The 144,179-nt window shown below is 37.1% G+C and overlaps 2 protein-coding genes across 2 annotated transcripts; both read right to left on the bottom strand.

The window, feature by feature from the left end:
- Positions 1-13,568: 13,568 nt before the first annotated feature.
- On the bottom strand, positions 13,569-14,981 carry LOC121727157. Its single transcript, XM_042114834.1, has 2 exons — positions 14,171-14,981; positions 13,569-13,750 (listed from the first exon to the last, which is right to left on the bottom strand). The coding sequence occupies exons 1-2, from the start codon at positions 14,913-14,915 to the stop codon at positions 13,569-13,571; spliced, it is 927 nt and encodes a 308-aa protein (XP_041970768.1). The 5' UTR covers positions 14,916-14,981.
- An 18,283-nt stretch (positions 14,982-33,264) lies between these two features.
- On the bottom strand, positions 33,265-118,283 carry LOC121726804 (lachesin-like). Its single transcript, XM_042114336.1, has 10 exons — positions 118,096-118,283; positions 71,788-71,885; positions 67,386-67,590; positions 53,971-54,129; positions 50,856-50,984; positions 49,941-50,078; positions 45,849-45,998; positions 43,795-43,887; positions 35,172-35,270; positions 33,265-33,705 (listed from the first exon to the last, which is right to left on the bottom strand). Exons 1-10 carry the CDS (start codon positions 118,166-118,168, stop codon positions 33,686-33,688), a joined length of 1,164 nt encoding a protein of 387 aa, XP_041970270.1. The 5' UTR covers positions 118,169-118,283; the 3' UTR covers positions 33,265-33,685.
- Between the last annotated feature and the right edge of the window lie 25,896 nt (positions 118,284-144,179).

Below are 144,179 nucleotides of genomic sequence, written 5' to 3'. Positions count from 1 at the left end.
AATACTACACAGTATGTTCAATTTATCTCGGTATATAACATTACTGCGGTGGGAAGGAAAGATTATTTGACAGACGACGGCATTATTCAAATGATTGTTTAAGGCTCCTCATCTTCGGAGTGCGGCTTCTAATGGCTGCCATTAAAACGTTGGCAGTTGATCCCGAACTCGCAGTATGAGCAGTTAATCATTCTCAAAGTCGTCGTACGCCATACATCATCGCTTATTTCGTACGGTTAATTTATATGACAAAATTGCGTACGCTCCGGCGCTTAGTAAATACATAAATATGCATGAATTACGAGGGAGTTTCTTTATTTCGCGTTCGCGGTTAGATTTATTCGGCGGAATAAATTGAAACGCTATCTTTGTGCGAAAACGCCGAATCAAAACGTAATCTGAATTATACCGAAACAGTACCGAAATTAAACATAATTCCGTTTTTATTTCGTGGCAAGATGAGCCTCAATTGGCATAAAAATGCAACTTTTTGTTTCTGGACTGTACTGAATGTAAAAAATCTTGGAATTACATTTTTTATATATATTTTTTTTATTTTTTATTTATCATATTCGTGCATAGAAACAACTTGTGCATGCGACGTGATATTGCATCTTATTCTCACTGTAGTAATCCCTGTCTGAAATCACGCTTATTTTTCACTCTAGAATGCAAAAGGTTTAACTTTTATTACAATATTATAGAATTAACTAGTAACTCTGTTTTGTAGTTCAGCAAATCCGGTTGTGTCGGTGCGTTCACAAAAGTAAAAACTTTCTGTACTTAATTCGAAGGACACCGTTATCTCTTTGACAAGATATATCAAACGTGGCGTCACTCGTAGTTTTCCTTATGAGATAGTTTTCCTGGAACCCTCCTGTATCTGCCGGAAGAATCTGTAAGTCATCTTGCTTAGAGGATATTTGATTCCAATTTGGTGCTTCAAGTTGCTTGAGTAAAAAAACTGCTCTTCAATCTTCTAATATACTGCGTGACTGGTGAGACATGTTCAATACTCGAGGACGTGATATTTGGTTATTATATCAGATGAAAAAAATATATAAAAAAATAATATCAATTGATCACTGAGTAAATGTAGCTTAAAGTTAAGTAAATAATTTTTTACCTAACGCATGGACACCGCGCGCGGGAAGGTTAGCGCCTAGCGGCGCGGTTTTTCTTTGATGGTGCACGCCGCCGCGCCGGCCGCATAGTATGCCTAAGTAGGCAAGTGCCTAGCCGCGTGATTTACTTAGTGTCCATGATTCATTTATTTAAAGGGAAATTCGGACAAAAATTAAGTACCTAATTTTATTACATAATTATAATGAGAATCGAGTACAGAGTACTTACTCCTTAATTAGTATTGAACATGTCTCACCAGTCATGTTGTATAAAAGCTATAAACCATTTATATAAACAACTAAAATAGCTTAACACCTACAAACTAGATAAGTTTAGAAGGTTGACTTCTTTTAAGGCGTGGACACCCGCAAAAAGTAGATTTTGAGAAACTCTACCCTTCCGGAGGTACACCAGAGATTAACAATTTGAAGGCTTCTAGCAGACAGGTTTCTTATAGAGTGTAGACATCTGTATAACGTGCGCAAACAAAAAAAAAGTAAACACCTATGGTTTAGATAATATAATTCCTGTTTATGTTTAGTACTACTCAAGTTATCAAGTACATAGATAATCAAGGATATTTTATTTAATAACAGCTGTGGATGTTTCAAACGCTTTCAATTCTGTAGACAGGGTCGCCATGTTAACACAGATAAAAACCAAAGCCCCCACCATTTTACCCTTCATGTTACAGTGCTACCGAGATCCCACTAAACTCATTTACCAGAACCACTTAATCCAGTCTGAAGTTGGCTGTCAACAGGGCGACCCTCTAGGTCCAGCAATTTTCAGTCTAGCTATTCACCCGGTCATCGAACTCCTAAATTCCAAATTCAACGTGTGGTATCTAGATGACGGGACCCTTGCCAGCGACGCATCTACAGTTCTTTCGGATTTTCAGACTCTGATTCGCGAATTCAAAATTATAGGCCTAGATTTGAACCTGGGGAAGTGTGAACTTTTTGTCCCTGATGATTGTGGGGATAGAGATGAGATAATATCCAGTTTCAAGGCCGTCGCCCCAGAATTATCAGTGATTGAGAAGAGTTCACTTTTTCTCTTGGGTTCACCTGTTCTAGCCGATTCTTTTCCGGACTATATAAATGAAAAAACACGGAATTTTAGTGAAAGTTTAGATCGTCTTCTCCAAATTAACAGTCACATGGCATTTACTCTGATTCGATATTGTTTATTCGTTCCAAAATTTACGTATGCTTTGCGGTGTTGTCAGCTCTGGAAGTTCCCAGAACTTCTCCATAGCTTAGATGACACCCTAAAGCATACGCTTTCCACAATTTTAAACATAAAATTTGATGAACGTTCCTGGACCCAAGCTACACTACCAGTAAGGTTCGGTGGCCTGGGAATACGAAAAACATCGGACACAGCTTTACCGGCGTTCTTGTCCTCGGTCCACGCAAATCACGCAGTAATAGCCAAAATCTTAGAGCCCTCATCTTGCCCATTCGTCATTCCCTTTGCGGACGAGGCCAAGGATGCCTGGGACATTGCTAGTGCCGGCAGCGAGGTTCCCAAGAACACATCTTCCCAAAGGCTCTGGGACGAGCCCATCTGCGAACTGGTGCGTAATAAACTGTTTAACACGTCTACCAGCGCCGTAGAACGGGCTCGACTTTTGGCCGTGGAGAGGTGGAAGTCGGGAGCTTGGCTGCAGGCACTGCCATCTAAAAACACAGGAACATTGCTGGACCGTAATACATTCCGTCTTGCCACTGCCCTGCGTCTTGGTGTCCCCCATGTCGTCCCCCATCAGTGTGTTTGCGGCGCGCGCGTTGACAGCTATGGTCACCACGGGTTGTGCTGCTCGCGAAGTGCCGGACGCTTTTCACGGCATCACAACCTGAATGACCTCATTCGTCGAGCTCTTGTCACTGCCGGCGTGCCAGCGATACTGGAGCCCTCCGGTTTGGCGCGCGACGATGGCAAGAGACCCGATGGAATGACCCTGGTGCCCTGGAATGTGGGTCGGGCCCTTGTGTGGGACGCTACTTGTGTCGACACATTCGCCTCGTCCCATATTCAGAGCACCTCGAGCTGTGCGGGCACAGCCGCAAACCAAGCAGAGAACCTCAAGCGGCGCAAATATGACAACCTCAGCGGAGATCTTATATTTGAACCGTTTGGGGTGGAAACTCTAGGCGCATGGGGTCCGGGGGCACATAAGCTTTTTAGAGGAATATCTAAGAAGCTTGTTGAAGCCACCCGAGACCCCAGAGCTGGGAGCTACCTGGCACAGCGGATAGCAATTGCCATCCAACGTGGCAATGCTGTCAGCTTGCTGGGCACTCTGCCTGATGGGGACGACTTGGGCAAGTTTTTCTTTTTATAGTTTTATATTTAAAGTTTGTATATATAATATATCTGTATATTTTAGATAGTATTTTAGTGTTTACATTTACAAATTCTATAACAGCTTAGATATAAAATCCACGTACCTGTATTGTCCACATAACATACTTGAATACAAAATCCACGTCACTACATCCACCAAAACGAATCCCCATAATATAGTAGAAAGCGCTAAAATGAAACGGAAGCCCTTTTTAGAATGTACGAGAAGCCATATTGGCAACATTCCGATATTAAATAAGGCGGTCATGTGAAAAAATGGCGGCTTTAAATTTTATAGACCGCTATTGTAGCCATTGAAAATCATGACACATTTTATATTATGTTTGCAGATTAGTCGGGTCGGGTCGGCAGAGGCGTAACTCAGCTTTATAGGGGAAAAACGCGACGTTGTGCCTGTCGCTAGTTGCCCTCGCGCCCCCGGTCGTCGCATGAACACTGCGCCGCGAATTGAATTTCATAATAATCGCTTGTTTATATCGAAATTATCGAGTAATTGATGTTTGGAATTCTGTAATTCGTACATTTTTAGGGTTCCGTACCTAAAGGGTTAAAACGGGACTCTATTACTAATACTTCGATGTCTGTCAATTTTTTACTATTTTGGCTTTATAATGGTACGGAGCCCTTCGTGTGTGAGCCCAACTCGCACTTGGCTAATTTTTTGAAATTCGAATAATTCCATTGATATCAGAATTACGTACGTCTTTCATTACAAAACTAACATGTTCTCAAAGGAACGACATAATTACCTAACGTATGTCAGTGTCTCGTCTCCACGTCACGACGTCGTCGTAAACGTGGAACGGTGTGGTAACGTAGCACGGTACGTTGACGTTACGTGCAAATTTACGTTAACGTAACGTAAAATGCACATCACGATATATATCAACATTGTACGTCGCCATGCCTTGTAAAACTGCTACATTCTTCACTATTGATATAGATGTGGACCGCACAATCATACGTATTCTGCTTTTGCTATTGTTAAAAACGAAGAATGAGAAGAAAAAAAGACGTCCATTTTTACGTTACGTTGACGTAAATTTACACGTCACGTCAACGTACCATGCCACGTTACCGCACCGTACCACGTTGATGACGTCGTGACATGGAGATGTGGACAGGCCCTAAACAGGAAAACGCTTTAATATAATACGTAATAAGTTTCCCGAGGGATAATGATCAGCAGATTGCGCATAACAAAGAAAACCGAAAAAATACAAGATGACCAGTTAAAGGGGCGACTGGAAGTGAATTTTTTTACGTGGGAGAGCCATGCTTCGGCACGAATTGGCCGGCTCGACCGGAGAAATACCACGTTCTCACAGAAAACCAGCGTGAAACAGCGCTTGCGCTGTGTTTCGCCGAGTGAGTGAGTTTACCGGAGGCCCAATCCCCTACCCTATTCCCTTCCCCATCCTCCCCTATTCCCTTCCCATCCCTACCCTATTCCCTCTTAAAAGGCCGGCAACGCACCTGCAGCTCTTCTGATGCTGCGAGTGTCTATAAGCGACGGAAGTTGCTTTCCATCAAGTGACCCGTTTGCTCGTTTGCCCCCTTATTTCATAAAAAAAATTAATATGATTTTTCATTATTTCACTTTATAATAATCTACGAATTGTTTAATTTTTTTAATATAGATACTACATAACTTGCGAGTGTCTGTACTAGCGAAAATCCGATATCTTTTAAAATTTTCTCAATTGAAAAAATTACAAAGATGTAGCATCTAAATTTCACGAATGTTTCGTTTCTTTTCAAAACTATGCATTCCATTGAGTCAATATATAATAAATAATATAAAATTCTATTACCAAGGTACTGTACTAGCGGATATTTAAAATGTTGTATATTTATCCAATTATTAAAAGAAAACTAACTTGGTGCCGATTCCGCGACGTTCTTATTCACCTGGCATATGAATTTCGAACGTAAATGTCTAAATACACTACGCTGAAGTTACGCGGCGTAAATTCTGCATGATTACGCCCGCAATGTATTTTAAATTACCGATGACACACTATTCCGTCGCGTTCCGTTAGTATTTTGTATAAGTTTGACATTGCGGATGTAATCATGCGGAATTTACGTCGCGTAACTTCGGCCTAGTGTGTTTAGACACACACCACCGTACTCAGAGACATTTAATTATGATTAACCTCCAATTTAATGAAGAGTTTGACAGATAATGTATGGGGCTTGTGTCAAAATTTTGAATTAATTACCTTTAAGTAATTAATGTTATACTCTCAGTGCGACTGAGTAAGAGTGAAGAGACAAGGACTATATTTTATTTTTTGCTTTATTGTGATGCGTAATATTATGTTGATCATTAAAGGGGGCGACCCTTTAATGATCAACATAGCATCACAATAAAGCAAAACCGAAAAAGTACAAAATGACAAGTTAAGCGATTAATTTCAATGTTAATTAAGAGGATTGTAAACAAAGGCCGGCGCTGTTGGGACCTAAAATATGTCTGTCCTTTTAAATAAAGTCAACAATTTTCGCGGAACAAAAAAACTTTTTCAATTATTGCCCGGGGCAGATGGAAATGGAGTCATTAAAACTCGGTAACCGTACCTGTGAATAACTTGGCCATTTTTGTTTTGGACGTCCGGTGAAAATATAAAATAGAATAAATTATGATGTAATTATGACTTACTTCCGGTATAATGTTTACTGCACCAGTTACCAGTGGTTAAGATTCGGTTAGTTAGGTTACAGGTGTTGAGGAACATTATAAGGAATGAAGCTTATCTAGCCATCGAAAATAAGTACCATCGAAATTCGAATATCATATAATATTTCAATGGTGCTCATTTTTTAATTGTGGCAATTCAAATTCTGTCTGAAATTGATCAGTGACACTGACAAAAGGTATTTTTATGCTCATATTTGTTGCTATTTGCTACTAAACTTAGATAATAATATAACACTAGGAACTAGCGCTGTTTTCATACAAAAACGTCATTTTTGACAGTTCTTCTTTACTACCAGCGCCCATTGACATATTCATTTAAAGCCTTGGTGCACTATATTATATATTGTTAAAATTGTAATTTTCCATCTTTTTAGTAAAAGATGGCCCCGTGCGAGTTTCTTACGCCGGTTTTTCTCGCCGGGTTAGTTCCCAAGCCGGTGGTAGGCACCTTAGTATCAACGTTCAGAAATATTTTTGTAAAAAAAATTACTCTGAATAAAAAATATTTTGATTTTGATTTTGAACAGATTGTGCCATTGCCATACATGTCGAACCATCTTGCCTACTAGCACCCTGCTCATTTGGTAATGGAAGCAGAAGTGAAAATAAATTTTCATGAAAAAGGTTTATAAGAGGATGATAAGTGAACCTACGCCGCGCCAGCGGTCTATAACTCTCCATCTATTATGCAAAAAAGTCATAGTTTTCTGGCGCGAGTTTAAAGAAAATGACGTCAAAACTCAACGTCTAAAGTGTCCTTAAATAAATTAATAAGCAATACCACAAGTTTTACGTAGAATATCGAACGTACGAGGCGTAGAAAATGCCTCCGAGTAAAGTCAGTCCGCTACATTTGGGGCCGCGCTCGGAATAATGACTTTAAGCTAAGATAATACGGCGCGCTTGCCAAGACATATTTTTATGTTTTTAAACTAGTTCGGGCTCGCAATACATGCGCTGGATGCATTTCTCATTATTTTCGCGACAGTTATTATAGCCGGCGACTGCTATATGAGTTTCTTTTAATGTTTCCAAAATGAACGTATTTAAGAGAACTATTTACATTTTTGTTTAACTCGGAGTAATCTTTCTGTTGGTGAATTAGGATCGTATATTTTTAAGAAGTTTTATACTTATGATACAATCATAAAGCAGCTTTTACTACATATTTTACAAACTTAACATCATTCAAATCATGTTTGTCATTTAAGATTTTACCGCCAACATTTTGTCTCGTTCTTTTCGAAATGTTATAGCGTTATTGGCTTAAAATACAACATGGCTTTGGCAATATACAATACGGGTTTATTTAACCACCAGATAATGTAATTAACGAAGATAATCAATGAATACCTGAATATGTTGCTCCTAATTCCCAATACTAACAAGATTAGAACGCATACAGATCATCACTTAGGTGTTAGACTAATACGGGCTGCGCAGTTTCCGATGCAAATGTATGCGGCCGCAGACATGCGTAACATGCAGCTGATATACCGCATATGCGGTGTTGACGCAGCCTGTTTATCTTGCATATGCATAGCAAATGCGAAAGATATGCGGTACAGCTTCAGCGACAGTTTGAAAAGCTGTTGTGTCTGTGTGTGCATAGGTTGGTGTGATGACATGGCTAGTTTCTGACGCCAGTTTTTCTTGCCGTGCTAGTTCCAGAACTGGTGGTACCTGGCATGCACAACAAGACGTTCATAAAACGTTTTGTATAAAATTTATTCTGAATGAAAATATTTGAGTTTGGAGTGGATTTAATTTTACATGCTCATACAGCTAAATATTGCTGATCGTGATTGTTATGATTCACGATAAAGGGGACGGCATTGAACTATAGTTTTAAATGTAAAGATAGGTTTACTTTGTGTCGTACTATTAGTCGTCTTACTACTATGTGTTGTATCAATGAGTTTCTAAAATACTAGAGTAGCAATGTCTTACAAAAGATTCTCAGAAATGCGTAACCACTTTTTTGTTCAAAAGACAATGTCAAGTCATATATTCGTTATGTCATTATGTATGTGAGATATGCCTGCAGGCATCTTCGAAGTGGCAACGCGTTGCTACCGTAAACTTCCAATCTAGTTACGTTAGTAACATAGAATATCATTGTGTTGTATTGTAGAATCCTTAGAACATAAGGGCCTTATCACACTGGTGATAAGGTGATGACGCCGCGATTGCGCGGCGTGCCCGCAGCTTGCCTTCGGCGTTTTGTACACTCAGAAGCAAAATGGATTCTGACGTCACTCCCTAGACGAGTCTACTATATATAATAATAATCTGTGTAGACGAGTGTACAAAATGGCGTCCACGCCACGCCGCGACGGCGCTGCGCTGACGCGACGTGCACGCCGCGCAATCGCGGCGTGTGCGCTGCGCAGTCGCGTCGCTTTCAAATCGCTCGCTAATCGCCAGTGTGATAAGGCACTAATTATCTCATTTTCTCGATCTCCCAGAGGTTTCATGCCATTCCTAGTTTGGGGATGAGCCTCACCCGGCTGTTAAGTGCCCCGCTTAAGTCAGCCACAAAGGTGCTCCAGTAATAAAAATCATCTCGTAAAAGTAGTTTTTAACCGACTTCCAAAAAACGAGGAGGTTATATATTCGGCTGTGGATTTTTTTTCTTTTTTTTTTTGAAAATTATTATCATGCATGTGGTATGTGTGGCCATGGACGTTATTTTGTCCAAACACTTATACAGTGTGTAACAAAAAAGGGTAGAGTGTAGAGAGTTCACTGTGAAAGTAGCAGCTCTGAAAGACGAAATTTTTTTTTCACTTTTGTATGGGCAATGGCCCGAGCGTCACGAGTTTCCCCATACAAAAGTGAAATTTTTTTTTGGTATTTCAGCGCTGTTACTTTCACAGTGAACTCGCTGCAAGGAACACGTACACACCCTAAAGTATTATCACTTATTTTTGTTACACCCTGTATACAGAACTAGCTATTGCCTGCGGCTTCGCTCGCGTTAAGAAATATTATCATTAATTAGGTATCAAAATCTCAGCCCGATCGGTTTCAAATTGACAAAGTTTAATACAAATTTTAATTCCCTATTTTATCCCCTTGGGAGTAGAATTGATGAAAATCCTTTCTTAGCAAATATCTATGTCATAACTTATAACAATATCTACATGCATGCCAAATTTCAACCCGATCCGTCCAGTGGTTTGTGCTGTGCGTTGATAGATAACTATGTCAGTTTTATATCTATATATATAAAAATCAATTGCTGTTCGTTAGTCTCGCTAAAACTCGAGAACGGCTGAACGGATTTATCTTATCTTGGTCTTGAATTATTCGTGGAGGTCTAGGGAAGGTTTAAAAGGTGAGAAAAATTCGAATAATTGCCGGGAAAATCCTCAAAACAGCATTTTTCTATTTCCCATACAAACGTTTTCTAAATAAAATGGAGAGTCAATTTGTAATTTATTGCCGCTGCATAAAGTTCAAATTCGCGTGCGCGTTGGAGGACCTAATATCGCGTTCTGAAACTCAACAAAAGTGAAAGTGAATCGCGAACGCGACAAAATTGCATAGTCTCAAAATACATAGTACATAAATAAACACAATTTTAGCTAACTTCAGTTGTTACTCTGTCCGATAATTTTTTTATTTTAGCTAACTTAAGTTGTTACTCTGTCCGATTATTTTTTTAATAAGACTATATAGAAATCGAAAGATAAATCTATATATATAAAAATCAATTGCTGTTCGTTAGTCTCGCTAAAACTCGAGAACGGCTGAACGGATTTATCTTATCTTGGCCAATTTTGATGAAATTTTTTGTGTGTGTTCGTGGAGATTCGAGAATGGTTTAGATTTACAGTTTGGTCTACTGGAAAATGTTTTTTCAATTAATTTCTTATTTATAAGGAGTTGTTGATTTTGGAATGTTTTACATTAGATCCGGCGGACGGCGCTATCATCGCATTCAATATTATTCTATTTCAATTTTAGTTTGTCCTGACAGATGGTGCTACGATTAATTTGAAAAAAATTTTGTTATTCAATTCATGTGCTGATTAAAATATTAAATAAAATATAACACATAGGCTACAATTTTAACCGACTTTCAAAATGGGGGAGGTGTTATGTTCGTTTTCTTATACTCCGCCGTTGGTTAACCGATTTTCAAAATTTTTCTTTTGGTATATAGGGTATCATCCCAATTTGGTATTATATTCAGAAAAGTGATGATCTGATGAAGGATCCATAAGTAATCGAGGGAACTCCTCAAAACTTATAGGGAAACATATGATGACTTCGGTTTCGTGAGAAGTATTCTAAGCATATGCTACCAACAAGTAAGATTTTGCACCGAGATATACCTGGTATACTGTGGTTCGGAAGGTGCTGAGAGAATTCCTGATTCTTTATAGATACAAGTTTGGGAGTTTCGGCGTTGTTTTAAGAACAGAAAGCATATGCTACTATGCAAATTACATTCTTCATCATCATCATCATCATCATCACTACCATATCATAGTCTTTTAGATCGAGACTCGAGTTTGTCAAGCGATAATTAAAAAAAATCTATATCTACCTAATATTATAAACCTGAAGAGTATGTTTGCTTGAACGCGTCAATCTCAGAAACTACAGGTCCGATTTAAAAACTTATCTCAGTGTTAGATAGATCATTTATCGAGTAAGACTCATCATTTATCGAGAAGGTTATATTATATTATTACTCTAAGACTAATACGACAGAAGAAACTCAGGAAAATGTGGGAAAAACGGGGGAAATATTTTTTATGGGAAAATGTACCTACGGATTCTGTAAAATTTCTAATTTACGCGGGCGAAGCCGCGCGGGACATCTAGTATTTAGATAAAAGATAACGGATCAGCCACACAATAAGCCCACTAAGAGGAGAACATGCTTCCGAAAATAACATGGTATTAATATCCAGTTATTTTTTCATCAAGTGTATGTCCGGAACAAAAATCTCGTGTAAACAAACGTGTTTTCCTCGGCCGGGTTCGATGCCGACGTTAGCCGACGTAGAACGACGTAAACCGACGTAGAGCGACGTAATTGGCAGATATATCGCAAAATGTCCGCTGTATACTGACAAAATGGCGATGGAGCTAATACTTTGGGCTTTAGGTACTTAAGGATGTTCACGGTGAACTTTTTCTTATTCTTGACGTTTCGTCTGCTATTTAGCTCGAAAAAAATAATAACACTGTTATACGAATGTTAAGGTTATTATTTTTTATAATTTTTTTATTGATGTTTTAGATTTACGCTAATATTGTTTATAGTTTAAAGTTTATTAATATAATATGCACTTAAAACTATAAACTTAATATTATAATATAACATGTGCTTATTAGTTAATATTAAAATATAATATGTGCTTAAAACTAAGAAAATTTTCGTACAAATCTAAAACATCATTAGAATGAATATTTTGTTTTCTTTTATCAGCATCGCACGGCAGTTAACACCCTTGCTGCCCACATAACATCGACCACACGGAGATTTATCGTTAAAAATCCTTCAAAACTTTCCAGAATCGCCAACCCTTGGTCATTAGCGCCAATGAGATTTATATTCCAGCGCACGCGATGGAGGTGCGAGAAATTCTTGCTTTAACACTTAACCTTGTATTGTTATGTTCACAATTATAAGAGTTCGTGTATTGTGGTCAGCCATTGTAGCCAATGGTGTGAATTATTTCAAAGAAAAAATGCGGTTCAGCAAAAATATTTGAGAATGTGATGTGAAAATTAGTAGTGAGTTCAATAGAATTCTGTAGAAAAGTTTTCTGTAGAAAGAAATAAAATCACGAATAGAAATAAAAACGTGTCACGTGTTATAAAAAGCAGTGTCTGATTCATAAAACCCATTTCTTACACAATGATTTGGCACGACAATAATACACTTTTCATGTAAGCCCAGTCTGCCCACTGAATCAACAATAGCAAGGTTTCGGAATTTTTACGAACATATATTTTCACGAGATGTTCATCTATAATGGGCAACAATATTATATTATTTAAATAAACCATAATAACGTAATAATAAAAAAACAAGTATAATATTAATTTAACAATAATGCAGCACTTTTCCGGGCCACAGAGGGGGTACATCTGCGACGCTGAGAGAGGGGTGGAGGGTGTGTGAAGTCTCAAGAACGTTCCGGAGCCGTTTAAAATTCTGCAGCTCAATCCTATTCCCTTTACAGAGTGTTTTCGTTCAGCTTTATCCGTTTCAAAAGAAATAAACAATTTGAAATGGAAACCTACGGACCGTTTGATTTTATTTTGCCTGTAGCAGCACTCTTATGAGAATGGCATAAGGATCATATTAGTAAAAATCTGAGGTAAAATGACTGGATTCGGTATACGTCGAGCACCTAGACAGGAATTTTCGGGAACCGTTTCGATTGAATGTACGAGAGAGGTGTTCTGGAGTGTGACGGTGGCGAAGTTACTCGTCGCCATACGAGATTTTCCTAAACTGTTTCAATTTTGAAATATTTTTTTGATGATGCTGGTAAACTCAGTTTCGCTAAAATTCGTCTTCATTCGTTTCATAAGAGTGTTTTTCTTGCGCATTCAATTTTTAATCATTATAAAATCACTGCTGCGCACACAGAGAATTATAAAATGACTCTTTCTGGCGTGGTCTCTGATACGTACCACCATCACTGAAACTGGCAAGGGAGGTATATTTCCATTCATTTAATTCATAATATTACCGGATATAGAATAACCAGCATAGAGGTAAATTCCAATAAATCCTATCTATTCCCAGATATATACAATACTAGCGACTCACCCGGCTTCGCACGGGTATAAAATATTTAGCCACTGAAAAAAATGTTTAAAATCGATTCAGCAGTTTTGATTTATATTCATTACAATATAATTACTACCCGTGGCCCGCATTGGTTGGTACCGCCGCAAAAGCTACTTCCAGCAATTTTTAAATCTGTAATATATTCGAAAATATTCATTTAAATCATATGCTGTAAAGGGCCATATAGATCTACATTAAATCAACAATGTATTTAAGGTATTTAATTAATGATTAATGCTGAAAGTATTAAAATTGCTTCGAAAATTTGCCATTATTTGTCGTAAAAAGTAAATGCCAAAAAAATTATATATTTTTGGCGAAGACGTATTAATTATTTAAAAAAAATTAATCAAAATACAAAAAAGATTTTAATGCACTAAATATAAATTTTACAAATTAACAGAAATTAACAAAAACGAAATTATCGACACGACACACGAGATGTTCACGGCACGAAAGCTCGATGAGCAAAGAGAGTGACCGGCGCAAGCGCTCTGCTTATATAGCTGGGTTGCCAACATGGCCGCCTTCGGGACTTCTTTATGCTAACACGGCCTCTCCTGACGAGGGGCCATTCTCGGCCACTTCTGCACCACCTTCCTCGACGAAGGATGTCTCCGATGGTGTGCTACCATCAGGATGTTCCTCAATATGCACACAGCTTGGTCCAGCTGCATTTTCTTCACCTTCAACAGATTCCTCGGAAGTTTCGTTATCCGCAACTGAAATGACATAAATCTCATTTAATAAAACAATAAATCATAGCTTCGCTTTTATTCTCCAACCAAGAGCAAACAGAATGAAATTTACTTAGTTGTCACTAAAAGCAAGGTGAACTAAACAATAGTATAGACTTTTGCTTTCATAAGTGTCGAGAAAACATGTTCATTTTAAAAATCCTCACGATCAAAAGTACTATTATTGATCTATCGGCTAAACTATAATATTATCTAATAGGATCAGTGGAGCAAGGCTCAACACACAGCGGAGCAACGCTCGACGCACTGCGGAGCAACGCTCAACGCACAGCGGAGCAACGCTCAACGCACAGTGGAGCGGCGCTCGACACATATACAGCAGAGCATGGCTCTATGCCTCCTTACATGTATACACTTCAAGTAAATGACTAAGACAACACTTACTGTCAAAAAACGTGGCGCACGACTCGGGGGTCCATTCTCCACGCCAAACTACCATATGCTCGGCAGCGGCCTGCGTTGTTTTGCCATAGGAGTTGCCAAGTAGTCGTAGTTGGTAGCGGTTGTGCTGTAAAACCTTAGTAACACAATAAGGACCCCTCATACCAGAGTCTAACTTCCCAGTCATCTGTGCGTTTTTAATGACGAAAACTAAGTCATTTTCCTTGAAGGTGCGAATAGTTTTGCGACTCTTATTGATGTAGGCATCTTGTTTTTGCCTGTTTTGCTCCAACAGGCTGGTAGTTCGTTGTCTACGTAATTCACGTAAACCTTCGCGGTTAGGTCGAGTATTTTCTACTGCGACATCACGAATCAAAGCCCGTATAATAGGGGTGGTGCCGTCAATACCCACTAGTACTTGTAAAGGTGAAGTTTGTGTGGTTTTATGTTTAGTAGAATTTATAACAAGCTGTAGCCGCCACAAGCAGTCGGACCACTCCTTTTTGTTACCGGCCTCAATACGCAACATATTTAAAACAGTCCTACAGTATCTCTCTACCTGACCATTTTCAGCGTGCATTTCGGGTGTGATAAAATGAATTTGACATCCCATCTCGTTTACCCATTTTTGGAAGCTCATACTCTCGAACATACGGCCTCGATCACAAACTAACAATTTTGGTGTGCCGAATAAAGATACAGAATTGGAAAAAATCTGTTTTAACTCGTTTGTGTCTTGTCGTTTCATTGGATAAAGTAAACAATATTTAGAATATGAATCTACATGCAGCAAAACATATTTAAAACCATTAGATTCGGGTAACGGACCAAGTATATCTACATGAACATTACTAAACGGAGTATCTGGCTTATGCCAAGAAGCTATTGGTTGTTGAGGAGCGCGGGGAATTTTCTTAGAGGTTAAGCACACTAAGCAGTGACTAGTATATTTTTTTGCGAAAGCACGAAGCCCCGGAAACCAAAAGTGACGTAAAATTAGTTCCACAGTTTTATAATAACCTATATGTTCGTGTTGATCATGAAAGATACGTAAGAGGCTTAAACGATGTCCTTTTGGGATATAGCATAAGAGTCTGGGCTCCTCACCTATTGGAGCGTATTTGTAATAAAGTATGTCGTTTCGAACGACGTATCTAGACGAGTCAAGCTCATTGTTATTTACTTTTTCAATTAAAGTACGCGTTTCATCGTCAGCAGATTGCGCGATCTGGGCCCAATTCCGCGGTCGTGTTATCTGGCGAACGTCAGCAGGATTTCTACTTAAGAAATCCGCATGTTGCATCAATGCACCTTTTCTATATTCGATAACAAAATTAAAATCCTGCATATACATCCACCAGCGGGCGACACGCGGAAGTAGGTCCTTCTTATTTTTAGTCAGTTTTAGTGCATTGCAATCGGTGACGATTTTAAACGGAATTCCGAGTAAATAATGCCGAAAGTGTTGGAGAGCTCTCAAGACTGCGAGAGTCTCGAGCTCATAGGAATGGTATCGTGGTTCGGCGCCCTGCGTGGTTCTACTAAAATACTCGACTACACGACGTCGATTATTAGAATGTACCTGAATGAGCACAGCGCCGTACCCGATAGCACTCGCGTCAGTGTGCAATTCTGTGGGGAGTGAAGGGTTGAACACCGCAAGCACCGGCTCGCTAGTTAAACAGTCGATTAAGTATTTCCGCGCTTTTTCCTGCTCCTCACCCCACTGGAATGGCACACCGTTTCGTGTTAAATACGCTATGGGCGCGGTTTTAGATGCGTAACCCGGTATATATCGGCGGAAATATCCGGCTAGCCCTAGGAGCTGTCGTACCTGTCGCACGTTCGTGGGAACCGGTGAATCAATGAGAGCTTGAATTTTACGTTCGCTTGGCCTCACCTGACCTTGGGATATCTTACGCCCCAAATACTCCACCTCTGTTGCCACGAACGTACTCTTTTTTAGGTTGATGGAAAATCCAGCTGTAGTCAAAGTTTGGAGTGTCTCACGTAAATTTTCGATTGCCTCGTCGATCGTGTTAGCTAATACAAGGACATCGTCGACGTAAACCAGGACTTTGCCACTTTCGATCAATGTTTTCAAAGTTTTGGTAATTATTCTTTGATAGACGACCGGAGCGTTGGCTAGACCAAAGGGCATCTTCAAGTATTCGTACTGGCCCTCGGGCGTAACGAAGGCCGTTTTCGGTATAGAATCGCTATCCAATCCTATTTGATGAAAGCCAGTTGCCATATCCAGGCAACTGAAGAACTTACATTTACCAAGTCGATCAATATGATCTTGAATCAACGGTAATGGATAGCGATCCTTCACCGTTATTGCATTTAACGCCCGGTAGTCTACACAAAGCCGATCCTTACCATCTTTCTTTTTGACAAGAATAATGGGGCTGGCATATGGAGATTCGGACTCGCGTATCACCCGCTTATCTAATAGATCGCGTATTATTTCTCGAACCCTCATTTTCTCGTCAATAGAAAGCTTGTAAGGCCTATAATGTACTGGGACATCACTCGTTAATTCGATGTGCATACTGCCCGTATTAACGGTAGTTGAGGCGGTACCCACGATAAAACTATCTTTAAACTGATTAATTACCTCATAAAGCTTATCCCGATCGATTCCTTGCAATGGCGTATCAATCGACAACGGATCGTCAGATCGAACAATTAACACAGTACGCACTGAATTCGTATTACACACCCGAGTAATTCTTTGTTCATTATTCACACGTATATAAGCCACTCCGTCCCTATTTAAAACGTCCGTTCCTATCAAAATTGGCACATTTATACAACCCGTCGGAACAACAAATAAATCAACTTCTAACGAGATATCACTGAATTCGATCACTAATGTCACGTAACTAGTGCAAACAATGTTTTGATTACCGATACCGCGCAAAAGTTGATATGTGGGTACCCGCGCGCAATTAAAATGTTTTACCGCAAACTCTGAAATTACAGAGATATGGGAGCCACTGTCTATTAAAACGTCAGTCGGAATACCTTGTACGACCGCGGTAGTGAGATCACTATTAATTGAGCCTTCAATTTCACGACAGAAATTTACATTTTTTGTATTACGAAATTCCGATCTCTGTTTAGCAAAACAAGTCGTGACGTCGTGACCGGTTTTCTTACAAAAAGCGCACACAGTTAATGAAGTATTAATATTACTCGTAGTATTTGAACTTATCGTAGAACCGGTATTGTTTTCAGGCTTAGGACGTTTCGGACAAAGTTTTTGTACGTGACCGACGTTACCGCATGTATAACATTTTAAATCACGTCTGGTATGGGTTTGACTAGGCGTAGCACTACGTTTACGATTATTGAAATCTACAAATTTACTACGCGAAGGACGCACAGGATCACGGAATGCACTCGGTTTCGGTTTAGTGTAAATAGACAAAAATTCAACAAGGTCTTTAGATGTAAGTCGAGCATTCATGGCTGTAGCACGAATCTGCGGATCGCAAATGCCGCGAATAACAATAGCAACGATTAAATCATCGCTCAAGCCTTTTACTATGTTCAAGCGTAAAAGCGAGCGTCTAGCATATTCCGCGTATGTAGCAAAGCGATCAGAATTCGTACTCATAACCTCATAAAGTATGTTAGCGACATCGATTCTTCGCGAGCACAATGGCTTAAATTCTAATTTAAAATTGGTCCAACTGCGATCACTGGTGACCCAGTCGTTCAGCCAACTACGGGCGTCCCCTTTTAAACAGTTAGCTATTCTCGCTAAGCACTCGTTATCGTCCCACCCGTTGATCGCGCGAGCTTTTTCAACTTCTTCACACCAAGAATCGATGTCGTGTAAGCTCGGATCGAAATTTGAAATGTAATAATGGTTGGATCTTACTTTTGATAGCACGCCGAGTGCTTCGATGATCCTGTCCGTCGGGTCGAGGGTAGGTAACGAACTCGCGGTGGACGTTTCGACAGCACTGGCGGTAGATTCCGGCGGTGGAACCGTTTCCGACGGTGCTGATGCCTCGGACGCCACGTGGTCGGGCTCGATAGCAAGCGCGCGCACGGAGCCCACGCTGGCCGATGGGATGGCGCGATCCTCCAACGACCGTAGTCGCGCGAGGATCGTGCCTATCTGTTCCTGCAAGTTGCTATTCGAGCTCTCGTCGCGACGCGTAGCCCTACCGCCACTAGCACGTGTTCGGCGTCCGGACATTATTTAAACTTAAAATTATTAACCACTACAATTTAAAAAATGTCACTCGCTGCCACCAGCTGCGGGAATAGGCAAAAGAGCTCTATCCCACTTCTGATTTTGGCGAAGACGTATTAATTATTTAAAAAAAAATTATCAAAATACAAAAAAGATTTTAATGCACTAAATATAAATTTTACAAATTAACAGAAATTAACAAAAACGACATTATCGACACGACACACGAGATGTTCACGGCACGAAAGCTCGATGAGCAAAGAGAGTAACCGGCGCAAGCGCTCTGCTTATATAGCTGGGTTGCCAACCTGGCCGCCTTCGGGACTTCTTTATGCTAACAATATATTTTAACGATCGTGAAGCTTTCTGTAGACCTTTTCAATGTCTACAATACTTGGTACATTATTTTGATAAATCTCGTAGGGTTCAGTCTGCGTTTGCAATGTAAGCGGAAGAAATGTTATTATTTACGACATCTTATTAGAAACAGTAACAGTATTTCTCTACTATTTAATGAATGTTATTATACTTATAAACCTTCCTCTTGAATCATTCTGTTTATTAAATACTACATCAAAATCCGTTATGTAGTTTTAAAGATTAAAGGGACAGGGACATGAGGGAAAAAAGCGATTTTGTTTTATAATATGTAGATTGTAGTGGTGTACTTTAACATAAAGAGATCTTTTCAAACAAATACAAAGAAAACATCACTTTTCAATTATTCAATAGAAGTTTAGTCGAGCTCAAACATAAAGAATTCTAATTAATTGTCGTTCAGTGGATGGCGTAAATAAAAACCGGCTCCAATTTAAACCGAGACTGTTTAGATGAGAACGTATTTGTGGAATCCCGTGGACACTGTACGATTTTAATAAATTGACAGCAAAACACTTATTTTACACTACTTACCAGCTGTTTATGTAACGCCTCCGTGGTCTAGTGGTATAGAGCGCGGCTCTTGACTCGGAGGTCGTGGGTTCGATTCCCGCGTTGGAAACATGTTATTTCCAAGTTTGGTTAGGACAATGCAGGCTGATCACCTGATTGTCTGACAAGTAAGATGATCCATGCGTCGGATGGGCATGTAAAAAGTCGGTCCTGCGCCTGATCTCTCGCCGGTCGTGTCGGTCTTCCGTCCCACTGGGTTATTAGAGTAAAGGAATAGAGAGTGCTCTTGTGTACTGCGCACACACTTGGGCACTATAAAATTACTCCTGCGTAGCTGGCCTGGTTTCAATGAAACCGGCCACCGTCACCGAAACCGGTGTGGGAGCTATTATGTTTGTGTTTCCGTAGCAATTACAGGTGTAGATATAGAAACAATATAATAATATGCCTGTGTCAAGTCACTTTATTATATTACTAGATGACGCCCGTAACTCCGTTCCGCCTAAATTAGTTTACTGCGCGGGAACCGTACATTTTTCCGTGACAAAAAGTATCCTATGTCCTTTCCCGGGTCTCAAAGTATCTCCATGTCAAATTTCAGCAAAATCGGTTCATGCGGTTTGGGCGTGAAGAGGTAACAGACAGACAGACAGACACACTTTCACATTTATAATATTAGTATGGAAGTATGGATGTTATTTAATTTCATAAACGCAAAAATTTTACAAAAAAAAACGGTTTTTGCGTAATCGATTTAGTGCCCGGTATACTAAGGGTCAATTGAGACCGCAACGCGACGAGGCGAGGCGCGGCGCGGCATAAATTTGTATGGATTTGACAGATTTTAATTGCGTTAGACGTCTTGCGAACGACGACGATCTGTCAAATCCATAATATAGAAATGCATCTACGCGTCGCGTTGAGGTCTGATCAACATTAATATGCAAATTAGTATGTAGTATCACGTAGTACTCGCGTAGCACACATACGCCCTCGTAGACGACTACGCGTTTTCATTAATACATGCTACGCTCTGTAATTAAGTACAATACTTGTTTTATCACAGCTAATTCCTATTATTATGTACGACTACTTGACAAAAAACAGAAGTGGAAACAAAAGAGCAGGAGCAAGCATACATTTTTATAGAAATATTTCTGTTCTACGCCACGTCGGCGCAATTTCACGTTTTCTGGCGCGAGTTTAGCGAGTATAACATTTATATTAATCCCTAAAAAGTGCACAAAACCCGTAAAGTAGTCTTCACTTCAAAAATTGAAATTGTTACATGATTTTATCACGTAATTAAAGAAGCAATTACTCGAAACCGAGTATAATGAAGTGTAACTTACCATTAAAATGGAAGACCGTTTCCAACCATTACCAGTTTTTCCATCACAATTAAGTCGTACTTAGAATATAATTTTGATTGGTCTATTAATCTCAATTAACGGAGCACTTGTTTTTACGATAAGATCGCTTAATAAAAATATTTTCAAAGTTAAATTGGAGTGGTCTTTAAATGAACGAGCGAAATTCCGGTCCATTCCCCAATTAAAATGTTAATTACTAATGAGAAGGTACACTCAGAAATATCGGAGCTTAAGACGCCTCTTATTTTAATGATAATTATTTCTCACCGACGTCGAGTACACGGAAACAGGTAAATAATTGTTTTGTCTTGTTTCGTTGTTCAGACGCTTCAATCTCATTTTCTCTGCCCCAGTTATCCAATAATCTTCGTAGATGATTGACAAGTTTTTTCTGTAGATATGAAAATACGTCTTAATAATCTGAATCTATTTTCTTCTCTATGCAATTACATTGAGTACATAATATTATTTCAATAATTCGTGTAATAATGTAAGGAGAAGAAATTCAATGCGACGTCTTCGCAATGCTCTAACTCCAATATAAGATATTGGTTCCGACATGTTTTCACACATTCACAAGACATATCGGATCGAAAGGTATCGACGCTTTAATTTTTTTTTAATTACCACCTTTAGCAATTTCATTCTTTAACAAACACCAAGAATATTATGTTCGAGCTTATGTGGTAGAACTGATCTGTAAAACTGAGGAGTTTCAAAGGTCCTTACCTGTAATGTATAAACCGGCGGTGCACTTCCGAGATTAATCCTCAGATTTACAGGTCTAGACTAAATTAGTCGCTAAGCACTAATTACTTTAATACGAAGAGCTTTAAGCATAACGTTTTGAGGGAGCTTTTCATTATGTCGCGGCGGAACTTTCATCTGGAGCTTATGAAATTCAGTGGTCTTTGAGAAACTTTCGCGGTGTAACCTCAATAGATCATTACTAACTATTTTTTGTGAATTTTTATTTGGTATTAAGAGAAATAATGGAACACATTACAAACAGACAACTGGGTGCTGGGAAGGGAAAACGATCAGCAGGTGAGGGCATACTTTTTATTATTTTTTTATTTGATGATATAATATTGTGCACAAGAAACATTTACAAAATAATAATTTACACAGTAAGACGACACAAATGATCTGCTTATTTATAATATAAATCTCTTCCATCAGCCTAGCAGCTACGGCTAATTTTTACCGAAAGAGAGATATTCTTCCTCTCTCATACCGCGCCGGTGGTCTTCTCCGCCTCCGTCTTACGAATGTTTGAGCAAGCCACTAGTTTTGAGGAGAGTTTATCACTTTTTACCCATTCAAAAAGCTCGCTGCTTCAATTCACATAATATTAAATTAAAGGCTTGTTTATTAATTTACGTTTATACTTTTTTGATATATTTTTTCGTAGTTTTGAATTAAATAATCTTCAATTTTAATTAAAGCTTAACATTAAAAGCTTCAATTTCAAGAAATAGAGGTCCTATTTTTTATATTGAACATAAACAACAATATTTAACTATACAGATACCAAGAACATTGAAATGGAAAACCAAAGGCCTTTCAATTTGGAATACTTTAGTTATTAATTCGCTGAACTATGTCTTTGATGGAAAAATGTATTCGGCGCTCGGCGGCGGCGCATAATGCAATAAATTTCCAACTCCGGGAAACTTCCCCACGGGAATTCCCCGGCCACTGGCGTTTTTCAAAATTAAATCATATAATTTTTGAGAACATTAATATTCTGGAAGTATTCCAAAACTCTTGAATTATGTGATAACATAGAATTTTTATGGGCTCTCTGATACGTCTTAGAAACGTTATAAAAATTGCAGCGCTAGTGAAAACTACTGAGCGACGAAATTTGATTTTTAAACACCTAATGTAATAATTACATTATCATTGTTAGGAATCTCCCTCAAGCCTTTATTAAATAGCATGCCCACCATTACAATATAAAAAATAAAAACATTTTGTTTCAACTGGAAAATAGGAAAATTTAAAGATTGATAAAGGAACATATTTTTCAGTTAATCCGAATATATTTTCGAATTTCAAAAGTCCTTTCAAGCTCAATAAAATTAAATTATTATAACGTCAAAGACAGAATAACTGCTAAATTTTACGTCCGCACTCAGTCATATCAAAAAATTAACTAATTACAATTTAACCAAGGTTTTCATGTAAACTCTACACTCTATCTGTTAATCTCTTCATTAATCATTAAATCTCTCCGAGGGCGGCCGTTACGGTATTTTGTAATTTTCTGCTCTTAGCAGTTTTAACGAATAACCACAACCACGTTGGTTAATCTACGGGAAAAACGGTAAAGTATACAAAATACAAGCAAATTCCTCGGCGAATCATTACGAATGATATATTGGTGTCTTGAGCTAAGGACGGGCGTGCACTTGCGTCGACAGTCTTTAGACAGTAAAATATAGACGAACCCACTTGAAACAAATCGTCTTAGAAGGTGTGACATATCAACTTATGCTCTGCTTCAGACCACAACGATATAAGCGAAGCTTAGCTGTGGGAAACGAATTGGACATAATAATTTACGTTTTTAATTCCAGATCGACTTATACAGCGCAAGTTGTTTACATATAAATTAATTATAATAATAGTAATAATTTTCTTCTCAGATTAACATCCATAGAGTTTTTAAGTCATTATGTTACAATACCTACATTATCAGACCTTACACATTATCAGATCTTATCATACTTGAGCAACAAAATTATATCCATATTATTCCCCTACCTAACGACTGACTGACTTTTTTACGAGATACACACAAGTTTGTCTAGCGACTGTCGTTTCTAAAGTGTGCACTCGTCCTAACACAAGAAGCTCAGACGTCTTAACCCTCTAATCACCGCAGTTAACATCAATCAGTCGCCGCCTCGCACTTAAATGTACGGAATTACGAACTGAACTTATGCACCCAACTCGGAGAATATACTGATACTGTTATTATAGTTTCGAACTAAATAGCTCTGATACTCAAGTTTACTTTGATACGTTTTAAGGGGTTTCTGAGATGTTTCAGACTTTCTACGAGTACTGTCTGTTAGTGCTGAAAATCTTCGCTTGGATATTGTCAATTTCAGTGACGGTGACTGCTTTCATTGATGTCAAATTTCAGTGTGGAGCAATCTGGGCATTATAGCCCACACTTAAGTCACATAATACATAATATTAGTTTAACAACATAAATCTCACTCCCGAAACCTGTTTAAAGAAATAACGACTCATGCTACGATAGTATAAAGTTCAAATTCCGACCGCGCAATGCTAAGTGCCTACTATTATATTCATCTACAAGTGCGTTCTCTTTCTATCGTATAACGCGCACTTTTTCTTACGAAATCAAGGTTTTCGCCTTTTATAAAACAAAATAATATTTTTTAATTACTATAGGTACGAGTAGCAAACATTTTTATAGTAATATAAAATTTTAGTAACCCAACCTATATTAATTTATAGTAGTTTTATATATTCGATTATAGTGCAGGAAACTTTGACAATTTAAACGTAGTAACTTGTGTTTATTTCTGTGTAGTTTGTGTATTTTTTGTATGAAATTGGTTTATTTGCTATGTTTGTATAGTTTTATCTACTTTTTGTATTTTCACTTATCCTTATTCAAATACATATTTCATTGGCCTTTTATAATTTTTTATTTTTATAAGATTTACCTATAACGATTTTGTCACAGCGGTTAAATCAGTATCATGAATTAAATTCCTCTATGATCAGCATACAGTAGTTACGCAACGAAAAATCTTGCGTGTGCGTCACCGCTCGCTTGTGAGTCCCTTATGATGTGCCACCCGCGGGTGGTACTTACAGTTCGATGCCTACACGTGCGAGTGGGACAGGCCTGCCAAGTGTATGCACATTGCACAGTATACGATCACTCCTTTATTCTCGTAACCATAAATCCACTTCTCAACTCGTTGATTCGATTCCTGTATCAAGATACAGGAATCAAATCCGCGAACTTTAAGTCAACAGAAACGGTATAAAAGGGTGTTTTATAACCTCAGTATGCGTTGAAGTAAATTAACAGATTTACAACATTAACTTAGTGTTGAAATATAGTCACAAATGTTTCATGGTCGGTACCCTGTAAACACTAAGAAAGTACTTGTATTCAACATGCATATTATACAAGATTTTTTAACAAGAATAAAAGGCAAACTTTTCACAAAACTCTCGGCAATATTGACCGGGAGTTGGCCTGTAAGTTGCACAGATACCATTACCGGGAAATAGGAAAACAAAACTTTCAAATTACGATAGTCGATGAAACGAGACTCTTAACTAGATTGCTTGTTTTAAATGCATGAAAGTTTACAAATTGTAGGTATTCAGTGTTCGTGGCCCGAGGGCTGAATGTCAGCTTATGTCACTTCTAGCCATGAGGACGTAAACTAAAATTTATGCGGGATAGTACAAGCGCCCTTGGCAAACAATAGTAGGTAACTAACTCGTTGCTTAATAAATTTTCGTGACGTGACGAGTAAAAAAAACGCACACACTCAGTCCCCTTGTTAAGCTTGATGATGATATTGTGTAGGTTCTACGAAGTGTCTAGATATTATATAGGCTTTTAAAAGTGTAGTTACCTTATCTATTAAAGGATGTCCACATGGAGCTATAGTGTAGACTGAAAGATGACTAAAAACTAATATAAAATCCTTCGAGATGGTTCTAAGCTAAGATGGCTACCGATGATGAATCTCCGGTCTCAAAGCGTCCAACTATCCGGCACCTGAAGTATTCCAACAGTTTTAATCCGGCGCCAGTCGCAGGATCCAATAAGTCGGTCTACGTGACTCGTTTGACTACGACCGAATTCCACCAACTCCTATTACCTAGTTACTGCCTGATCGAGTTAGCACTAATAACGAACTTGGTGAATTTCGTGTCATCATGATTTTCATTAGGTGTTTACCTGTATGGATTTTTAATCATATTTAAAAGTACAGGCATTAGCTTCTCACTAAATATCTCTTATGAATGAAATATTATGAGATGTTTTGAATAGCTCATTCATCTCTTTGTTTTTTCTCGCACTTTTTGTTTCTTAAAAATTCTTATGGTTGACCTCAATAAATGCTGCAATATCTGGTCCTTTTTAAGCTAAAACCTATACAAATCGGAGCCGTTTTCGTACTTGGTGTTAACTTGGAATTAATATGTCGCATATATCATGAAAATGTCGTTCAAAATGAAAGTTAAATCAATTATAATACCACACTAATGCCGCAATAGCTGGGAAATAATTAGTTAATTTTGACATGAATGACATGCATTATGACTTGGTCGCCCGCGGGCTGACCGCACGTTAGCATTTCAAATGAAAACAGTTTTGTTCAAATTAAATACAATGCTGTTACACTAATTTATCATTTACGGTTAAGTATTAACGAAATTCAAAATATAACAGTATGCGAGCTCATGATGACTGCCAAGAATGCTGCCGATCGATCTCGTAAGCAGCAAGAAAATGGAGAATCAAGATCTCGTATTCGCCCTTTTCGTAGCTACGATGTCAAGGATAGATCTTCTATATCTGACGGATATCTTATATACTATTATTATAGACACGTCAGCATTATAATATCACGTCTTGGTTTCTGTCGAAGGTATATGTTGCACTCTGGGAGTGCCGTAAGAAGATCAAACGAAATATTAGAATTGAAATCGGCCGGAGTGAACTGTGTCAAATTCCTATGGGCTTAATTTCCTCAGATCACCTAAAATGTTTTAACAGCATTCGCTTTAATCTCCAAACCTGTGCCAAATTCAACGACTTTTAATAAAGTTAAAACATGTGAATCTAATATATTTTCTAGCAGGCAGCCTCTGCGCTCTAGAGTGTCCAATTTCGTGACGTCACTCGCATAAAACATATTTCCGACTTGGCAATTACAGACTTGACTCCAACTTTTCTCGAGCATCTCCGGAACTTTCCAGATTTTTATTTGAGATATCATTTTAATTTCACTTAACTTCTGTTCGAAAGTTTTAAGTTGTGACATTCTTGAAAACTCCTCGAGATATTTTCACCGAGTTTTCCAAAGGAATTATCATTTTACGTTAATTAAAAGTGTAAAAATTAAAAATATTATATTTGTTAGACTACCATAACATAATAATAATAATATAATTATTATATTATTTCTTATTAATGAACAACTACAGCTATATACAATTTTACCTTGTTAATTGTTATAAAAAACAAAACAATTTAAAATCTCTATAAAAATTGGATAACTATAAAAAACCATTTGAATGTTTTTCTTTCATCGGTTTTACTCGCGTTCGCAGATAACTAAGTTTGTGTCGGATCGGGATAAAGTCCATCCCGTCCACTTTCATCTATCCCGTATCCCTAACCTATCACGTATTAACAAATCTGCCCGCCGATTACATATCACTACTCTTTCTTTACTTTTATCTTTTTTTTTTATTGAAATAAGGGGGCAAACGAGATAAAGGGTCACCTGATGGAAAGCAACTTCCGTCGCCCATGGACACTCGCAGCATCAGAAGAGCTGCAGGTGCGTTGCCGGCCTTTTCCCCCAATAGGGGAGGGTAGGTAATGGAAGGGAATAGTAAAGGGGTAGGGAAGGGAATAGGGTAGGGGATCGGGCCTCCGGTAAACTCACTCACTCGGCGAAACACAGCGCAAGCGCTGTTTCACACCGGTTTTCTGTGAGAACGTGGTATTTCTCCGGTCGAGCCGGCCTATTCGTGCCGAAGCATGGCTCTCCCACGTATAAATATATTATGATATATATAATATATATCATACACTAATGCTTTTTCCAGGAATACATATTATCATTCTCCCTGACTTTTGACGCTGTGGCCATTTAATTATTTGATGTCCGTTACTAAACTATTCCGTGGAAGTTTCTCATTCCTGTGTAATTATCAGCTGCCTTTACTTTTAGTTTATTTTACAGGGTATTTTTATGTTGACTTATCTTCCGCTTTGGTTTTGTGCTGTTTATAGTTACTTATAATAACTGAAAAGGCTCCGGAATGATTGCAAAATATTTTGGGTTCTATAGACCAGCTACAATAATTATTATAATTATAAGGTATAAATTTACTACCATCTACAGCGACAACCTAAGCCATGCTTTCAGTAACAGTTGTAGAAATAACTCAGCAACAACAATCAATCTTACAACTACTTTTAGAGCAATTTTGATAGCAATACTTATTACTTATTTGAGTGGCATCATTATGGAAATCATAAAATATATTGTATACAAAATAAATATACAAAAGCAATTGGGTAGCCCTCAACGCCCTTTGGCCTTTAATTTTCCTTCGAAGACTTCGCTTTATGAAAATTTAAACGCCAGAAATACAGGCTTCGGAGAGTGAAAGCCAATAAATAATACAGCGGCCCCGCGCCGCGCGCCGCCACCAAATCCGCTTTGCATAATCGATAATTTATTCCCGAACTGAAATAGTTCCAAACGGCGCTCATTTGACACATTTTAATTAGGTCTATAATCTAAATATAACTAGATGACGCCTGCGATTCCGTTGCGCCTAAATATCGCACCATACCAAATTTCAGAAAAATCGGTTCGGTTTGGGCGTGAAGAAATAACAGACAGACTTACAGACATACAAGCTTTTGTATTTATTATATTAGTATGGATTCTCGTGATTATAATATGAGAAGACCAGACGAAAAAGTTACTTCTGTTTTCAAAGTTTATTTTTGAAGCGACTTGGTTTTTCCGCACACTAATCACACAATGGATTTTTCTCTTGTTACAAGCCATGCTACTTTATTCAAAGATCTTATTGCCACAAAATATTTTGCCAAGCACGTGTGAGCAATGAGCATTAGTATAATTTCACGTATCAATAGTCAAAATTTCAATAAGGTAAACTATTCATATACTCCCATATAAAGTACCTTCTTCATAAATAATATTGCAGTAAAGTATAAATTCCGTACCATTTTCCCGGTAAGATCATACGATCTACATTCGCAAATTGAATATCGACGGGAACATCGAGTCTCGTAAATCTAAAGAAAATAAGAAAAAAACTATGTTACTGGTCCCATATCTTAAGACAAAGGCGAAACACATAAATTGAGTTCGCGCCCTTGGCGTTGCTTAACCATTTACTGAAGTCAATTCTGTTTTATGGCTATTTGTTGTTATGGCTACGTCTTGCTCATAATAGACACGACGTAAATATAATAAATAAAGAATATTGTTTTCATCTCTGGGCAGGGGCGCCAAAATACCAACTGCTCCCTCTGGATCGTATCCAACGAAGAGCCGCTTGAGCTGTTGACTGCCATAGTGTTTCAAACTGCTTGAACCCTTGGAATTACGCCGAGATGTAGCTTCACTCTGCATCCTCTATCGGTTGTATCACGGGGAGTGCTCTGAGGAATTGTTAGGAATCATACCACCTGCAACTTTTCGCCATCGTCCCACGCGAAAAACATACCATCCTCATCACCTTGATGAGTGGCAGTCTTCCACAGTGCGTTTTTCGCGTAACTTTCTGCCGTGCACTGTAAAACTCTGGAACGAACTGTCACCAGCAGTATTTCCGGACCTATACGACCTGCAAACTTGAAATCACGGTAAAGCTACAGGTCGGCCTGCGATCAGTCTACCGTATCAAACTTCCAGTATATGGGGCCATAACTCTTAGTGTAACCATCATCCATGTTGACCATATTTATTTAGTTAAATATCGTCATTATATCGTCAAATATCGTCATTTGAAGAAATACGTGTGTGGGAATAGCGTGCGACGCTAAAGGAAGATCTTCCGACCGAGCGAGGTGTTATGCCCGGTCAGGTCGAAGCCCACGTGATACATTTCAGCTGTCGTATATATACAAACGCGCTCAGAAAACTTCGATAGCGCGATGCAGGAATGTTAGGCGAATTGTGGGTACCGCCACATGTGTAATGCTAAGCACTCACATACGGTTTTGCTCGATCGAGCAATAACGTCGAGCCAAACTCTCGGGATTTCGTCCACACATTCAGCATTGCTCGATAGTTTTATCCTAAATTGATATACATAATATATTTTAATTCCATCGAGCCGGCTCGATGCGAGCCTTCGAGCTGTGAGTTTTGCGGTCCAGACAGTATTTTTACTCGATTTGGAGTAAAACTATCAAGCAAAACCGCATGTGAGTACCTACTTTTTAAGTGTAGTCAATCTACGAGTTATGATGTTTGTTTTCATTATACCGCTAAGAGCAGCAGAATACTCAGTTGAATTCATCTCTTGTTGATAAGTTTAAGTTGTCTTTGACAATAGGCTTTTGTAGCGGTCTATTTTAAGCTGCATAACGGTGCGGTAGTTTAATATTCAACAAATCAGTAAACATTTCACTACAAATTATACTGTACCCCCTTAGTAATGAAAATATATTATATAATATATAATTTATTTATTTTTATTATAATAATCAAATTGTTTCCCGAAAGAGATCTCTTATAGAGATAACTATGTCACTGCATTAATATAACTTGTGAATGAGTCCTTGTCCTTTTGTGCATACAGAATAAATAAATATAAAAATGTAAATAATTGATATTACATTGAAAAATATGTTTGAAAGACAAGAACAAAACATTGTGTAAAGGGAATAGTCATGATTATCACTTGTTAATCAGACTTCAGAGGTTTTAATAAAGCTTTACTTATTTGTTCTAACTCTTCCTAATCAATATTTTATAACACTCGCGCTGCAGATTGTAGTTTTATGTTGATATACCTTAGGATTTATATGGGTTATTTCAAACGAACTGTTTTAATGCCTTAGACCTAGAGCCTGCTATTTTAATTTAATGTTAGCACTAAGCATTGTTAAATTACATTGAATAGTAAAATTAAATGTACAGTTTATAAATTAAAATCATCAAACGTTTTCTTTGTTTGCATTATGTATGTTTTGAATTATTATATAAAGTCTTTGAATTGAAAAGTAAAATGTGTATTTATTTATTCAGTTCTCTTTAGTCTGAATATAAAAGTTTATTTATATATTTGCTTTAATATAGAATAACGGCTAGAATAAGGTTGATAAGAATCTTATTTGTAGGCTCAACTTTTTAACCTTTAAAAGCCCATTCGACGGCCTTACCAGCCAGTCGAGACATGCATAATATTCGTCTGTAGATTCAGATTAATTACTATGTACTAGGTACACACCTACTACCTAACTATCACATTGTTTGTTGTTGCCGCAGATATCGTCCTCGTAGGCGGGTCCGGCGGCCCAGCAGCGTAGTGGAGGACAGAGGCACCGGTGGGTTTTAGTGGGTAAGCCCGGGGGCTTCTCCTTACCGCAGCACCTGGTAAGTGCCACATATCCCGGCGGTCTTTCCTCCGGGCTGCTGAGAATGCGTAACGCATTTCTCATCGTAAAAAAAGATATTATGTAAGGGCCATACTCAGAGATAGTAATCAATAATTACTTAATTTTCATATATTTTTGGAGTGCGTTAGCAAGATCCAGAAATATACAACCTTTCTTAAAACTACTTAAAATATTACTCAATATGACTCCATCTAGACTAGATTACCACCTTTTTTACCAATTTCTGAACGTTCTCGAGTCCCAACAGACCCATCTATATACAAAAATTCAAATGCTAAGATCCCCTGAATCGATTACCCTGGTAATTAATCTCCATGAATCCTCTCCATTAGGATGCTCACCTCAGGCAGGAGGGCGGATTTATCTCTTAGCTGCAATAAATACTTAGATAATACCGTTTTACTGTAATATTATGCGGCGCGGTGCGGAAACGTTCGTTGTTGAATGTTTTTACTGTAATGAAGTTAACTCTAGGTGTTTTATTGTTATGTTACGTGTTACTGCTACAATTATTATATAAGTGTTTGTCAATTTATATTTCATAAAAATGAATACGTATAAAGAAATATTTACTTATTTCACTTTTTCTTCTCGTTTTAACTATTTCATCAACCATGCATCTTATGTTTTATACCTTTCATTTCATTGAGTCTCAACTGATTTACTAAAAAAAATTTACTACTTTAATCTACCTAGTCACAAATCTAGTTTAAAGGCACTCAATAAAAAGCCATTTAATTTCCCAAATTTTATTTTTTACAACAAAACATTTTGATACATTCCTTTATTTATCCTATCAATGTACATTTGCGGGTTATTAGCATAAAAATTGTACACAAAATGTTAAGCTTTAAACCAACTTAGCATAGAGATTATTGTTGCTCGAGAGAAACTTACCACTAACTATGTACAATATAACGAAGGTGTCATAGTATCTAGAAACTAAATAAATATTATTACATAGGCAATTCCTCAAAATGCTGAATGTAACACCGCACAGACAGAAACAGTTAAATAATCACAAAATATTGTTCACAATAATATTAGGTAGGGTTTCTGATCGATGAAGAAGCTAGTTTTTACTTTATACTTCTATTGAGAATCTATTGTATCCAACGTAAATTATACAACAAAAACGATAAAATTGCTAAGTTTCTACCTAAATTCCTTGCTATTATACAGCTATTTCTTTTGCGGTATTCATAAACAAAGAAATAAACAGAGAGCTAGACCCCATAAATTATACAATAAAGTATGTAAATGAGTCTCTAAATACTTTGGGAAGTGTTTCCGAAACATTATTCTTATACAGGCCATTTAAGTCACAAACAAAACTTCCAACTTTTGATATGACTACTTCGTGCTAAATTATTTACAGCGGAGTTGTATGTACAATGCGCGACCGAACAACACAAAACTTACTGGAATGTTAAGCTATATTATTAAATATTTTATTATGAGTGCTGTGATATCGCACTATCATTTGAATTTATTTTTCCAATAAAAGTACTTACTAATACATTTTTTTCGCAATGAAATAAAGGCGTATCATGTGGTCTTTGATCAATACAGTGGATTTTGGATGGGCTGCCTAATTTTTTTTATAAAATTTTGGGGGCAAGCGACTAATCGGGACACCTGATGGAAAGCAATTACCGTCATCCATGGACACTCGCAACATCAGGGTACGTTGCCGGATTTTAATATAGTTATTAGTACGGCTAAAGGAGAATGGAATGCAGACTGCATTGTTATACTATATTTTCTAGCTATCTGCTATTGAAGCAATTTTAAGACGAATTTCAGTTAAAATAGAGTTTAATAAACAAAAAACTCACTCCTAACGTTCGTAACATTTCAGGTTAGTATTTTCAAGTCGACAGCGTCCGAGCGACAGTTTGATGAATGTACGTTATCACAGTTTTTGCCACTTCCGCGCCCGAAAACGACGCCAATGGGAATTCCTTTCGACGATCGAAACAATAAAATTTATGCGAAGGTTCGTTGGAGTTAAAAATTCAATCAATTCTCCCAAATGAATTGTTAAAAGAATGGAGAGCAAACAAAATTGTTACATTTTCCTCAAACATATCAAGAAGCTTTTAGCTACTTTACAAAAATCCATTAACTGCACTGATCTCAGCGACATGGAACTAAATTATAATAAATCTTTGATGATACAAAACACAAAAACCAACTTTACAAAATAATAATCTTATGTATAAGAGTACGTTTAAAACCACAGATCAAATGAAGATTTGATCTGTGGTTGTCAAGGCTGTTTAAAAGCCCTTGAAACAGATTTCCACGGAATCTTACAAAATTATTTGTTTATTAAAAATATTAAAGTCACTATTTCTTCAGTGCACAATTGTACAGCTAGGGCAAACAGATTAGTGCGATCCACAGCACATTTAACGATAGATTTTTGACTTCAACACGTATTTTACTGAGTCTTAACAACCTTATTCACACACAGTTCAGGCCGGTCACGCGTGGGCTAGCACAGCCCACAGGCCCAGAACGGGGCTCAGACCCAGCAGGGGGCTCCAGCGGGGGCTCGCGTCCGTGAGCGGGGGCCAGCCGTCCGACCACGGGGACTCGCCGCGCCCCCGGACTTCCGGTCAAATTGTTGTCACCATTTCTGTTAAAAGTAAACCTTCGTTAACACACGTAACAAAATTACTAAGACGTGGCTGTGCGAGGGTTGGCAGTTAACAATCCTCGTCAAGACTACGTCCGTGTATTACTTCAAATGGAATTTTATGGAATGTGGAACTTGGAAGATCCGCATTCCATTAAAAAAAAACCCGTTAGAAACTAACACTTCTGGATTATAGACCTAAACTTATGATATTATTATTGTTTATTGTTATCTGTATCTGTATAATAAGTAGTTTGGGAACCGAATCAGTGAGAAGAATCGGTAAATAATCAGCCAAGTGCGAGTCGGACTCGCGCACGAAGGGTTCCGTATCATTTTAGAGCAAAACTAGGCCAAAAATTGTGTTTTTTGTATAGGAGCTCACCTTATTTTTTATTTTATTTTAATGTTATTATTAAATTTTAAAGTACACATATAACTAAAGACTTTGAGAAAAATTCAAGTACCTACCTGTTGCCATTATTGATATAGAGCAAAAAAGGCCAAAAAAAATCACGTTTGTTGTATGGGAGCCCCCCTTAACTATTTATTTTATTTTGTTTTTAATATTTTTGTTATAGTGAAAATAGATATACATAAGCAATGAAAATTTAAACTCTCTAGCTATTACCGTTCTTGAGTAACAGCCTGGAGACAGACAGACAGACAGACAGACAGACGGACAGGCAGACATCGAAATCTCAGTAATAGGGTCCCGTTTTCCCTTTGGGTACGGAACCCTAAAAATCAAACGATTCGTCGCTAATGGCATGCTAATCTTATTAAGAATATCAATCCTACCATGAGAGCGTTATCAAGAAGAACTTTAGAAATATTGCGATATGAAATCTCATCGTTCGTCATCGTATATCCTAAGGAGTCACCTCGAATATTGAAACTTGTATAACTCCGCTTCCAGATTACAATACCTCCATTCAGACCAATATTTAACAATACCTACCAGCTATTATTGTTATTGTTGGCTTTGCTAATGCTTTAGTTATGTCCGCTATTTATGAAGGGCGAGGGCTCGGCGATAAGCCCTGAGTTACTGCGAATTGATTCGCGCCCGCGTTTATCACGCTGAAGTATTCTCGCTCAATACTAAATTATTTCAGGGATCTAAGATTTCGGTATAAAATGTCATGATTATAATAATATTGTAATATCATAATATTGTGATGATAATGTCATGATAACATCTACGATTATCGTTACCTAACCATTTAATACTTTATATAAATTTCCTAAAGAGAAAAACATTTGGTAGTCTTTCCTATGTTCTACTCTATAGTCGCTTTTATTCATACTGTATGTCTGTTCGTATGACGGCGTCATCTAGTAATATTATATTTTGCCGTAGCAGAGTTAGGCGTGGAACGAACACGTCTCGGAAAAGTAGGATAGCAAAACGTATGGCAACGTATGCAGAAAAATGGCCAACATTACAGATGGGCGTGACTCACCAAGGTTCTGCATTTGGTGCTGGCTGAGCACGATGTAGGGGTCCACCGCCGGGTCCTCCAGCACGCCGCGGTGCAGCTGCTCCAGGTGACCCTCGTCGACTGACAAAAATAAGAGATAAGGTAAAACACCCAATTTTTGGCACTCGAGTTCATACTACAAAAAAAAATAGAAAGTTCTATTGGTATTGGTATTCATAGTATATTCTTCAATCAAAAATCGGTCTACTGAATCTGTGCGCACGTTAAACATTTCCTACCTACCGCAAAAAATAGTTTCTTACCTACTCCTTAAAGAAAAATTTACTTTAAAAATCAAAGAACAGTTTTCATCTATTTTAAAAATTCACCCTGTAAACAGTAAACAAGTCTTGATACTGCACCACATGACGAGACAATGATCAAGTCGGTCGACCGCAGCGGTGCGCCACTCCGGGTGAGAGCCACGGAACAATGAACTGACCCTAATGACGCCGCCCCAAATGCTATTCCTTCAATTTGTTTGCCGAGTATATCGGAGCTTTCAGCTTGATGATGTGGGAGAGCAAGGCACGAACTGCTTCGACTAAGGGCTCCACACAAAACTGCGAATTCGCATCGCATCGCAAATATCTGCGACAAAACTCATACTAAAAATGGCATTGCGATGTTATGTGTGGGAGACTGGGAGCCCAGCATTAGAAATTAGAATAAGGCTGCGTTTTCACCAGAGATGTGTTGCGAGGAATGTGTTTTTGGGACTGTGAAAGTAGCAGCGCTGAAAGATATTTTTTTACATTTGTATGGGCAAGCGCCCGCGCGTCATCAATTAAACGAATTATGAATTATTTTATACAAATATGAAAAAAGTTACTCTTTTAGCGCTGCTACTGTTACAGCGAACTACACCCTAAACTATTATCACTTAGTTTTGTTACACCCTGTACACATAACATAGAGCCTTTACATCGGTAAACCAGGTAGATGGAGGAATTATTATAAACATCGAACTTTAGTCTATAAGATTGTTTTTTTTAAATCAAGTTTTGAGAGCGCCCAAAGAGGTTGGTATAATTTAACGCACAGTTTAAAATGCAATGTCGAAAATACCTAACGTCAGCAACACTGAAGATATATTTTGGGTCAAACCTAGAAGTCTTTTACCAGTAAACATTAAAATATTTTAAACGTCTTGAATATTATAAGTTACAAATTGGATACATGGATTTGATCAGCAACTTTTCGGCAGTGATCTTTAATTTCTTTTATATTATGTGGGAGAGCCATGCTTCGGCACGAATGGGTTGGCTCGACCGGAGAAATGCCACGTTCTCACAGAAAAACGGCGTGAAACAGCGCTTGCGCTGTGTTTCGCCGAGTGAGTGTGTTTACCGGAGGCCCAATCCCTTACCCTAATTCCTTCCCTAGCCTCCCCTATTCCCTTCCCTTCCCTACCCTCCCCTATTACCCTATTCCCTCTTAAAAAGCCGGCAACGCACCTGCAGCTCTTCTGATGCTGCGAGTGTTCATGGGCGGAAGTTCCGATTAAATCACTGTTTTATTCGACAGTGTATATTGATCCTAAACGCTATCAGAGCTTCATATCGGATAGAGCTATTAATAGTCCATTATTTAATTAATTTACAATATCAAGATATTCAACATGCCCTATACATAAAACAATATCAAATGATAGCGTTCATCAAACGTATCAAACGATTTTCTTCCAAATGATATCCAAACATGTAATATAGAGCTTAAGTTCTGACTTATCAAATAAAGCTCTGACGTATCAGATTTATCAAATAAAAAGGCCTGCAATATAAAATAAATAATACAATTAGCATATAATGAGCGCATTAGGCTCGACTGTTCACATTAAGCTCTGCCTATAAATTCACGCGATAAATTCTTTTCGTCTATATTGAGCAAAGTTAAACAGTAGGGCAGTAGGGCGCTAGGGGCGAATTGAAAAAGTTATTGCGATCCTTAAATATTTAGAATAGTAACTCATGGAAATTAATTACTGATAATTGAAATATCCAAGATATCTTCTGGTTATAATATGAAAAGATACGTGATGTGAATTTTATTACAATCATCGATATTGTTACGGTACATGGTATACGGACACGTGGTGCGCAAGTACATACTCGAACCTTCTAAAAAGGTCCAATGTTTGTTTACGTGTTTACCCTTTATTTGTTAGCGTGTTTGAATTTAGACCTTATGACTGAGTCCATAAGGTCTAAATTAAATTCAACCTACTGCACTATCGCAAGGACGGCAGTTTTATTGTGGCACATTCCCGAGCCTACTAGAAATTTCCCACGGTTGTTTACTTGTTTACGTGAAATCGGGAAATTTCTGGAATTCGTCTCGCCATATAAAAAGAGCCGCAGGCACGCCCGGCAAGTCAGTTCAATCTGAGCGATCATCAAGGCGATTTCGGAGTGATCAATAGTGAGTGAACCAGTGAAACCTGCGACTTGGCTACGACCTAGGACAGTGATAGTGCTTAGTGATTGGACCTAGTGATTTGTGTTTGGACTTAGTGCTAAGTGTTGTGACCTAGTGTTTAGTGCAGTGTTAATAAAGTCTTCAAGAGAGTCACCAGGTCTTTCTCTCCAAATCCTCGAACCCTAGCACGTAACAACTGGTGTCGGAAGTGAGACTTGGAGATGCCATTGACTCCGAGAGAGGACTTCAAGGGGAGTGTCAGGACAAGGGCGCAGCGAGCTGCTGCCATTGACTCCGAGAGAGGAGTTGCGGAGGCCACACCCACTGGGGACCAAGCTCCGCCCACTGAGGGACAGGCCCCACCTACTGGCCCCGCCCACCAGGCTCCGCCCACTTTGGGCGAAGCCCCGCCCACTGGCTCCGCCCACCAGGCCACGCCCACTCTGGCCACACCCACTGGCTCCGCCCACCAGGCCACGCCCACTCAGACCACGCCCACTGGCCCCGCCCACCAGGCTCCACCTACTCAAGTCCTGCCTGCTCAGGCCCCGTCGACCAGCTCCATCCATCCAGCCACACCCGTTGTTTCTACGGCCCCTCAAATGGCTCCTCAATTAGAAAGCATAATTGAGTTAATTCACGCTTTGCAAGATTCTCAAAGGGCAATGATGGAGTCACAAGACCGCAAGCTCGGCGCTTTGCAAGAATTTCAGAAGGCTGAAATCAGAGCGATTCGAGAATCACAAGAGCAGCAAAAAGACCTCCAAGAAAAAGCACTTGGAGCTATAAAGGATGTTAGTGACACGGTGACTAAGCTTCGTAAAGATGTCGACGTAATGGACGAACGCGTTACCGGGTTAGGAGTGGATGTGGAAAATGTGAAAACCGGCCTCACTGAACTACAGAAGAAAGTAGTGCGCCTGGAAACCACAGGAATCGCGGCGTCTAGTGGAGCTTCCGTAGTGGTACAAGGACCAAGAGTTAAAGTGCCACCATACGACGGTACTACTTCCTGGAACGCTTATCGTCAGCAATTCCAGACGGTTGCTTCTGCCAACGGATGGACTGACGAACAATGCCTGACCGCTCTCACTGTCGCGCTCAGAGGGCAAGCCTTGTCAGTCCTGGAAGCACATACAGGAAATGGGTTCAAAGACCTGATGGAAGCCCTTGAATCCAGATACGGGGAGCGACACCTGGAGCACGTGTTCCGTGCTCAACTTCGTGACAGAGTCCAACGCTCAGGAGAAGGATTACAACAATGGGCGTTGGAAATTGAAAAACTCGTCAAGAAGGCACACCCAGGAGCTGACGCCAAGATGGTCGACACGAATATTGTGCAAGCATTTGTCGACGGAATCAGGGATCTGGAGGTCAGAGCTGCGGTGAGGCTTCGTCACCACACCTCGCTTAAGGAAGCATTGGCGCATGCTTTGGAAGTCGAGGCTGTTCGCCGTGACATACGACAGACCCATAAGATCCACGAGGTCTCTGAGGAAGTCAAGGAGGTCAAGGCTCCCACGAAGAAAAGTTTTGGAGCCATGTGCTACAAGTGCGGCGAGAGGGGCCATCTTCAGCTCAACTGCCCGCAGAAGGAGACCCAGATGGCAAGAATGAAAAGGCTCGAGGAACAAATGGAGGAGCTGAAGAAGCAAGGGGCTTCGTCCCCTGTCCGGGAGCAGGGAAACGAATAAAAGCCAGGACTAAGGGGCGAGTGCTGGCTGACACGGAGGAAGCCCCAATAACGGTTGTCTCCCAAGCAAGTAGCGGGAATAGTCTGGTGATTCAGGGGACTATTAACGGGATGGACTGCAAAATGACTCTAGACACAGGAGCCTCTAGAACAATAGTGAACCCAAATTTGATAAAAGCCGCAAGGAGGCACAAGAGGAGAATTAACTGTCGGCTTCTTACCGCCTCCGGTCAGCCAATACCCGTCCTGGGAGAAATGTCAGTTACGATTAATGTGGGGGAGTCCTCATACCCTCATGACGTTATCGTGGCTGAGATTATGGATGATTGCATCTTGGGTTTGGATTTCATGAAGAAGCACAACTGCAGAATTAATGTCGCTGACGGAGTTTTCAAGTGTGGTGAAGAAATTTTCATCCTTGGAGGCGCCTGCGGGAAAGTTGAATGTGTAAAGAAAGTCATAATACCTGGACGTGCGGAAGCTCGGGTGCTGGTGAAACTACCGCCAGCTGGAAAGAAGAAGTTGAATAGATGCGTGTTGATCGAAGACACACCTACCAAGACATCAGCGCAAAAACTGATGACGGCGAGAACCCTTGTTAGTGGAAGCAGTAACGCTGTGGTCAGGGTTTTGAATCTTGCTGATCGCGAGATCTGCTTGAACAAAGGTGACGTCATTGGAAAGTGCGAGGAAGTTGTCTGGATGAGAAAGTGTAGTTCGATCACAGGCTCAGACTCAGCAAACACCAGCAACTATGGAATAGTGACTGAACTACTCGATGACTGCAAGAGTAATCTGACTTATTCGCAGGGCATGAAAGCTAAGAAGTTTTTACAACGCCACGCGAATATCTTCTCCAGTCAGGAAGGCGACCTTGGAAGAACGTCGATGGTTCAGCACAGGATAGATACCGGAAGCGAGAACCCAATTCGTCAACGAGCAAGACGGATACCCATTGCAAAGGAAAAAGAAGTTGAAGGCCTTTTGGAGGACATGAGAAGGCATAAGATCATTGAACCGTCTGCAAGTCCGTGGTGCTCACCGGTTGTATTAGTGAAGAAGAAAGATGGCAGTACAAGATTTTGTGTGGACTACAGACGTCTCAATGATGTCACCAAGAAGGACAGTTATCCATTTGATCTCTGGATACCTTGAGTGGCATGAAATGGTTCTCGACCCTGGACCTGAAATCTGGATACTGGCAGGTGGAAATTCATCCAAAAGACAAAGAGAAGACAGCTTTCTCCACCGGTAAAGGTTTATGGCAGTTTAACGTCATGCCCTTTGGATTGTGCAACGCACCTGCCACATTTGAGCGACTCATGGAGTGTGTACTGGCAGGCTTAGTTGGAGAGGCTTGCTTAGTCTACTTGGACGACGTCATCATTGTTGGCCTCGACTTCGAAGACCATTTGCGAAACTTAGAACGAGTTTTCGCCAAAATAGAGGGAGCCAAATTAAAGTTGAATCCGAAAAAGTGTCGTTTATTCAGGAGTAAGGTGAACTATCTCGGCCATGTTATCTCCAGTGATGGAATTCAGACGGACCCGGAGAAACTAGAAGCAGTCCAAAATTGGCCAACCCCTAAGAACAAAACCGAAGTGCGGGCATTTCTCGGCCTATGCTCCTACTACAGGCGTTTTGTTAAGGGATTCTCAGAGATAGCCAAGCCATTACATCGACTGACAGAAGATAAACGACAGTTTATTTGGGACGAGACTTCCGAAGATTCTTTTCAGAAACTAAAGAAACATCTGTGTGAAACACCAATCCTGGGGTATCCACAACCTGAAGGTCAGTTTATAGTCGACACGGACGCAAGCAACACGGCCATTGGAGGGGTGTTATCTCAAAAACAGGGTGAAAGAGAAGTTGTAATTGCATATTTCAGCAAATCTTTATCTAAGCCAGAGAGAAACTACTGTGTGACAAGAAGAGAACTCTTGGCTGTCGTAAAGACGCTACAACATTTCAGCAAGTATCTCATCGGCAGACACTTTTTACTGCGAACTGATCACGCAGCCTTGAAGTGGCTACTACAATTCAAGAACCCAGAAGGCCAAGTAGCTCGATGGATTGAACAACTCCAGGAGTATGACTTCAAGACGGAACACCGCAGCGGAAAGGCACATGGGAATGCCGACGCACTTTCGCGAAGGCCGTGTTCGGAAGACTGCAAACATTGTGTTAAGCAGGAATCTAATGAAGTAACATTAAAGTTAACGAAAACAAGTCCTTTGGGCCCATGGGAGAATGATGCTATGAGGGAGGCTCAAGAAACAGATGACGACCTTCGGCATATCATCACATGGAAGAAACGGGGTGATGAAAAACCAATCTGGAGCGAGGTTGCACCCACTGGCGCTGTCACTAAGGCGTACTGGGCGCAATGGGACAGTCTGATACTTCAAAACGGAATACTCTACCGGAAATGGGAGAAGACCAACGGCAGAGAGTTCCATCTTCAGATAGTTGTCCCAAGTACGAGAGTACCGGATGTTCTCCGTGAAATGCATGATGGCGTATCAGGAGGTCATCTAGGAGTAAAGAGGACGTTAACAAAAGTGCGAGAACGATTCTACTGGTTGCATTGTCGAGACGATGTACAGGATTGGTGCCGCAAATGTACTACTTGCGCTGCAGTGAAGGGACCACAGACAAGAAGCCGTGGGAGCCTGCGCTTGTATAACGTTGGCGCACCGTGGGAACGAATCGCAGTTGACGTAGCTGGGCCATTTCCTGTAACGGAATCAGGAAACAAGTATTTTATGGTTGTCATGGATTACTTCACCAAATGGCCAGAAGTGTTCGCCATACCAAACCAGGAAGCTACAACAGTTGCTTCTAAGCTAGTCGAAGAAGTAATATCTCGCTTTGGTGTGCCTCTAGAAATCCATTCCGATCAGGGCAGGAATTTCGAATCGCAGGTCTTCCAGGAAGTGTGCAGAATTTTGGGAATGCATAAAACGAGGACCACCGCGTACCATCCACAGTCTGATGGAATGGTTGAGAGATTTAACCAGACCCTTGAGAGGCATTTGGCGAAATTGGTAGATGACAAACAAAAGGACTGGGACAAGTATATACCACTCTTCCTTCTGTCGTACCGTACCGCCGAGCATGAGAGCATAAAAGCTACCCCGGCGTATGTCAATTACGGTAGAGAACTACGAATACCAGTAGACCTTTTGACAGGAGGATCACCGGAAGAACCAAAGACCGTACCAGATTATGTCTGCGATTTAAGGGAAAAGATGCGCTATATACACGCCATGGTTCGGGAAAATGGGTTACAGTCAAGTGAGAACATGAAGACCAGATACGACCGGAAATCGAATACAAGCGGCTTCGAAGAAGGGTCACTGGTGTGGCTGCATAACCCAACTCGCCGAAAAGGCAAATCTCCAAAGTTGCAGACCAAGTGGGACGGCCCATACAAAGTGGTTACCCGATTGAATGATGTGACTTACAGGATTCAAAAGCAACCAAGAGGGACATTCAAAGTGGTACACATAGACCGTCTGGCGCGATACCATGGCAGTAACAATGATGCTCGGGACGAGCATCTCTAAGAGGGGAGTAGTGTTACGGTACATGGTATACGGACACGTGGTGCGCAAGTACATACTCGAACCTTCTAAAAAGGTCCAATGTTTGTTTACGTGTTTACCCTTTATTTGTTAGCGTGTTTGAATTTAGACCTTATGACTGAGTCCATAAGGTCTAAATTAAATTCAACCTACTGCACTATCGCAAGGACGGCAGTTTTATTGTGGCACATTCCCGAGCCTACTAGAAATTTCCCACGGTTGTTTACTTGTTTACGTGAAATCGGGAAATTTCTGGAATTCGTCTCGCCATATAAAAAGAGCCGCAGGCACGCCCGGCAAGTCAGTTCAATCTGAGCGATCATCAAGGCGATTTCGGAGTGATCAATAGTGAGTGAACCAGTGAAACCTGCGACTTGGCTACGACCTAGGACAGTGATAGTGCTTAGTGATTGGACCTAGTGATTTGTGTTTGGACTTAGTGCTAAGTGTTGTGACCTAGTGTTTAGTGCAGTGTTAATAAAGTCTTCAAGAGAGTCACCAGGTCTTTCTCTCCAAATCCTCGAACCCTAGCACGTAACAATATTAATATTTCACTTGATATTATGTAACACAAACCCCGCGTTCCATTTGATGTTAAAAACGTTCAAAACGCTCAAAGTGCCTTATATTTTGAGCGCTTTGATCGTTTTTAACATCAGATGGCATGCGGGCTCTGTAAGAAAAATTTATTTTAGCTGTGCTTATAATGATTCATCCACTTACCGGTATGTCTTTGTCGAAACATTTATTCATCGAGTTAGCATTATGCCTTTCTAACTATGCCATCTCGTTTTAAATACACACAAAAACGAGTGATTTAACCTTATTATTTAATCTCAATTTACTTCAACCCAAACTGGTGGCATATTATATTATATTTTTTTCAAATACTAAACCAACTTACATGTGATCACCGTTGTCGTCGGTGGTGTTGTCGTTGTAGTCGTGGTTGTTGTTGTCGTTGTCGTTGTTGTCGTCGTTGTCGTTGTAGTTAATACTGGTGACAAAAAAAATAATCATCTCTTAACATTTTATATACTAAACCGCGCAAATTATATAGCCTTTGCACGTAATAAGTATAATGTCTTTGTAACTTTCTCTCTCATTTAATGCAAACTAGCTATTTGACCGAGCTTTGCTCGGTATTCGATAAAACACGAATAAAATGAAATTGTCTAAATATGATTCTTAGCTAGATCGATTTATCGCCCCCGAAACCCCCTATATACTTGGTTGTGCACTTAATTTTGTTATAATTTAATATATTATATTTCTTTAATTTCAGCTACGCTCCGGAGCGGACCACGGGCTACAGAAGATAGTCATCTTGCTCCTACAAGATCCAACGGGCTTGCTGCTACTGCAATTGCCTGAGGAGCACCCCTGCTGACTATGGAACAGGTTAGTCGGGCATGATACGGATTCCGGAGTGTTTTTTTTTTTGAGAACTTTGTATTATTCCGCAGGCAATTTAGCATTTACACGCTATTGCCTTTCCAATACTAAATTTCATGAATATCGTTGGAGCCGATTCCGAGATTCCAATTTTATATAATAATATTATTTATCTTGTATATAATGTTATTTATGTTGCTTATTATATATTTTTACTGCAGTAGCTAAAAATACGAGATTTTCATAATATTCAATTCATTTTAATAAACATTCTGATATAATGGTTTTACTAATTAGATTGATCTAGTATTAGACGTTTATAATATATTAAATGATTAAAATCCTAAAGCAAAACTAATTTATTTGCAATTTGAACATCACAAGCAAAAACGAACGTGCCACCATTGACGGCAACAGACTGTATTGGCAGACGACTTTATTAAGTAAATTGCTTTATTACATTTTCTGAAACTTCTGACTCCCACTTAATTTTACAGCGAGCTCGAATCGGAAGCCTCTAATCACGATTGCGGTTCAGGAAAATCGAATTTAATAACTTAAAGCCAACATGACTCCTCTATTAAACTTCGAAAAAACGAAGTTGGTTTTTTGTGACGGAGCTCCGCGGAAGATCGATGCATTTTTTGCTGTACTAATGAAGTTCAGCCAAGCCACATTGCTTCGTTGCCTTACAGTTGCGGTGCGTAGCCGCAGCGTCGGCAAGGTTTTACATATTTTGTGAACAGATATAGCACCAAAGCACATTCACGAGTTGTGTCAATGAGTCATTTGCGGCATTTGACGGACACATTAAGCTGAAGTATGATGTTAAATAACCTGCTGCTTTGTCACCAGCTTGTGTTAACAACTTTTAAAAAACACTCGTCTCTTACTGTAATGGAAATGAATTTACAACTTTTCAATTGAGTCGGATGTTCGGGAGTTCACTGATTATAATCAAATTTCTGGTCCTTTTCCGTAAAAAAATGACGTATTTTTGCTGAATCCAAAATATAGAGATCGCAACCCTTTTGAGGGACCATTCTAACATGCCCCGATACCTTTATCAAATGACATGTCATGACAAATGACGTCACATCAATAAATCGGCGAGTGGTGTCTTGACATATATTATTGGGGTGTCCTCAACCTTTTCAGGGCCTTATTATGTCCGTGTTCGGTCCCTTCATGGAAAATGCTTAGAGGGATTATTATAGACGGTCCGCCAGATATCCGGGGTTTGCGAATTCTATTCCTATTATCGCTCTCATTTTTGTCCGATATTGACTTTTATATTATGATAAATAAAGCGATCTATATTATGCTTTGTATGAATCGCTATATGGCAAAAATCATTGCTTACTTGAACTAGATTTTATTAACAGCTTTTCCGCGTACTGTATTATTATTTGCTTTAGTCGGTTTAAGCAATTAAATCCTAGCAGCTTACACAAATCAATATCCCATAGTTCCAGCATATTTTGGTGTGTGGCAAAAAAAATATGTTTGCATCACTATTCGCGCTGCGTCACATTGTATCATCACCATGAAAAAAAAACTTACGGTGTAAGAACAGCTCGGCTAGCGCTTTCCCCAGCGCGTTTTCAACGTGACAGCGGTAGGAGCCGGCGTCGGCGCGCGTCACGTCGTCCACCACCAGCGTGACGGCGTGACGGTAGCCGCGGGACGACCGGCTCAGTCGATGCTTGCTGCCTGTACACATAATGTCACGTCAACTAACTGCGTGTTTGTACCATAGAAGAAATTGATTCTTAAGCAGCTGTTGACAGGTGTAGTCTGTCAATCCAATGTTTGCCATGATCTTACGACTGGGTTTGACGCAACGCTATCAAACTACGTACTTCCGCCGTCTGCCTATAACTCAACTTCTTTGATAGTACATCGAGGTCGTGAACTGCGAAAAACGAAAGAGATGTAAACATAATGCTGTTTTACATATTTTACATATTAAAACTTAAAAGGCAGTAGAACTGTGAATCGCTTTCGCAGCAAAGATGTACAAAATATCAATTAGGAGCTGCACTAGAAGCGGGTGAATTGTCCAAGATCCGTCAAGGTTGAAGGCTATTTTCATATCTTATATATAAAAATGGATTTTCAAATATGTTAGTCGCCCTAAAACTCGGAAACGGCTGAACGGATTGGGCTGATTTTAGTCTTAAAATATTCGTGGAAGTCCAGGGAAGGTTTTAAAGTGACACGAAGTTCACCGGGACAGCTACTATATATATAAAAATGGATTTTCAATTGTGTTAGTAACGCTAAAACTCGAAAACGGCTGAATGGATTGGGCTCATTTTAGTTTTAAAATACTCGTAGATATCCAGGAAAGGTTTTAAAGTGCCACGAAGTTCACCGGGACAGCTAGTAATTATTATAAATATAACTTGTTCTTATAAAATGTTATACAATAGGTTCTATTTACCTTGCTTGTAAGGCTTCACATAAGTTGTTTTTGAAGTATTTAAAGCATAATATTTGATAAAGACGAAGATAAATTAAGGCGTTTATTAAAATGTATTAACCTACGGGCAAAAGTCATAAAGGTAAGACGTCGAAAGATGGGCTAATCTCCCAGCCGTTATTCAGGCTCCAGACGCGGTCTTAACATAAATAAATTCGTACGTTCACCTTAAGACCTTTTACGTGCACGCCGTATTACAATGGAGATATGCTTTAGAGTGTTTTGGGTAAATGTTTACGGTCGATAGATTAAGCTAGGAATATTTTTAAAAATCTTAATTACGGTTTAAGACTTTATTTCTCACAAAATAATTTTACAAATTATTATACACGGCGAGAAACACGTGTTACAAAAATAAATTGAGTGATACATTTGGCAAACACTTCCTAAGTATAGACATTTACATTTTTTGTCTTTTACATGTTCTCACAAAACATTACATTTATCATCACTATTTCAAAATTATACATCATACATTCTCTGGAAAACAAACATTACATATTTTATCATTCATCACTATTTCAAAATTATTCATCATACATCTTCTGAAAAACAAACATTACATTTATCATTCATCACTATTTTAGAATTATACATCATACATTCTCTGGAAAAACATTTTATTATACTCTATTTAAAAATCCCCAAACACAGCTCACATTCATCTTTCTCCGACTTTTCAATTGAGAGTTTAGTAAGTGTATTCGGGGTGCCCTATCAGATCACCTCGCCGCGCCGCGCTCGCTCTTATCAGATGACGAACTTCTCCAGCTGCTCAACTGCATTTGTGATGAACAGGAAAATGGTTGAAACACTTCTTTGTTCAAATGTGTTTTAAGAGAAAAGTTTAAGTTTTTAAAACATTATTGTTTCTTGTTTTTGTGGCTTGACTGGTATAGACTGGGATAAATAAATTCAACTAAGATTATAACATGGATTGGGAAATGTTGCACTTAGGTAAATCTTTTATTTGAACTAAATGATGCCAACAACTCCGTTGCGCAAAATTTGTTTATCGCGAGGGAACCGTACATTTTTCCGGGATTAAAAGTATCATAATATTATGTTCTTTTCCGGGCCTCAAAGGATCTCCGTGCCTAATTACAGCAAAACAGACAGATAGATAGACAGACACACTTTCGCATTTATAATAATAGAATGTATTTTTAGATTTGATGAAAATATTCGAATCAAACCGTGAAAAAACCTTTTGTGTTATTTTCTTTGTCACTATTATGACTTCATTTTAATGAATATTTTGTTTTGAAAAGTAAACAAAAACGGTGTTTCACATTTTGCTTTTGATCTCTTGAACATCGTTTTTAACCTACTTCTAAAAAAAGGTTGCTTTGTTTTGCTGTCTCATCCTAGTATAGCCGTCTATTCTGCTATTCAAATTCTTAGAAGTCATGATGTAATGACTATCATACTGTATACTATTTAAGGTTCAGCTGTTTGGGCTCGTGTAAACAAGGCACAATGCGGAGTTCCGGGCGGCCATTACGTCCATTGTCCCAGCACTTACTCCATTGTAGCACATGGGGTAAGGGAAACTCGCCGACAAAATGTTCAACCAAATTTACACTAAACCGTGTTAAATCCAATGTTGAAGTTGAATTTTGAGGAAATATTTTGATATATTGAAGCAAATTTCATTCACAAAGTGACTAACATAACTTCATTTTTAACATTATTACCTCGATCGTGGGAATCGCAGACACAATATATATTCAATGGTGCCGCTTTGGAGTTGATGGGTTAAATGTTGTATAATATTTTGTGCCGCTTGGTTTCGAGCATAATAATATTCATTAACAGTTTTTAACCTAACCTAAATCTGTGAAACAAATAACTGTAAATTGAGAGACGAATATGAGATAATGAATAATTCATATTATAACGAACACAACCCTAGGTCAAGCTATTATAATCTAGAATGAGGAATGCAATAATATTGTGATCCTTTTCCATTGAATCTGCTTCGAGTTATTATAGCTGCAGAAATTTCCAGCTATCCACTGATATCTTGCAAATAGAGTAGATAGACAGAACTTATTTTATTCGCAAGCTAAAGTCAACATTACCATTAAAACTTTGATTAAATTCCGATTTTCTTAGAATCCTCGTCTTCTACTTTTATGCTATTTCTACACTTTAAAGTTTAGGCTATGATGGTCGAATGAAAATGTGTGTACTAATTGGATATTCGCCTACAATTATTGTCCATGATCGGTGTCGATTGCACATAGTGCAAACACGAGCAAGGGGGCAATTATGAAATATTCTTTGATTGTTTACAATGGCAAAAAGTAATGTAAGAGAAGAACGTGTGGAGACGACGAGTTTAGCCCGTAACCTAAAATATAAAATATCATTAGAACATGGTATAATATGATGACAATCATGGCGCATTCTCTGTTCAGAGCGGCTTAGTGTAAAGGCGGCATTAGCTTGGAATAGAACACAAGTTCGGTCCATTAAACGAAAAGTATAAAAATTAAAAAGCTGTAAAGGAGAGCGTCTTAGTAATTCATCATCGCAGTCGTTAGCGTCTGGCCCGCTGCCAGCCGTCAATGATTGATCTGGCCCCGGAAGCCAACTCGTTATTTGGTCATTTCATCAAATGTCCATTTGCGCCTTTGTTTAAACTGCGATTGTGTGTGCGTTTAAAGTGTGTTTGTGTGAGTGTTTTTTTAACTATGGCTTAAAACTGATGTTTGTTTGTAATGCATACTTATATTATAAAGTTAGTAGGAGAAGGCTAAGGTTGAGGGTTTGTAAGCTTGAGGCGTTGCAGGAAGTTATCTGTATAATTTACGAATTATAAAGATGAAAACTCTGTTGTGTGGCTCCAAAACTACTGGGCCAATTTTTATCACATTCGGCGTAGACAAAGTTGATTACAGGGAAGGGGACAGACACATAATACGTACTGCCGATTGTCTACCTGACCTGACTTGACCTTAAGGGTCAATTCAGACTGCATCGTGACGCGTAGATGCATTTCTTTCATATGGAATTGACAGATTTGCAAGCCGTCTCTCGCTCACAAAATCTCTCAGTTCAGTGTAAATTTAAAAATGCATCTACACGTTGCGGTCTGGATTGACCCTAAGAGACACTACTTACTGGTAACCAATTACTGTCGACTGTCTACTCAGTCTACTTACTGTTGACCAGCTTTTGCTCGCCGTTGAGCACCCAGTAGACCTGGGGCGAGGGGAAGGCCTCGGCCGTGCACTGCAGGGACACCGCGCTGCCGGCCAGCGCTCGCACTGCGACTCGTCCTGCCCACACGGATGGTGCGACTGGGGAAATTAATTTAATTAGTTTTAAGGCCTAAGGAGAGGCTAGTAAAGATTGGATTACTTGACGCTATCACAACACCTTCAAAAACAAATTGATCAACACATCTGTGAGACTTAAGTGACACTTATGTGAGACTCAGTCAGTCATTTAAAAAAATGCATTAGAAGCAACTTTTATTTAAATAAAATATGTTTGTTACTGAACGCTGTCACAAAACCTCCAAAAACAAATTGATCAACACATCTGCCGTATCTAAGCTACATTCAATTAAAAGTTGCATGCGTTTTCGTTCCGCTGGCCACATTACCCAATTCGTATTCATTTTCACTCGTCAGTGGGTTTCGGCGCAATATCGGCCCGCACGAATTCATTTCATTTACAACGTCATCATCATCATCTAACTCTACCGGAGGCATGCAAAGTGTAAAAGTAGTTTAATAGAATTGTAACTTTGAATCCCAATATACACTGTTCTCCTGGGATTATAAAAAAAATGAAATGGAAGTAGGCAAAATCCTATAAAACATCCCATGTTTCATAACTCTCATGACCGGTATGGTAATAATTTTGATTCAGTAGGATTAGGGGTAAAATAAATGGCATAGTGTAAATCATAGAATTTCTTTCAATCTTTCTGTATTTCTTTGTATAAAAAGTCATTTTATTTTTAATATCACCAAAGACTTTGAACTTTAGATGAGATACAAGCTACTCCGCCTACATCTTAGGCAACTGAAATGTCATAATATTTAGGCACGTGAACTTTTTTAACTTACACATGACGTTTATCTGGATCCTCTTGCTGACCGAGGGCGGGACCCCGTTCGTCGCTATACAGAGGTATGCGCCCGACGTCGCCCGCTCTATGTCGGTCAGATTCAGCCATTCGCCGCTGTGTTTGGATACTGCAACAAGAATAAATGTCAAGATTTTTTATATAAACTTTGAGTATACCAAAATCGAAGAGTTTTGGGAGTAGCCTAAGTAATAAGTATACGAACGTTTTATAAAACACTTTTGTATGCTCCCAAAATATATTTTTAAATACTTATACTTATATAAATAGTGTACCGAATACCGATGTTATCAATTTGTTATGTCTAGGCTTTTTGTGAGTACTCGTACGTTAACGAATTTGTTCCGTTTGATAAATTGATTCACAGTAAAGTGAAGTACAGTACAGTAAAATTATTTGGTCAGATTATCCAGGAATCTATTCAACCGATAAAAATAACATTGACTTGATATAAAGCCAAACATGGTAGTTTTCTCTGATGGTACGAAACTTATTTTGACTTTATAGTGACAAAAATTGTCTTGGTTTCCTTATTTCAGTCTTACATCAAAGCTTAACACCGAAACATCTTAACATTATATATTTATACGTGGGAGAGCCATGCTTCGGCACGAATGGGCCGGCTCGACCGGAGAAATACCACGTTCTCACAGAAAACCGGCGTGAAACAGCGCTTGCGCTGTGTTTCGCCGAGTGAGTGAGTTTACCGGAGGCCCAATCCCCTACCCTATTCCCTTTCCTACCCTCCCCTATTCCCTTCCCTTCCCATCCCTACCCTCCCCTATTACCCTATTCCCTCTTCAAAGTTCGGCAACGCACCTGCAGCTCTTCTGATGCTGCGAGTGTCCATGGGCGACGGAAGTTGCTTTCCATCAGGTGACCCGTTTGCTCGTTTGCCCCCTTATTTCATAAAAAAAAAAATAAAAAAAAATTGTCAGTATTCCAGCAGTGAATCTACAGCCAATTAACTTTAACGCTTATCTCGAGTCGTAGTGAACATAATACGGAATATTCCAGGACTTAGCTGCATAATGCAGGTGTTAAATAATAGTTAAGTGCGAGTTGCGACGACAGCGCGGCAAAAACTGTCGCGATTGTTTATTACGTAACGAGAGACAAAGAGAACTTCGCTATACAACCTTATTTACTAGAATAAGGCCGGTGCAAACGGGCTGTAGATGGCCGCGACTGGTCGCTACATTTATTACAACTCGACACAGACGGACCATTGTTTGTGCGACGGGATAGCGATGGACGTTGCCATGGTGACATACTTATTTAGTCGCTTTAATAAAATAATATGGGCGAAATACTTTATATGGCAAAACAATGTTGGCCGGGACAGCTAGAAATGCTAAAGTATTGACATGAATTAAGCTTTTTTGTTTATTTACGCGCTATTACCTTAGACAGATTGCAATTACCGTTTAGAGTCTCGCAGGGTTAGGTTCCATTGCAACGAGACGATTTGTTGCAATGCAATTTTTAAACAACTTTTTCAAAATTACATTAATTGAATTGACGTAATATATTATAATACGGCTTCCCGCCTGTTCCAAATTTGAACGGCTTTGATGTTGCAATGTGATATGAGTTTGTCCCAGAAAAAATATAGTGAGAAACAGTCAGTTGTACATCTCATTTCAGTGATTCCACAAAAGCGATTTTTAGCGACAGGTTACGGGAATCAGTATAGCTCGTATGCGCCTAAACCAATAAACTTATTTGCATGATAGTATTTGTCATATTTATTTTATGGCTTATTATTTATGTTCTGCTGAACAAGACGGGTTTTACGGACTGGATGCCGAATATTAGATATTTTAGTATTTTATGGGGCTACTAAAATTGCGTTTAATATTTTTTGCGCCCGTGATAAACAAGAGTAGGAAAAAATACGGGGTATTACAATGAAAGTTAACAAGCATTAAAATTAAAAGTAGATCAGCCCGCTTTTGCTTTTGATATTTTTAATTAATATAAAACATTTATTTTACTGTTTATTTATAGCTAAAGGTCACAACCAAAAAATAAAAACACCTGTTTATTTTTTTATCAAGTTATCCGATAAAACACAAAAGCCATCCAAAGTTCGGAATATGACCTTTGCCGTTGAAATTAAATAAATAAACGAGGAAAGGTAATTTCTCCTTTTATTTAGTATTTTAATCACAACTGCTCCAGAACATCGGCGTACCCTTGTCACTGTTCACGCTCCACTTGCGCCCTTCGACAGCCCTTAGGCGATAACAGTCCTTTAGGGCTTATAGACAATATCTCATATCGACGGGCTTGTACTTCCTTTGAGACGGAGTTAATTAACGGTCGTCGGCGATGACGCGCAAAACGGACGACTGAGCAGCTGCCGTCAGCCATACGCACCCTTTGTAAATAAACTAGATGCTGCCCGCAACATTGTTGCGCCAAGTATACCGAATTTCATCTTATTCGGTTCAGCGCTTAAGGCATAAAGAGATAACATAGTATGTCTGTTTCTTTCGCATTTACAATATTATTATTATCTAGTATTACAATATATTATTATATTATATACATTTTATAAAGTTGTAGAACTGTCGATCGCTTGCATTGTACTTTATTTGCGTTTCGGGATTGGAAAACAGAAAATTAAAGTAAAAAATGAATATTGAATATCCAAAATTTTGTTTTAAAAATTAAAATTGTAATTCAAGATTTACGCTTCGCTAAGGCAAGATGTTTTAAAATTAATTTATCACTCAGATATTCATACGTTTCTTGATACCCAAACACCTCATTGAATATTAAACCGCTCATACTCTGCGAATTGATATTAGATTTTAGTATCAACACGTTACTAAGTCGATATAAACAGAATAAAAAATACAACAATGCCTAGGTATAAAGAGGCACATTAAATACATTCATTAATGTCTCTTTCAATCAGGCTTCATTCTTTCGACATATTTTAACCAAACGGGTTCAAATCCCGCCGACAGGAAGAAAAAGTTTTCAATGTTCCTGGGCATGTATATTTCCGTTGTTTGGTATCTGTAACAAAAGTCAGGAAAGAAAAAAAGAAGCATCCATAGACATTATTATTATTATTATCTTACCAGAAGTCTTATTATTCAGCTTGAAGTGTCTCGAGTCCTCTCTCCGCCAGGTGACGGTGGGCGGCGGGACGCCGGACGCGACGCAGCGCAGCGCCGCACTTTCTCCTTCCTTCACTAGCACCTCACCGCTACTCGCCTCGTCGTCGATGTCGGGGGGAACTGGAAAGAGGACCTCACGTCAGGAAGATGATGACAAGGAAAGTATCATGTCATGATGATTGCTAGAAGACAAGATAATGGTATTTTCCGTACTATGATTTAAAGCGATGTAGTTTAAGATAACTATAGAAACATTTTATAAATACCATTTTCACACAAGACCACCTAATTCAAGCTGCAATGTACTATCAGAGACGTCTTAAGTCGGTAATTTGGTCGCGGTTTGTCAAAACCAGCCGACAGATCACGACTTAAATTGAATTGACATAACCCGACCAAGTGACACAGGTCCGCCATCTGCCTATGAATCAATTTCTTAGATAGTACTTTGAGTGGTATCGGAAACTTTCAAGAATACCGTTGCTATACAAGACCACCAAAGTCAAGCTACAATACAGTACAATATTTAAAAATAAACGGTCTTATGCTACAAAAGATTTAAATACCTGTTGAACAGTTGTTTTGAGACCATTTTGTACTGAATTTTTCTCTAATCAACTATTCATTAGGTGTTTAAATCTTTTGTAGTAAGACCGAAAGGCTTTAGACACAAGAATCACTTAGTTTATTTCAATACGTTTTTGGTATACCATATTATCCCAAAAATATGTCGCTACATTGTAAATGCTTCATGAATATTCAAATCAATAATATTAATATCGCGTATAGCAACAGTTGAATTCGCACATCGCGTTCGACGATGCAAAATTACAAACACAAACTAGGTAGTAATGCAAGCTGCACCCACGTTGAGTTGGGCTTGATCAGCGTTAGTCAGCTTAGTGGTTACATTACGAGTGAACAGTGAACCACTCACTCAGATTTAGTTCAAATAGATTCTATTTTTTCATAGTTTAGAGGTTATCAAAAGCTAACCACGAATCTTTTTTGTCACAATTATTGTTGGCAACAGTCAAACACAATAAACTCCAATATTAACTTAGCTTTAGCTTAAGAGTCACAATTATTAACCTTATTTCCGTGGTGCTCCCCCTTATGTTCTTTGACTTTCGGTCATTGCAACTTTGTGCTGTCTCCCGCTTTTATGGGGAGGGAAACTGGAATCTTCCTACTCCTATTTTCTTCTGATTAATTTAGTTGTGGGTCCCAAGACAGTTTAGCATGTCCCTCGGGCTCTCTGAGATCATATCAAAGGGTTTTCGTGGTTGGATACCGCTGTCAATCCTGGCGACACAGGAGATACAGTGGTGGGAATGTGTGGTGGCCAAAGCCCGTAGCATCCGAGCTACTAGCAATCATTAGATATAATATTACCACATAAAACGCGAGGGCAATTAAAATTACCTACTCTATAAATGAACTATAATACTCCATATTATGCAAAACCTAAACATGAAATAAGATGAAAGGCACTACAGATAGTCAATATTATTAAACCTTTTTGGCTTTATCGCAGTGATGGGTTTGTGACTTAAAGTGTGAATTAAAGGGCGCCACAATCCTGAATCACGATATCGTTGTTTCCAATTTTTGAATCAAAAGGTATGATGTGCTTTAGCCTGACCGAGCATACTAATTACAACCTCATTCGATCAACAGATTTTCTTTTCAAGCTCTCAAGCATATAAAAAAGTTAAATTTATTTATTTTATAAACGTTAGGGAAATTAAAACAACCTACACTATAAATTAACTATAATAATATTACTCCATGCAAAACCTAAACATGAAACCAATTTACATCTAAATTGTGCGAAATTATATATATATTCGATACATTAGAGCAGATGGAATAGAATATAGAAATGGATAATGACATAATAAAATCGTGCGCGCTCTGAATTCAGCATTAGATAGTTCCGCCAGTAACAATATGTTGTAACGATACCGCCGCATAATTGTTATGTACATATCTTTATAGTTATTGTACTTTCATAAATAGTGCTCTGTTATTTAGTACATTTGTGCTCCTTTCTAGGTTTCATGTTTTCGCGCAGTGGAGCAAAGCATTTGTCCTCACTGGTTTCAAGTGAAATACTATGATTATTTTTGTTAAAATGCATTTAGTTTCATTATGTACACATTAATAATTCACATTACAATAATAATAGCTCCCACACCGGTTTCGGTGACGGTGGCGGGTTTCATTGAAACCAGGCCAGCTACGCAGGAGTAATTATTTATAGTGCCCAAGTGTGTGCGCAGTACACAAGAGCACTCTCTATTCCTTTACTCTCATAACCCAGTGGGACGGACGACCGACACGACTGGCGAGAGATCAGGCGCAGGACCGACTTTTTACATGCCCATCCGACGCATGGATCATCTTACTTGTCAGACAATCAGGTGATCAGCCTGCATTGTCCTAACCAAACTTGGAAATAACATGTTTCCAACGCGGGAATCGAACCCACGACCACCGAGTCAAGAGCCGCGCTCTATACGACTAGACCACGGAGGCGTTATTACAATAATGTATCATCGAAGAAATAATTGATTCATAGTTAGATGACGGTTTGGGTGACCTTTGTCATTTATTTGGTTAGTTTATATGTTTATATCAATTCACTGTTGATCGTAATCTGTCGGATAGGTTTGATATAAGGAGACCAAATTACGGAAGTCCGTCATCTGACTACAAATCAACTTCTCTGATAGTACATACATGTACATACCATCTAATGTCTAGAATATAAAGGTACGAGTTTGTATCCTTTTGAAATATTATTAGTATCGGAATATTATATTATCAGGGTATTATATTATTATTATATTATTATTATTATATTATCAGTACACAATGTAAATTTGCGTTTAATTTTATTTTCCGCTCACTGGTTTATGTAAATCGCGTCACCATGGCAACGGAACGTTTCAACTAGAATGAAGTTTCCGAGCCGGTAATTAATTACCTTAATTAGATAAGTACCGTAAAATTGAAAATCTTTTCTGCCTCGTCACATCGAATTAATGAGGAGCCATAATAGGCTTCAAGTTATTTATCATTAAATTAAACCTGACAGCCTCGTGAGAAACAAATTATAACAATTTACAACATTTTATTACAGTTGTTTTTACAGAGAAAGTGAAACAATGGCTATAACTAGCGGGCGAGCTTAGTTACGTAAAAGCTAACGTAGCTACATGATAGCTGACATAAAAACGACAGTCGTAAGCACGTAGTAACTAGTTTAGCATTTAACATGATGCGAGGCGACTAGGACTACACTGGTGCGTAACATAGTCCCGATAGTAATTAATCGAGAAAAGGATGGTACGGCCGTGCCGCTTTTTTGCTCGACTTGGCTGGGGCACTGCCGTGCCCCCAGATTACTCCATTAAAAAGTGAGTATTTTCTTAACAAGCCTTTACTATCCCACTGCTGGGCAAAGGCCTCCCTCAAGGTCTTCTATTTGCCTCACTCCAACGCCACCGCCTCATCATCATCTCGCCAACTTTTTAAAGTAATTTATAAAATAATTACAACGTTTCTGACATATCACAAGACATGGCGGTACCTCTTTTTAAATTTTATTTTGCAATGAATTTTCGTGATACGGCCAAGTACCCTGCAGCTGTTTTCACCAAACATAAAAATATTTTTAACGGTACTTCATAAATATTTTAAGTCAATTTAACTTGCAAAAATAACATACAAAAACATATTACGTTCTTTTTATTATGACGTTACAACGAGAAATAAAAAATATATATCCTGGGGGTATGTGCATATTTTATTGGTAATTCAAATTCAAAATCTTTTTTATGCATACACTAATATACAATAGTACATATGCTACGTGAAAACTTGTGTTATGGCAATCAGACAACGGATGAACGCCGAACAATTTTATCCTAATTATAATTACACACACAGTTAAACTGATAATATGTAAAATAATAATATCTTAAATACTTTGCAGTATGGACTATGGAGTAGAAAATGTTTTGGTAAATACTTTTAACCACGTGCAATTATTATTAGTCCTTGTATGTTGAATGTGTAGCTACTACATTCAATATTATAATCTTAATGTATGGGTGTTTTTAAATTGTCTAAAAACATTATAAATGCGAAATTATGTCTGTCTGTTACCTCTTCACGCCCAATCCGCTTAACCAATTTGGCTGAAATTTAGTATGGAGATACTTTGAGTCCCGGGATAGGACATAGGGAAAGGACATACTTTTTATTCCTGAAAAATGTACGGTTTTCGCGCTGTAAACGAATTTTGGTGCAACGTCGTTGTGGGCGTCATCTAGTTGCTTAAGATTTTCAAACTTTCCACCCTGGCACGGTCCACTGAACGTGAAAACTGAAACGCGAGTAAACGGTCCGCCATTAAAAACACTTCGCTTCTACTTCATTTTGAATTCAAAAAAGTCGAGTTTAAGTTTAATTGAGTCGCCGTGCTCCTGCAATGCCGTAAAACTAGTTTGGTAATGTTCAACTTTTTAACATTCACTTGGAAATTAAATATCGTGTTTAACAGGGCAATTTACAGTGAGACTAGCCAGCCGCATGTATTGGTACGATTGTATAAGACAATTATTTACAAAATTACATGATGGCAGTAGTACTTACAATGATCTATACTACACTTAGAATGTTCTATCAGTTTTTTTTTCTGTACAGTAACCTTTCAGGTGAGTTTCACGCTACACTTTAAGAGGAAGCCAAGTATCTTCAAAATAACACAATCTACGAAATACAAAGTAACTCCGCTCAAGTCAAGTCGAGCTTTCAATTGAACTGAACTCAAAACGTTACTTCCAAATAAACTAGTTAACACCAGTAACGCTACATGAACTACCCGATAAGGCGGAGTCAACACGAACTAAAACTAGTTGGAAGTTTATTTAAGATAGCGCTCGTCGGTGGCTTCTAAAATATTTATCATCTACAACTTTCAGTTTCATGTGACTTCAGACGTGAAACAGCAAAAGTTCTGGAGAAATCACGACTTCAAAAGACTGGGACAAAGTAGGTGCGGACTGTGAAGGAGTAGCGACAGTGTTGTGCCTAGTTTATTTCACGTCGTATTATGAATAGTTTACAAGGTGTAATGTAACTAATTGAAAAAGCTTTAGGTTGTGTATGAGCCACCCGTATAGGTTTCACTGTGAAAGTAGCACTCCTGAAATAGTACCTTTTTTTAGCTTAAATATGAGCAAACTCATTACTCATGACCTGGGGTGCTTGCCTATAAAAATCACCAAGAAAATCCATATAATAAATAAATAAATAAAATAAAAATTGTTTTATTTCCGAATAGATTTGTAACAAATGCTTTCAGAATGTTGATACTACTGGTGCCTACCACCGTTTCGGGAACTATCCCGGCGAGAAGAAACGACGTAAGAAACTCGCACGGGGTCCCACTTTTTACCAAAAAAGTGAGAAAAAATTAATCTTTTTAAAATAAAATTTACAATTATACAACGTATGTAATGTAATTATAAACGTATGTAACTTAAAATTATACAATGTCAACATCCATACATAATTGTAAGTCATAATATAATAATGTAGAAGTAGTCTTGCAAGCAGCCATCCTACTCCCAAGATGTGCCATCGTTTATGAAATCACACAAACGTTCTTTGACTACTTTTTTAAATTTATCAATCGAAAGATTTTAAACGTTTTCTGGGATTTTATTGTACAGGCGTATACATTGACCTTTAAACGATTTACTAACTTTACTGAGTCTGATCATCGGCAAATCCAGCTTGTGCTTATTTCTAGTGTTCCTACAGTGAATGTAACTTTTAGCTTTAAATTTACTTATATTTTTTCTAACATAATATATTACATTATCCAAAATGTATTGACAAGCAACAGTTAGAATACCAATTTCTTTAAATTTATCTCTCAGAGATTCAAAAGAAGACATTTTATAAATAGAGCGTATGGCTCGCTTCTGCAGCACAAATATTGTATTAATGACGGCAGCGTTTCCCCATAAAAGGATTCCATATGCCATTCTACTATGAAAATAACTAAAATATACTAATCGTGCCGTGTCTTCATCAGAAATTTCTCTGATTTTTCTGACTTCATATGCCGCAGAACTGAGCCTACCTGCAAGATTTAAAATATGAGGACCTCACTGTAATTTACTATGAAGTGTTAAGGTGGCTTTCGGATCTTTGCCGCGAGCGACCGCGACCGATGAAAATTCAAACGAAATGCCACTTTATGACATAGGCGATAGGTTTCATTTTACTCTACCTACTAGTTTTTACGCCGCCGCCGGCGGCAGCGTGGGACGCCACCAAAATGTCAGTAGAAAATGACACTTATATTTTATGTCATAAAGTAGCATTTTATTTGAATTTTCACCGGTCGCGGTCGCTCGCGGCAAAGATCCGAAAGCCACCTTTATACCTAAGAATACAGTGGTGTCTACCGAATTCATTTTCTCATCATTCAATAGTACTTTAAAGTTGCTAGTGGCGGCCGAAAAGGAAGATCTTCCGACCGAGCGAGATAGCATGCTCGGTCAGGCCGAAGCCCACTGACGTCATTTCTGACGTTTTATATATCTTGCCGTTCTACGAAACTTCGATAGCGCGATGCAGGAATGTTAGGCGAATTGTGGGTACCGCCACATCACTCCCCCCCGAAGACCTGTGGTATTCTTCGATGCGCTTGTGTTGTCAGGTGTGGGCCGAAGCTACGCGTGCAATGATCAGGAGAGGGACCCCGTGCTCTGCTTGTTGACCGGTCGTTGTAGCCTATGGCTGCCCCGTTCAAGCCAGACGCGGGTTCGACCGGCGCGGAAGCCTAACGCGGCTTATGGTCGAGGCGACCCGGTTATGCTTGATGTCTGCTGACGTGGTGCGGAGGGGCGGGGAGTGTTGATGATGATTGATGTCCAGAAGGATGCGTGTTCTTGTCGGTGGTCACCAATTTAACGTTGTTAGTGGCGGCCGAAAAGGAAGATCTTCCGACCGAGCGAGATAGCATGCTCGGTCAGGCCGAAGCCCACTGACGTCATCTCAGACGTTGTATATGTCGCAGCCGACTGGTTTAAATAGCCGTTCAATCAAACAGCTAGCTTTGACTGAACAACGCCATTCAATCACACGGCTATACGTCGTTTAGCCAACTGTTTTTTTTTGTTTTGGCGGGGGGGCTGCGCCCCCCGAGCCCCCCTTTTATTTGACGGCGGCCGCCGGCTGCTGCCGCAGCACGCTCGCTGCGCTCGCTCGGCTCCCTCTGTATTTGTGGTCTAAGTTCTAACCTAAACTAACCAACTTTTGGACTTTCTGGATTGTGTTTGTTTTTGTTTTGGCTGTGCCCCCCGAACCTCCCTTTTGGGGCAGGCTGCGTCCATCCATTTCATAATACCGTAATTTCTCCTCGAATTTGGTGAAATTTTAATTCACTCGTATGTGCCTCCACAATTTTTGTCTCTTTAATAACACTTGTAACTTTTATTAACTACTTTCTTTCCGAAAAACAACCACAAACACCAACAAACACCTGCTAGTTGACGCCATATTGTAAATAAAACGCACCTAGCGCCGCAGCGGTGTGCGCTGAACTACTTCAATTAGACGGCGGCTTTTGAATCAGCTGTAGTGTTGAACGTTTTGAGCGACTAAAATATTCAATATAAAAGCTAGACGTGTGATTGAATGGCGTTGTTCAGTCAAAGGCCAGCTGTTTGATTGAACGGCTATTTAAACCAGTCGGCTGCGACATATATATCTTGCCGTTCTACGAAACTTCGATAGCGCGATGCAGGAATGTTAGGCGAATTGTGGGTACAGGACTTGCCTAACATTGGGCAAAGTGAACTTTACACATTTAGTTTTACTGGAATTTAAAAGTAAGTTATTAGCATTAAACCAATGCACTATTTTTGAGAGAGGACTGTTTACCTCGTCGTAATTTGACTGTTGTCGCTTCACTTTAAAAATAAGTGAAGTGTCATCAGCAAAAAGTACTATCTCATTATCATTATTATTGGTAAGTCATTTATATGGATGAGAAAAAGAAATGGGCCTAAAATAGATCCCTGTGGGACACCTAATTCTATTTTGGTTCCTTTGGACCTGTTACCGTTTACTTCAACCCTTTGAGTCCTGTTTATAAGGTAAGAAGTCAAGAGGCTAAGAGCTGAGCCCTTTATGCCATAGTGGCGCAATTTCCTGATCAATGTAGCATGATCCACACAATCGAAGGCTTTGGAGAGGTTGCAAAATATACCTAGAGCGTCCTGCGACTCCTCCCAAGCTTGAAATATACTACAAAGAAGACCTATACCAGCATCTGTTGTGGATCGACCCTTAGTAAATGCGTATTGATTATCATCTAATAAATTGTTTGAATTAAAATGTACCAATAAATCTGTGTCACGACAAGTGACGTTTCCAGTCTCATCAGATAACCTTCCATGCAGTTTTAATTTTATTTTTAGAATTTTTAATTTCATTTTTTATATATAGAGCCTTAGCTGCTTCACAAACTTTTCTGAAGGTTTTAGAATAGTTTTTAACATATACTTTAAATGCTTCACTACTGTTGCAAGACCTTTCATCATACAATTCATATAATTTTTGCCTACTTATCTTAATTCCTCTAGTTGCCCATTCAATAAATTTACTTTTTAATGCGGTTTCTAACTGTTTTAGAAGTAAATATTGTATTAAATTGAGTTCTTATTACCTTAAACAATTTATTGAAAGCTTCATCAGAGCTGTGTGACCTATCCAATAACTCAATATTTGATTTTAATTTACTTCTAAATTGCTCAATACGTTTTGTGGTCACAAGATTATACACAAGTTTTTTTTTTTGCATTACTATCACATTTCATATTAAAGGAAGCTATTTGTCCACAGTGATCAGAACTTAAATAATTAATTATTTCTTTTTTATCTGGAACAAGATATATGGGACACTTATAGTATTATCACATTGATACTCACTGTATTTATAAGGTGTTTTAAAATCATCTTGATCAAGCCCTAAATCTACTGCTCAAGACGTTGAGGCAGAAAATACATGCCTGAAATTTTGTTACTCAGAGAGTTATCCACTATACATTAGAAGATCAGGAGATTTTTTTACCAAAATCATCTACAATTGTGTAGTTATACCTAAATCCAAAAATATGAGAGGTATGTACTGATTAAAACAATGTCGTGTGCATATTTTTTTTAAATGTTAAGTATAAAATGATTGTTTTATATAGACAAAAATAAGATTGAAAATTTAGAACAACCATGCAGTAATTTTTCATAGTTTCTTATAAAAATAGTAAATATCTGGGTATAGAGATAACGTCGTGGAAAACTCCGAGGATTTTCGTGTTAAGTTTGAGGAAACATTCCAGCCGAAGGAAACGATTACTCATGCTCTCGTCTTCCGAACTATTTTTCAACGCTGGCTTATTTGGTTTCGGTTGGCAAAATATATTATGATAAATAACAAAAATTCCACCCAAATGGCGGAGAAAAGTTTTTATTACAGTTTTCGATTGACGTTTTGGTAACTACGAATAATGTTTTTGTGACAAAAGAATTCGCAGGTAGAAAATTTGAGCTGTCACTTCTAGTTAAAAGCCGATAGCCGATAGAAACTAAATTATTGATGTCACTCAATATACAGATCCAGTAATAAAATCAATTCGTCGCACAACATCAATAATTTAAATATGCGCGCCCGGCAGAATAAATAATGTATAAAAATCAAACAGCCATTACAATATTTATGATTTCATTTTCGATTAATCTTCTGGCGCGCATTCAAAAAAGGTTTTATATGGAATTTAAAAAGGTTTTATATGGAATTTATTCGTGCCAATTGATACGTGGAATACGTAAATTATACTCGTGCGCCGACGACGGAGGTTTTATATTAAGGCTTTACTTTATAATACGAAAATACTAGCAGTGAAATTCATTGATTGCTAAAAATGGTGATTGTTTCTCCACTTTTAGGGTTCTGTACCCAAAGGGTAAAAACGGGACCCTATTACTAAGACTTCGATGTCTGTCCGTCTGTCTCCAGGCTGTAACTCAAGAACCGCTATAGCTAGACTTCTTAAATTTTCATAGATTGTGTATTTCTGTTGCCGCTTTTAAAAAACGCAATAAAATTACTATTTAAGGGGGTTCCCATATAACAAACGTATTTTTTTTTAGGTTTTTAAGCTTGTAATCAATAATGGTAACAGCTAGGCACTTGAAATATTCACAAAGTCCTTAATTATATTTGTAATTTATTAAAAATGTTTATTATTAAATTTTTAATTAGGTAAATATTTAAGGGGGGCTCCCATACAAGAAACACAATTTTTGCCTACTTTCGCTCTATACCGGTACGGAACCTTTCGTGCGCGAGTCCGAGTCGCACTTGGCCGATTTTTTAGTTCTCTTCTGAATATTGCTCGTACAATCTCATTTATTGTTTTAAGAAAACTCGGAAGTTCTATAGTTCAATATAGAACTTCCGAGTTATGTTGCCAATATTGTTATTAATTCGGCCATAATATTACATTATTGTCCTTGCAATATACGGAGTATACGGAGTAAGTAACTGGCGCCAGTGCACAGGCAAGACAGCGCTGACCGCACACTGCCATCGTGTAAACGATTTTCGAGACAGTTCAGTACTGTCGGACAGCGCATATTTTTCATATTCTCGACTACTGACCGCGTGTAAACGGTAGGCGACAGTTTCTGGCGTCAGCACTGTCTCGGCACTGGCGCCAGTTACTTGCTCCGTATAAATCAGCCCTTGTTCTAATCATAATTATTTTCTGTGGTAAATAGTAATTATTAAAATTTAATATTGGTTATTTTAAATACTTACTTAGTCGGTCGGCAATTAAATACAAATTTCGCAAAATAAGTTTATTGTAACTTGCTTGTGCGAACATAAAGAATTGAATGTGAATCGAAAAAATGACGAAGCAAAAACATAAAACTTAAAAATGTGAAGGGTATTTAAAACATTAATTTGCCGGTGCTTGTAAAATATAATATTAGCTATTGATATTTGGAAACCGCTTACGAACATTGGTTTATTTCATCATCAAAATTCACGTTCAATATTAATTTTGAGCTACAAAATATCACGACATCCGATTTAAACTGCGGTCGGACAATTCCCCGGAGCGTTGTGCGGGGACGGAACTTAGCGAGGTTGTAAAATCTTGGCCGTCCACAGTTTTGATATTCTAGGTGTTAGCAGTTTCGAAGCTCAGAATCAGAAAGGCTTTTACAATTTAGCTTTATTTCCACTTGCATTCAGTTTATAGTTGTTGAAGGCTGTGGTTTGAGGTTCCGAGTGCTCTTTTTAAAGGAAAGTTAAAATAACATACACGTAAAGATGCTGTATAAAAGATTAATTGTTTTTAAAGTAAACCAAGCATACATTATTATTAAAACTGGATTTATATGCATCCGCGCGAACGAGCTGTTTAGCTGCACACCGCAAGGTCACAAGCAATGCGCCACTATTTATTCGTTAATTTAATGTATGTAACGGTTTATAGCAGCATGGGCACGCTGTTATTTAGATACAATTGCTAATTGTGATCTCGCGATGTAGCCACGAAACCACGCGTTCGGACGGACACGTATAAATCAAGCCTTATGCAATTTTAAACTGTTAGACCACACTCACACGGCTCACACGGCATTGTTCTGCACGTTTCCTGCACGTTTTTTTTTTTTTTTTTTATGAAATAAGGGGGCAAACGAGCAAACGGGTCAGTAATTGTTATAAAAAACAAAACAATTTAAAATCTCTATAAAAATTGGATAACTATAAAAAACCATTTGAATGTTTTTCTTTCATCGGTTTTACTCGCGTTCGCAGATAACTAAGTTTGTGTCGGATCGAGATAAAGTCCATCCCGTCCACTTTCATCTATCCCGTATCCCTAACCTATCACGTACCTTTTAACAAATCTGCCCGCCGATTACATCTCACTACTCTTTCTTTCTTTCTTTACTTTTATCTTTTTTTTTAAATGAAATAAGGGGGCAAACGAGCAAACGGGTCACCTGATGGAAAGCAACTTCCGTCGCCCATGGACACTCGCAGCATCAGAAGAGCTGCAAGTGCGTTGCCGGCCTTTTAAGAGGGAATAGGGTAATAGGGGAGGGTAGGGAAGAGAAGGGAAGGGAAAAGTTGAGGGTAGGGAAAGGAATAGGGTAGGGGTTAGGGGATTGGGCCTCCGGTAAACTCACTCACTCGGCGAAACACAGCGCAAGCGCTGTTTCACGCCGGTTTTCTGTGAGAACGTGGTATTTATCCGGTCGAGCCGGCCCATTCGTGCCGAAGCATGGCTCTCCCACGTATAAGCATGGCTCTCGCACGTGTTTTTGCAGTATACGTCTTAACGAATAAAAAGTGGCGCATACAATGTTTATACTCGTAGAACCATTCACACGTCGATTGTAATGCACGATTTGTTGCAGTACAGTCGGCGTATGAATGTTAAGACGTACACTGCAAAAAAACGTGCTGGATTGCGCCGTGTGACTCTTACATGCATTTATGTCTGTGATTGTTTAGAGATCGTATAGTCGTCTAGTTCCTAGAAAGTGCAACTATTTGCGTTTAATTTGCGAGCGTTCCAAGTTGCATGTAAGTTTACTTGTGGCTTGCAACTTGCGCCCTAACTCACTGGGACACCAGTGGCGTTGGAGTCGGCACAACTTAACTAATAATGTACACACTACCCAGTACACAGGCTATAGCTATGTGAAGGTATTGGTTAGCTTCGGCAACTAAGCCGGCTAAATAGCCGGCTTCTGTGTGGTACAAAAGTGATATCCGTTTTATAAACAAGTTGAAAGTACGATTTATAACAATTGACAATAATAACTTTGCAACTGAGGTTAAAAAAAAAAATGTCTACTAAAATTACGTAGTTTCGTGTCTTGGGCTCTTTAAACTTATATGTCTTCAGTTGCAAGTGTAGCGGTCGTAATATAGTTGTAGTAATATTATGGAGTAATAACAGAAAACTGGCCATACATGGTCTGCTTTATCCAAAGGAGATTTCAATCTTGAATGACGTCATCCCCTAAAGTGAAAATACTTCTTCTTTGGAGTGTGCAGCCATTCTCAATGGCTCGTCTATTGAGATTACCTCTTTAGGATGGGACGTTTAAAATGCATCGCATTGTATCACCTCGAAAACTAACCAGATAGAAAACTCGTCATAAACGAGGTTAGTCATTAAGGTCAGTCGTTTAATACTTTGTGTGATTCACGCGGTGGTTCTTGGTGATCACCTGATCATGCAGGAGTCAGCGTCACTCACCCACAACGTGCAGCACGTGCGTCTGGCTCATCATGGGTTCGGTGTTGACCTGGCACATGTACCGGCCGCCGTCCGCCGGCGCCACGTCGCGCAGCCCCAGCGTCCACGAGCCGTCGCCGTGCGCGACGCTCACGCGGTGGTTCTTGGTGATCACGTGGCCTGCGATCGTCAGGATCGTCTGCGTGTCCACGCGAAGCCACGCCACCTGAAGGATGAACAAAACCTTAACTCCCGACAAAACAAATTACAAGGAAACGAAGGTATGAAATATAATTATAAATAAATATACCTCTGTAATATAATATAACTCTCAAATTCATTACTTTTTCTCTAGAGGCCAGTTATTAAAACAACGTTGAAACAGCAGATGGTGTACATATAAAAGACAAACATTTCAAAAGTTACTAATATTAATTCGACATTATGGAAACAGTCCTCTGCGTGTACAATATGTAACAGTATGACTGTAGTTAAATTAATCTGTAAGCAAATAAACTTCATTGCAGATACATTTAAACCGGAAAAGCCAATATGTTTAAACAGAGGGAGCTGTGACGTAATTAAAGGCTAGGCGAACCAATTTAGTCGTGGCGGTTTTTCGACGTGCAACACACATTTGTTCCGTGGACTTTACCGTTACTCAACTGGAATTCAACTAGCATGGCATCGAGCAACTGTTTACATTTAGTCTATTTAGAGACAAATTCAAAAGTTACAAAAGTTTAACAAAACTGACTGGACTGATTTCTCAATTTAGTTAAAAATAGCTTATACGAATGTTTTGTTACGGTTTACTATGTTTCTGAGTAACAGAGTAACAAATTCCAGACTAGCTATTAATTGTTCTGCGCTAAGAACAGGCTCTAAGATGACAACTGGTCCTAAACGTTTATATTTCTCACCGTACGTGACATTTAAACAAACCTTACGTGCTGTGTCTCAAGGAGAATAAAGTATCGTTTAAAAATAAAATTGGATCTAAGCGACGTAATTGTGTAACTCAGAAGCTTTGTAGAGTCTACATATGCATCGGACAAGTTCCACTACAGTCCCCTGTGCTGTCCCCTGAGTAACCCTGTCAGTCCAGTCCCCTGTCCGGTCCAATCCCCTGCCTCTTGTGCTACTAATCTCATTGTATGCAGGTCGCCTGACGCTAAAAGCCTTACCAGTTACGACATTCAGTGTAACTTGCAGTCGTTCTAAGGAATCACTAATGATAGCTGGAATATTGAAGCTAAGTTTTCGTAGTAAGGAAAGGTTATTAAAAGCATTAAAAGCGACACAAAATTCTCTATTAAAACAAGTGACTTTACGAAAAGACAATAAATATCTGTAGCGTTCTTGATTGACTACTCCTTTTACTTGATAATGAAACGATTGACTTGATATACTTGATACTTGATTTATTGACTGATATTGAATGATAAAATGACCCGGGTGTGCGAGCACGTGGCCTTGATTGATCGATGCGAACTGATTTTAATAAAATAATTATGTAATAAGCGCGTCCCAAACGCTGACTCCCTAAAACCTTAAAACTGCTTAATGTACGATATGGATCGTACAACATTTCAATGAAGATTATTTAAAAAATCGTCTGGTAAAAAGCCTATAATATATTTCTATTCTCTACCTCTGCGATTACACTAGAACATAAAATTACATACTCCGCTTAAACTTTTTTAATATGATGGTAGAATATTATGACTATTATAATAATTTATAGTCACTATGCTTCCATACTTACATGTGTATGGCCCACCTCTTTTGCTCCATAATTCGTTTATTAGGCAGAGACTGTACATTTTTCTAGGATAAAAAGTATCCTATGTCCTTTCCCGATACTAAAAGTATCGCCGTAAATTTCAGCTAAATCGGTTCAGCGGTTTGGGCGTAGAGGTAACAAGCAAACGGGCTGTCGAATTTATTATTAGTTTGGATTAGTATGGATGGTTTATTAATATTGCACGTCTTCTAATATAACCTCATTGCGTAGCCTACATAATATGGGATGCTGGGATTAAGTGGATTAAAGTTAATCAATACTATATTTCTACATGGCGCTACACTTTGTGGCCAATATAGTTTTTATCATTGCTATTTCTGCACGCTTCCCGCTTATCTATAATTGAATCTAAACTTTCTTGTTGTATTTGGGCGCGAAATCCGATGGCATTTTATGTTTGTTATAAACCACTATCGCGATAAGAAGCGTCCATTGTTTGGTCTATACTAATATTACAAAGAGTTTGTTTGTTTGTTTGTAAGGCACAGTTTATTATAGATCACGGGAAACGACAGACGCAAATTTTTGCGGTAAAATGGACGGTTGAGCGAAAGTTTCATTTACCCGGACAGAGCCTCGGGGAATTTCTAGTGGTAAATAACTACTATTGTTGATTTAACTCGAGGGAGTAAGTAGAGGTTTGATTGGGGTTATAATTTAATTAACATTTTAACGTAAACTCCACACCATTTCTCTCGAACACTTCATTTAATTACAGGTAAGTAATCATGAAATTCCTAAGTATGGCAAATTACAAGAATTAGGTTTCTGATCGATTAGTAGCGATGATGTTGATATTCGACAGCTCGTACACAGGGTGTTCTAGTGTTATAGTGCTCAGTCACGGCGCGAGGTCAATTTTCGTTATAAATTACTCCGAAGCCTCGACTCTCGAGTCCGACCAACTGTCTGCCCGAAATGATTAATGAAACTCGCTCTCGAGTTTTTTCTTCTTAAAACTCCTCTGTCATGTTTTATTCAACTCCCCCGGATGTAATAAATGTTCTATATTTCTTTTATATTTAAATAAATCGCCATTTTATACGAAGTCCGAGGGTTGAGATTTTACTTTTAAATGGTTATTCTAATTGAATGAATTAAATTGAGAATAGGCGAATTAGAAGCGGCCTTTTACTGGCTGTTGGATTTTATTTTTATAGAGACTGAGGAAATTTAAGTTACTTAATTGTTGTTGTTGTTTAAAAAAAAAACTGCCCCAGGCATTATATTGCCTACTCGTAGATACGGCTCGGACAGAAAAAATCTGTGTTGAAGTTTAACACAATAAAATAACTCATTCGGCGTCGTTGCTGATGATAAGCTGTACATTAAATCGCATTTCCTTTATCACACTAAGCGAAATTGTTTGATGAATTTATTTCGCTTAAATTCATTGTTGTAATAAATTTGATCACGTTACCTTGTCTCCCCGCAATATACAATCCCCGGAGTATAATTTCATCGGAAGGCTTCACAATGGTCTGGTAAAGGTTCCCATTTTGTTTTGAGTGCTAATTATATTATTAACTCGTTCTCGCGTTTCGTTCTATTGTTTTATGAATATATTGTGTACACAATAGGCACGTTTTGTGGTAACCGAAGCGATTTTCAGTTTGGTAATTAAAGCTGGTGGGTAGGTATATATAATTTAATTTGGTTTTAATTCAAATAACTAATTAAACTCTCTATCTATGCCTTTGGTGGTTTATAAATTCTATTTATTTTATCAAAGAATTACAAATGAATTGTGGAAACTACAGTTCATTCACGGATTGATGTGAACCGTCTATTGATTAAATTAAGTGAGTGTTATACGATTGTCACTTCTGTGACTGACTTTCACGCTATATTCCATATCAATGTTTAATTTATGTTTATAAATATCCTTAAACCAGCTACAAACAAAATGGTTGAAACAATTTTATTCGGAATTGGTGATTTTTAGCCCAGTACTTGGAAAAATTTTTGGTGACGCTAGTTTCGACCGCGCAGTTAAGGTACCGTTCCGATGCCACCTTATGACATGTACAGGCTATAGGTTTCATTTTACTCTACGTTATCAGTTTTTACGCTACAAGCAGCCGCAGCGGCACGGATCGCTTATCCAATTTCGGTAGAAAATTAAACTTATCAAGTTATCACTTAAGTGATATGTCATAAAGTGGCATTTTATTAGAATTTTTGTCGGTTGCAGTTACACGCGGCAAAGATCATAAAGCCATTTATTATCTGGTCTCCACGACACAGGGAATCCTAGTGTGGAGATCAGAGTTTGTGTAAGATTAGCGTGTAAGTTTCTTTAAGCGAAATAAAGATTTGTTACTTTGTTACGTTTGTTACGTTTGTTTGTTACGTGTTACGCGTTATGCTAAATTCGATCTGTGATTTCTTACTCCGCTGTCAAACTTCTACTATTCTATGTACCATCGAGGAAATTGATTCCTAGGCAGTTGACGGACCTACGTCAATATATAATTGTGGTCGGCTTTTGTCAATTCAATGTTAGCTGTGATCAGTCAAATGGGTTTGACTTAACGCGACCAAATTACTTATAGTCCTTCATCTGCCTAGGAATCAACTTCTCTGATAGTACATATTAATTATAGCTTTTATTACCTTGAACCCCTGCAAGTCATCGACGCGGCAGGTGAGCGCGGCGTCGCGTCCCAGCGCCACCGTCACGTTCGACCCCGGACCCACGAACCGCGGGAGATCTGAAACAATTATATACTCTAAGTCATAAGCCGTAAGTGTTACTTCCCTGTAGCACAATGTGTAACATGTAATGTACTGTACCAAACACACTTTGGTATCGAGAAACAGCTACTTACATAATAAGCTGACAATACGATTTTACGTTGATCTAAGCATAGGTTAATCACAGTCATAAGAAGTCAGACAAGTCAATTAGCATAGAATCAATCAGTTACTAGGTAGTGGCTATCATAACTAAAAGTGAAATTGAATGGCTTTGAGTGTGTCGATTTTGGTGAAAATGTTAAAACCATCGTTTTTCGCCTGATATTATTAGAGTAGTTGTTGAACTACGTCAATATCATTTTATTATATTGACGTAGTTCAAATTTATTTTCTATTATAATAGTATTTTAAAAACATAAAACCGACTTCAAAATTGTACGTAAGGCCTAGCGCGCACCACGACTTTATGCAGCGCGATTATTTTATCGCAGAAATACAACGTATGAGTTAGTATGACAGTGCGCGCACATGCGAGTAAATAATCGCATGTGCGCGCACTGTGTTGTTCACGATTGCTCGATAGTTTTACTCTAAGGCGCTTTACAGACGACGGGGCGGGGCGGGCCGGTCAATTTGGCCGCGTACGCCCGTCGATTTATGCGGCTGCCCGCACCGCGTATATAAAGCACACGCCGTCTGCGTTACTGCATGTAAGCTGGTTTGTGTGATCCACGGCGGGCAGCCGCAGACATGCACCGCCAGTGCCCGCCGGGTACCAGCGGCGCGGTCTTTTTGCCCGCCGTGTGCGTTGGTAATATAGGATTCCATTTGTGCTATTGTTCGCGGCAAAATTGATCGGCCCGCCCCGTCCCGTCGTCTGCAAAGCGCCTAAATCGATATATTTAATTCCATCAAACCGGCTCGATGCGAGCCTTCGAGCTGTGAGTTTTGCGGTCGACACAGTTAAACTATTACTGCAAAACCGTATGTGAGTAATTAGCATAAAAGGATGAGTCCAGTATTGACGAATTTTCTTTTTTTTTCTTCTCATCCTTCTAAGTAGTAAATAAAGACAAGCAACTTGTACGAAATCCTTGGTGAAAGTGAGCAAAGATCACATCAGATTTATTTATAGCAGTGCGCGCACCGTACTCTCTGCGATTTTTCACAGCGCGATTTTGAAATCGTGTCGCAAAAATTAAAATCGTGGTGCGCGCTAGGCCTAATTGAGAATTGAAATTGCCTTATCTCAAACACTACTAACACTGCATGTTTCATCAAAAACCGATTTTGATGAAACATGCAGTGTTCCCTAAGTTGAATAATAACTAGTACATCAAAAAAAGAATTACTCAAATCGTTCAAGTCCGATTTGAGTAAGTAATTCTTTTTCCGGAGATATGCGAACACAAACATAAAAACATACATACATAATACATACAAATATACACTTTTGAAATTTGGCATATTTGTTCAGACACTGAAATAGACTGACATAATATAAAAAAACTGGGCAGTTCTGGAAACATTACATATATACACGTCGAATTGATAACCTCCTTTTTTGAAGTCAGTTAAAAATACGGGCGTCATGATTGTTAAGACGCAATGCAGTCATAATATTTTAACCCTTTATTTTTCGCTACACAAAACGGTATTTTTTGGAAAGGATAACAACGCGTTGATTGTTAAATATTGTGTCGGCCCCGCGTGCGACTGACAGACCGCCACAAAAGATATTCCCGATGTTAATAATTGGATTCAGGTCGGATTTCATTAAAATTCCTCAAAGGTATAATGGCTCCAAAAATTGATTGTAAATATGTTGATCACGCAGATTTCGGACGTGTAAATTACGTATGAAATTTCATGGAAATCGTTCGCTACTCAAATTAAAAAGATTATTGAAAACACAGGGTATATGGACACGGACGACGCGGACGTATAAATACGTCAATGTTATTGGATATCTCCAAGCACGTGAATGGAAATCTCGAAACATTACAAAATTACGCCGAAATGGAGGCGTTTCGATATTTCAGAGCCTCTACTTAGCGTAGTCTCGTATGTTCTCTTATGTTTGGAGAATATATAGCGATACTATTCAGATGTTTAACTTGACTAAAATATATAAATTCGATTTATCAAATCATCCTACGACATCGTAGGATGATTTGATAAATCGAATTTTCGCGAAAATTCTAGGGATTTCGCGAAAACACGGATTTATCAAATCATCCTACGACATATACATTGAAAGTACAACAGTAATGTACAATCTAAGTAATAAAATATTTTCATACAACACGATCTGAATCATTCGTACACAATCATACGCACACGGGCACGACCAAATTACACTGCTGTACATATATCTTGTATCGAGTTGAATTATAAAGTTGAAATAGAAAAATCCAATCTCCAAATCAGATAGCGCGAGGAAGCATCTAGAAAATACTGTTAGGTGACGCCAGTTTTAAACAAAAGTTGGCCGTTAATTGAATTAATCGGTGCGCGCAAACAAAGGCGGAAAGTTGGTCGATCCGTCACGCGACGCGGCGCTGCGGACCCCGCGCGACCCTTTGTGTGACTATTTATTATCTCCGGTGTCTTTTCGTTCGAAACTTTTCGTTTATTGTTCTTTAATTGAGTTATGGTTAAATATTTCTGGACTTTTTTTATCGTAAAAGAAGAGTTGATATTATGCCGCACGGCGAAAATCAAATCCCTTAATGGAAATTTGGGGGCCTGTGATTACTTTGGATATCTTTTATCGTTTTAAGCTAAATCGTTAATATATCGTATAGCTATGCAAATTTTTGAGTACCGAAAAAGTTAAAGTCGTATAACGGCCAAAAGTACAGATCCCGTGCGGTATTACTTTACTATGACGACGAATAGAACTAATATTTAAAGAAACAATAAAGTTTATATAATATCACACTGTTATCAAACCCGCAGTTTTTTCTCCCGTAAAATCGTTTCACAGAACATCGCTTCAACCGAAAATGGAATAAAAGGCAAAAACCTGAAGAAATTTATAAACGTAACAGACGCTAATACATCCTGCATCGTGGAATCTTGATAGTTCCCTCGGCGTTATCATTTCTAGAGAAAACATTAAATGGATACGTGCAATTTTCAGCTCTATCACCGCAGCATAAAACCCCAAATGGTTCGACTGCAGCAAAACGGTACGACAACACTAAACGCTTTAAACATTTGTTTCGGAGTCCATTATTTTACGCGAGTGTGTTTTTTCCTATTTACATCCACATTTCGTATTTCTCTTCCTCTATAGAGCATAATTGGTATCTTTTTGATTACTTTTTCATATTGTTTTAATGTCGCCGTGAATTTTGTCTACTCCGTTTTAATTTTGTACGAAATGTTTGCATCATATTTTCGGGAATAATTTTGAAATGTACGTGCTGTTGCTAAAAGTTGAGTTTCATGTGCAACATTAGAAGGAGGTCACTCATTTGTGACGGATCGTTACGACCTTTCAAATTAGTGATTGCTAATGGTACCTACTTTGATTAAAATATATGATTATATTGCTTATTGAGTTCTGATACAGGTAAAATAAGCATTCCGTTATTTTATTCATATTCAGTTTATTGAACTTTAATATTGCCAAAATGTAATATTGAAATAATATGAATACTATTTATAACGTAACGTAAACGGCCAATCCCATTTGATAATTAACCGACGTATCGGATACGCGATTAATTTGATATTTATTAATTGTGGATTACCCGAATGTATCCGGATGTACCCGGATATAACGGTATCACTCACGGATATAAAACAAACAAATCGTACCTTTAGGAGTTGAATATAATTCAGCGTTGTCCCTCGGGCTCTACAAAAGGTTCATAACGATCTCAACTGTGGGTAGTTGATAAATCCACTGAGTTATAACTCAATAGCAAGTATTAATTGCCAAAAAGCGTTTGTCAGGAGACGTCGGATCAGGCAACTAGACTACTAACTTACAAAAGTCATTGACCGTAGGCCTTTGCTTCCGACACGAGTGTGCGCCGCTATTGTCTTAATCAAAGCATTAATTATTTTCGTCTTAAAATAGATAATTTTGTAAATCATCTTTATCCGTTCTTGCTATATCGAGCAGATACTTTTAAGGATCGATTATTTCATACGAGTTGCGACTATGAGACGCCCAAAGGCCCGTTAGTGTCTAAACGCACTAGGCCGAAAATACGCGGCCGAAGTTCGGCATGTTTAGTGTTTACGCCTGCAATGTATTTTAAATAACTGATGACACACCATGCCGAAATTACGTCGCCTCATATTGTACGTGTAGCGCATTGCTGACGTAATCATGCCGAACTTCAGCCGCGTATTTTCGGCCTAGTGTGTAGTGCCACTTGGATTCTAATGAGCCATTCTCTTATATAAACTTTGGCCTAATTTAAAAATAAATTAATAATTCGCTAACTTTAAAAATTGGTCCCTTTTTTATTAAGTCAAAATAAAGATTTAGAATTTAGATTTCGACTAAAATACTTTAAGGTATAGAGGGAACAAGCCGCTAGTTTAAAATTCCTCGTAAACAAATTTAGTGCCTGATCAAATAAATGCATTTACCTTCTGAATGTGGGAAGTATTTAACATTCTCCGGTAATCACTTTAACTGCACGCGCTAAGCTCATAGTAAACATTTTCATTAAGTGAAGTGAAAATACCATTAACAAATTCCCCGCTTTTTCATTTTCCTCCGGCGAGATGTGTTCAGTTTACAGGAATTTCTCCATTTTACTTCTTATTTAACGCCTTCAGTCTGTGATAATGCTTCAATTTTATTTATTTTGTTGGGAATTTCTCAATTTCTACTTTACAGGGTGGAAGACGTGGAAGTTTTGTTTTAGCACTTATACTGCAAATACTTACAAGAAAATATAAACAGTATTTTTATTACAACCGTATTATGTTTTGAAAGCAGTTCAATACTAGAAAATACTGAAACCTTCAAACATATCGAAATATATTTTCAATTTACACAAAAACAGACACGTATGCATCCCAAGATGTTTTTCAATTACAGTTGAAAATAGTTCAAGTCGGAAAATACGTTTTCCAGCAGTCTGCGAGCTGCCAATACGAGTTCTGCCACAATACTCACTCTTGACCCGTTTCGCCACATTTTATACGTCTCAGAACTATTCTTTCATATTACGAGTGTACCTAACAAAGAAAACGTTATATTACACGGACCTTCGCTAGGAATTACCTCCTTAAATTTTATGGAGCCCTAAACGTTCGGCCCGATGTTTTTACCTTTACTTTTACTACGAATATATTAAGGTAACAAAATTTATGTACGAATCGTGCGCTACCTTCACATAAAACGTGTTAGCACGATTGAAATTAATTATCTTAATTTCGTAGTATTTTTGGCATTTTATTACGGGCTTGTTAGATGAAAAGATTTTATTTTTTGTATACTGCGTAGCTTTATTTGGTATTAAAACTTAGTTATATGGTATTAAAACTTGAATTTAAGGGTAAGCCTATAGACAGTTGTTAAAAAGCACATTTAGCCTAAAGGACATTGCCAATCCTTATATGGAAGTTGGCCCAAGTGCTGCCCACAATGAAGCCATGGTGCATTTTGTTCCTCAGGCCAACCCTAACCTGTACACCAAAGCGCTCGAAAATCTATCCCAGGGGTCAAGAGAAAAAAATTTTTGTTAGTAGTGAATTATTTATTTACGAAAAATGAATTTGACAATCAACTATTGCATAATTATTACTTCAGTTTTACATCATCATGTCAGTCACAGGACATCCTCTTCTATAGTTTTACATAATAATAATAATAATGTAAAGCAATATTATTCATCAATCGATATATACAATAATTAACATAAGTAATCAGTTGGCAACAGCTGTGGCAGTGACTATTACTTATTGTACTAATATTATAGTTATAAAAATGCTACACAATATTGTCATCGATTATAATTCCGTCTAAAAAAGGAATAAGGCCGTCCTTATCGCGTCGAGATGCCTAGCCCACCCCAAAAACCGTACTATGCACATGGTAGGTACATATTTGTTATCGGAGCGGAGCAAACAATAGGCCGGTTTAAGGAGTTATGCGATACGTATGACAGGAATGAGTAAGGTGTGCATTTTGAGCGTGAAAATGTAATTAATTAAACAAAAAATACCTTAAACACCAGAAAAACCTTAAAAAATAAGATATTTTCAAATTAATAATTCCCGGAACCGATGTTTTTTTTTATGTATTGTAGTCCAAGGAGAACTAGTTGGCTCTACTCCCACGAGTGGGCACCACTTGGGCCAAAAATAGGAGACAACGAGCGAACGGGTCACCTGATGAATAGGCATTAGGCAACTACCGTCGCCCATAAAAACTCGCAACATCAGAAAAATTGTAAGTCCGTTGCTGGCCTTTAAAGAGATAATACGGTCCTATTGACAATTTACAAAAATCAATTTTCAAAATGGCCGTCCTCTATCTCGGCAATCACCTGGTGTTTTTCACTGTAAAGTTTTCTACGTCAATCAGAAAGGGGTGAAGCTGAAAAAATAATATAGATGTTTCACGCCTCACCTGCCAACTGCCAACTCCCAGGGTAATATTTATCCCTCCCTTTCCTTGTTCGCTAAATTACAACGGCTTAGTTTCGAGAAAAGTATACGTGACAGTTTGTTTTAGCGTATTTTGTCACGTTTCGAATATTATTTAGGTTAGTTTATTTGTGGAAAGTGTTTTGTTGTTATAGTAAAGGTTCCCTAGAACATTTTTTTTCATGAGTAGCTACATTATGACAACACGAACAAAAAATTCTCGAAAGTGGGCTACCATTCTATCTCTGTTACCTATAACAGAGATATAAAGGATTTAATATTTTGATTTGATGATCCTAAAATATGGATTTTATTTATAGAACAATGTTACACTTAAATTATGTAACTATTAACCTATCAATATACAAAAAATCTGCTGGATAAGGTTTAAGTGTGTTTTAGGGTTCCGTAGTCAACCAAATTTTGTTGTTCTAGGGAACCCGGACTATTATAAATGTAAAGTATCCTACTTCACATACTTTACTGTCTATTACAGTCGTCAGTTTACAGTACGGTAAAATAGAATAAAGCTATTTGAGTTTTTATGAGTTTAGCCTATTATATTTAGAGAGTTAACCCGAAACAATCAATGAAACTGCGTGAAATATTACATCATATCAGAGACCAGCCATAAATATATATTTATTCCTTTATGATCAAAGGATAATTAAATCAAGGAAAATTAAAGTCTTCGTATAACTACATCAAACAGGAATGATCCTATAGGTCTCCTACAATCCACCTGTAAATTTTAACTAAGTACCATTTTGAATGCAGAATTTTATTGAATGTTAATAATTAGTATGTACTTTTAGTAACAAAATAAATGTTTGAAATCCACACGTTGATTTTATCCACGCACCATAACATCCATTTAGATTTTAGTTCTATACGAGTTTATTATCTAAACAAGCTTCATAAATTGCTCAAAATCTCGTGCTCGTTTAACATCGCAAACACAGAATCACGTAAAACCGTTTATATCCCTTATCTGAGGAATGAACACGTTTAAAGTTCGCGACAATCTTCGTTCATTCGTTCATTTATTCGTTCGTTGAGAGTAATGAGGCGGAACAATGAGATATGGAAATGGAATATTGTTTCGTGCGATTTGACGCGATCGACGAAAAAACGACGATGAGAGAATATTTGGTTTAGTGAATCGTTTATCTGAGAAGTATTGATGAGTTCAGATTAGTAACTTCGTACGTATGTACGAAATAAAAAAAAATACTTAAAAATAACTTAAAGGTATGAACTGTATAGTATTATACTGTATAGTATTATACAGTTTATACCTTTAAGTTATTTTTATTTTTTTATTAATTTGCATTGTAGTGACCTCTTTAATTCTCGTTTCAGGGCAAATGAATCCTCAGTCTCAAGTTCTGTATGTTCAAGTACATACTTGAATGTGCTTATTATCGGCAATGATAAAAGAAAGAAAATAATTATTATAAGTCAATGTTAAAAGAATGTACGTATGCCTTCTTCTAAATCCAAAAGTTATTTTTAACAAAATAAAATTAAAGTGATTTTCTACTACTAAATAAATAATTGAATAGTTTAAAATTTTGGGCGAGCGAAAGCTGTTAAACAATTTACAAAACTTTTAATCTCTTAATCCGAGCGATTTGAATAATTTGTTCATCATGTTTAGAGTTTGTTAAATAAATTTTGTTAGGAACAGCTTGTTTATAGAATACTACAGATGTAGTATTCTATATCAGTAGCATTATGGTTTTATTGATATATAAATAATTGTGTTTATTTAATTTGCTTCCATATCTTGTAATATTATGGAGAGACCGATCGCAACCGGTCAAACTCGGATCGCAGGCCGACCCGACCGGACAGTATGGAAATGCACAAAACGAGTTTCGTCAAATCAGTGTGCGTTACTTAACCTGATTAAACCAGCAATAAAAAAACTGGATCAAAACCAAAATTGAAATAACTGGATCAGATTAAAATCAAAATTAACGAAATCACAATCAAACATACACGTTATAGAACTATTGAATACCACGAAAACAATGCCTCCACCTCCACCTCTTTATACAAAATTCATGACGAAATCTCCGTAAGCGATCGCCGTTTAAATTTGAATAGCGTTTAAACTTGAGATATTTAAAGTGGCCGAAAGAAAGTCAAATTGGCCGGCCAAGTCCACCGGTAAGTTTGCTCAACTTTGATCGACCACAAATGACTTTGGAAGTAATTTCGCACCTCGTCCGAGCGCCACACTGTAGTGCTGTCAAGAATATTCTCAACCGCATCCGAAAATGTAAAGCATTTTCGGATGCGGTTGAGAATATTCTTGACAGCACTACATATCGATCACTTCAATATTTTGCGTTTGAAGACGAATAAAATAAAAGCGGACTTTTTACAATGTGAGCTATTCACATAGGACGTGCAGGCATTGTCGTCGTTAGATGCACTCACTATCATAATACTTTCAGCGTTTCACAGTGTTCTATTTTTTAAACATAAAATTTTAAGATAATATTAACAATTATTTTGTAATAGACGTTAATGTGAGAAATAATCCGCATCCGAATTCAGTATTTAAAAAATGTTTCGCATTCGAAACAGCCCTAGTATCCGACGCTGCCCACGCTGCCCCACGCTAGTCGACGCCGTAACACCCAACGTGTTGTGTTAATAGCTCGCTATTTCGGTGTCCTGTGGAACTGACAACGTGCCCTGTTGTTAGTTTTTGTTCATTGAATTCGGGATTTTACAACTTTACGTAGTTGGAAGTTTTAGGTTTTTATTTGGTTTGAAATAGAATAACGCGGTAAATATTTGAGTATTTAGCGGGGTATTGTTTGATCAAAATGTCGACAAAATATAATATTTAGTTTATTCAGAATCGGCCTCAAAGGATTTTGTGGTTCACGAGTAGAATATTTTGTAACAATAAATCAATTGATAATAAAAAAAAGATTATATTATTTAACAAAACTATTGAAGTTACTGATTCAAATCATAACAGTGATCTTCTGGCAAGTATTATTATTGGGAACAAAAACGAATAATTGAAATGATATCGTATAAATGTTTAATACCGCTTACAGATGGGTATTTAATGACCATTCATATACAAATAATGACGTCCTTTGACCTTCGGTGGCCATTAATGGCTTTTGACGGTCCCACATAGTATGGCTTTTAATTAATTCAAGGAAAATTCTCCAAACTCCATAATTTGGGGATTTCTCTTTTAATCTCGTACAAAAATCGGCTTTCATTGGATCCAGGTTAATTGGTTGTAGGATCGCGGGGGGAATGAAAGGCGGAATGTTTTGTCGAATTTATTTTCTACACACTTGCTGCGGTTTTCGTTTAAAGAAAGGAAGGAGAGCTCTCGTGAATGTAAAGATTAGCTTCTGGATCTTTGTACGTAAGAGTAAGCAAATAAAATATGAGATAATCTCCTAAAATACATTAAAATATAACGCTACGTAGGATGTACGTCGTTTTTCGTATGAACAGTCTTTTAGAACCAAGAATAGATAGATTTTGTCAATGTACTGAGTTCTTGTAATATACATTATACTGTTATTATGTTTAATCAGGGCGAGCGAACTCGAGACCTAGTATAATATCCCACAACTTGTACATTTTGTGATACACTTTACGGAAAAACTATCAGGCCTATTTATTTGTGCTTTAACATATTAACTTTTATTTATATAGATATGTTATCATCAGTCAGTCAAGGACAACTGACGACGCAAGCCCTCACAAGGCCATGCTTCGGCACGAATGAGCCGGCTCGACCGGAGAAATACCACGTTCTCACAGAAAACCGGCGTGAAACAGCGCTTGCGCTGTGTGTTCGCCGAGTGAGTGAGTTTACCGGAGGCCCAATCCCCTACCCTACTCCCTTTCCTACCCTCTCCTATTCCCTTTCCTTCCCATCCCTACCCTCCCCTATTACCCTATTCTCTCTAAAAGGCCGGCAACGCACCTGCAGCTCTTCTGATGCTGCGAGTGTCCATGGGCGACGGAAGTTGCTTTCCATCAGGTGACCCGTTTGCTCGTTTGCCCCATTATTTCATTTAAAAAAAAGGCTCGGTTTTTAGCTAGTATTATACATATATCCTATAGCTTTTATCCCAAGAAAAGGGCTGGAATTATATTTTCCAGCGAAAGCTTCAGCGAGTTCAAATATCTTATCCGACATTGGTATCAATGACAAAATTGAATTTAAAATTGCAATATGCGAGCAGCCGTCGTCGCCGCGACAGACAGATGCTACCACATACATTCAATACAATCATGTATTTAATTAAATTGAATATACATTGAGAACACCAATTCTCGTGTTTAACTTAACTTTCAATTTATTATCAATCAATTGTAAATAGACTTCATTGGTTTCATTTATTTTAAATAATGTAAAGTTTCATTAGATTTTTTATTTATTTATACCTGGTGTTTGTGATTGGCAAAAAGGACATTGACAGGGTTTGGCCCAAGTGGTGCCCACTCGTGGGAGTAGAGCCAACTAGTTCTCCTTGGACTACAATACATAAAAAAAAACATCGGTTCCGGGAATTATTAATTTGAAAATATCTTATTTTTTAAGGTTTTTCTGGTGTTTAAGGTATTTTTTGTTTAATTAATTACATTTTCACGCTCAAAATGCACACCTTACTCATTCCTGTCATACGTATCGCATAACTCCTTAAACCGGCCTATTGTTTGCTCCGCTCCGATAACAAATATGTACCTACCATGTGCATAGTACATAAAACATGACTGTACTAAACAGATCTTTCATTCGCGCTACAAATAAATAAACTCATTTGCCATATTGTGTTCTTGCTATCTGAACATTCGATTCAAAAAAGGTAGCAGATAATGCTATAGCTCTTTTCGATGGTGGTGGGCCTTGGCAGCCTAAAAATAGTTGCTGTTTATTAATTTTCAAATCTCTTGTCGAATAGAAAAGCCCCTGACCCTAGTCACAATTAGACTTATGACAATATGTAAAGGCTATGAGACTCATAACTAATCTGAGTTTATTTCAATACCTATAAACAACAATTAACTACTAATAATGTATACGCGTGTAATTACATACATAATAACGTCATAATCAAGTGACCGGCGGTATATTAGTATTTGTCAACGCGGTAATGAGCGCGGACGCGGCCCATCACGTATTCATATGTTTACTAATTAAGATGACGGATTGTAGCTAACATCATCATCATGGACCTCGAACATTACCGTCTTTACAAAAAATTATAATGATCAAGATTACTTGATTTATTAAAATACCACGTTATGCACTAAGAAAAGATTTTGTGATATTCCATTTACGGGGTGCAATTTTTTCAGTGAGAGGTGGCGAAATAAATTATAGATGATCAATGATGAATAATAATTAATAAATATATTATCAATGATATCTTTTATGCGTTCGAATCTTGGAAAAAAAAGCTAGTTGTAAATAAAGTAGTCGTTAAATTATACAACATTTTCTAACTTTAAAGCTTTTACAGGAGAGTTCTGAAATAAGCTTTTAAATGAACACAATGAAACACAGACTTGAGCCCAAAAACTGCTAGTTTTATGTAAAACCTAAAAAATAGCATTCATAAGAATAAAAAATGTGTTCCCGAGTTAATCCTCGTAAAAAGGTTGAGCGTTACCGGTACCCGCGTGCGGCCACGAATTTCTCGATGGTCAGCCATAGCGGCAGCAGAAGCGAATAGCGAGTTAAAAAATTACTTTATTTGTTAGAATTTATCTTTAGTTTATTAGATTTCTGTAACATACAAAATATTATAAATATAAAATACAAAATGTTAATGATGTTACTGAAAGCTCTCTCATCTATTGATTATGGATCGACTCACTGTCTAGCGGAGACAATTTTGGTAACTGTTGGGTTTTTTATCTTTGTTGCATTTATTAGTAAATGTTTATTGTCTGGCTTGTCTTTCAATTAATGCTTTTCCAATGTGTGAGATTTTTGTAATTGGAGTCGCTAAATAATAATCATACCGTTCGTATTATCTTACTTTTGGGCTATTAAAAGAGTGGATACTTGCAACGCTAATCGCCTAAACTTTCGCTCTTTGCATGGCCCCAGTCCGGTGACGTATGGTGGCCGCTGCCCGCTGACTTCATCCCGGAGTTCGGAGTCCGGGACGGATGGACGCACTTACGCGATATATCGTCCCGCAGACGTACGCAAACGGTCTCTGTACATTTTTCTCTTTTTTACCGAGACGCTGTTTCTGACGGTTATTTTTCAGACGTCTGCCGTAATATTTTGTTTTACGAAAGTGTAATTTGTTTGACGGCTTACGAAGTATCCTTGAATAAACTATCTGAATTTACATTATAATAAAGAAATATATTTCTTTACTATACTACAATAATATATTATTGTAGTGTTACTCTTGTGTATTGAGTTTTCAAGAGTCTTGAAAGAAATTGTACATACCAAATTAGTTTTCACGACAATTTCTTACCAATGTTGTTCTCGTTCGCGCATACAACTTCCGTCAATATAATTAAAAAGTGAGATAAATAACATGGCAAAATAACAAAATGACAAAAATTAATATATGAAACACAAAATGTGATGTAAGGAGTATACTATATTTACTTTTTTAAGTAAGGGATGGTAAAGACGAACAGCACAATAAATTGAGCAACGTAGCCTTCGAGCATTACCGAGTGTACGGTTACACAATAGTCTTTCACGATTTATGGCCCCAATCATGGCGGACGGCTGCAATTGCCCGCTTAATTAGTAATTTATCTGTGGCTAACACTGCCCGTGTTTAGTGCGTGTTAAGAGAGATAGCGATTAGTTTGTTGGACGACAGCGGCGGTAGATGTATGGGCTACAGAATAGCTAGTCAAATTGCTGTCGACAATTTAGACGGCAAAGTTGGGTACCACATATTGTGTAGGATTTGGCATAACGTGGTGCTTGAAATGCCTTATGTCAAATCAGCAAATATGTATATTTTGTCTTATAACAACGCTTTCATATCATTATAATATCATAATTGGCACAAATGGCCCCAATCAAAATCTTGGGCAATCAAAAGCAGATCTAAATTCCAACTGACATAGCTTTTAACTTGCACCTCTCCAGCCAGAACAGCTCCAGTCACGACGTCAAATGACCACCAGCGTCGGGTTTCATACCTCTCCCCTTCTTAGCTCACCCCACTTTCGCTTTAATCGATAATTTGGAAATTTAGGATTTTGCATCTTAAATATTTTGCACTACATTTAAACCCGATAAACGGACTTTACTTTGTTAAATTTTGCTAGCACTAATTCTATATAAATATATATAACTCAAAGGCGACTGACTGACTGACTGACACAGTGATCTATCCACTGGACGGATCGGGCTGAAATTTGGCATGCAGGTAGATGTTATGACGTAGGCATCCGCTAAGAAAGGATTTTGATAAATTCCACTCCTAAGGGGATAAAATAGGGGATGAAAGATTGTATAAAATAATACTTCTTAACGCGAGCGAAGCCGCGGGTAGAAGCTAATCTGTAATACATCAAATTGGTCCCAATACGGCACTTTCTTTAGAGACATTTCAACCATGCCCTGTCCTTACGGCAGTTAAAGTTCAATTACTTCCAATTTGGCTGCTCACTACGTACCCCTCTATCCCACAATTCCCCTCCCCTGCACCACATACCTCACACCCCGCCCTCGCCCTGTCTCCGGAGCGAGTTTTGATGGGTACTATTACGGGACACTTGAGATTACATATTCAAACCGATATCGTCTTAGCTTACGGCGTCGACGGAATAATATACAGAATAATGAATGACGACAGGATTAATTTTAATCACAGTACATAATATTGTATGATATTATATTAAATAAAAAATTATGTTTGTTTCTTAAGACTAGAGACAAGAGGATAGAGTAATAATTATGTTAGCACAATGTCTTATTTCACAAAGTATTTCCTGAAGCGCCATCTGTGATTGGAAAGTAGCTCGGCGAAAAGAACATTCATAAGAAATCGTATTCGCATAGAGCCTTTTACAAAAAAGATGGAATAGGTATATACTGATAAAGATAAAGAAGTTATACAAGCACACACTTACAGAACATATGATTTTCTTCAGTATTTCATACTGGCCATGTAAGTTTAAGTTAAACTCACACACAACTATGTATTGACTAGGAAAATATCATCTATCTATCGCGGTTCTTGAGATACAGCTTGGTGGCAGATACACAGTGAACTCTTAAGTCTCAGTAATAGGGACCTATTTGCTACGGGTATCTTAAAAAGTTATGTAACTATTTCAGTATACTAAAAATAGTAACTTAATATATTTGTGATTAGGAGCAAAAAGGCAAATAAAAACTGATATTCAGCATACTTAAAATGCGTGTAAAATAACTATTTAGTCTGACAATATTAAAATATAAACATTAGAGCTACAAAATCGCAAGAAATCCGAAATTCCTTTTACGTTATCTGCCCCTTTATACTCCTTACCCGAAATCAGGTAGACGCCGTGTGAATACCAAATAGGTTTAAAATAAGATACTTATATCGGCGCAAAATAGATAAGTTCCAAATTAGAGTCGGCCGTCGGTCGGAATTTTAATACTTCCGAAGTACTTTCATAAACTGGTTTCGGAAAGTTTCTGAAAATTTCTTGAGTGAATCCGATTGAAACAACAGAGTTGAGCGGTTAATTCCGAATTATTAGCTCATTTCAGCCGTCGTAAGTTTTAACGAGAACAAACGTTGTCTATTATTAATTTCGTTTCGTTGTAACTTTAGATTTTGACAAATGTTTGAATATGGTATGATTTACACGAGGCGTCCTTAGCGGGACGATCAATTTTGTTGCCCAATATTACGTATGAGCCCAATATTATTGACGGTTTAGGGTTAATATTGAACATTGCCATGTCTTTCAATCTTTGTAAAATAAATTATTGTACAATAAAATTGTATTTAATTTTATTGTACGTTTAGGGGGTACATTATCATTTATCATTTGTTTTAATAAAAATAATACCCCTTTTTTAAATAAGGGGGCAAACGAGTAAACGGGTCACCTGCTGAAAAGCAACTTCCGTCGCCCATGGACATTCGCAACATCAAAAGAGCTGCAGGTGCATTGCCGGCTTTTTAAGAGGGAATAGGGTAATAGTTTAGGGATGAGTAGGGCAGGGGTTCCGGTAAACTCTCTCATTCGGCGAAACACAGTGCAAGCGCTGTTTCACGCCGGTTTTCTGTGAGCCCGTGATATTTTTTCCGGTCGAAATAGCCCATTCGTGCCGAAGCATGGGTCTGCCATGGTGTTCCAGTTGGTTCCAGTTCTGTGTAAATAATAATATATTTTCACAGACAATAAATTAGTACAATACACTTTCAGGTCCGCTTTTGTCTAGCATATTGCAAACACGACAGACAAAGATCTTGAATGGATACACTGCCTAAAAATAATAATAGTATGTATTCATAATAAACATAATATTTTTCTCAATGTTTTAACGAACAACATAATTTAATATGCTACGCCGTAGAGCGCCTACGTCGTAGAAGCTCTACGCCTCTACGCCTGTTTTTATTCTGTACTTTTCTTGGCTAAATTTATTAGACAGCAAATTGGCACGTTACTTTAAACATCAATAAGAATTTCATCTGCAATATTTTGGCACCGTTGTAGTCAAATTTGAGCAATAAATCTTAGCAACAGAGACAAGAGGATATTACATAGTGGCCTACTTCGAAACTTGCGAAGGACGATCAGGCGATATTCAAAGTCACGATAATGCCGGGGGGTGCCGAGGGGTGTTGGGGGTCGCAGAATATTAATTGTCGCCGACTTACACTTACGTCATTATTTTCAGGCTAAAGATAGATAGGTGTCGCGACACTATAATTTTCATATTGAGTTGCTACCGAACAATCATTGTATTTTGGTGATAAACAGTTCAAGTTACTGTGACTAAAATAAACAATAAATATTTAATAACTAAGTTTTATTGCATAGATAATATAAGTTATAACAAATCCAAGTAAACGGATATAGGTTTAAAAATGTTATAACGAATATTCAACAAAATATCATTTTAATTCTGGTCCATATTTTGGGTCTTCGTCATAATAAACTGATTTGTCGAGTTTAATAAATAAACCTTTGATATATCAATACAAAATGAAATCATTATATCATTTAATTAATACGCGAAGTAGATTAAAATCTATATAGAAGGAGAGAAAGGAATACCAGACGTAATAAAATTAATAATAGGTTGTAAGTGTAATGAAATACATTTTTTTTTTTGGTTAATGTTCGGAATCGCATCTCCTGCAACTTTTCACCATCGTCTCATGCGATAACTACACCAACCTCATCACCTAGATGAGTGGCAATTTTTACCGTGCGTTTTTCGCGTAACTTTGTGCCGCGCACTGTAAAATTGAAACTAACTGTCGCTAGCAGTATTCCCGGACCAATACGGCATACAACCTTCAAAAAGAGAGTTTATAATTCCCTCTTAAAAAGCCGGCAACGCATCTGCAGCTTTCTGATGTTGCGAGTATCCATGAGTGACAGTAGCTTTCCATCAGGTGACCCGTTTGCTCGTTCGCTCCATAATAAAAAAAAACATAATTGAAATCACAGTCACTCTATTTTATGGAATGGCACGATAAGATTTAAATTATATAGAGCCGAGAACCGATCACATTTTTATTGGAGCCAATCAACTTTTTATTGGATATAAAAGCGCAATAAAACAGAAAAGGAATACCTAAACTAATTTGAATCGAATCGGAAACTTCATATTGTTAGTTCATAAATCAAAGCGAAATAAAAATGCGGGGAAAGATGGTGGGAGAAAAGATGGCGGACGTGACGCCATCCATCATGACGACACCTGAATTTGCTCCCTGTGATTGATCGTCGTGGACTTTAAACTAATTTTGTGTCGCGAGTTGAACCTCACTGATCATTTTTAAAGTCTTCTTTGATAAATGTTTTTATTTTGTTTGGAATGTTTTGACTCCAGCAATTGTATTTATGATCATTTTCCCGTACTACGACGAAGCTAAAAAGTATGGTTATTATTTTGTTACTCTACAATCTACAAAGTTAAATGAAGTGTTAATATATTATTAATATTTAAGCAATCATGCCGTAGACGACATATTAGGCCATCCATACTTAATATTATAAATGCGAAAGTGTGTCTGTCTGTCTGTCTGTTACCTCTTCACGCCCAAACCTCTGAACCGATTTTGCTGAAATTTGGCATGGAGATACTTTGAGTCCTGGGAAAGGACATAGGATACTTTTTGTTCCGAAAAATGTACGATCCCCGCGCGATAAACAAGTTTTGGCACAACGGAGTTGCGAGCATCATCTAGTTATTTATATTTATTATTTTTAGGGTTCCGTACCTCAAAAGGAAAAAACGGAACCCTTATAGGATCACTTTGTTGTCCGTCTGTCCGTCCGTCCGTCTGTCAAGACCCTTTTTCTCAGGAACGCGTGGAGGTATGAAGCTGAAATTTATATCAATTACTCAGGTCTACTGTCCCTTGAAGCTGTGAAAAAATCAAACTTCTAAGCCAACGCAATCAAAAGATACAGCCGTTTATGCCGCAAATTTTCGACACTTGCAAGGGAATCAAAACCTACAGGGTGCTTCCCGTGAACTCAGAATCTTGAAATTTGGTACGAAGCAACGTCTTATAGCATAGATAAAGGAAAAATTACGAAAACCATAAATTTTTAGTTACATCACATAATATATTTTTTTTTAATAATTTTAAACTTACTACCCATTTCCTCATAAACGCGTAGAGGTATTAAATTGAAATTCATACCAAATACTCAGGTCTATAATACCTTTAAGCTGTCGGAACCCTCGGTGCGCGAGTCCGACTCGCACTTGGCCGGTTTTTAAGATTGAAATAGAAAATGTTCCGAATAAACATTTGTACCATTACGTAGGCTCAGATATTGAGATTATCAGTAGCGACAAACAAGTAAAAAGGTACTTTGAGGATCTTTATTAGACTACGTTTTGCTTCTTTCATTTTACTTTAATTCTTCATTTTGCACCATAATACATTTTTACCCATATCACGAAGGAGGTTTAATTAGAAAGCGTCAGGTTCAATCTATCCGAAAGCATTTTTACGTACAAATTGTCGGTGAGGTGTCATAACGTAATAGTTTGTGGAGGTGCGTGGACGAGCGCCGGGGGAAATTACACATGGAGGTCGCCCCTAAGTGGGGATGGGGGAAAAGATAAAAATTGGGACAAATACCAAAGGGGCTCTAGTAAAAGTGACGCGAAAAATTACATAAGTAAATATTGAGAGCAATATTCATGATACCAAGGTAAGAACTAGATTAAGTTGATTAAGCAGATTGCGGACATACGTCATTTTCTCGCGTTATGCTAAATCCAGTCGACAGATAATAATAACGACGGCGTCCTCATTTGGTAGAAATATCCCGACTCGTGTAACCCTAAAGTATTATCACTTGATTTTAGTACACTTTTAAAATTCCGGGAAAAATTTGATTAATTGTATTATCCCCATCATTCCTACCCCTGCATTTCGAGTTACTTGTCAGTCAGAACCGAAACCGTTAGCTAATCACAAAAGACATTATGATCTCAGGGAGTTTTGAAAATGGAATGACCAAATTCATTAAGGGTTAAAATCTGTTAACAAAAAAGGTTTACTAAGATACTTTTTAGTCGACTGCATAATACATTTCGGGATATTTCAAGATTAGCGCTGGTGTGACAACATAAGCCGGAAGATTAGAGTGCCATACATTTTAATCTGAATAAAAGCCTTTTTGTTGATAAGATTACTTAAAGATTTACATTAAAACAAATCTGCTTAAATTGTAGAGTATTCATTATTCAACTACGTCGCCACTTAAAATTAGGATCCAAGATGTTTTGGTAACGTCAGTAATAACTTACTAGGTTTTTCTAAGTACGTTCCTTTTGTAACTCGCTCGATCAAACAGAGGTAAGTACATTAAAAATTAATAAATTCTGTTTATCCAAACGTTTTCTAAAAAAATATGAACAAACCCTATGACAGATAAAAGTCAAAAGAACCATACAATAATTTACTAACCCTAAACTATTATCACCTTGTTTTTACACTCTGTATAGTTTATTCTGGAAAGTATAATAAAAACTTGTTTTTCCTCTCGTTTCCAAGAATTTTGGTGAAACTTTCTCTCATTTATAAAATGCTCTAGTGAGAAAAAAGGCTGTTTAACATTTCCGTCCCTTACATTGACAAACAGTCCCTACACGGACAGGTAAGATATTCTCAGAGCGTTCTAACCTTTCATTAAGTTACCTTAGTACTTGTAAGCACTCGCAGAAATGTGGATTGTTATTTCATTATGTTTGTACGAAGTTATTCTGTATTTGAAGTAACGTTGTAACGTTTTAGTTAGTGTTTAAACTAGTTACATAATAAAGTATGTATAGAATATCAAATATATGGAAACTAAAATAAGAGAAAATAATGTAATCCACTTGAGAAAGCTAATCCAACAGTGCTATTGTCAATAGTTTTATTTCACCCTGAAAGAATTATAATTAATACTTGTATTTCACCCTTAAAAAAATAGTAATCACTTTTTCTATTGGAAGCAAAAATATTGAAATGTTATATGAGCTTTGTTATCCGCGGCGTGCCAGTATAATATTGCAATTAAGTTTTAAAATTATTTTAAAATTTCCGTGATATCATCCCGTTATCCTTACCTACTTAAGCAAATCCATCCACAATCCTTACTTAAAGCAAAGATGCAAACATGTTCCATCTGATAATTATCTAATATATAAAATTCTCGTGTCACAGTTTTCGTTGCCATACTCTTCCGAAACGGCTTGACCGATTCTCATGAAATTTTGTGAGCATATTGAGTAGGTCTGAGAATCGGCCAACATCTATTTTTCATACAAAAAAAAATTATATGGCAAAACAACGTTTGCCGGGATGGCTAGTAATATATAGTAGTCTCTCGTAATTTGAAATATATTTTGAAGGAAAACAGCATTGCCATCGAGCCCTCTTAATTAAATCAAAGAAAATGAGAAAGGGTTGATTCGCTTTGACCTAAATTGCTCGATAGGTCGCAACAATATAAATTATCAAATAAATATGGAACAAAAATGAGTGTGATTAGCCAGAAAAGAAATTGTGACAAAACGGACAACACTTCAAAGTAAAAATAGGAAAAAAAATAGTGACCGAATGGGCCACGCTTTAAATAAAAAACACGGAAGAAAGTAGAGTCACAACATGGACTACACTGTTAGGTAAAACCAGCCAAGACAAGGTGACAAAATGGACCATACACCAAAGTAATACCGGGAAACGTTACATTTTATCTTCAGCGCGGCGGCGTGTAACATTATAAACCAAAGGCGTCCCACAATCTTGAGAAAATAGGCTTTTATGCAGATTAAAGTTGCGTACAAACTCGAGCCGCCGTTTCTCCTACATTACCGTTATGACACATTCTTCTTTTTATCGCCACTGTATCATTTTGGCCTCAAAACTCCGTTTATCGTGGGACGCAGGCGGACATATATTTTTTATTTATACTGTTGTATCTCAGTGTATAAACAGTAAAAACACCATGCCGAAATTCCGCGGCGGAAGTTCGGCATGATTCCGCCTGCGATGTATTTAAAATTACCGATGTAATATTTATTATTATCTTTAGTTAAGTGTTTTTGAACCTGTGGGTCGTGACCCCCGTGGAGGGTTGCAAAGCTTCTGTAGGGGTTCATAAAAAGGTTAAAAAACTCTGCTTTTATTGAATGTAAAATTTTGTAATTTCATAAGTAGACAGTAATTGATATCATAATTATTGTTTCTCCATTTTATTCTATTCGATTCGATATAATTTTATGATTTACTACGTAACATTTTCTTCGTCTTTATCGGCTAAATGCGTTTCCCATCTTAGTTACCCAGTTAAAAAATTACATCGAACTCGCTGATATAAGTCGGAAATATCGAGTGAATGCAATCTGTCAGCTCGGTTATCTCCGATCTCATTCGTTCATTTCGCCCGTTCATTCGTTCTTGGTACTTTCGTTCGGTCTTCGTTCGACATCGTCTCAATTTCGTCGCATCAGTTGCTCCGACGTTTCATCCAATTTCTCCAAATGACTTTTAATTACTTTATCAATGTTCCTCGCGAATGTTTTGGGTTTAGTTCTATTCTTATCTCGTTGTTTTACATTTTAGGGGATAAATCTACGAATAATAAAAACTAAGGAAGAGTAACTGTGTCAAAAAATTTGTTCCGATTCTGCAAAATCCCGTTGCAGAATCGGACCCGTTTGCTCGTTTGCCTCCTTATTTCATAAAAAAGTGACCCGAATACATGCATACTTTACGTAAAAAGAGACCCGAATACATGCAAGAATTTTGTATAAGTCTTGCATGTATTCGGGTCACTTTTTTATGAAATAAGGAGCCCGGATAATATAGAAGTGACAATTATTGTCAACGGCTTTATTTTGACAATTTGAATGTAGTGTTTCGTAGCTATTGCCATATTATTTTAGTGTGCGAAATGAACCTTGAGAACCAATTTCAAAACGATTGAAGTATGGCAGTTATGTTTTCTTAGTTTTTATTATTCGTAGGGATACATTCAATTATAATATTTAAAGATAGACAGTTGACGGAAAAAGAATGAAACTCCGTTATTTCTTAAGTTAGAAACATGAAATTTTATGTTTGGGTTACTGATTAAAAATGATTGGATACGTGTTTAAGCGTTTCTGAAAATTCTACCCCCAAGGAGGTGAAATAGGGGTTGAAAGTTTAAATGAAAGTCCGTCATTTCTTAAGTTAGAAACATGAAAGTTTATTTTTGGACTGCTGATTAAAAATGAATGGATAGGTATTTAAGCGTTTTTAGAAATTCTACCCCCAAGGGGGTGAAGTTGGAGTTGAAAGTTTGAATGAAAGTCCATCATTTCTTGAGTTAGAAACATGAAACTTTATTTTTGTGCTACTGATTAAAAATGAATGGAAACTTATTTAAGTGTTTTTGGTAATTCTACCCCCAAGGGTGTGAAATTGGGGTAGAAACTTTCAATGAAAATCCGTCATTTCTTGAGTTAGAAACATGAAAGTTTATTGACGTTTGCGTTTGACGTTTGCTTAAATAGGGTCCGTTTTTACCCTTTGTATAAGGAACCACAAAAACAAAAAGGAGAAAACTATCCATCTTTGTTATTAAACTATGTTAACGCGGATGAAGTCGCGGGCAACAGCTAGTTATTATTATAAGTGATCGCCACACACAATTTCCGTCAAAGAATTATAAAAAAGTACTCAGTAAATAAAAAATCGTTTTAGAAGTCGCTGAAAAGGCCACGTAAACGTAGCATAATAGATGAACCATAATAGATAACGTTTGAACTAATGAATGCTCGTAAATGAAAAGACACAATGCAGGCAGTTAGGTGTTGAAAAGTTGCGAGATGTAATCGCGTCGTATCGAGGACAATGGGGGTCTCACAATTGGGGGCATCGGGCCCCCGCAATTGGGGGCATTGTAGGCACTGGGGCCCCGCTTGGAATTCTTTTACGGTGTTATATGAGCATTGTATGAGAAACGTTTTGAATTTAAGCTCAAGCTATTTAGTAAGTGGAAACGTGTTGGAGTGAGATAGCATTTTCAGCCAGAATTGTTTAATAATTATTATACAATACTATCTATATTATGGGAAGGTGGCCTCAGACTAATCATACATAGGGAGCTGGCTCACCTACGTAATTTGTTTAGGCTATGTACTTGTAATGTTAGTCATGATCCGTCGGCTGGGTTACGCATAACTCAACCAAATTACGTAGGTCCAATTTGTCTCTAAACTATTTCTCTGATAGTGCATACATACTCCACAATGTACCAACCATTAATGATTTCTTTATGTTGAAAATTTAATATACAGACCTATCCCAATAAAGTAAAGATTTTGTGTAAATCTCTGGAGACGATTAAATAAGTCCAAAGATTGATTGATGAAAGGAAAGTTTATGTCCGCCTCCAGCATTACGTTCTGAGAAAAATCTGTCTATACGCGTTTATCTAATTGTATCAACTAAGTGGGCGCCTAGACCTACAATAATATTGAACAATATCATGTATTACGTAAAATGTGATATTGTTACAATTAGGTAAAACCGTTAAAGTAAACGTAAGATTTTGGTGGTCTTATCTATTTTCTATTCAAATGACTTAGACTTTAGAGATCGACCATTTAAAGTAGACGTACAATAATCGACCAAGTGCGAGTTGGACTCGCACTTGGCCGATGGGACGAAGGGACTTGGACGAAGGGTTCCGTACCATTATAGAGCAATAAAGGTAAAAAATGTGTTTCTTGTATGGAATTATTTAATGGCCCTTAATTATAATTATATATTTTATTAAAATTTTATTGTGTATTATCAAAGTACAAATAAAATTAAGAATGTTGTGAGTATTTCAAGTACCTACCTGCTACCATTATTGATTACGAGCGAAAAAGGCCAAAATAGTCAGGTTTGTTGTATGGGAGCCTCACTTAATTATTAATTTTATTTTGTTTTTAGTATTTGCTGTTATAGCGGCAACAGATATACACAATCTCTGAAATTTTCAGAAGTCTAGCTATAGCGGTTCATGAGATACAGCCTGGAGACAGACAGACGGACAGACAGACAGACGGACGGACAGACGGACAGACAGACATCGAAGTCTTAGTAATAGGGTCCCGTTTTTACACTTTGGGTTTTTACCCTAAAAATTATAGGTGCAGGAGACACGATAGACATATAACTTATCTATATTAATAAATTATAAACTGCCTAATTACAGTTTTTTAATTCCATCCCCTTTTTTTTTTTTTTTTTTTTTTTTTTTTTTTTTTTTTTTACGTAGAGAAATGCTGTGACGCATTCCGCATGGGATGGGGACTCCCGCTGCGGATATGTGGGACTCGCCGCGGGCGAAGATGGTGTGTGCCGCGGCCCTACCCACTAAAACTCTACGGTGCTCCTAGCCACCGCTTCCTGACGAAGTCGCGGGAACTGTACGACACCACCACTTCATCAGCGGACGTCTGCTTAGTGGGCTGCAGACTCTTCTCGATGGGAGCGTTTTACTCGCTCCCCAGGCCAAGCATAGGCCCCAATGGGGGCTTGCTTCTAGAATCTAGGCCATTCCGCTGCGTTTTGTCGCGATGCACAGGAGCACACTGCGCATCGCGACCCTCTCGGGAACTCAGTGCAATGGGCGACGGCATCCCCATACCGCCGCCCTGAGCAGCCCGGTTATGGCGGGACGTTGTTGTCGCCATTGTTGGCACGACGTCTACGCCTTGGCCGTCTTCTGGGGTCAAGCGCCTCCCTTTCTCTTATGCGCTCGGCCTCCTCTTTGGCGGAGATAACTTCTTCGGCGAAGTCTTCCACCGCTTTCCAGTCCGGGTCGCCGCGCAGCAAGGCTCGCACCAATGCTGGCAGCGTGATGTCAGGTCCGATTGCGGCCGTCAGGGCCTCGCGTTGTCCAATCCAGGAGGGACAGGCCGTTAACTCAATCACCTAGCTCGTCAACCTATGACCTATATAATAATAATAATAATAATAATATCTATGGACGCTTCACACCACGTCAATCTGGCCCCGTGCTAAGTACCTAAAGGACTTGTGTTACAGGTACCAGACAACGGAAATATATTTAATACTTTTATACTATACATATATTTAAGATTTTTATTATATCATACATATATTTAATACACATCCAGACCCGGGAACATTGAAAACTTTTTGTTCCGTCGGCGGGATTCGAACCCGCGACCCCCGGCTTGAGCTACCGACGCGCTCACCACTGAGCCACAGAGGTCGTCATATATCACCTATGTGCATTGATAAGAATAAGAATGCGTTTATTAACGTCACTCAAAACATATCATGGCAAAAAGTGTAGAGAGGACAATAATTATTTTGTTATTTGTGAAGAATTGCGTTTAAAAGAAGTTGGGCTTAGAACGACCGTCTAAAGGAAACACCTAAAATCCAATGAAACTTAAAATAATATAATGTTTTATCGCTGAAAATATTGAGTTCCCGTGTGATAAGTTCGCACATTATAAAGCAACATTTCGTTCACGAAATACCAATATTAGTACGGTGTAATCACAAAGGCATACAAGTTACCGACTTACCGTCGATATTCCTCCAAAGTGCTCCGTATTGGAGCGAGTACTCGTAGTTGCAAAGAAAACGGACTTCATACCCGATACTTCGCAGTTCCGAACTTATCTGTTTTGAACAACGCTCCGCATCTACATAGTCAAAGTACTTTTGAATATCAATAGTTTGAACTTTAGTCAGTTGTGAAAGTTGAAAATAATATGGCCATCGCTCGATTTGCACGTTAAAGGAATATGAGAATACTAATCATTGTTAGTACATCCCTAGCTACGAATAATAAAAACATCCCTAGTATATCCCACAACCTGAACATTTTGTGGTACACTTTACGGAAAAACTATCACGCCTATATATTTGTGCTTTAACATAGTAATTTCTTTTATATGTAGATGCATTATCATCGGTCAGTCAAGGTGTGGTTACAATTAAAATATAAAATAAAACTACTTTAATGGTGTTTATCAGAGAAAGCTACCTTGAATGGAAATAAGAAAATCCAGAAAACTTACTATTTTTTTTTATGAAATAAGGGGGCAAACGAGCAAACGGGTCACCTGATGGAAAGCAACTTCCGTCGCCCATGGACACTCGCAGCATCAGAAGAGCTGCATGTGCGTTGCCGGCCTTTTTAAAAGGGAATAGGGTAATAGGGGAGGGTAGGGAAGGGAAGGGAATAGGGGAGGGTAGGAAAGGGAATAGGGTAGGGGATTGGGCCTCCGGTAAACTCACTCAGTCGGCGAAACAAGCGCTGTTTCACGCCGGTATTCTGTGAGAACGAGGTATTTATCCGGTCGAGCCGGCCCATTCGTACCGAAGCATGGCTCTCCCACGTATAAAACTATGTAAAACTATGTAAAAAGACAACGTAAAATATTATGGAATACAGACTCGGCCATTGACACAATACAGCTGCTTATCTTTTACACGCACACACATAAATATTGCTCTTTGGTTCACTTAACGTGTTCAGGTAAGCAGTATACGCATATTTTTACGTGGAAAAAAGCGAAAAAGCCAAGCAGGTAGTCAAATGGCAGACTTTTTGCCTAGTCTGGACTTCAATCTTTAGTCCAGTCGTCGGCTAGATATAAATAAGATCCAGTCGTCAGCTAGATAAATTAAAATTGTTTGACCTGATTCATTAATTGGGTATTGTATCTTAAAAAAATCGATTCGAATAATTTAATATCTACGATGGTGATTGAACATTATGGTCTTAAAATCATGACATGAAATATTATAAAATAGTTCCTTTCCCATGAGAAGGAACTGAAATATAGACAAAATCCCAACGCGAGAGAGAGTTTTTACAAGCCATTCGACACTTCACACGTCATTTTTCATCGCCCCACCGCTGGGGGTTTGGGAGCGAAGTGACAGCCGGCAGATATAGTTGCTCGCATAGACGTGTTTTGAACAACAAACAACTTAAACTCTTACTACTATTCCCAGTTCTGTTGCTAACTGTTACAATAAAACTTTTAAGTTACAAGTAGGTACGTACTAAGATGCATACTGTATAGTCATAATATTATGTATTGTTATTAATGTTGGGTTAGCCAGTTATATATTTGATTTTGAGACACTTTAATTTCCGATGAAAGACATTTGATCCTTTTGATTCCGAAAAATGCTAAGATAAGCGTAATGTACGTTTACCTTATAAATCAATAATTATCATGATGTGCAATGGAGTTGTGGGAAAAGTTACAATCATAGCGTAATATATAATAATATCATATTTTAAACACTTTTTGATTGATTCCAAATCCTTCAACCTTAAACATAATAAGACAATTATAGATCTCCGATACTTGTGTATTCAAAGCCGCGTCGCATTACTTTTTTCTTTGATTAAACCAACTCCGTCGAATTGAATATTCCGGCCGTAATACATAGAAGTTCCAAAGTTCGGAGTTCGTTACTTAGAGTCGGGCCGAACCCGGGAATATGAAATTTTTGTTGCCGAACAAAAGTTATGAATATTACAGCTACATGCACTCGAGCTGCGAATTTATAATCATTACAAACTTGAGAAGATTTTTCCAAGAAAAAGGTTAAGTTTTGTAATAAATTATTTAATCCTGCCTTGTTACATTTGACTTTCAAACTATGCATACCTATAAATTTTGTGTTATGAAAATCTTGGTAGAGATTTCTGCAAACCTGTTGACATTACGAAAGTTGATATTTTACAAACGACACAATATATTATATTATTATTAGAAAGGAAAAAGAAGAAAGAAAGAAACTTAATCATCTAGTAACATACATTAGTGAAATTTATTACTACACTATAAATCTATACTAATATTATAAATGCGAAAGTATCTCTGTCTGTCTGTCTGTCTGTCTGTCTGTCTGTCTGTCTGTCTGTCTGTCTGTCTGTCTGTCTGTCTGTCTGTCTGTCTCGCTTTCACGCCAAAACTACTGAACCGATTGTAATGAAATTTTGTACACAGATAGTCTAAGGCCTGAGAAAGGACATAGGCTACTTTTTAACTGGAAAAGAGGGTTGTAAGGGGGTGAAAATGCGTAAATTTGGTCAAATTAAGTTAGTTCCAAAAACTCAAAATAGATGGCGCCAAGAGTCCCCTAGATCGCGCTATTGCTTGCTCATGCGTATTTCTATAAGAGGTGGTACCATGTTAAGCTAGATTTTTCGATACTTTCGATTGTTATACACGTTCTATACTAATATTATAAATGCGAAAGTATCTCTGTCTGTCTGTCTGTCTCGCTTTCACGCCAAAACTACTGAAACGATTGTAATGAAATTTTGTACACAGATAGTCTAAAGCCTGAGAAAGGACATAGGCTACTTTTTAACTGGAAAAGGGTAAGGGGGTGAAAATGCGTAAATTTGGTCAAATTAAGTTAGTTCCAAAAACTCAAAATAGATGGCATCAAGAGTCCCCTAGATCGCGCTATTGCTTGCTCATGCGTATTTCTATAAGAGGTGGTACCATGTTAAGCTAGGTTTTTCGATTCTTTTGATTGTTATACACGTTATTGACTAAGAACTCACCTAACAACTTAGATTAGATATCAAATTCAAAAATAACAGCGCCAAAACTACCGAACCGATTGTAATGAAATTTTGTACACAGATAGTCTAAAGCCTGAGAAAGGACATAGGCTACTTCTTACTGGAAAAAGGGGTTGTAAGGGGGTGTTTATGCGTAAATTTGTTCAAATTAAGTTAGTTCCAAAAACTGGAACAGATGGCGCCAAGAGTCGCCTAGATCGCGCTATCGCTTGCTCATATGTATTTCTATAAGAGGTGGTACCATGTTGAGTTAATATTTCGATTCTTTCGATTGTTATACATGTTACTAAATAACTCACGTACCAACATAGAAATCAGAAACAACAGTCTGCCAATAATAAATACTAAATAGTTTAATGGCCTATGGGTATTGGCTATTGGGCAAAGCTAAAGTTGTGTAATGCATTATGCAGCTAAGTTGTGTACCGCTAATTAAGCTTTAAAAGGTATAAAAAAGTTTAATTAAAAAAAAATCATATTATGTGCACACTACACGGCTGTTTTGGGTATTTTTATTTAAGGGGTACCAGGGTTTTAAAAAGCTTTTGACACCAATTTTATTGACACCGCGCGCTATAAACTGAAGTCCACGCGGACGAAGTCGCGGGCAACAGCTAGTAAAAAGTATAATTCTACCTCTGGGAATATCGCTTGAGGTATGACGACGTGGTGAATTTGTTCGACGTTTTGCTTTACGTGACTTTTCCTTGCGGCGCCGGGCAGGAATAGCTGTTATTATATTATTACATTATAACTATAATGTATAATGTATTATTATATTATAAAGATAGTGCACGTGGAAAAAAAAATAGAAATTAAATACCCATAGAGTAATTTACTTACTAAATAAAAAGCATTTGTTTTCGAGAATCGAATTTGTAACCTGCGTTATACTATTTTAACTTTCGTAGTCTTCAACCAAAATGTCAAGACTTGAAATCTATTACCTCTATTGCTAAGAAAGTCTGCTTGAATCTGTATAACTGTATTAAATTGTCTTGTAAGATTGTAAGATTATTGTCATAGGAACTAAGAACTTTTAAAGGATTTTAGTATCCACAAAATTTACTGGTTTAGTATCTAAACTCAAGCTTGTACTGGCTAAAAGTTTATCCAATTAACAACAAATCACACGTAACTGTGAAGAAAACAGTAAAGGTAACCGACCAAAAGGAAAACTTTTTTCAAGGTCAAGGTGCTAAAAATTAATAACCGAAGCAAACGGGAATTATATTTCGGTGCGATTGTTAGCGTCGTCTAATTTCCCGGTTCAGTAGGCAGGATGATGATACTTTACGCGGCCGAAAGCGGAGTGGTCAGAAAAATTAACGAGATATCACCCAGACTCGTATTTTGGCGAAAAAACCTACTCAGTACATAATATACGATAATTTGTTTGACATACATAAATCGACCAATTTTTTTATGAAATAAGGGGGCAAACGAGCAAACGGGTCACCTGATGGAAAGCAACTTCCGTCGCCCATGGACACTCGCAGCATCAAAAGAGCTGCAGGTGTGTTACCGGCCTTTTAAGATGGAATAGGGTAATATGGGAGGATAGGGAAGGGAATAGGGTAGGGTAGGAAGTAAATAGGAGAGAGTAGAGAAAAGGTAGGGGATTAAATTTTTTTAGTTGATCGACTATAATTACTCAATAACTTATGATGTCTCCTTAGCCGTGATAGTTTTCCTTTTAAATTCAGCATATTATTTTCTACTCCCGTGATTTTTTTCACATCTCCAGAAGCCACCGTTTAGCTGGTAGAAGGGGGGGACACTGGACTATAACGATTTTTCTACTCTAAAACTTAATATTTCACAAACGGATCCCTAAATCGGAAAATGATTTATGAATACTCATAATATTTTTTTAAAACCTATCCAAAGACACCCCACACGATGGGGTGGACGCGATAAAAAATTTAAAAAATATATATTTTATTAAGATTTCTTGTATCATTTTGTCGGCAACATTAATATATGCATTCATGCCAAATATCAGCTTTGTAGGTCCTATATTCTCTGAGCAAATCCGCGGACAGACAGACAGACAGACGGACAGACAGACGGACGGACAGACCGAAACTATAAGGGTTCCTTGTTGACTACGGAATCCTAAAAAGCGTCGTTAAAACTCGTTACTTTATCTTCGTAATTATAATCTAGATGTCTTATAGATTATGAATTATCTCTCCACAAGACTAAGCATTAAAATCTCGCTACTTTATAATATTTATAGTGCCTCATTTTTTCTAAAGTCCTTTTAAACTTTTGACTTGATTCCAATTTGGATAGCAACCACCACGGACATAAAAAAATAGCAACCACACGGCACACGGTAACAATATGTGACCGAACAAAGTTCAAACACGAGGCGAGGTTAGGCAAGGCGTGATGAACATCTGACACGTTGCGTGAACACTGAACACACGTAATCCGACACGGCGATGTACGTGAAACCTTCAGCTAATGAAATCTGATAAACTTTTCAGCGGATGTATAACGGGCTCCTTATCCGCTTCTGAGGTGTTTTGACAGGAGTTTATCTACGACAGCGTTATTCAAATCATTGGTTATTTTTTATAATTTTTAATATTAGCCTGCCAATACCTAGAAAGGTGTGTAATGTACTGTAGGTTTAATACATCAATCTAAAACACTTACAATTTTATTTTTTACAAAATTCCTGCAATTATAAAATTTTCATACTAATTATATATATACATAATAATAATTTATATAATTATTATGTTTGCTACTTTTTGTAAGCACAAAATACCTCTCTTGCCAAAATATTATAATTTAGGCCCAACTTCACACAGAAACGTAAGACAAAGTCGTATAACTCACGCTTAAATAGTTGGATGGGTTTAATCCCATCCCGGGAATCCCGGGCTTGTCCCGGGGGCTAAGGACACACGCGCTAATGACCGGGACCGGTGATCCGTTACTGTTAATTTGTTCCATTCGTTCAATTACTCATTTTATGGAGGGAGCTAAAGGGATCTTACGTTGATTGTCACTCCAGCGTTTGTTAGAGTCTTGTGTAAGAAAAGGAAAAACGCTTTTGTCAGCCACCATTTTATTGTTTCTTTTATTTGTCTACTTTTTATTAATCTTCTTTTATTTGTCTACCTAGCTTTTTTCTATATAAAAGATTATGTAGTAGACAGCTATGACTTTGTTATATCAATTTCTTAATCAAAAAACTCGTTCACTTCGCATTTCGCAAGTCAATTTGCAATATCAAACTCGTAATGAAATTTTGAACTCGTAAAATATAAATTGAGGAGGGTAATTGAAACGGGTCTGATAGAAATGTAATTGTAAGACCCTTAGGTCCCACGATTACAGACCTCATCGTACGTGAGGTGTTACCGCGATATCCCGCGATCCCGGGATTCGGGTGTATGGTCAGATGTGGGCAATGCACCTTGATTCTAGATTATTCGGCACTCGGATCGAATAAAAAGTGAAGAAGGATCTCTATCAAAAAATAGAGGCAATTTTTTATAATAATAGTGTATAAGGCAACAAAATGATATTAATTCAAGAAAATGACAGAATTAGATAATTGAAAATGTGCAAGTTTCAACCAACATTGAAAAAACCAATGTGCATCAACAGACTTATTCATCAATACTGGAATGTGAATAAATAATTTAATGTATTAAAAATATTTGCTACAGTTCTTTATAAAATATAATAATAATAATATTATTTATTTATATTAGAGACATGAGTGGAATAACCACTTAACTGATATTTTATTACCGACTTCCAAAAAGGAGGAGGTTATACGTTCGGCTGTATGTATTTTTTATTTATTTTTTGTATGTTCAACGATAACTCAGCCGTTTGTGATCCGATTTTTTGGTACCATGTTCACAAAAGTGGTGAGCTGATGATGGGATCAAATTCAAATTCAAAATTTATTTATTTGCCAAGAATATGGTACAGTAGATGTTTACATTTTTATGAGTTCAGACATATTCTACTATTAACATAGTGTGCAAATATTATCATAGTAATTATAATTTTTCCATGTCATTGAATTTTATTAATTAAAATAGATAGATAGATAATTAACAGTATTTCTTAAAAAAATATTTTGTCCAATTAATGAATATTATACAAATAATGTCAAATATAGTATGCTAATGTTTTATTACAATTAAAAATCATTTTAGAATAATGTCAGAAATTAGGTTTTAACGTCAACCATTTCGTCATTAAAATATTCATTTATTGCATAGATTTTGTGAAGTAGCCATGCATGTAGCTCTTTTTGTAGTTTTCTCTCAGGGAGTTTTTTAAAGTGATCAGGGAGCTTATTGTATATTGACACTGCCATAATATATAGTCTTTGGTGTGGTACAACCAATTTAAATGTATGTCTAGAGCTCTTGGTGGCTACTTCAGTTTTCTTTACAAAAAAGCGATCTACGTTTCTGTTCACAAATAAACACATTTCATAGATGTACAGACAAGGTAGCGGTAATATATTGTACTGTTTAAATAAAGGTTTACAGGGGTCGATGTAGCTGACATTGGAGATACATCTAATAAATTTCTTTTGGAGTCTAAACACTCTTATTTGGTCAACAGAGTTTCCCCATATAATTAAACCGTATCGCAGTACGGAGGCGATGTAGCCGTGGTAACAAAGGAGTGCGAGTGCTGCAGATGTACTTACGGTTCTTTTAATATTTTTAACAACATACATATATTTTTCGAGTTTAGTGCATATGTTATTAATGTGTTCTTTCCAATTACATAGACTATCCACAGTATCCAGATCCTGGAGGAATCGAGGGGACTCCTTGAAATTTGTATGGAAACATATAGTGATTTCAATTTTTTCTGAAGCATTCGAGGTAAATGCTACCAAAAAGTAAGATTTCGTACCAGGTTATACCCTGGATCCGAAGGTACCCAACAGAACTTTTGAATCCTTATAGATACAGGTTCGGGGATTTCGGCGTTGTTTGAACAACTTAAAGCATAAGCCAACACATCAATATGATTGATCATCATCATCAAAATCATAATTATGCCATGGGTCATCACATTATGACCCAATTATTGATGCTTTTCGTGATATTTTGCATCGAATCAGATGTTTTTCATGATTATTTCGCTGTTTGTGGACCGATTTTCAAAATTCTTATGTTGTTGTATAGGGTATAATCTTGATTTTGTATAATAATTACGAAAGTGGTGAGCTGATGATGGGATCTATGAGCAATCGAGGGAAATCCTTGAAATTTATCAAAAGACTTATAGTGGTTAAAATGTTATTTCTAGTAACTTAAACTTATGTTACGAATAAGAGAAAGTTCATACGAAGGTGTCTCTTGGTCCACAGACACTGAATAGAACTTTAAAGATAAAAGTTTTTCAAATTGCAGCATCGCTTAGATAACTGCAAGCATTTACCATAATTTCGCTTACAGTAACATAATGTGAATAGTTAACATTCGTAGTGGTTATTTACGCATAAAGCCTTATCTTGTAGATAACAAAAAAGAGTGAAATTATTATTTTTAACAAAAAAATTTAAACCGACTTCCAAGGTAAAAACAATAATAATATGAACTAAAAAGTATTAAATAACTCTTACTCTATAATAGTGCCTTTTTCAGAATTCGTCTAAATCTCAATTTTTTCTGTACATACTACAGTCTTCATTACTTTGAAGTCGGTACCAGTCCCAAAAGCTTCAGATATTCTGACATTGACTGAACTCACGATAAAATTAGCTGGTACCGACTTCAAATAATGAAGACTGTAGTATGTACAGAAATAATTGAGATTTAGACGAATTCTGAAAAAGGCACTATTATAGAGTAAGAGTTATTTAATACTTTTTAGTTCATATTATTATTGTTTTTACCTTGGAAGTCGCTTTAAATTTTTTTGTTAAAAATAATAACATATCTATATATTAATACGTGAGAGAAAAACTTTGTATCCCTTTTTACGAAATGAAATGAAATTTCCCACATTTATAGTTTATATGGTGAAGGAGTGCATCGAGGTAATATATTTATTAAATTATGCTTTTATCATATATATATATATATATATATATATATATATATATATATATATATATATATATATATATATATATATATATTTAACAAATAAAACGTTACTCACACTACGACACTACTACTAGGAAAAATGACAGATTTTTGAGTGACAAGCCTATACATACAAATTATACTCTTTTATTTATGGTTGAAGTCTGTTGACAACAAGTTGACAAATTGAAAATGGATTATTGTGTTTTTTATTTAATTTTAGATACTATTAGACAATGCTTAAACGGCCAGTCTGAGATCAGCTGAGTTCCAGAGACAAGAATTGGAAAAAAAACTATGATGAAGTCAATATTTTTACAAAATATAGGTAGCAGTCCTAATGTCGTTGCAAGTAAGGTCGAATTTCGACCATTAGGCGATCTCTAGTTAAGGATAATTACATATTTTTGTCACATGAAATTTAAACAAACTTTGTAACTTAGTAACTTATTAATTTTCTTAATCAGGCTTATATCTGGCTGCACATAAAATTCATAGTTTTTGGTTTCAGATCATTTTGCCGGCCCTAAAAGATTTCCATTCATGGAAAAAAACGGCAATTTTCCAACTGTTACTTACCTGCTTCTTCCAGTCTCGTCTTCAATTAACAGTCTATGCTCTATGGTCTACACTTGTGATAGCAAACAATGGTGACTTCTCCTTCAAAGTTATAATTTTGCATGTTGCTCATACAAAGGATAATATTATGGAGTTAGCAATAATTATTATCGATTTCTAATTCTCTACTCATTATGCAGTGGCCTCAGACTGAAGTATAATCATCTGTTCTGGAGCAGAATATTATATTTATTTTATCAGGGCACCGTGTATGGGCGCCAATAAAATGGGGTATTCAGATTCATTCCAACCGATATGAGGGGTCATTTGCGAGGAATGTACAGTCGAGGGCAGTATCTTTACCAGTGTTGAACCATATTCTTGTAAGAATAAAGTCCAAATGTAATGCAGACATTTGCAAGAAATGAACCAGTAACGTGTTCTCTGATGCTCCAATAGTTTGTGTATAAGATATCGGAAAAAGATATTTGTTTTGTAAATGCGCTCTGGAAAATGTTATGAAAACACAATAAAGTTTTAGAAGAGAGATAACTATGAAAGTTGTTATTTATTTTAGAACTACACGTATTTTCTTGCATTGAAAATTCCTGAATCTTAAGCACAATATTAATATGTTAGTCTAATAAATAAAAAGTTCTGAACCATTAATATATTTATACTGGTGTTAGAAATATTTTACTGTCTTTTTATCTGTAAACTAGATTTTCACTCGCGTCATTTAGGAATGTCACGGAAACCGTACATTTTTCCGCAAAAAATAAACTATGTCCTTTCACGTGGTCTATTCTTCATGTGTGCCATATAACATAAAAATTGCTCCAGTACGTTTAAATAAGCCCTTTCAAATCATTTCCCCCATTTTTCCACACTTTCCTCTATTTCTTCGTTTCTATTAGTCATAGTGCAATAAAATATAGCCTGTAGCCTTTCTCAATAAATAGGCTATCAAACACTGAAAGAATTTTTCAAATCGGACCTCAAATAAGCCTATTCAAATAATTTTTCCCCGTTTTTTCCACACTTTCATCTATTTCTTCGCTTCTGTTAGGCTTAGTGCAATAATATATAGCCTATAGCCTTTCTCGATGAGTAGGCTATCAAACACTGAAATAATTTTTTAAATCGGACCAGTAGTTCCTGAGATTACCGCGTTCAAATAAGCCCATTTAAATAATTTTCCCCCGTTTTTTCCACACTTTCCTCTATTTCTTCGCTCCTATTAGCATTAGCGTGATAAAATATAGCTTATAGCCCTTCTCGATAAATGGGCTATCTAACACTGAAATAACTTTTCAAATCGGACTAGTGGTTCCTGAGATTAGCGCGTTCAAACAAACAAACTCTTCCCAATTATAATATACTAGCTGTTGCCCGCGACTTCGTCCGCGTTAGCATAGTAGATCACATCCCAAGTACAAAAATATTTAATATACAGAATTGACTTTCCTACGATTTTATTATGTATAGATGTTCCGCGCAGCTTCGCTTGCGTAATTTAGGAATTTCACGCAACCGTACATTTTGCAGCAAAAATTAGTCTTTGTCCCTTCACGTGGTCTATTCTTCATGTTTGCCAAATAACATAAAAATTGCTCTAGTAGGTCATAAGATCATAAGAAATTTCATATAATTTTCCCCGTTTTTTCCACATTTTCATCTATTTCTGCGCTCTTATTAGTCTTAGCGTGATAAAATATAGCCTATAGCCTTTCCCGACAAATGGGCTGTCTAACACTGAAATATTTTTTTAAATCGGACCAGTAGTTCCTGAGATTAGCGCGTTCAAATAAGCCCTTTCATATAATTTCCCCCGTTTTTTTCCACATTTTCCTCTATTTCTTCGCTCCTATTAATTCTAGCGTGATAAAGTATAGCCTACCTAAATGAATGGGCTATCTAACACTTAAAGAAGTTTTCAAATCGGACCAGTAGTTCCTGAGATTAGCTCGTTCAAACAAACAAACAAACAAACTCTTCCCAATTATAATATTAGTATGGATAATATAATAATATTATAAGTATAGATATTATTGTCTTCAAGCTTTTGTAGACTGTCGAAATCCCTTTGGCTTCTGCGTAAAACATTGCTATGGCTACCAATCAACTTATCTAAGAATTCTGTTTAAAAATTAATTTACTGTACGAAGACGCTCTCAGAATTGATTATATTAAGTTATCATGGTTACTAAGCCGAGAACAAAGAAACTTCTGATTTCACGACAGGTTTTATAACTCCAGGTTTCTTAGCTAATTAGTACTTTACAAAGAATTTGCCTTCATTATATTAATTAAGGATAGTTTTTTCTTTCAATTTTGCCTTTGTGTCTTTCTCTCTTAAGAATTCTTAAGATTTTAATATAAGCTTGCTTATATTGTTAAATATTGTGTTTAAGTTACAAAATATAATCTAATATTTATTATAATTTTATGCTGATATATTAAATTAAAGCCTGTGGCAATTGACGATAGCTTTTTATAATCACTGCTTTGTCAGTTACGACATTTCAGTCTTGAATCAGTCTAATTGACAGTCAGTTAAACATAAATATCTAAGATAAGGAAAGATATATAACACTAGCTGTTGCCCGCGACTTCGTCCGCGTTACCATAGTAGATCACATCCCAAGTACAAAAATATTCAATATACAGAATTGACTTTTCTACGATTTTATTATATATATAGATGTTCCGCGCGGCTTCGCTTGCGTAATTTAGGAATTCCACGCAACCGTACATTTTGCAGGAAAAAATAGCCCATGTCCTTTCACGTGGTCTATTCTTCATGTTTGCCAAATAACATAAAAATTGCTCCAGTAGTTCATAATATAATAAGCAATTCCATATTATTTCCCCCGTTTTTTCCACATTTTCATTTATTTCTTCGCTCTTATAAATCTTAGCGAGATAAAATATAGCCTATAGCCTACGTCGATGAATGAGCTATCTAACATTAAAAGAATTTTTCAAATCGGATAAGCAATTCCTGAGATTAGCGCGTTCAAACAGGCCCTTTCATATAATTTCCCCCGTTTTTTCCAAATTTTCCTCTATTTCTTCGTTCCAATTAGTCTTAGCGTGATAAAATATAGCTTATAACCTTCCTCGATCAATGAGATATCTAACACTGGAATAATTTTTTAAATCGGACCAGTAGTTCCTGAGATTAGCGCGTTCAAACAAACAAACAAACAAACAAACAAACAAACAAACAAACAAACTCTTCCCAATTATAATATTATAATATTAAGTATAGATGAAATAATCAACTATTATTCAATTTTTAACCTAGCATAATATTATACCCAGAAGTCACAATATGACTTTAAAGGCAGTTCTTTATTCGACAGTACATACAGTCGAATAAAAAACTGCCTCTAAAATATGACTAATAAAAAAATAAAAGGCCATCTCGCGCGCCATTTGTTATTTCATACACAATTTATCGGTTCACTTTTTCTCACTTACCTCCGCATAAAACGACGGAATAAAGTATGAAATAAAAATATAGTCGTAAAAGTAAAACAGGCACTTAGCACGCTACCTTATTGGGAGTAATGCGCCCCGGGGGCCTCCAGGCTCGTAATAGAATCTTTATGGAGGCGTTTGAGATTTGTTGCAAGTTAACTGCTGAAATACTGTATACTCTAACTGATACGAAGTATTCAGAAGACTGTTCGGAAGAGCTCCGCTGGGATGTTGAGCGCTTAACGTGTGTCGAATTTCGACTTTAAATACGCTTATCCGATAACTTTTTACAGCAAATTAGTAAAAAGTGTTAGATTGTCATGCAAAATAGAACGCAACGTTGAAATCGAAATATATATAAAATTGCCGTGTTGCAATGTTTGTTGGGAAACTCATGTCGGATGTGGATCGGCCTGTTTTGACCGTTTCTTCATACCCGAAATAATATTGGAGCTTACTAAGCGGCGCACAATCCTGAAACGCGTTAACGAATTTGTCTGAAAGCTGGAGGTTCTGAATAAATTTCTAAAAAGACAGTAATTATAGTGTTTGAAATGACATCTATGATCTTCGCTCAGTTAAAAATAAGTTTTGAGGCTTACGAACAAAATATTATTCCCCACAAAGTATATGACAACATATGTAGCTCAATAATTATTATATTATTTTAAGCCGTCACCGTGGAAAAACGAGACAAAATAGAATTCTTTCAAATCTTTGATACTATTCTTATAATTTATAATACCACTGGAATGCACTCATCTTACTTCTAATTATAATAATTATTATTGTACATAGACTAGACGTAAACTAACTAGTACTCGTCACTAAACCTACGTCACTAAACGTACTTTTTTTATTAGTGCTTAATATTATATAAATTTTTTTAATTGTTTGTATTGGTAAATAAATAAATAAAATACCATCGATGAAATGTCGGGTTATATCAATTCAATGTACGTCATCAGCTATCAGCTAGATTTGACATAACGCGACCAAATTACGTAGGTCCGCCATATGCCCATGAATGAACTTCTCTGATAGTAATTTGAAAATGTAACGCGTTTCAGGGTCAACAATTTAAATGTTCTTTAAATTGATTACCCAAATATTTATACAATTGGCTTGTTCCAAGTTTATTTAAAAAAATTCGACGTTATTCATTCCCAAACGTTGACGATGAAATTCGAAATCCAAAAGAATATAAAATGACACCGGTCCTTTTAATCGCAATGACACAAAAATATTCGTGTCAACACGAAAATAAACTCAACTATGAACAATTTGTTCATAATATTTGATTTTACATAAAAATATTAATAACTAGTTTTTACTGCAGCAAATGCTCCCGCGTAAAATAAGTGTTTGTAACGAGTACAATTACATTTTTTTTTATTCTTATTTGATTTTTTTACGGGTTCAATTTTGAAAATTCTTCTTGCCAAGTTCAAAGTCTCTCCTCTTATAAAACATAGGATTAATCGTGCAAATAAGAGGTATGAAAAAACCGCTTAAAACGGTTATTAGTTTCTTCTTGTTCGAAACAAAATTAGACGAAACATAAGTGGTAAGTGAAAAGTATTTAACAGATCCACAATGTCGTGAGGGGTTATAATTTATCCATTGTCCCTCCGTAAGTAACGTGTTGCCGGGGGAATATTTTACCCCCTAATAAAGGGTAAGAAAAACTTATTTGGAGTAAATTCGGTCCCTCGGCCGTCGTGAGGGTTTATGTGGCTGAACGTTATGTAAACTTGTTTTCGGGCTCGAAGGACCAGTATTTGTTTTTTTATAAAATATCTAATGCACTACTGATGTAGAGACGTGACGTGATAGAATCATCGCTAGACGTTTGTATCTATCAAAATCGATTTTTATAAAACAAGTAAATTGTTTCATACAAATCAATTATTGAATAGGCTACAAATCAATTATAGAATAAGATTTTCGCCAATCGCATCAAATTACTTCCCAATCGTATGTATTTAGCGGTAGTATAAACGCGGAAAATGTAGAGATAAAATTTGTATAGATTTTAGTGAACTGTGCACTTTTTAGACAGTTAAAAAGAGTGAAACTCTATTATATTATCCTTATAATATATCTTATATCTTTAAACGAGCAATTCTCGTATATATCTATATATATATAATTGGAATCTCGGAATCGGCTCCAACGATTTTCATTAAATTTAGTATATAGGGGGTTTCGGGGGCGATAAATCGATGTAGCTAGGAATCATTTTCAGAAAATGTCTTTTTATTCGTGTTTTATCGATAATCGATAAACTGAAAAATATGACTCTTCCTGACATCTATTGACGAATAATACTATTTTGTTAGCAACTAATTGTTTTAACGACCAGCAGATGGCGTTATTAAGTAAAACGAAGTCAATGAGTGTTTGCTATACCGAGCAAAGCTCGGTCATCTAGGTACTACGTAATCTTATACGTAATCTACACTACTATTATAAAGAGGAAAGATTTGATTTTTTGTTTGTTTGTTTGTTTGTTTGTTTGTTTGAGTCGAATAGGCTCCGAAACTACTGGACCGATTTGAAAAATTCTTTTACCATTGGAATCCTGCATTATTTCTGCTGAACATAGGCTAATTTTTATTTTGGAAAAATATAAGGCTCCGTAAGATATTTGGGATTTTCGGACACAAGGTTTAAAAAATCAACCAGAAAAGTTACTTATTTTGCGTACGCTGCCTAAACTATAAAAGATAGAGGCATAAAATGTTCTAAGTAATTATAGATCTTTTAAATATCTACAAAAAAGTCCGCGACACACTATACCTATCTATGTTGAGTGAGGCACAATAACCATTTTTTTATTAAAAAATCTAGAATTTTTTTTGGACTATATTTAAATGCGTTTATTTAAATCATGCTATTGACCCTTATCAAAATAAATTATTTCATCACTAAGTACAGTTAATGTAGATAATATTTGGTCTTTGAATGATTAAAATTGGACGTTTGGTTTTAATGTTATGGCGAAATTAAAATATTACGATTTCTGCTGCACGTTGCGAATTGGGCGTCAAGGCGCGATGCGCGGGTGTGCGTGCGGTAGGGGAGAGATTTAATTATCAGTGCCACAGACTCGCCCGGAGAGTCCACGTAAATATTACCTCGATCGTGGGAATCGCAGACACAATAGATTTTCAATAGTTATGCGACAGCCGGGTGCTGCTTTATTGATTTGATATAGACTATCGTGCTTCATTATTATAATCCTAATTTCAAAAAAGCTTTAAAAGTTATGACTACGAAAGTAATATTTTTAGAACTTTTTAAAATAAGTTTTGAATGACTATTATTTTTGATTGATATTATAATTAATTCATTTCTTTAACTATAAATCTCCAATAGCGGCAGCCGGCTGCCCGCATAACAATTGAAGATCTATTGTGTCTGCGATACCCACGATGCCGATGCACGATGGAAGTATTAATGCATATTTTTTAATCCACACTATTTCTGCTGAATATAGGCTATATTTAATGAGAGAAAAAAGGGAACCGTATTAAGTGTTAATAATTGTGTGAAAAATCTACCAAAATATTCCTTCTTGCTTATGCTTTATAAATTATAGACTATACTTTAAAATAAGTTTTGAATGACTACCTATTATTTTTGATTGCTATTATAATTAATTAATTTCTTTAACTATAAATCTCCAATAGCGGCAGCCGGCTGCCAGCATAACAATTGAAGATCTATTGTGTCTGCGATACCCACGATGCCGATGCACGATGGAAGTATTAATGCATATTTTTTAATCCACACTATTTCTGCTGAATATAGGCTATATTTAATGAGAGAAAAAAGGGAACCGTATTAAGTGTTAATAATTGTGTGAAAAATCTACCAAAATATTCCTTCTTGCTTATGCTTTATAAATGCTATCGATCGACACCGTCACTAATATCGAAAATGCAGTCCGTTATCCACAGGAGTTTTTAAATTCGCTGAATCCTTCTGGACTTCCACCACACGAACTGACGTTAAAAATCGGAATTCCAATCACGCTTTTGAGAAATTTATGCCCACCAAATATGTGCAATGGGACAAGGCTGCTTATTAAGGAATTAAAGGACAATTTAATTGTAGCTACCATTATCACCGGCCCAGCAGCTGGTCAACTAGCTCATATACCGAGGATACCGATGATTCCAACTGATCTGCCAATCCCATTTAAACGGCTTCAATTTCTGGTAAAAATATCTTTCGCATTGACTATTAACAAGTCCCAAGGTCAAACTTTCAAATTAGTAGGCATCGACCTACGAAAAGAATGTTTTACTCATGGTCAACTATACGTTGGCCTATCTCGAGTTGGAGCTGCTGATAATCAATTTATTTTGCTGCCACAAAATAAAACAACATCAAATATCGTTTACAGGGAAGCTTTAACCCAATTTTAATGGAATCTTTTACGCAAAAAGAAGTATGGTGTAAAAAAACATAAAGCGCAAAAGTACAACAAAAATACTTTATACAAAAACAAATAGAAAATCTCAAAATGTATATAATAGTAGATGTAGGTAAGCATAAAATAATAAAGCATAAAACTACAAAAAAAAAAACATAAAATATTTTAAACAAAAAAAAAAACATGAAGAAATTGCAAAATATTATAAATAATAGTATCTTCTGCAGGTAAGGATAAAATAATCAAACATAACACTTAAAATATAAAAATATAAAAAAAAAATACAATAAAAATGTGTTATATGTACATAATAATTATAATATAGTAGTTGCAGGCTAAATAATGTAAACTATTTTTATGTTCTGCTTAACTTAAAGATTGACTACCTTTATTTAAAAAAAATAATTTAAAAACCAATGTCCACCCGTGCGAAGCCGGGCCGGGCCGCTAGTATATTATAAGGAAAGAGAAGTAATAGTATTTCTCAAAAATTTTCTATCTTACGCACGGCTAAAATGTATGCCTGGCCCGTTTAAACTTCTATCTTTACTCTCTTGTAAATAAACTATTCGACCGTAGATAGTTTAAAAAAAATAGGTAATTGCGGTAAGCAAATAGGTTGATGTAGTGGCCACGAGGGTCCCTCCACCGCATGAGGACAGCCGGACCCTTTTCAACATCATTTACCTCATTATTTAACCTCATTCACTGTTTGTTAATGTCCTACTTAAATTAATTTATCTGCTGAAATTATTTACATGTTTTATTTATTAATACTCGTACCTCTTTTTAATTTGCGTTTTTGTTTTAGGTCGCTAAGGAGCTGTTTCGCTACTGACTGATAAGTGCCGAATAGGCTATCCGCAACTTATGCGACAGATACTCTTTACTGTATCTGTCAGATAAGAATTGCAGATAGCCTAGCACTTATCAGTGAGTGGTGAAACAAGCCCTAACTGCCGCAGTCAGAAACGAACATTACAATTTATGTAATTACTTAAGGACCTGTTTCACCACTTTCTGATAAGTGTTGGATAGACTATCCACCACTTAACTTAACAGATAGAGTATGGAGAATCTATCAAAAATTTGTGGTTAGCCTATACGGCACTTTGTCAGGAAGTGGTGAAACAGGCCCTAAATGTAATTAATTTACAATTTTGACATTTAAAGCCTCATTTTTTTTAATGAAATAAGGGGACAGACGAGCAAACGGGTCACCTGATGGAAAGCAACTTCCGTCGCCCATAGACATTCGCAGCATTAGAAGAGCTGCAAGTGCGTTGCCGGCCTTTTAAGAGGGAATAGGGTAATAGGAGAGGGTAGGAATGGGAATGGAAGGGAATAGGGGAGGTCAGGGAAGGGAATAGGGTAAGGGATTAGGCCTCCGGTAAACTCACTGACTCAGCGAAACACAGCGCAAGCGCTGTTTCACGCCGGTTTTCTGTGAGAACGTGGCATTTCTCCGGTCGAGCCGGCCCATTCGTGCCGAAGCATGGCTCTCCCATGTATATCAGTACATTTATCAGTCAAGCTCTTAATTAAATTGAAGGCTAATCATAATTAAATGTCGCTGAGTGCGGCAGTTAGTCCTTTTTGACAATAAAGTTTTTGATAAGAGTTAAGCTACGATTAACACCTCCATCGTGGGTATCAATTGTTACCCACGATTGGTTGGTTGTTCGTATTCAATTGTTATGCGGCAGCCGGCTGGCGCTTGGGGATTGATGGGTTAAAGAAATGGTCTTAACATATTCCTTGGTGAGTTTTAGTAGTCATATTTCCTTAAAGGTACTTAAAGAAGCTGCTGGATCACGCTCAAAACAGACGGATTATTATGAAATGTAACAAAGAAAATACTTTCCAATCGATGCCTTGATCTCATCAGTACAAAATGAATATAAATGAAAGCAAATTGGCTCCCGAAACGCTTGAACCAAGGTACGGGGTACGCATGGTTGAAGAAAAAAGTATTATGCGTTGAAAAGTTCTAATTAGTCAGTTACATAACCTGTTAGTTTGTGATAAAAACAACTATAATTTTTATATTGTAGAAATTCATAATATTATATGTAACACAAAATAATTAAAAATCATTAAATTATTATATTAAAACTGTACAATTCAGAATTTATTACGTACATTTATATCCACATAGGTACTTCCTATGTGGTGAGATTACTTTTCATCGAACAAAGAACACGTAAAACAAATCATAAAAAATATCGATGAAATATTATAATTTATTTTACGATAATATTACAACCGAAGCCATAAGCTGGAAATATTATATCCCGAACAGGACCCGCTATAATACTTTGTAAAAGGGGTTTAAAATTCTCATTATATTCCAGGTTGAGCAGATTTAAACATAATGAAATGCAAACAAAAATCCGCCCGGCCGTCTGAATTATCCGTTCTATTTTTCAATTATTTTAGTTCAACAAAGGATTGAAGAGAGAGCTGGGAAATCAATTGTTATTCTTTGATTATAATTTATAAGTATACTTAACAAATCTATGTTATATTATAATATTAGTTTTAAATATATAAAATTAATATTTTATTTTATTGTTTATCTAGATAACTCTTCCCAAAATTTCCAAAAAAAAGTTGTCTCTTATATTATCTACTAGTAATATAGTTACTCAGTATAAAGTTTTAAAGTACCTTATCTATAGAAAAACTTGAAAAAAGTCTTACCAACTGAATCCGTACATCGAAAAAGCACTGAAACTCCCAAAATAAAATATACGAAAAGTAACGGACACATCATCACAGGTTTCACAGCACTTTTGTCACTGTTACATTCTATGTCATCATTCTTTACTTTGTTTTAAAAGTTCGCTTACGGTTTCGCGGGCTCGGGGAAACAAGATGGCGGCCGTGGCGCCCCCGTCGCGGTAGAATAGCAACTGTTTTGCGAATATCCCGCGAGCTAGGAGCGGCCTACGCGCCTGCGCGCCCACAACTTATAAGTGAATTTCTTAGTCTTTATGGTATTTTTATTCTTACAATTCTCTTGGACAATATTGAATTTTCTTACATAAAATTATATAAATGTTTGTTGCCAAATCGTGTATAACTTATGAGGTCAAGTCTAGACTAAAGATTAAAGAATATTCTAATTCCTCTCTCCTTCTGGTTATTATTTTTATCTTGTTGCAAAATTTTTTACACAAGTTTTTATACAGCGTAACATTGTTTCAATTTCTGTTAGAATAAACTTCGGTCAGTAAAGTCATCGGATTTTGCCTGACACAAAACTACACTCCGATCCTTTGCCTTAGACCAGAGGTTCCCAAACTTATTTTGTCTACTGCCCACTTAGAGAGCAAATTATGTTTTAGCGCCCCCTTTATTTCAATTTAAAATGCATCCAGATGATATCATCCCCCAAGCCTCTACACACCGCCTCCATTTTTTTCTGGGTCCCACACCGCCTTCAGACCTTCAGCGCGTACAAGGGGGCATTATCGCCCACTTTGGGAAAGGTTGCCTTAGACAAACAATAGAACTCTGCATCCAAGTCGAGTCTCACAGTTCACACAAGTCTATGCTAACACAAAAGCTATACAGCCACTTACTCCGTTCAATTCCCAGCTGACGATCTATTCGAGGGATTCCGTGCAAGACTTCCCCTCTCAGTCTGTACCTCTCTCTCTGTCTCCCTACCTATAAATTCAAATCTGTACATGGAAATCAAATAGTGGATACTGTGTGGTCAATTATTATCTCTCGTTCCAATGATTCAACGGTAGTTGTTTCAGCCGTCAGTACACTCAGCTGAACATTACAATGGAAATTTTGGTTGACAACAGCGTGCTGCGTGGTAAACTGAATTACAAATAATTGAACATACTATTGGATTGTGAAAAATGACGATTTTGACCAGAAAACAAAACAAACAATTACTGATGTAAAGTTGTTAAATGCGTTTTTGACCGTAACAATTTAACCAAACAAAAATCCGGAGATCCCAAATATTCCTTACTCAGAGCTTCTTCACAATTGCTATGAAATGACTGATAGCTTATCAAGAATTTACACTTTATTCTGAGTAACGAAGACAATACTTTCAAAAAACATACTTAAATTATTGGGCAACTAGATGTCCCGCGCGGCTTCGCCCGCGTAAATTAGGAATTTTACGGAAACCGTACATTTTCCCATAAAAATAGCTCTTATGTCCCTACTCCCTTCACTTGGTCTACTCTATATCTGTGCCAAATATTGCCATAAAAATTGCTCCAGTAGGTCGTAATTTCTAATATTTCCCCTGTTTTTCTCACATTTTCCTGAGTTTCTTCGGTCGTATTAGTCTTAGCCTATAGTCTTACTCGATAAATGAGCTATCTAATACTGAAATAAGTTTTTAAATTAGACCTGTAGTTCCTGAGATTAACGCGTTCAAGCAAACATACTCTTCAGGTTTATAATATTAGGTAGGTATAGACTTTTTTATTATCGCTTGACAACCTCGAGCCTCGATCTAAAAGACTATGAAAAGTACCAATACATAGTATAATATGGTAGTGATGATTATGATGATGTTGATGATGAATGTAATTTGCATAGTAGCATATGCTTTCCGTTTTTAAAACAACGCCGAAACTCCTAAACTTGTATCTATAAAGAATCAGGAGTTCTCTTAGCACCTTCCGAACCACGGTATACCAGGTATACCTCAGTGCAAAATCTTACTTGTTGGTAGCATATGCTTAGAATACTTCTCACGAAACCGAAGTCACCACATGTTTCCCTATAAATTTTGAGGAGTTCCCTAGATTACTTATGGATCCTTCATCAGATCACCACTTTTGTGAATATAATACCAAATTGGAATGATACCATATATACCAAAAGAAAAATTTTGAAAATCGGTTAACAAACGGCGAAGTAATCGTTGAACATAAGAACACGAACATAACACCTCCCCCATTTTGAAAGTCGGTTAAAATTGTAGCTTATGTGTTATTGTAAAGTTTCATTAAAATCCGTTCAGTAGTTTTTTCGTGAAAGAGTAACAAACATCCATACATCCAAACAAAGTTTCGCCTTTATAATATTAGTAGGATTGTAAAAGGCTATTGAAATCGCGTATTATTTATCAGTGTACGAGTATATCCCATGCAATCGCCAATCTAGCCGTTCAATACACTAGTAATTAATTGAACATCAATGTCGCCAACTGTACGTAGGTGCACGGTAGACGAAACTGCCGCAGAGTAGAGTCGCACTGAGGTGATTGATTGTGTTTATTCTGCAACCACAGTTCCACCTAATGTGTGTGCATAGCGCCCTTTAGCGCCGCGATTGTAAGAGACTCGTATAGACGAGTACTGCTAATATGTTGAAATAATTGAAGCTCAGTCTTTAGCAACATGTTTAATAAGTTTGAGTTTTAATGCCTAGTTCTTATTGATAATTACCAACCCCGTGAAATATTAGTAAACGATGCTCGACCACTTTTAAAAATTTGTATTTGCACTAGGACGACAAGGATAAAGTGGGTAACTAACATTTTACTACATAATAAATAGTTAGATTTTTTCCTTATAATTTGAAAAAAAAAAACTTGTATCTAACTTACCTCATCATCTACCTTATATATCTAGGTAAGATAAAATAAGATAAGCTAAATATATTATTTATCAGAACAATACAATATAGAGCTGTTTAATAGTACATTCTTGTCCTTATTAATTTAGTACACACTTACATTCTCATTCCCAAATATTATATTGTACGAGTCTGGTGCCCAAGCTAGGCTAAGCCTGTGTTTTATGTCACCAGGCTCCTCATCCTCACAATTTTAATTGAGTACATAACATATAATTTTTCTAAAAACCGATGACAATTTTGGAATCTATACATAGAGTCCACATTTTTTAATTAATATAATTTTCCCGGTCCTGAAACCTCTATTTACGCAAAAAACGATAGTTTTCAAATAGTTGATTACGTGCTTCATCCACTTGTGTCAATTGACACATAAACGCTATTCACTATTGTAATTTCACTCCGTTAACAGCAATCAGTCATCACAACAGCCCACAATCCATCACGAGGACGCATAATCTTATAATTCTCTCAATCATATTGCGCCGGCGTCCGCAAACCAATTTAGCTGATATTAATTATCCCGCCCTGAGCTCCCATTAATATCCACCAAGATGCAGTTTATGTATCGCCAGGACATTCATATTATGTACCTACTCGGTCATCAAGTTCCTACACATAACGATTCTGCAGGAGTATTTCTGGAACATTACGACCTTGCGCCTCTTCTAATGTTAAAATCTTCTTCTAAAATTATAACCCATTTGCTTTATAAAAAAATCAATTTATTTATTTATTATTTATTTAATTTCTATATCTTTGGGAAAGGCCTGTAAGGGTATTTCTATATACTAACATAGAGGTGCATAGAAACATCCGCAATGCCTTAGAGAAGAAAAGCTAATGAAGATTCCTAGAATCATTAACAACGCACGGGAAAAAAGTATACAAGAACACCACAGAATCTTATTCATAAGCAAGTAGAGTGTTCTTATTGAATTTCTCATTATTTTGTTACCACAAATATTGTGGTAATTCATAATATTACCACAGAATAGATAATAGTACAAGATATTACAAACACTACCTATTTTATAACCGTCAAGCTTATGAATAACATCCTAAAGCACATAATGCTACTACAATTCTTCAAAAACAAATACCAAAAATGCAGAGTCTTCTCTCGGTCCCCCGACGTCATTCAGGAAGTATTTGCTCGCTTGCACTAACAAGCCGCCTGGGCATAAACTGATACTCCATGAATTATTCATCGCACAGCCAACAGCGCTTTATACAGCGTAAGAGCACAGTATCGGTCGTCAGGACCACCCGTTCTTGTTCTTGACAACTAAATAGTCTCAATCGGAAATGGAATTCAGATAATGTATATTATCTGAAGCAATATATATACATTATATTTGTTACCTGCAAATTTGTTATTATATGATTACAGTCGCAAATACAATATGAAAGAATTATATAATATTATATAATATCTTCCAATCAATGACATTAAATTATGAACCACAAGTCAACACTCTGTTATTCTCAATGTTAAAGGAAAACTACCTCCGTGGTCCAGGGATTTAGAGCTCGCTTGGCTTGCTAGACTCAGAAGTTCGAACAATCGAACCAATGTTTTTTTTTGTTATGTTAGAATAATATAAGTACTTCTTTAGTTTAGTTACAATAATACAAGCTGAGAACTACGATTATTATTTGCAAGAAAGATGATCGATGCGTTGGTTAGGCATGTGAAAAGTCGGTCCTTCGCCTTGTCTCTCGCCAGTCGCCTTAGTCTCTCTACTTGGTTACGAGAGGAAAAAAAGCGAGCTCTTGTTAGCACACAAGTGAGCTCCAAAAAACTATTCCTTTCTCTCCTTTCAGGCTATCACCGCAACCGGTAGACGTTATTCTCACACATCATACCATCGAGATAGTTAGCAGTTATGTAGGTACACTAGCTTGACATAATATTGTGTATTGACCCATTATAGTCTAACCGAATTCCCGTACCTAACGAACTGAATAATGTAAACGTTGGTTCCAATCACATAATGTACGGCGGGAAGATTTGATTACATTCACCAATTAAAATCACTTCACAATGCGCACGCAAATTTTGTTTACCCGCAATTTGATAATGAATCGGTGGGAAATTATCCCCTGTTCCGAATTCCGTTTACCTTATTTATTCATTTTGCGACGTGGATCATCACATAAATTGTAAATTCTGCGAATCTTAGGGTAATGATTATTATCCCTCGAAAGCCGTTTTTTCATTTTGCCCATATGTTTCTTACGCGCCACAAAATTAATACTCGAGGTATTAGAACCGGGTTTCTATAATTTTAATGTCGTTCTAATAGGTTTCGAATAGTTTATTTAAAAGGTTAGACCCTGCTTCTTTTGTGTTGAGCGATATGGATAGCACAAATACGTCCTGAGGCAAAAGAGTATTAGCACAGAAATATTTTTATTACTTTCCAGAAAGGGTTCTAGATAGGTCATTATTTGTTTTTAAAAAATATATACTTCCTCCAGTAAAGTATCAATTGACACTTAAAAAAATTTAAGTGTGCATTTTTGTGAAAGTCTGACCCCAAGAAAACTCAAGTATACATAATGCATTGGACCGAGAGCTTCACACTTTTTACTTGGAATTTATGATAATTGTTTCAAAAAAGTTTTGATTTATTCGCGGAATACTTAAGCCGCGACCTAATACCGGCGCGTTGTTTTTCCGAATTTCTGACCGACTTCTGTATTCCATGATTCAGAGTTTTGGAATATCCTTTTCAGTTTCTTTCTTCCTCGCTAGGAAAAAATCTGATTTATTTTAATTCTGAAACGGGTTACGACAAAACCAAAGTAGTTTCTAATGTTTGCTATCCCTTATGGCATACCTAATGCCTAGTCATTATGTATCAAAATACACATACACGCTTGCTCTTGTTAATATTTTTTTCTTCCTTACTGACCTGTGATACGCATGTTTGATACGTAGATGACACTAATTGTTATCTATACATACATATAAATAAAATTGGAGTGTCTGTTTGTAATATTGAAAGAACCGTTTTTTACTACATGCATATGAATCTATATACGATACATACATCAAAACAACATTTTTTACAATTTTTGTCTGTATGTCTGTCTGTCTGTCTGTTTGTTCCGACTAATCTCTGAAACGGCTGGAGCTATTTTGCCGGGACTTTTTTTATTAGATAGCTGATGTAGTAAGGTGTAACTTAGGCTATTTTTTTACCGACTTCCAAAAAGGAGGAGGTTATATTTTACTTTTTTCATATTTGTTAGCGGACTATCCATCTTTGTTATTATACTGTGTTGACACTTGACGCGGACGAAGTCGCGGGCAACAGCTAGTACATAAAATACCACAGTAGTACAAAATGCCACAGCTATACTGTACTCGGCGAAACATAGCGGTAGCATTGACTCCCTGTCAAAAACTTGTCATTTTCTATATAAATGAAGTGTCAGATATTGTCAATCGCGGCTTTGTATAGAAAATGACAAGTTTTTGACAGCTACCGCCATGTTTCGCCGAGAACAGTATAGTAGTTGTTCATAATTCGACCACATACAAAATGATAGATGGAAATGACGGAAGTGTGAAACGACTGACTCAGCACGCTTGATCGCGTGACCGCTCTCTGTCTGATAGGTCCCTCAGACAGACCGTTGACGCGATCAATCGTTGAAGCGGTCAGTTTTGCGTTCTTTGTGTTATAATACGTTAGATATACGCACACAGGAAGCGTTCTAACTGCGCCAGAATGCCTTCTGTGTGACAATATATAGAAAGCAGAACTGACCGCTTCAACGCTTGACCGCGTGTACGCTGCCTGATATTATGGTCCTCAACGGATATTTTACTAGCTATCTTGTAAAGAGTTCATCACAAAACGCCAACATCGGCGTTAGTTCTAATAACACATCAAAGCAGCATTGTAGGATTATACGTTGTGATATCAGAGAAATTATTGATTTATATTCAGATGGAGGACCTACAGAACTTAGTCGGGTTATGTCAAGCCCAGCCAAAATATCTCGACTAAGGGTGATTTTACTCAACCCGCCCAACCAGCAAAAAGTGGTTTTCATATCAAGTAACATCAGTCCGGCACCTGCTATAAATCAATTTCCCTGGTAGTACATAAAACGATGTACAGTTCAATATCAATTGTCATTAATATGTCACTCGCCGCGGAATTTGTCAATAAATACGCGACACAATGCGCTTCAGTGAAAATGTCGGGCGATTTCAATCGTCCGATTGTTTATATTGTAACCGGTCGATTTATAGCGACCGACCTCCGTGCATTTTATTTCCATTGTACTTAAGCGTTATTACTTTCTGGGTACAACTATAAATTGCGAAAGTATGGGCGTACAAAGGTTTTTTTATTGGCGTCAGCTTGCCTTCACAATGGCGAAATAGGCTGCGAGGGCATGGTAAGATATATTTTATCCGACACTCAAGGACTTGTGTCAAATTCACATCGATTACTCTGTTTCCTTAACACTGCACTTTGAAAACCGCTATAACTCACCGGAAAGCTAAAGCGACGTAGCCAGTGACGTCACCATATCACCTATCGCTGAAAAGCGCTGTTTTTAAACTTAACTTAAAGAAAAACACCGCTTTGCAGCGACATAGATACGCCAGACTATAAATATTCGAAATACGCCAGCAACGTCCAAGCAACTGTGCTTGGACGTTGCCACGGTAACATCACTGGCTACGTCGCGTTGGCTTCCCGGTGAGTTATAGTGTTTGAATTATATGCAGGCTCTAACTACATTTTTCACGCGACTCCGTACGCACAGAAAGAAATCCCATCGGCGAATTCTTATTTAGCCGCAACAAACAGTAGTAGCTATTCTCTTGGTTTACTCCAATTCGGTGAAAAATCTCATCAGTCTTGTAGTTTTGGAGATTCAGAAAAAAATCAATGCAAAGTAACAATTCAGAGAGAGCAATTACGGCAGTATGAAGCCGGCCGGAAAAGGCAAATGGAATCTCAGCTTCAGCCATTCCGTTAAAAATAAAGTTGAAAGTGCTATTGTTTTAATTACAAGTCGCGACGACAGCCGCGCGTTTCAGCACTCGGTATCGCTGCTGCTAACAACGATTTACTGTAATCTTGTAAATGTCCCGCATTCTTCACATAGGGTAACTATGCTTAAGCAGTTTTCCGGAAATGAAATAGTGAAAAGCGAAAAAGCGAGGCATAACTTTTTTGCAACGAGCGAGAAAAATCATTATTTCTCAAAACGCGAATCTTCCTCTTTTAACTTGGGTTATTTTTTTATCAACAGTATTAAAGTAATAATATGATTCACTGCATTTTTTTTATAAAATTAATTAATAAATATCACGAAGATAATATTTATTACCGTATATTATCTTCGTGATATTTCATAAACGTTATATTAATAAAATGTTATGTCTGTAGATGGGGAAAGTCAAATTTATTTTCGACTTATCTTTCGATTTATTTCGTTGCGAGCCAGTTGGTCTCCCGGGAACTCTAACATTATAATATTGGAGGATGAAATTCGGTAGACTGGATATTAATAACAAAAATTTTACTTAACTATTACACATTTTTTATTATTTATCGTTTTTGTGGCATTATAATATTATTAACTTAATGAAGACGTCAGTTGAAGAACACGATAACTAACATTTTGTAATATACGGATACTTACAATTTTTTTTCCTTATAATTTGAACAAACCTTGTTACTAACCTACTTTATCACCTGGCTAGTATATATCTGGCTACACATAAAAAGCACACTTTTTTATTATTTGAAATCATTATTCTGACCATAAAGCCTCCATTTATGCAAAAAAACGTCACTTTTTAACTGTTATTTATCGTATTCTTCCACTCACGTTTTCAAATAATTATTTATTACTGTATTATTATTTATTGCATTAGAAGTATGGATAAAAACTGTTCAAATTGTGCACGATTAAACTCCACAGTTGTAACTTGTTTTGAAAATGATTTTATCCTATAATCCATAAACACTCTCTTGGTCACCGTACATAGTCTAAGCGGTGAACTCGTCCACGAACAAGTATCAGAAGAAGGATTAAGTCCACCGGCTCAGACACAAATTGCCTTGTAATTCAATCAAATATTATACAGTAGAGTGTAGATCATCTTCAAACTAGATCGCCTGAGTTGGACGAGTGAATAAGCGTGATGAAATAACTTAAAGTAACAAAACAATTTAGTAAAACACGAGCGTAAAAATCGTCTCTGTATTGAGCAAATGTTATTTTATGGTCACGGCTAAGTTACTCTACTGTACGATGTAAGTTATATTGTGGTTCAACCATACAGTCATTAAATACACATTGGCTAGATCTTAGCGTTGTCAGATATTGTTAACGTGTGTTTTATTAAACATACATAATAATATTATTATATCGGTAGGAATGTTATAACTAAATAGTAAATACTATTTACTTACTCTATAAAAACCATTAACTTTGAGTTTATGTTCATTACACTTAATCATGGTGTTAATGAAATTGGAACCAAAGTCGCGACTCATGGGTAGGTATTTCCAGTTTGTATAACAAAAGAAACACCTTGAGGCCTGCTTTCGCCAATTCAAGGTATAAGTTACACGGTGTTAAAATATCATACGAGGGATGAGGTAACTAGCGTATTTTTAACCCAGGGTTCATTTTGATCCGTACTAGCACAAGTATTATTTTTTTTTTATTTTTTTAATGAAATAAGGGGGCAAACGAGCAAACGGGTCACCTGATGAAAAGCAACTTCCGTCGCCCATGGACACTCGCAGCATCAGAAGAGCTGCATGTGCGTTGCCGGCCTTTTAAGAGGGAATAGGGTAATAGGGGAGGGTAGGGAAGGGAAGGGAATAGGGGAGGGTAGGAAAGGGAATAGGGTAGGGGATTGGGCCTCCGGTAAACTCACTCACTCGGCGAAACACAGCGCAAGCGCTGTTTCACGCCGGTTTTCTTTGAGAACGTGGTATTTATCCGGTCGAGCCGGCCCATTCGTGCCGAAGCATGGCTCTCCCACGTATAAAACGTATAAAAGTATAATATATTTATAAGAGAATAATACTATCATAATAATTTCATCGATAGATGACGCGATGAAGATTAGAAAATAATTTAAAACAACATGAGAAAAGTAATTCCGCTGAAACGTTACATAAATAAAATTTCAATTTATTTAATACGTCTTATTTAACAAAGGCGAGCGAACGTTAAAAATACAAAGAGTATCCGGCGTACAGAGTGTACAGAGTGTACAGAGTGTACAGTGAGATATAAACGAGAGTTGCGATCGGCTTATCTCTGTGAAATGGCGGAGCTCACCTTCTATTGTAAACTGAAATATACGGGCCTGTAGTCTGCGGTTAGCAGTTGGAATATTTTTTATTGAATATTGGATTTTACAGACTGCTAAACCCACGTAAAAGAAGAAAGGGACCTAAAGGTCCCACCCATGTCCCACCGCTGTTTATTACTTACATACCTACCCAGGGTACTGGTGACATACAGACTGGTGCCGACTTTAAAATTGAATACTGAATACTGATACAGAAAAAAAAAAAAGTCCAGGTTAAGGTGAATTCTGAAAAAGGCACTGTAAGGTAAGGCAAAGCACATATGCAAAGAGATAAAGGAATAATTCCACCGCGTCTTAAATAACATTCCTAGCCCGTGTGTTTCCACGTACGTCAACGCTGCAGCTAATATGATCAGGGGCGATAATCGCGCGCCAGCAGATCAATGTTGATGCAGTTGGACAAACGCGCTTAGCCGACACCGGATCGCACTAAAAGGTATAACCTTTTTCTTTTTAGTCGGATAATGGAGTTGGTCATGTTACGAGTCGGGCCGATGAACGAGATGTGATTCTAGCGAATTTTAACTCATGTAAGTGACGTGTGAATTTTAGGGAATTATTCGGTCAGCAGATCTAAAATCATCACTTTCAGTGAATCTTTATTTGAGTTACTATTCAGCAGAATTTATTATAAATTTATTATAAATATAATAGCATAAATATGCTGAATATATATGCGAATATTTCTTAAAATCTATTGCTTTTATTTCAGTAAGTTATTATAAAGTTTTGAGTATCGTCCTGTGTTAATAAACCGACTTCTAAAGCCGGCACAGCGGTGGCAAGTGGCCAAAACTTAATCGCGAAAGAACACTCCGGAATTAAATGTAGTTATTATAAAAGTTATAACAAAATCCACGTCCTACTTATGATGTAATTATACTAAATTAGAATATAAGTTACACCAATTATCGACACTGAAGCGTTAATACTTCAGAAAATCCTATTAGAATGTATTTTCCCCTGACCTCTATATTATGATGAGTAGTCTGTTTATTTCAGCTTTTGTTTTGTGAATAACATATAATAATATAATACAATGACAAAAAAATTGATGAGGACGAATTTTTTGAAAAGATATTTGTGTAGTTGTTCTAGAACAACAATAGATATTTTAGAGCGAACCTCTCAACCTATAGTTAACTATATTCTTAAGACTACAGTTAAAATAATGAAGTTATTCTAAACAATGAAGACCAAAGTAACTAACTTTAAGATAGTCTTAGTCTCTTAGATCTTACAGGCTGTCTCATATACATTCGCCATTATCGAGTATAAGTTAAGACGGGGGCGGCTTATGAAACGTGACCAGCCTATAACAAAGTGCTGTACTCGCAGTGTGGATAAATAGTTCAGTACCAAATATGCGCAATATGGGTATTGGGTATATATATATTAAATCATCAACTCACTAACCAACTTGATTAGAATGCAATCAGGCACAATTTACATGCGTCCGCGCGAATGCACGAAAGCAACGAAGGACTTGTCTTAAGGACCACTAAAGATTTCAAAAAACCTACAAGTACTCTATATCTATTCTCCACTCTCGTTAGGACTATCTCTCTAATTTGGAGCCCTGTATGGTCTCCAAATTATAAAGTTCACGTAGAGGACATTGAGCGTGTACAAAGGAAATTTGTCAAGGTTCTTTGCTACCGTTATAACCCAGGACGTTCCAATTTAAGTTATCATGATAGGCTGGTTAATCTCAAAACCCAGACTCCTGAGAATAGGCGCATCTTCTCTGATCTTCTTTACTTCTATGAAATTATACATAATTTAAATAAATAAAATATAAAATAAATAACATAAACCTGTTTGCCTTGCAAGTCTATAAAAATAATATATCCTATTTCAATCCCTTAACACGCATGGCTCGCCAATATAATAATTATTCAAAACAAAATAAAAATTTAGACATTTTTGATAAGCTTCAATCGTATATAAAATTGTTAAGGACATCCTCCATATCACCTTAGAAGGTTCCAAATAACCTATTTTTAGTGTTCACCTTTTTTTTTAATATACACACACTGGCAAAATTAGCGGAACATTGGTAAAAAGGGCCAAAACTTGAACTCAAGTGGGCCGGGCTGTCTGAAAGCCTTTTTTATAGCTTCTAAGCTCATTCAAGAAATAAAATATTGAACAAAACTGGCAAGTTGACAGGTTTTTATAACAATTATGCCCTAATAAGTGTTTTTCGATTATTGACGTTGTAAGTGTTCCTGATAAGAATGGCGTTTTAGCGGGGTGCAAGGTATGCTCAGCTCATTTGATTGTTTGGTTTTTGGAAGAACACATTGCTTAGATACAAAATTAGTGATTTCCCAGCATCTGCGACAGCTAGAGCTGTAACCACGATAGAGAAAGGTCACACCTACCGTTCGGTCAGTCAGGCCAGGTGTGTCGGCTTCCGTGGTTCATCGTAACTTTCAACGCTTCAGAGAGACTGGATCTTACGTTCGGAGACGAGAACAAGGCAGATATCGGGTGACAATGGTTCAGGATGACTATTTTGTAACGAAACAAAACTTAAGAAATCGACCTCAAACTGCTATGTAGACACGAAACCTGTCGGAACAGGTCCAAGATGAACGTGTAAGTGATTGTACAGTAAGAAGAAGACTCAAAGAAGTTAAATTAAACTCAAAAGTGCCAGCAAGGGCACCAAAACTTGAGACAGGACACCGAAGAGCCAGGCTAAGATTTGCGCGTGAACATCAAAATTAGACAAGTGAGTGAAATCTTGTGCTGTACAGTGATGGGAGCAAATTCTGTGTACATTGTATTGACAGGCGATAAAGAATGTGGATAAATCATAAGGAAAGCTACAGGCCATCAAACTTACCGGAAACAGTGGCCTATGATGCAGGCTTCGTAATGGTTTGGAGTTCCATATGATTTGGAGCCCGCATGGAGCTGATGATTATAGATGATGGTACTTTGACAGCACAGAGCTATAGCACCGACATCCTGGAACTGCATGGTGTGCCTTTTACACAGTTTTAGGTAGTAATTTCAATTTTATGTGCATCCATAGAGTAAGAAAATCGGGCATTATTACCTAAACGATACTGGCGTAGCACAGGTGGAGAGGCCAGCGTGGTCTACGGATGTGGATCCGATTGAAGACGTGTGGCACATCAATGGGTGAACGGTACGAGTTAAAACTCCAGCTCCAAAATGTCTCCAGGAGCTCGAGTTGGCGCTACTGGAGGAGTTGGAGAATATCCCACAGGAAATGATTGACAATTAAAATGCAAGCATGGAATGGCGTATCCAGACCCTCTTGAGATCCATAGAAGGCATTACACCAGCATTACACGCTTTTAACATGGCATTTCTTTAATAAAAATGGAGAATTTATCTTAAAAACTTACTACTGAAATTTCAAAGATTTTTTAAATTTTTTGATTTTTGCTGATTTTTTTCTATTTTTTCACGTTTTTATGCCCTAAATTTACATAAAATTTATTTTTTAATAATCAATTAGTAAATAAATAAATAAATATATAAAAATCAGTGAACAATTAAAAAAAAATTGAAAATTTTGTTATGTTCCTCTAATTTTGCCGGTGTGTTTAGATCGGTAAATTATTATGTATTAGTTACTGAGCAAATGTTATAGTTTGCAATGTATTTTTTAATAGTGTGCACATATGTCGCCTTACAATCCAGGTCACAAACTGTATTTATCATTTCACTTCATGTCGATTGTAATGTGTTTTGTGCATTAAATAAAAAAAAAAATGAGCGGTTTGGCTGCTACATCACGAGAGCACAAAACAAAAGCGCGCCACTTTTTAAATAAATCGTTACATACAATTGTTTGTAATCAAGTTTTGTAGCGTCTAAACCAATACTGGGAATGCGTATGTAAGCGCATTTCCCCAACGAATGTTGGGAGGAATGGAAGAAGGCCGACCTGACAGGACTTGTTTTATCCAGTCTCGTTTGCATGCACGAGTCCTGTCAAGTCGACCTGCGATCAGTCTGAACGGGTCGATCAACCTCTCTGTATATGGGGGCTTAACAATTACAATATTTATCTGGTCGCGTGATCGGCGCCCACACTCTTCATCTTATTTTTCAAACTCTATAAGGAAGAAAGTATTATGCAAGAAAACATCAGCTCCAATCCTCAATGTAATATTTATAAATATTATAATGATATTAATAGTTTGATGGTGGAAGGAACTCGCAAACTGGACTATTACGTACAGCGAATAATCTAGGTTGAATTGACAAAAGAGCGAATGCTTAGAGTGGGTTGCACCAGAGGCGTGGTTAAAGTTAAAGTTATGGTTATAGTTAAAGCTACTTATCTTTACTTTAATCATAACTTTGACCACAGTATTTGACAGATGTTTGTTGCTAATTCGACAAGGCTTTAAATGAACGTTCATTTAGCAGGGCAGGGGCAGGGCAGGGGCGCTGTTGGTAAAGGAGAACAGCTGTCAAAAATAACGTTTTTGTATGATGACAGCGATAGTTCATTTTTTCGCCACGTTCACTTAAAGCCTTGTCGATCTCTATGGTTATGGTTAAATATGGCGACCATTTTTGTCTTTAACCAAAGATTTGACATTTTGTATTGTAGTTATAGTTAAAGTTATAGTTATAGTAAGTTGGTGAAACCCACCCTTATGATTACGCTATAATATAACTCTAGACTTCTACTAGGGTGTTGGTAATTAAAATGTGCTGATACATTGTAACATTTTTAAACTTCCCCTGTACAGTATACATGCCATTTTCGATATTGCTTCTGTTATATAAAATAATTAATAATTAATTTACAAAAAGAAGCATTTTGTTTTTGACGAATTTTGCTCTATAGTGATACGGAATCCTTCGTGCGCGAGTCCAACTCGCACGTGACCAATTATTTAATATTCATGTTTTCAGTTATTTCAGAACTTTTTTTTTTCGTTTTTTTAACCTATTCCATTTTTTCCATAGTAATAGAGATCGCTTTCTTTCTTTCGCCTGGTCCCAGTCCCACACATCTTAATGAATGTCATAAAATGTAAATTGAGAGACGGAGTGTGGGCTTGTCGCTTTATTTAGCTTTATAAGCGAGTTAACGCCTTATCTCTGCAGTGTGGATGCGAAATTAAAAGATTATGAAGTACATAATCATGTTTTGAGGGTACTGACTGCTGGCCTGCCAAGTGCCAAGAAATTGCTGTGTATATTATAGGTGACAGTTTGAGTAAAGTCCCCTTTAAATAAGGAGGCCGGACTGATGACAGGTTCACCTGACTTGACTCATTTTATCGATCCTCGTAAAACTGGCCTGGTTGGCCTGTGTCAGTCCAGCCGGAGTCGAGCGGCCTTCTCGGCCTTCTCGTATGTTGGGGCCTTAATAAGGCTGTGATCGATCGAAGATTGAACGTTAACAAAAGTGCAATTTGGTTTTGCTGCCTGTTCTAATTTAGGATTTATAATAATTCAAAAAATAGTTTTGAAAACAAAAAATAACACGCTTTTAGCCCACACTAAGTCAATCCGCCATCTTGGATGCGTGCCATGTTGGATTTAAGTCACTATATTTTTCGTATTACTAACAGCAAACCCTTTCATTTGAACCCAAATCATAGGGGTGCATTTCAAATAGCCAGTCCGCCATCTTGGGGAGGCCGCCACATTGGATTTGTTGATGACGTTTCTAAGCTAATCATATTGTATTGTCATCATCAGAACTCAGAGCGTGTGCATAATTTCATCCTAATCGAGGGCCGGTAAGTGGGTCGAATTAAGATTCCAAGATTTTCTTACATACCTTACATATTTATTTATTTAGTTACAACTCACAAGTGAAGCTAATATCAAGCGTGTAAAAAAAATATTACATCACCTTGTCAAGTTGCTATGTGCACTGCGGACTGACCTAACATAATAATAATATATTAATATTGAGCTAGATCTATTCTTCTTTCACAAACTAATGAGAAACAAGTTACTGAACACAGTTTCTGAATCAGTTCATCGCCAAATAATTGATTCAGTAATTAAGCGAAGTCATAGCGTCTAGCTGAAGATGATCTCATATCTCTGGAGAATGTTCAGGCATGGTATAAATAATATTTTTTTTCATACTTAAATATTAAACCTAGATATTGTGATAAAAATATGTTTTCACTTCTCTGAGTCGATTTAGATGAATCATACAAAGTTTTGTTTTACGAAGGAATGCAAAGAAATTCAAAGAAAGTTGTGGGCGTAATTTCTAGATTCCAATAGGTAGTAAAAATAACAGCATAATAGGTAGAAAATGAAAACGAAACGGAAAAATACATTGCCATACGCCAACAATGTAAATATTATAATATTGTGAGTTCCTTACATCAAATCTGCTTACCATTCCAGACACTTTTGCTCAACAATTTTGTTTATTTTTTTCCAAAGTGAATTTTGTTTCGCGTTGTGTTTCCGCGCGAGTGGTATCAAAACTCAAATTGGCGCTGTTCAGATTATATTGCCTCTAACATTATCCATATGCGAAGGACATAAGGACCATATTCACGAGGCAAAATATAAGTTAAAACGGATAATATGACGCGGCGTTTTATGTAAACGTACGATGAATACAAAATATCTTTATTGTATATGCTAATAAACAAGGAAACTTTCTTTGTAAGCGAAAAACTCGTTAAAACATAATGTTATTACAGTATGCAGGCTGTATTTTAAGTGAGGTGCAAATAGAGATTACGATGTTTAAATTTAAAATAGATTTGCTGCCGAGATGTAAACGAAAGCGACCATATACGACACAATATTTTTTACCCGCACATAATAAAACCTTCTTTCATTTGCTTCACAGCTGTTTACAAGAAAATAAATTTGCATAAAATATATTATTAGCACTTTTTGGAAACTATGTAGCCAATAAGGCAAATTATTTTACAGCCTCTCTTATTTATTACCAATAATGCAAAATAGGCACCTATAGTTGAAATCGAAGTGTCTGATCAGGGGCTAAAGCGGAACGAACGGATTGTATATTAAAAATTAGAATGTTCATCGTAGCCAATCGTAGCTGTTATTATTATCACTTTACACTATTAATACAACTATTCGTAGCAAGCACCAGCGGTTGTTAAATTATAATTAAGAATAAAATTACTGCTCATAGCAACTAGTTATAACATTAAAGCAGAACTGTAATCACCAGCAAATAGGAGCTAAGCGATTTAGTTGCGAAAATTGCGGTCTGCGCCGGCTTATACATAAGTATAATTTTAGTGTAATTTCTGCGAAGATTTCCTGCTAATATATTCATTGACCTTATCTTGGGTCGCACACGACACGTACAACTAATGCTTTGGAATAATGTTTGCTTTGGCACAACTGTATAATATAACGGTTTAGTCATTAGTGTAGAAAAATATTGTGTACAAAAATACAGCAGTGTTTTGCTAAAGAGCTGTGAGAATTAGGCAGTACTAGCAAACGAAAACACGGGTAGCGTTGTCAGTTAAGTGTGTACACAGTGTGTGACAGTATTACGTATAATGTAGAAACACTTATCTGTCTAAAAGAATCTCAGTTGCCGAAGATAAAAAAAAAACTTCACTTTAAAAAGCCTTCTCAGGTTAAGGCAAATTTTTAAGCAGAACTTTCTTGCGTCTATGCTAAAACTTTCACTAGTGATATCCAACTTCAAGCTTTTGGTAGGGGTATATCAATCTCCTCTTTCTTTACCATAAAAACATAAGCTGCTAGAAGTAAAGTTTTTGTCTTTTTTTGACAGACAAAGCTGATGTTCCAACAGACTCAAAGTGACTTTGAGCGTTTTTCCCAAAAATAATCTTCCTTCGAAATGAATTTTTAATTCACAGTGGTATTTTAAGACCTCTCAGACAGTCGCACTCCATTAAGTGATTTTGGCGCAGACGGCTCGAGCTACACTTTTGACATTTAAATGGGGCACGTCAAATTAGGCGGAGTACACTTGATAGCCGCGAAGCCGCCTATCGTTGTGGAGACAAGAGACTAGACGCAGTGCTGAAGGGTCTACTTTGTGGATGAATGTTAAACGACATTTATAATTCGAAACAGGTGTATACAATATACAACTACGTAGTTTCGTTGGCTTATACGGGTATTTTATCTAGATGACTTCGGTCGGTTCGGTCGGATAGTCACGAAGATCCGTCATCTACCTTTGAATCAATTTCACCGAGAATAAGTTTAGATTGCTATTATGTTTTTGGGAACCTTCGCATATCAGAAAATCCCATACAACTATAGTTTTGAGCATCAGAACCAACGTGTTTTTTCGCAATTACCAAACGATTTATCTACGATAATTTAATGTTCGTAAAAATCTACGCAAAAAGTAATTGCTTTTAATAAAAATTTTTCATCAACCTATATCAAAAGCCTTTATTTGAAATATTCCTCTCAAATTACATTTATTATATTTTATGATACGTGATATTAAAATTTCTTCAATTTCTTGGAGTTTCGTTCAATTTATCGATTGTACGTTTAGATATTTCGACGCGTCAAAGGAAGGATTCTTTGAGAAAGGTCACTATGACCCTTTGAGGGATTAACCTTTGTCAAACGATTGTCGCCGTAATAAGTGCTCTGATAAAGGGCCCGTTATTTACCTATCGTAGGACAAATCGTCGATACTGGAAGACCTACAAAATAAATCAATTTGGTCGTTTACACTGTAGATAGGCATATAACGGAATTCTTATGGGGTTTCTTATATTTCCTTTCTACGAAATCGCTTCTTACTACTTCCATTTAGATACACCTACCAAACTTCTCCTCATACAAAATATAAAATTCGATGTGGCGAAATGTTGTGAATATAAAATGATATCATGTACGGCGTCTGTGTCGGATGTACGTGTTCAGATGTACTATACTACGTGTCAAACTGCATATCTACAAGAAGAATGTGACAAGCAAGATTTAAGCGTCGCATATACGGGAAGACCAATCATTCCAGTTGGACTGATTCGCAGGCTGACCAGACAGACTCGTTTCCTGCATTTCCGTGTATGTGTGAGATGATAAGATCGGCTTGGCATCACTGGTCCAACTGGATTCGATCGGTATTTACAATATTATAGCCCGCCCAAAATTGTATAGTGGTGTTGTGTCATAATGTTTTAAAAGTGCTACATAATACATTTATTATCGATGATGTTATAAATAGTAATGACATTGATATAAAATCAACAAAAATATACGTTTCCAAAATCGCCATCCCTGGCGGAAAAGTAAAGCGAGGATTAAAAACATTTGAAAGCTCCCCGAGGCGCGATCCGAATTGAGACAACAACGCGTGCACTTCACAAATTAATATGGAGGTGTGACGTCACAATACTGTGACGTCAGCGACGCCGAGATGAAAATATCTCATATTTTTAATAATTCTCTACGCCTTTGTACTCGAGTTATGTTTAAATGCTAGGGTGGTGATAAAATACAAAGCTTAGCAAACGTTAGCAGAGTCGTAATATTATTCCGAAAATAATGGTGTAGGTATGTCTGCATTTTAACTTCTAGTTTAGATTAGGTTAGTATCTAAACTAGAAGTTAATTATGATGGGAGTTGAGACACAAAAATTATATATAAATATTGATACTTTTACAGCAATAAATGTTAGTAAAATATACGTAATCTTGAAATATGGAGACACTTGTCCAGAGGAAAATCTAGCGAATCAGAACGATTGTAAATTGACATAGAGTAAAGAGGCTATTGATAATGAAAATGTATATTTGTAGAAAATCCATTGTATCATATTAAGATGTTATAATGATGGCGGTAGAGTTCAAAAGTAACTGTTGTAAAACACAAGAGCCACCGCTTTAGCTAGAATTGTCTTTGTAAAGTAATTGTTAATTTTTTGTTATAAAGGTTAGTCCGTTTGCTATTAGAAATAAGATTGTAAATAGATTTAAAAGTATGAATTATGTCTTAATTACCCAAGCTAAATAGGGTTGGAATACTTATCTTCTACAAAAAAGCTGGCTGGGTAGTAATGAAAATAATGTAAATTGTGTATAATATTATAAAATTCTGCCAAGAAGAAAAGTAAGGCCAGTTTTCTATTTACTTCTGAGTCAAACATCTAGTTTGACTCAGAAGCTGCTTTATCAGTCCATCAATCACCAGTGAAAGGTAACTCAAAATAGTAGTTTATGAGTGTCAGAAATCTATTTGATTCACATTTTTGTCAATGATGAGAATTTAAAGAAAAATTCATTACTTTTTTTTCATTATGATACAAATTATCTTTACGCAATGTAAAAGTAAATAGAAACTGACCAGCCAAATCGTACTATTGTAATCAAAACAATTAACAATATAATATTTATGCAGCTAAACATAAACTCGCTATTTTACGTTTGTAATAACAATAAGGGAGAATTAATTCAGCCGCAAATTCTTAAAATATCATCCATTGAATACATTAGCCGACTGTTATTTAAAGCTTTATTAAATAATAAACGAACATAATAATTGAAGAACCCTGTTCCCGATGGCTCGATGCCACAATCTCTCTCGCATCGAACATTTATTTTGTAAATAAACGTTGAACTTATAAGACATCTATATTTAATGATCAAATGCGTTAATCTCACGAATTATTGGATCGGTTTTATGTAATTTTGCATAATTATTATAGAACTAATCTGCTCTATTTTATGCCAAACATGCGAAGAAACGTCTGTTTTTTGCAGGAAAAAAACGGGTTACTTTTAACGCGGGCGAAGCCGTGCTGAATGTCTAGTTAACTTTTAATATACGTAATTATATGACTAGAATAATTAGTGAAGTGCGTTACAATTTCGAAGCAGGTAAAAACCATAGGAGAAAAAAACATGTTTGAAACATTCTAGTGTATTTAGTTATTGCTTAGTAAGGACCGTCCACAATACGGTACATTATCATTGCGCTCACAAATGTTATCACAACTACAGATAATAATCACTATTTTAGCTAAGACCCAGACAAAGTATCTTCAATTTACTAAATACAATACATAACACTAAAATATAAGTGATGTATAATAACAGTTTATTCCATTCTATTCCACAAGTATCCTGCGCTTAGTGCTCATATATTTTTACTAAAGAGCCCCAGTGCGCCGTAACTCAGGGCTAATTCCCGCCCATATCGAGTCGCACTTCCCACACGGTAACAAAATGCACAAAGTAACACAAAAAATGAACACACGGTAACAAAACGCATGGAGTAAAACGAACACAGATTAACACAGTAAAGAGTTGTAACGTCAAAGTAAAAGTTTACACAAGGGGCATATTTTGATCGAGTAAACTAAAATCTGTTTAATTGCTGAAATTTTGTGTCAAGATAGTAATTATTTATATATAGATTGTAGTACTGTCGGTTCTTGGTGGAAATTCTTTTTCTACTATATTCATCATCAGGTGTACTTAACGTCGTTAGGTAGGTACATCTGATGATGATTTATATCGAAACCGGTCGTGTTTAAGTTAAATTTGTAGTATAGCAAACGGATCACCTGATGGTAAGCAACTACCGTCGCCCATGGACACTCGCAACATCAGAAGAGCTGCAGGTGCGTTGCCGGCCTTTTAAGAGGGTATACGCTCTTTTCTTGAAGGTTTTATTTGTGTTCAAGATACATAAATAGGAAGAATTTAGGGAAATTGTTTTGCAGTAAAATGTTTTACTGCTCGATAACAACTACTCGGATAAGTTGCGGGAAACTAGTGCTTAAAATCTAAGCTCGCTGACATACACAACTTTGACGTAGTAGTTATGTTGGCGAAAAGCGCCAAGTTGTAATAAGGCGCGCTAACTAATGACGTCATTACCTGTACAATGGCGACGCACGCTTCATTTGGGCGCCTAATCGCCGAGAAAGCGCGATATCGCGACACTATCGCTTTGTTGCTGGAACTTGAACAACGTCTTTCACGTCGCACACGCTCGGGACAAAAAAGTCAGTCGAGTGTGACTTTCGTGAGAATCGGGGGCGATAGTCAAAACTGGAATTTTGCACGGATTCAGAACTTCAGAGAATTTGTGTATATCTCAGATAGAATAAAAATATACGCAGTGTTAATTGTGACTAGATGATTACTGCAACTCCGTTGCGCCAAAATTCGTCTATCGCGCGGGAACCGTACATTTTCTCGGAATAAAAAGTAACCTGTGTCCTTTCCCAGACCTCATTGCCATACGAAATTTCAGCAAAATCGGTTTAGCGTTTTGAGTGTGCAGAATAATTAATAGACAAACAGATACAATTTCGCATCAGACTGATATGCAGCATAATATATTATATCGGGAGACGTGGGAGAGCCATGCTTCGGCACGAATGGGCCGGCTCGACCGGAGACGCACGGGACATCCTCACAGAAAACCGGCGTGAAACAGCGCTTGCGCTGTGTTTCTCCGAGTGAGTGAGTTTACCGGAGGCCCAATCCCCTACCCTATTCCCTTCCCTACCCTCCCTTATTCCGTTCCCTTTCCATCCCTACCTTCCCCTATTACCCTATTCCCTCTTAAAAGGCCGGCAACGCACCTGCAGCTCTTCTGATGCTGCGAGTGTCCATGGGCGACGGAAGTTGCTTTCCACCAGGTGACCCGTTTGCTCGTTTGCCCCCTAATCTCATAAAAAAAAAAATAAAAAAAATATCGAGAAACAATCAGAGCATGTTGGTGGTCGATAAACAAGGTGTACCTTGCCAAATCACAGAAAGTATAGGTGTTATGGATGATTGTAAAATATGATCACAAATCACATAAATCTTGCTTGCAGCAAAAGAATTCTATACAAGTGTTATCCAATCTGTGCCAACGAAGTTAAAATCGGACGAACAAACAGCAGCACAATTTTATATAGATAACAACGTTACATGTGCACTATGAATTTAACAAATATGGCTGCACTTTTTCATTCGCATTGTTTTTTGTTGGGGTCTCTATGTAGCTGAATTCAAAAAAGAAAGAGATTTTGTTTTACGGTATTTTCTCTTTATCGATTACTCTGTATTTTTTCTTAATAGACTGGTATCCATACTAATATTATAAATGCGAAAGTGTGTCTGTCTGTCTGTCTGTTACCTCTTCACGTCCAAACCGCTGAACCGATTTTGCTGAAATTTGGTATGGAGATACTTTGTGTCCCGGTAAAGGACATAGGATACTTTTTATCCCGGAAAAGTGTACGGTTCCCGCACGATAAACGATTTTTGGTGCAACGGAGTTGCGGGCGTCATCTAGTACAAGATAATATTATGTCTCCTAATAGTAGACATACATTTTCGTTGCTGGAAAATACTTGAAAATTCCTTGGATTAAATTATTTAATGTTCCTTGTCCCTCTCTAAAAAAAACACTTCAGTCACTCAGTATAGTGCACAGTGCATTATTTGAAATATTTTTTTTTACATTATAAAGAAGATCGATTTTAGAGTTATTTTATACTTGCATTTCTTATAAGCAATTTAAATAACTTAAAGCAAGTTAAAAAAAGCAAGTACAGACCCAGCTTTTATATAGTTATTTTTATTATCAGATATAATAAATTATTATCACTACACGCCTCCATCATAATAATATCATACGTGTATCTTTCGTATACATTACAATATTGATATAATTTTCCGGAACATCACAAGTTCTCGGAACTTGTGCGCGAACTTATAACGAGCGGAGAAGAAAGCTTTAATTTTCATTAAGCTTTCCATCTTGTACATCATAATATTAGCTTTACGGGCAACTTACATGTTACGTTCAATGTATTTTTATTTTTAGAAATAACGAGACAAGTGGTTGTTTAAGTCTTACTTTTAAATAACTATTGTAAAACTCGAGAACGGCTGGACTAATTTGTTTTTGGTCTTGAAGTAATCGAATCAATTCCGAGGTGTAAGCGGTAAGAAATTTTTCTAATGTTGGTGCAATAGATAACGTACGTCAGAACAGAAAATAATCTTATGTTTTTAATACCCCGCTATCTAAAGTATAGCAGTCTTGCAGATCTCAAAAGTCTTAAGACCAACAATTTTATAGAATTATTTTCACATTGATGTTTAGCTATATAAAATAAATATACAACTAACATAACATTTAAAATCAATTTTCAGTAAGTTTGTGGTAAATAATTATATTGACTATGAACGTCCCCTTTTCTCCATAGTATAAAAGGAAACAGATCAGATTAGCAATTTTACGTAATGTAGTTAGAGAGGGAATCAATAGGCGAAGACCGGAGCCGGTAAGACCTCAACTTCGTAATCCGCTTAAACCGGATTTGGAGATCTTCCGGACTACCTGAGACTGCTATAGCTCCGGCTCCGGACAAAGTGAATAGTCGTTTATTCTTTGTTACATAAATGCATCTTTGTGGCTGACAGTTAAAAGGAATAAAAAAACTCTTAAAGTCTCCCCTCAGGCTATACCCTAACATTTGTAAAACGACTGCTGTATTTACAGACTGTGTAGAACATGATGTACCAACAAAATGTTTGACGTCCATTGTAACCATAATATTATTCTGGCAAAATATTATATTACTAGCTGTCCCGGCGAACGTTGTTTTGCCTATATTATTTTATTGAAGTGACTAATACATAAAGTATGGCGCTATCCGACCTGGCTCTCTTAGGCATTTTCAAATATTTAAGAAAATGTTAATAGCGTGTAATATTCTAGCTCTGAAAAGAAGTAATAGATCCAGGCCGGTATAAATAGTTAGTACTCAAGATGCATCTCGGTCTCAAGACACGGTTCAGGCTCTGTGATTGGTTGCCTGTCAAAATTTGGACCAATCACAGAGCTGAACCGCGTCTTGAGACCGGGTCGCACCTTAAGCTCCACTTTCACCAACGTCTGATAGTGTTAACAGCTTGTTAAAATGTGATGTCTTCTCTTTCATTCATATGAAAATCGAAAGAGGTAACGTCATACTAATTCCGGCGTTAACTTTATCAGTCGTTGGTGAAATTGGGGCTTAGTACTGTCTATTTATACCGGCCCTAAACTCGCGCACTTGACGCCTTGATGACGCCACTTCGCAACGGGCCGTGCAGTAAAAATCGTAATACATATTATTTTAATTTCGCCATAACTTCAAAACCAAACGTCCAATTTTAGTCATCCACAGACCAAATATTATCTACATAAACTGTACTTAGTGATTAAATAATTTATTTTGATAAGGATTAATAGCATGTGTAAGATAAACGCGTTTAAATGTAGTCCAAAAAAATTCAAGATTTTTTAAATTAAAAAATTGTTATTGTGCCTCACTCGACACAGATAGGTATATTGTGTCGCGGACTTTTTTGTAGATATTTATAAGATCTACAATTAATTACGACATTGTATGGTTCTATCTTTTATAGTTTAGGCAGCGTACGCAAAATAAGTAACTTTTCTGGTTGATTTTTTTACACCTTGTCTCCGAAAAACCCAAATATCTTACGGAAACCTATATTTTTTTTCAAAATAAAATTTAGCCTATGTTACTCGTGGATAGGATAGTGTAGCTTTGGAATTGTGAAATATTTTTTAAAACCGGTCCAGTAGTTTTTGAGCCTATTCATTACAATTATACAAACAAAGTTTTCCTCTTTATAATATTAGTGTAGATAAATCCTTGCGGTGACATCTTGGATATAAAAATATTTTATTTTATTATGTTTTAATTTGATTTGTATAATTTAACACTGAAAGCCAAAAAACTGCATGGCACGGAATCTAACGATTTTTCTTGTTTTTCTAATCTTGTTACTTTAAAGGCTTTAA

This window comes from Aricia agestis, chromosome 5, assembly GCF_905147365.1.
Source record: "Aricia agestis chromosome 5, ilAriAges1.1, whole genome shotgun sequence".
Taxonomy (NCBI): domain Eukaryota; kingdom Metazoa; phylum Arthropoda; class Insecta; order Lepidoptera; family Lycaenidae; genus Aricia; species Aricia agestis.
Note: the sequence above shows the minus strand (reverse complement) of the source record. Positions and strands in the feature narration are given on the sequence as shown.

What these genes read in the sequence shown, in the direction of transcription:
- LOC121727157 (XM_042114834.1), bottom strand. Translation starts at nt 14,915, where the DNA reads ATGAAACGACAAGACACAAACGAGTTAAAACAGATTTTTTCCAATTCT. An exon ending in GTGCGCCACGTTTTTTGACA is followed by an intron (nt 13,751 to 14,170) that starts GTAAGTGTTGTC and finishes ATGTCATTTCAG; the next exon opens with TTGCGGATAACGAAACTTCC.
- LOC121726804 (XM_042114336.1), bottom strand. Translation starts at nt 118,168, where the DNA reads ATGATGTGTCCGTTACTTTTCGTATATTTTATTTTGGGAGTTTCAGTG. An exon ending in GCTGAATAATAAGACTTCTG is followed by an intron (nt 50,985 to 53,970) that starts GTAAGATAATAA and finishes TTCTTGTTGCAG; the next exon opens with TATCCAAACACAGCGGCGAA. An exon ending in GATCCAGATAAACGTCATGT is followed by an intron (nt 50,079 to 50,855) that starts GTAAGTTAAAAA and finishes TAATTTCCCCAG; the next exon opens with TCGCACCATCCGTGTGGGCA.